This window comes from Pelobates fuscus, chromosome 3 (assembly GCF_036172605.1).
Source record: "Pelobates fuscus isolate aPelFus1 chromosome 3, aPelFus1.pri, whole genome shotgun sequence".
NCBI lineage: Eukaryota > Metazoa > Chordata > Amphibia > Anura > Pelobatidae > Pelobates > Pelobates fuscus.
This window is the reverse complement of record NC_086319.1, coordinates 269995674-270125065: the sequence shown is the minus strand read 5'-3', so window position 1 is coordinate 270125065 and position 129392 is coordinate 269995674. Positions and strand designations below refer to the sequence as shown.

The following is a 129392-nucleotide window of genomic DNA, read 5'->3' as shown; positions in this document are numbered from 1 at the left end:
TTTTAAAAAGGGATTCAAAACTTGTGATTTTGGGGTTAAGATGTCTCCTGTGCGTTTAGTTACTTTGTGCACTAGGGAGTGGCCTACTTTGGTTGCGGCATGGCCGCCACGTGGCAGTTTGGATCTAACTCTGGTACAGCGCTTACACGTGGCTGTATCAGGTAGGCCTGAACTTTACGGCCAGTTTCCTTATATTGACTGTTGGAGACAGGCCGTAAATGACTCGCCAAAATGGCTCCAGACATGCCACGAGGAGCAGTGTCGCCTCATGGTAGCTAGGACTTGTTCGTCCACTAGGACTGGTGTTAGGCCCATTTTGGACACGCCCCCTGAGTCCGAGATCCCTTTGCCGCCCCCTTACTTTCCGTTAAGAAGAAGTGACGCAAACGCAGGAAGTCCTGCACCCCTCCCCTCATTACCCTCATCCACTTCCGCTTCCTCCTCCAGTACAGGATCCACCCCCCCTCGTACTAAATCTCCCCTTCCGGAACCAGAACCCACCCCCATTAAAAACGAATATCCTGATTTGGCGCCACTTCAGACTTCCGGTCAAGCTTCATCTAGCTCGGCTCGAAGTGTTTTATTTACGACCTTTTCCCAAAACCAACCTCCCACATCCCCATACCCTATCTCTCCCCGACCGGAACCCATGACTGACGCCTCTCTACGTAGCCCCATCCAAACCCGACAGTTGACTGGTGCCCAACAATTAAAGCACTATCAGATGCCTCTTCGCCTAAATCCCGGGTCAGCTTATATCGATGCCGCAGGTCAAATGGCACACGCTGACCCAGTCTTCGTATATGTCCCATTTACCACTACCGACCTTTTAAACTGGAAGACCCATAATTCCTCGTATACTGAGAAACCACAAGCCATGACTGATCTGTTCACCTCAATAGTACAGACGCATAATCCGACATGGGCTGATTGCCAGCAGTTATTAATGACTTTATTTAACAATGAGGAAAGGACAAGAATAAATCAAGCAGCCATTAAAGCACTAGAGGATAGAGCCCGTGCTTTGAACCAAGCTAATCCAGCAGCATGGGCCGCAACACATTATCCCAACACTGATCCCGATTGGAACGTAAATGGTGCTGATATGGTTCAACTCAGAGCCTATAGAGACGCTATAATTGCTGGCATGAAAGCAGGAGGAAAGAAAGCCATTAACATGTCGAAGACAGTTGAGGTGATTCAGAAAAGCGATGAAGCGCCCAGTGTCTTTTATGACCGATTATTGGAGGCATACCGCTTGTATACCCCCTTTAATCCGGAAGACGCAGACAATTCCCGAATGGTTAACTCCGCCTTTGTCAGCCAAGCATACGGAGATATTAAGCGCAAGCTACAAAAGTTAGAAGGGTTTGCAGGTATGTCCATCACCCAACTAATGGAGGTAGCAAATAAGGTCTATATGAACAGGGATACAGAAAGTAAGAAAGAGGAAGAGCGCAAGATGCGTAAAAAGGCTGATATGCTAGCGGTAGCGATCGCAGGCGTAGATAAACGGGGCCCAGATAGAGGCAATAATAGATGGAGTAGGGAGCCTTTGAGTAGGGATCAGTGCGCGTATTGCAGGGAAGAAGGGCATTGGAGGAACGAATGTCCGCAAAGAGAGCAGTACGAGAGAGACCAACCCAGGGCAGGCTACGGAAACTTTAGAGGCAGAGCGAGAGGTAGAGGAGGCCCCGGAGGGAGTAATGGTTATAGAGGGAGTAATGGGAACAGAGGAAGTGTTAGGGAAGACAGGTATATTCCAGCAGCGCAAAGGTCCCGCGATAGAGAAGGTAGGGACTTCGTAGGATTGGCTGACACGGTCATGGAGGACTATTGATACCGACCGGGCTCCATCCCCCTTGGTCGAGCGGAGCCTATGGTCGATGTATCAATAGGGGGAAAAAGGAGTGCGTTCATGATCGACACTGGTGCTGAACATTCAGTGGTGACTAATCTAGTTGCTCCTCCATCTGGAAGGACTATTACTGTGATAGGAGCAACTGGAAGAAGTGCTGAAAGACCGGTTCTTAAAAGTCGACTCTGTACATTGGGAGGCCACGTAGTAAAACACCAATTCCTTTATATGCCTGAATGTCCAGTCCAATTGCTGGGACGTGATATGCTATCAAAATTACAAGCGCAGATTACGTTCCTACCAAATGGAACAACATCTTTAAAGTTTAATGGACCTTCAGGTATTATGACTTTATCCGTACCAAAGGAAGAAGAGTGGCGACTTTATACAGTGTTGACTTGCCAAAACCCTAGGAGTGATGAGACATTATTTAACATACCAGGAGTTTGGGCAGAGAACAACCCACCAGGACTGGCCCGCAATATTCCACCTATAAAAATTGAACTGAAACTTGGGGTTTATCCAGTGAGCCTAAGACAATACCACATCCCACAGAAGGCTAAGAAGAACATCCAATCCTATCTGGATAAGTTCATACGGTATGGTATCCTAAAATTCTGTACTTCCCCCTGGAACACCCCATTGCTGCCTGTTCAAAAGCCCGGTACAGATGAGTATCGACCTGTGCAGGACTTGAGAGCAGTCAATGATGCGGTTGTTAGTATACATCCAGTTGTACCCAATCCATATAACCTGCTTGCTTTAATTCCGGGCGGGGCTACTTACTTCACAGTCTTAGATCTCAAAGATGCCTTCTTTTGCCTCCGAATTGCCGCAGAAAGTCAATGTATTTTCGCTTTCCAATGGGAGAACGCTGTAACGGGCTCAAAACGCCAGATGACTTGGACAAGACTGCCCCAAGGGTTTAAAAATTCACCTACCCTATTTGGTTCAGCTCTAAGTCAAGATTTACTGGATTTCGAGTCTATCCCAGGAGAATGTGTATTGTTACAATATGTAGATGACTTGTTGATAGCAGCAGTTACAAAAGAAAAATGTCAGCAAGCGACGCACGATCTACTACATATTCTCTGGAAGGCAGGATACAAGGTGTCTAGAAAGAAGGCTCAGTTGTGTTTGCCAACTGTCAAGTATCTGGGATTCCATATCTCTGAAGGTCAAAGGATTATGGGGCCAGAGAGAAAAGAAGCTGTCTGCCAAATACCAATACCCAAGAATAGAAGACAAGTGCGAGAATTCTTGGGGGCAGCAGGCTTCTGTAGGATATGGATTCCCAGCTATGCGATACTAGCAAAACCTCTGTACGCAGCCATCAAAGGTACAGAGCACGATCCCTTCTTATGGACCCAAGAACAGCAAACGGCATTTGAAGATGTGAAGAAGGCTTTGATGAGTGCCCCAGCATTAGGTCTACCTGATCACACACGACCATTCTACTTATATGTACACGAGCAAAGAAGAATGGCTGTGGGAGTATTGACACAGTACTTGGGATCATGGCAAAGACCTGTTGCCTACATGTCTAAGCAACTGGATGCAGTGGCCAGCGGACTTCCACCTTGTCTAAGAGCCGTAGCTGCAGCCGCCCTGCTAGTAGCTGAAGCCGATAAACTCACTCTGGGTCAAGAACTTTATGTACGAGTCCCACATGCAGTACAGACGTTGTTGGATTACAAAGGAAATCATTGGTTTAGTAACAGCCGTATGACCAAGTATCAAGCAATGTTGTGTGAAAACCCAAGAGTGCATTTAGAGACTGTAAACACCTTAAATCCAGCTACCCTTTTGCCACAACCTACTGAAAGTCAACATGATTGTTTGGAAGTAATGGATGAAGTATTCTCAAGTAGACCAGATCTTCGTGATTTTCCCATCCAGAACCCCGATGTTCAATATTATACCGACGGCAGTAGTTATGTGAAAGAAGGGATTCGCTATGCAGGATATGCAGTAACAACAATAGACAAGGTGATAGAAGCTCGGCCACTGGCGAAAGGAACATCAGCACAAAAGGCAGAATTGATAGCACTAACACGAGCGTTACAATTGGCTGAAGGTTTAAGAGTAAATATCTATACGGACTCTAAGTATGCGTTCTTAACCACTCATGCCCACGGAGCTTTGTATAAAGAAAGAGGACTACTGAATTCAGAAGGCAAAGAAATCAAATACGCAGCTGAAATCCTACAACTATTGGAAGCAGTGTGGGAGCCGAAAGAAGTCGGTATCATACATTGTCGAGCGCATCTGAGAGGAGATGGTGATGTAACCAAGGGAAATCGGATGGCAGATAGTGCAGCTAAGCGTGCTGCTGAATCAGGAAGACAGGAGTATGTGGGGCATATAGCTGCTCTTATACCAACTCCACTGTCTCAATGGACTCCAGTTTATACAGCTCAAGAAGAGGAGTGGTTAAAGACTGAACCGGGAAAGTATCTGGAGAACAAGTGGTATCAGCTAGAAGATGGAAGAATAGTCATACCAGCATCACTAGCAGTAGAAATTGTCCAAAATTATCATAACGGGACACATTCTGGGAGAGACAGTACTGAAGAATCTCTCAGGAAACATTTCTACATACCAAGATTGTCCAACTTGACTCAGGCCATTGTACGCAGATGTGTAACGTGTGCTAAGAATAATGCAAGACAAGGACCAGTAAAGCCACCAGGAGTCCAGTTTATGGGGGGACTCCCCATGTCCGATCTACAAATAGACTTTACAGTGATGCCTAAATCGGGTGGACATCGTTACCTGCTGGTAATTGTGTGCACCTATTCAGGCTGGGTAGAAGCATGTCCTACTCGTACAGAGAAAGCAGGAGAAGTTGTGAGATTCCTGCTACGAGAAATAATACCCCGATATGGACTACCCTGTTCTATAGGATCGGACAATGGTCCAGCTTTTGTTCACCAGTGCCTACAACAACTGACTCATATGCTTGGTATAAAGTGGAGGCTTCATACTGCATATAGACCCCAGAGTTCTGGTAAGGTAGAGAGAATGAATAGAACTATTAAGAACCAGTTGGCTAAAATGTGTCAGGAAACCCAACTTAAGTGGAACGTTCTCTTACCTATAGCTCTATTGCGAATCCGCAGTACCCCTACCAGAAGGATGGGCCTCTCTCCGTTTGAAATTATGTATGGGCGACCACCTCCCGTACTTGGTAACTTAAGGGGGGATTTGAGTCAGTTGGGAGAAGGAATTACCCGGCAGCAGGTTGTAGAGTTGGGTAAGACTATGGAGGAGGTACAGAAATGGGTACAAGATAGATTACCTGTGAATATTTATCCCCCTGTTCATAGTTATCATCCAGGAGACCAAGTGTGGATTAAAGAGTGGAATAATGTACCGTTAGGGCCCAAGTGGAGAGGTCCTTATGTTGTTCTTTTGTCTACCCCTACAGCGATAAAAGTAGCAGAAGTGACTCCGTGGATACATCACTCCAGGGTTAAGCCAGCAGCAGTCGATTCTTGGCAAGTTACAGCAGATCCAGAGAATCCCTGCAAGATCCGGTTGAAACGCACTACTCAGTCGGAGTAACGAGGAATTATTGTGGATTACAAATTTTATTGTTACAGGTGTGAGTGAGAAGGCCATAATAAAGCCTGTCCTCTTACCAACACATAGTGTATAAGCCAGGAAAGTCTCGAAGGGACACCTGTGAAGACGAGCAGAACTCCATTCCCTGCAGCCCTCACATCCTGGAAGCTGAGGTTCCATCGCACGGACGAAGACTGAGGATGACGGCGAAAGATGTGCTTTTGATTGTGTTTATTTATATGTGTTTTTATATTCAGGAAGGTAGAGGTACCGACACTCCTAGCTGTGAGGTATGCATTAAGACTACGAGAACAGGTAACCATATTTCCCAAACCCTAATTTGGCATTCACAATACGAGTGTAAAGGAGAGGTATCAAGATGTAGATACCTAAATATAGACTATAGTGTGTGCCATTTAAGAGTAGGAGAACCTAAGTGCTTCAGTCCAGAGTATCAACCTCGTACAATTTGGTTGACTCTCAGGAATGGAGATCCTCAGGGGACCCTAATTAATAAGACGGTGTTAGAATCCGTACATTCTTCGGGTGTTCTGCTATTTGATGCGTGTAAAGCAATATCGAGTGGTAGAAAACCGTGGAATGTATGTGGGGATCTTAGATGGGAGAGGACGTATGGGTCTAATGATAAATATGTACAGGTAAAAGGAGGAAAAAGGCTGCGCCAAAAAATGACCTAAAAATACAGTGAAATAAGTCCCATAAAAAGAAAAAAAAATAATAAAATAAAAAGTGCTTATTTTAAAACAAATTGTCAATGTTTGTTGCACTGGTTGTACTGGTAGAGTGTTCTACTGGTAGAGTGTTCTCTCTTCTTATGATGCTTGGATCCTCCCGTGATATGTAAAATATAAAAGGGAAAAGGACCAATTGTGCAGGTTGTGGGGTACGTAGTAGATAAAAAATAAAATGTAAAGAACTCACATTTGCATGAGCTATAACCAGCTCAAGGGGAATAGACGTTCTGCAGTATAATCCCTGCTAGTAGGATATCACGGAATTCTGGTCCACTTTGGGTCTGGTGCTGTCCAATTCTCAGGAGAAGGGAGAGAAATATATAGACAAACGATAGTGCTCTCCGAAGATAAAATGTGGTATAGATGCAAAACAAAGTAAATATACTCACAGTATAAAGTGCAGATGACACTGCACTTGAGATATTGCGTGGGTGGTATAATCCCCACCTTAGGATGTATAAAATAGCCAGGAAAGGAAAAAATATAAAATAGAAGTGATAAAAATATATAATAAAAAGTATGAATGGCACAAATATAAAGCCAAACGTAATTTATTATTAAAAGTATATAATAAAATCCATTAACGCGTTTCACCACTTGGGTTTTATCAAAATTCCATTTTGATAAAACCCAAGTGGTGAAACGCGTTAATGGATTTTATTATATACTTTTAATAATAAATTACGTTTGGCTTTATATTTGTGCCATTCATACTTTTTATTATATATTTTTATCACTTCTATTTTATATTTTTTCCTTTCCTGGCTATTTTATACATCCTAAGGTGGGGATTATACCACCCACGCAATATCTCAAGTGCAGTGTCATCTGCACTTTATACTGTGAGTATATTTACTTTGTTTTGCATCTATACCACATTTTATCTTCGGAGAGCACTATCGTTTGTCTATATATTTCTCTCCCTTCTCCTGAGAATTGGACAGCACCAGACCCAAAGTGGACCAGAATTCCGTGATATCCTACTAGCAGGGATTATACTGCAGAACGTCTATTCCCCTTGAGCTGGTTATAGCTCATGCAAATGTGAGTTCTTTACATTTTATTTTTTATCTACTACGTACCCCACAACCTGCACAATTGGTCCTTTTCCCTTTTATATTTTACATATCACGGGAGGATCCAAGCATCATAAGAAGAGAGAACACTCTACCAGTAGAACACTCTACCAGTACAACCAGTGCAACAAACATTGACAATTTGTTTTAAAATAAGCACTTTTTATTTTATTATTTTTTTTTCTTTTTATGGGACTTATTTCACTGTATTTTTAGGTCATTTTTTGGCGCAGCCTTTTTCCTCCTTTTACCTGTACATCCTTATCCCAGAGGGTTAGAGGGTGACCCTTTGTTAGGTTGCTGCCTTTTTTATATATTATTAGCGCTAACCTACTCCCCACTTTTTTCTAATGATAAATATATTTGTCCCAGTAGTAAAAATAAATATGTAAGTCCTAGATGCCCAAATAAAGACTATAACTTTTGCCCATATTGGTCTTGTGTGGGGTGGGCGACTTGGGGACAGACAGTAGATAAAGACATGATAGTGACTAAGTTGCCGACTAGCCCTTATTGTAAGTCTATGGAATGCAACCCAGTCCATATACTTATTAATAACCCCGACAAGTTCCTAGATAAGTATGGAAATTTATTTGGGTTTCAAATATACGGGACGGGTTTAGATCCTGGGACATTATTGTTTATAGGAATAGAGACTGATACGGTATCCTCCCAGACTCATCAAGTATACCATTCCTTTTATGAAGAGATGAGTATAGATAATAAGATCCCCCATAATGCTAAGAACCTGTTCATTGACCTAGCTGAGAGTATTGCCGGTAGTCTTAATGTTACCAACTGCTATGTGTGTGGAGGTACTAACATGGGAGACCAATGGCCTTGGGAAGCAAAGGAGGTAATGTCCGGTTCTGAGGCAGTTGACCAACTAATATCTACACAAGCCGATTATCATATGAGTGTTAGAGGTAAATCTGAGTGGAGATTAAAGACCTCCATCATAGGTTATGTTTGCATAGCAAGGAAAGGAATAATGTATAATACTTCTGTAGGAGAATTAACTTGTCTAGGGCAAAAAGCTTATGATGATGATACTAAAAATACAACTTGGTGGTCGGCTTCAAATGTCTCAGAACCATCAAACCCGTTTGCTAGATACGCCAATTTAAAGGATGTGTGGTTTGATCTATCTATCACATCTACCTGGAGAGCCCCAGCAAATTTGTACTGGATCTGTGGTAAGAAAGCCTATTCGGAGCTGCCACAGGACTGGGAAGGGGCATGTGTGTTGGGTATGCTCAAACCATCCTTCTTCTTGTTACCGATTGAAACAGGTGAGACTTTAGGTGTTAAAGTGTATGATGTGAATCATAGGAAGAAAAGGGGACCCATAGAGATAGGCGCCTGGGAAGATAATGAATGGCCTCCCCAGCGTATCATAGATTATTATGGGCCAGCCACGTGGGCTGAGGATGGTACCTTTGGTTATAGAACCCCTATTTATATGCTCAACCGCATTATAAGATTACAGGCGGTGGTTGAGATTATCACAAATGAAACATCACAAGCGCTCAATCTTCTAGCGAAACATAATACCAGGATGAGGACAGCAGTATACCAGAATAGGTTAGCCTTGGATTACCTTTTGGCAGTAGAGGGAGGTGTATGTGGGAAGTTTAACCTAAGCAATTGCTGTCTTCAAATAGATGACGAAGGGCAAGCAATAGCTGAGCTTACTAGCCATATGGTTAAACTAGCGCATGTGCCTACTCAGGTATGGAAAGGGTACAATCCAAGTAGTTGGTTTGGTAGCTGGTATGAGTGGTTTGGAGGGCTTAAGGCAGTGGTAGGTGGAGTCCTACTGATTTTACTGTTGTGTCTACTCCTACCGTGTCTTATACCCCTAGTAGTTAGGTCTGTGCAAAGCCTGATAGGAAGTATAGCAGAGAGGAGGGCTGCTGCACAGATAATGGCGATATATAAATATAAGGCTCTAGATCAGGGAGAACCAATGCAAGAAGATGAATGTTGAAGATTCACATCATAAGATAAGTCTGGTCTGGTTCAAGGTAACTTGCGGTGTAAGCAAAACTAAGGTTATGTGATGCCTCAAGTAATTGTAAAATATCAAGAGGCATCAAAGGGGGGAATGTGGTGGAATCTCGGTAAAAATAAATTTAGTAGGCCGAGATTACCACGTGGCATGTGTACGTGCATATGCTGACGTATCGATCAGTTGGTTGCACGAGGCAAGATACGATCAGTAGTGTACGGAGCATGTGCAAGAATACAGGATATAGTATTCCCCCTCCTCCATTGTGCTGGACAAGCCATGCGGTCAAACAGGAAGTTAATTCTTATTTGGGTTGATTGGTTGAGAGAATGTGCGGGTGGAGCTTAATATGGGAGGAGTTATATGCCTATATAAGGAGCCTGCACTATTGTCCGGGGCTCAGACTTTGCTGTATCTTGGTGACGTTAGTCCCTCTGAGTCCCGATCGGTGATCCAATAAAGAATCTCTTCCTTCCTGAAGAAACCTGTGCCCATCTCTCTGTGCTTGGCTTCCGTCAGTTTCTCCGGTATCAGGTCCTCATGCAACCCTTCCTGGGAGGTACCCAACATAAAGTCCCCTTTGTGCCTCGTTCCGTTGCTGACACAGGCTGAGATCAAGGTGCTGTATCAGGTCTGAATTGAGCTGCCTGGCTGGAGTACCGCCAGACTTTAACACACCATCTAACATCTATCACAGGTTTACCTTTACTCTTCTCTTGTTATTATTTTACGGTGTTATTTATATGAATTACTTGTATATGCTAAACTACTATAATAGCGATAAAGCAACATAACCTTTGCAGATGTCACCAAATTTACCCCCCTCTTCCCCAACCCCCCTCTCTTTTGGTGCTTAGGGGTTAAAGAACACCAGCCGTAAAAGCTTGTTGTATATGTCACATACTCTTAGCCTTGCTAATGATTTTACATTCCGCATACACTGCTGCCCATTAAGAGCATCAGTAATATTCCCTCCATGGCCAATTACTACTGAATATGGCAAAGCAAACCAACAACCCAGCACACACAGGAGCCTTGACAGGTGGGATCCTACTAGTGAGACAACCCACATATACACAAAGGGTATATAATTCACTGCTCACAACTAACAACGCCATGGCCATTCAGACCCTCTTATCCTACATCAGCTTACATAAATAATTATATATAAACAAAAACCCTTGACCTAACCATTCATTTCTGATGTTATATTGTATAAAACAATGTCTCCGTTACTTATTCTGTCTGTCTCTATTCTTCTATGTACTTATTGGCGAAAGATATAAATAAATAAATAAATTTAAAAAGTAAACAATGTCCCAAAGGGCTGGGCAAACAGCAAGAAACCATAGCTTATCACAAAAACCTGAAGTCACATTGTCCAACAGCTGTGATGAACAGTTCATAGCATGAGGTAGCCTGCCAGGACCATCTGGCCTGTAAAGAGACTTAGAGCCAACTATGGCAGTGAAGAGCAGAGGGCACGGAAGGGAAAGGGGCAGGAGATATGGAAAGGGGGGACACAGAGACCAGCTCAGGCAAGGCACAATCGTTCCCAGAAAGAATACCAAGTGCAGACACGAAAGGAATAAACTCACTAACCTAGATCACTCACTCCCTGGTAGCAGCCGACCTTTCAGAAAGCCAATGTATCCAGTGGAATGATGTATCAATGTAGGGGTTCTCCACGGTCCCAAGAATGAGTTGCTTGTAAGAGCTAATCTCTAGCACTCTGAGGATCTAGTCCTTGAATGGAGGGTGCTTCCATATTCTTCTAATAGGTAGTTCTAAGGTTACAAGAAGCATTAATCAAATGGAGAAAGATCAATTTCTGATAAAACTTCACCAAGTGTGAAGCATGACGTAGTATCCACATTCAAATGGAGTGGGTGAGTCTAACAGAACAGGATCCGCCTGTGGACATTACTTCTAAATGTGAAGAAGGGTACTAGCTCCAGTATTCAGGGTCCACTGTCATGTACATGTGAGATAGCTTCTCTGGTGTATTATACCAATAGGTGAGCAGTTTGTAGCGCGATTCATGATAGCGTGTACTGATAGAAAATGTATGGGTCATCTAAAAACCCATTTTAAATGATCTTCATCGATAGTTTTATGAAGAGCCTCCTTCCATAATTTTGTGTAAAACGGGAGTGAAGATAAAGCAGAGGAAGAGGATGTCAGTAATAGTTGACCTGTGAGATACAGTGTTCCAGGGGTTGACTACATAGACTGAGTACTTCAATGGTACACAGGTCCCAGGACACCCCCCACGAGCTCAGTATAGCGGAGACAAAATGAGATCATTATACTTAACGGAAATAAGTTGAAGGTGATATGGAGTGTGTACCAAAAAAGGAATGCAGGAGGTTATACAGTCTGAGAGGGTGCGGAAGATTCAGAGATGGGAGCAAAGAGGCATATTGTGCTGGAGGGAAATAGCGGATTATACAAAACAGAGATCAAGGGGGAAGGTGAAGTGAACAGAGCATGACCTGAGATGCACTGTCTCCAAATCCATAATGTGGTTAGAATAGAAGGATGCTCCTGCAGAAATCTGTCCCTGTAGGATCAGGGAGCCACAGAAGGGAGAACAGAGATAAGGAGTGAGTGCATTTCTGATAAAAAAATAAACATGACTTAGAAAGACCCAGAGTGGATCGCTCAAGTATAATTTGCAGATAGACCGCCTTGTAATATAAGAAATTATCGGGAAGGCACAAGTCCCCCTTGAGCTTGGATCTAGTGAGTAGTGTATTGGAAAGTCTGGCTCTGCGATACTCTAGAAACAGAGTCTTGACAAAGGTAAAAATGAGCTGGTGACGTGCACCGGGAGGGTTAAAGCAAATTGCACCCTGGCTAGCATGAGAGAGAAGTAAAGAGTGAAAACCTGAGTGAGGTTGTAAGGGATGTGTGTGCTCCACTGGCCCATTTGTTCCACGCTGATTCAAGTAGACACAAACTCATTCATGCAGACTGGGACACACTGACTCAAGCAGACTGACACACACACATCGACCCATGCAGACTGACACACACACACCGACCCATGCAGACTGGCAAACACACACACACAATAAACCATGCAGACTGACCCACATGCACTGACCCAAACAGACACACACAATGTCCCTGGCAGACAACACACAGACAACACACACTAACCCAAGCAGACACACACACACACACTAACACACACTGACTGAAGCAGGCAGACACACATTCTTTAAAACTTTTTTGTTTATTTATTGGGTAAAATAAAGAAAATATATGGAATAGTATAAAATGTGTATGATATGTCACATTTTAATTACAGCACACATAAATACCATGTAAATAAAGATATGCCAAACCCTACATGGACTAAGAATCTAGACAGGACAGTTTTGAAAATATTTCAAAATAGAATATATGTCTGGCAAGTGGTAGCAGTCTCATGTGCAAATCTACCAAGAATTATTGAATAGAGAATAGCAAAATATGATTATAAAACCCATAGGATAGAGGATAAGACTATTTGATAAATAAAACCACTGATGTTTCACTCCCAAGGGAAGAATACCTAGATATACTCTCAAGACAGAGCATCATATCAACTAGACAACATTACTGCTGGAAACATATCTTATTTGCAAGCAACAACAAAAAAAACAACAATCATAAGTGCAGACTTTTTGTAAAAGAACTGCATGGGAGATACATCTATATACACACTATAAAGTCCCCCTCTTACCTTAATTTCACATTGGCTCTCCATGTGTCCCAGGCTTCCTCATTGCGCCTCGCTGCCTCGCTCTCATCTCCGCCCCTGCTATGCCTCCACCCAATTGACCCCGAGCACAGGGCAAGTAGCAGGAGCGATCAAGCAATGCTCCCTTGCGCTGCCGGCTTTTTCAAAGGGTGGGGGGCGGCTCTCGGGGCTCTTTGCGTGTGGAGGTTGATGCCACCGGCAGGGCCAGATTAAGAGCCCAGTGGGCCTGGTGCTGACAATTATGATGGGCCTAATTACAAAATCTTATTGACCAAAAACACTAAAACAGTCCTACCTCCCAAGCGTCATGTATCTGATGGAGATGGTGCTGAAGGGAAACTCACAGGATGCAGCTATGAGAACACACATGCCCTATGCTAATCTCACGCTTTCATCTTTCAAGTAAACCCATATCCCCTAACAGCAGTGTCCAGTAAAGCAGGAAGTCTAAGGATGGGGTAAAAGCCCACTGACACAAATCACATAACCAGAACTGCCAAAAGTGGCGAACATACACAAAAAAGGGGCACCCAGTGTCCCCATTTCTCCATGTCTCCCAGTGTCCCCAAGTCTCCCAGTCCCTTAGTGTCTGGGACCCCATGTCTCCCAGTGCCCCCATGTCACAAGGACACTAGGGGACATTGAGAGACATTGGGACACTTGGAGACATGGGGACACTGGGAGACCTGGGGACACTGGGAGAAATGGGGACACTGGGAGAAATGGGGACGCTGGGTGACTTTGAGACACGGGGAGACACTGGGAGACATGGGGCACTGAGACACTGTGATGCATAGGGGACACTGTGATATAAAGGGGACACTGGAGACTTGATAAAGACCTGGTTACAGGTCAAAACGTTGCGGTGTTCAATAAACCTGGTTAAATCTATCACAGTGATTGCCTGAGATTTTTTTCTTTTATACTAGGGGACACAGACACTTGGGGGCACTGTGAGACATGGGGACACTGAGACACTTGGGGGCACTGTGAGACATGGGGAGACTAGGGGACACTGAGACACTAAGGACACTGAGAGACACTGAGACATGGTGCATTGAGACACTGAGATGCATAGGGGACACTGTGATACATAGGGGACACTTGAGACTTAAAAAAGACCTGGGTACAGGTCGAAACGTTGTGGTGTCTAATAAACCTGCTTAAATCTATCACAGTGGGTGCCTGAGCTTTTTTCTTTTATACTAGGTGACACTGAGACACTAGGAGACATGGGAACACTGGGAGACATTGGGACACTGAGACACTGGGAGACTAGGGGACTTTGGGAGACTAGGAAATACTGAGACACTCGAGATATTGGCACACTACGGACATTGAGAGACATGGAGACACTGAGACACTGGCTCAGAGACATGGGGACACTGAAAGATTAGGGGCCACTGGGAGACATGGGGACACAGACTCTAGGGACACTGGCTGGGAGACATGGGGACACTGGGAGACATGGGACCACTGTGTCCCCAGTGTCTCAGGGGGACACAGACTCTAGGGACACTGGCTTGGAGACATGGGGACACTTAGACACTAGGGACACTGGCTGGGATAGATGGGGACACTGGGAGACATGGGACCACTGTGTCCCTAGTGTCTCAGGGTCCCCATGTTCCCCGGTGTCCCTATGTCTCCCAGTGTCCCAATGTCTCTCACCGTCCCCATGTCTTGCAGGCTCGGAGCTGCTGTCTGGACTCTCTGTGCAGAGCTGCTCCCCCGGGGATCAGTGAGTAGAGAGAGGCAGGAAGGGAGATGCTGTAACTTCTTATCCCTGCCTCTCTCCACACAAACAGCGACCCCTACTGGCCGGCGCTGGTATTGCAGAATAATCTCTGTTTATACTGAAACAGACATTTGTATTACCAGTATTACTGCAATACCAGCACTGGCTAGGCAGCCTCAAATACCTGAGAAATACTTCTGAGAAATAGCTGGCAACCATAAGAAATTCATGAGAAATACCTGGCAACTCTAAGAGTAGTGTGTGTAAAAAAACAAAAAATTTTTTTTTAAATCAATGGGCCTATTACATGGGCCTGGGCCTGGAGCTGGAGCTCCATCAGCCCCTATGTTAATCCGACCCTGTCCACCGGGCGCTAGTCTGCAGCTATGTGCTCCCTAACGCACGGTGACATGACCTGCGGCACACAATACAGAATTTTTTTTTTTCCAAAATGTATTCTTTATTACATTTTTTACATAATAAATAACACAAACTTACAATCAGACAGTAGAAAGGTATTCATATAAGACATTCATTAATCATCTTCCTTTCTATTAATTGACATAACATGTCATATTTATATCCTATAGGGAACACCCTATCTACAATAACACAAAACAAAGGACAAATGACAAAAGACAATGCCTGCGTGACCCAGAGTTGAAGCCCCCCACCACATTCCAAAGACCTAAAAGAAAAAGCAATTTATACATTACTCCTATCTGGATATGTTCTGAGCCAGGGATCCCATATCTTTTTATATGAACCATAACTTTGAAACACCATAAAGTAACCTTTCTCCATCACACACTGAAAGTGCATTTGATTCAAAACTATCAGGGGGATTTCCTGTTTTTCCTTCCACAATCTTGAAATAACCAGTTTCATAGCCATAAATAACTGGATAGTCAAGAATTTCCCTTTTTTTTTAATTTTATTATATTGTCCACGTTTATATGTAACATAGCCCTTTCTGGAGAAGCCTTGATTTCCAAGTTTAGAATCTCTGATATTAATTGAAAAATTTTAATCCATACTTTATTAACCAAACTACAAGACCACCAAATGTGGAGGGATGTTCCTTCACTTATTCCACACTTCCAGCATAAAGCAGAATGATTTGAATCAATTTTATGCAATTTTGTGGGAACATAATGCCATCATCTACGCATTATTTTATAATGAAGTTCTTTAATATTTAGGCAATGTGTGACTTTCCCAACCTGTATCCAACTTTTCCCCCATGTAGTTATATCTATATCTATTCCAAGATCTTTAGACCAGGTAGTATGTGGTTTCACTTTCTCTTCTTTTCCCACAACTTTAAAAAAACAGTGAACTTTTTTAAGGATATTTTTATTAGAGTGTGTAACAAAAATATCTTCTAATATTTCCATAACCTTTGGCTTTAATGTAGTTATAAGGTGTTCTTTTATATATTTTTTAATGCCGATGAAATAAAAATAATCCTGAGGGGGTACCGCATATTCCATTATTAATTGTTCATAAGTTTTAAGCTTCATACCCTCTAGAAAATTCGCCACCTTTAAATTTCCATTATTAAACCATTTCAACGTATTCATTTCTGAAAAGTTTTATCCGATTATTTCTATGGGCACATGTTTTATTATTTTATCCTTTATACCTATGTAATTTTTTAGTTTGGTCCAAAAAGAGATAATGTTTTTAACAACAAAATTGCCTTTGGAATTATCTATGATTTTTTTTACTGTTATATTATTCAACCATAAAATATTGCTATAGTTCTTCATATCCAAGATCTTTTTCTCAATATTATACCACTCTTCTAATCTAGACACATTTGAGTGTATAGCATGTAAATGCAGCATTTGCATAAGTTCAACTAAACAGCCACATGTTGGGAAAACCCATTCCTCCTATAGCTTTATTGCCATTCAGAATCTTTTTTGAGATTCTTGGCTTTTTGTTTGACCAAATAAATCTTCCCACAGCCGTTTGAAATTGTGAGCAGTAAAAAGGAGGCAATTGTAAAAAGATTAATCTTAACTTATAAAGCATTTAGGTAAAATATAGGATTTAATATTTAATTTACCCATCCATGTAATGGGAAGTTTTTTTTATTCACTATTTTTTTATTTTTATAAAGGTCATTTAGGAGTTCTTGATAATTAAGTTCCATTAATTGGGAGGATTTTTTTGCAATTTTTATCCCCAAATAGTCGATACTCTTGTCCTGCCACATAAATGGAAATTTATCTCTAAGTGTGCTCATTCTATGTTCATTAACTCCTAACAGCATTGCTTGTAATTTATTGATGTTAAGTTTATAATTAGAGTAGTCCCCATATATTTGAATCTCTTTTAAGAGAGATTATATGGAGTTTTCATGTTGAGTTAATGTTAACAGAATATCATCTGCATATAAACATGCTTTATACTCAATATTGCCAATTAAAATACCCACAATTTCTTTATTGCTTCTAATTCTTGCTGCCAGAGGTTCTAGAGTCATAATATAAAGGAGGGGAGCCAGAGGGCAGCCTTGTCTGGTACCATTCCTGAGTCCAAACCAATGGGATGAAAAACCCTGCCCCACTATTTTAGCTGTTGGTTCAGAGTATAAGGTCATAATAAATTGTATTATATTATCTCCAAAATTAAAATGTTTAAGAATTTGTTCCAAAAATATCCAGTCTATCCGATCAAATGCCTTTTCCGCATCCATAGAGAGAGTTACCATAGGGGTATCATTATTCTGAGCATAATCAACAATATCTATCATTTTCCCAAATCCAACTTGATTTTTATGGATTATAAGTGGTATTACCTTTTTAATTCTGTTAGCTAAAATTGCAGAAAAGATTTTAATATCACTATTAATTAAGGAGATAGGTCTATAGTTTGGTACCTGTTTCACATCTTTCCCCGGTTTGGGAATTGGAATAATAATTGCTTGAAGAAATTCACTAGGAAAAGGTTTATTTTCCAAGATTTCGTTGAAAGCTTTTGTTAAATTCGGAGAAATAATGTGTGACTTTTTTTATAGAAATAACTAGAAAAGCCATCTGGGCCCGGTGCTTTATTCTTTTTTAGATTATTAATAACATGACTTCTTTCAATTCAATTGAATTTTCCATTGCTTTCCTATGATTTTCGTCTAAGATTGACGTCTTTGACTGTTTTTATATATTCCAAAATTTGATCATTTTTTCCCCCCACCTATGTTATATAAAGATGAATAATACTCTCTGAATGCGGAGGCTATTTGATCAGGGGACCTACAAAAATTCTTCCCTGATATTATTTCAACAATTCTCTCCTTTAAATTAGTTTTTTTTTTTTTTAATTCTTTATTTTTGTCGTGCAATTGAGATAACAACACGCATGAGGTACCCCAAAGGCAATCCTCACGCTTTTTCCGAAACATTTGATAACAGAATGGGGTATGTTAATGCATGCACAATTTTATAATTAATATTTAGTTTGGTATGATTATTCACGCTCAGTTATCTCTTGACTGTTAAGCTGTAGTATAACATATGCAACTCAGGTAAGGTAGGGAACGTTTGGACAGGGATTGTGTCTAGATTGCTAGGTGTGCCTGAGCTAGTAGCCCTTACAATTATAAAGACATAATATAAACAATTGCTGGCATTTGAGGGTACTACACAGTTTGGTAGAGTACATCTTACATGAGATTATTATTTGTCCTGAGCTTGTCTAACTGCTTATAACTAATACATTTTAACAGAAAACTTTTGGCTAGGCTGTGCTTTAATGGGGTATCTTGTTTGCGGACCTGCCCGCTGTGCATTAGGTGCTTCAGCTGCGTGCTCATAGGAGCCGGCATTGAAACTAGGTAGGTTATAACAAGCGATTAGTTGTTGGATGATAGTAAATGATAGAGGTGAATAAACAAAGGCAAAATAAACCTAGACATATGCGGCAGAACAAAATACTCATTAGTGATGCAATCTGCATATGATCGGGCGTCTGCAGCCGCAGGCCGGTAAGTCCATGGTGCACCAGGTGATTCAGCTCTGCCATGCAAACAGTCAGTCAGTCTATGCCCAGGGTCGGAAAGCTCAGAGCAGGTCGGTGTATTGTCCTGTGTGGTTGTAGGCAGGTTCGGTGCCCCAGTGAGCCTTTCTCTCCAGTGGATCGTGGAGGGGCCCTTCTCCCGTTTCTCTCCCCAGTGGGAGTCCGTGTTGCATCTTGGTGAGCGTCGCTGTCAACTGTTCGTGTCGGGAAATGTGAGGTTGCTCTCCGCTGGTCCAGAGTTCCTGGAACCGCCATGTGATGCTCAGGTCGGGCATGCTTATGGGTCTCGCCCAAATGCGTGTTGGTGCGTGTGCTGGTGCCCAGGGAGCCTGGTTTGGTTTCCCGCCATATTGGTTCCCGGCATTGCCCCTGGGGTCCCTCTCTGGAGGTTCGTGGGGAGAGTCTGCCCATTTGTCTTTTGGCTGCCGGTCGGATCCAGGCCACCGCTTCTCTTCTCGCCTGCGGGAAGGACTGTACTCGGTTTTGGAGCTTCGTCCAGAGGTGAGTGCAGAGTGTTTCAAAAAACTCTATGGTGCTGCTGGGAGGCTTAATCAGTCTGAGCCTTGTTGCTGGCCTTTTTTGTGTCGCCATTTTGTTTGGGTCTCGCAAGTCCCGTCTAGCTGTAGGCTTTGATGGGTGATCAGGCAGTGTTGCTGGGGTGGTCGTCCCCAGCGTGGACCGGGATATCCCCCGCCGGTCCAGAGGGGGGGACAGCAGGGTCTTGATTTTCCCACGCTTGTGAGCGGGCTCCGTCCCGGGAGGTCGGCCGCCTCTCCCTGGTTTCAGGCCCCACTTCTGTTCAGGCCGCATGACCGGCACGGGTATCTCCGTGGAGCTCCGGCTCGGGGTTAGTATCATTTTGCTCTGTAAGTAGTGCCCTTTCATTCCCTGGGCCTTGTGTGCTATAGGCTTTGTTTGTTCGAATGCGTGTTTCTTCGTTATTTGGTGCCGGAGCTCTTAGAGTACAGGTCCGGCCATCTTGGCTGTCAGGCACCGCCCACTAAATTAGTTTTTTTAAGTTGGTTTGATAGGAATGTATCCGCTCTATTCCCAAGATAGAACCACTTCTGTTTCCATTTAATTAGAGTTTTATTTGCTCTTTCCATCATCAAATCTCCAATTTTATTCTTAGTTTGTTCTATCTCATTGATATTTCCTTGTTACTTAGGGAAGATTTTCTCTAAATTATCTAATTTCAGATACAGATCTGCCAGAGATTGGTAATTTTGTTTTTTATTATTGGCCTCTATTTTAATTATGCAGCCTCGAATTACACATTTATATGCAGCCCATATATTCTCCATATTAATTTCTTCACTCATATTTTCTTTAAAATATAGATTAGAGTTCAATATTATTTCTTCCAGATTTTTCTTATCATTCAGTATAGAATCTCTAAGTTTCCAATTACCCCTCTGCATTATATACGCCATAGCAATTTCCATCATTACTGGGTAATGGTCTGATATAGTTAACTTATTAATTTTAATCTCTTTAAAAAATGTTATACTATCACTATATGACATAATCATGAGTAATGAGTGAATTCTTTTCCGTCAGGATTCAATGTTCTCCAAATATCATAAAATTTAAATTTCCCAATAGATTCTTGCATAGATCTAGCTAGACCTCTTGTTTTTGGATCTATTCTTTTATAATTTAAAGAAACTTTATCTTTCTGTACATCAACAACACAATTAAAATCACCCAATAGTATGAAGGTACCCTTTATCCTATCTGTATTGATACCGGAGAAACTGACGGAAGCCAAGCACAGAGAGATGGACACAGGTTTCTTCAGGAAGGAAGAGATTCTTTATTGGATCACCGATCGGGACTCAGAGGGACTAATGTCACCAAAATACAGCAAGTTCTGAGCCCCGGACAATAGTGCAGGCTCCTTATATAGGCACATAACTCCTCCCATATTAAGCTCCACCCGCACATTCTCTTGACCAATCAACCCAAATAAGAATTAACTTCCTGCTTGACCGCATGGCTTGTCCAGCACAATGGAGGAGGGGAATACTACATCCTGTATTCTTGCACATGCTCCGTACACTACTGATCGTATCTTGCCTCGTGCAACCAACTGATCGATACGTCAGCATATGCACGTACACATGCCACGTGGTAATCTCGGCCTACTAAATTTATTTTTACCGAGATTCCACCACATTCCCCCCTTTGATGCCTCTTGATATTTCACAATTACTTGAGGCATCACTTAACCATAGTTTGCATACACCGCAAGTTACCTTGAACCAGACCAGACTTATCTTATGATGTGAATCTTCAACACTCATCTTCCTGCATTGGTTCTCCCTGATCTAGAGCCTTATATTTATAAATTGCCATTATCTGTGCAGCAGCCTTCCTCTCTGCTATATTTTCTATCAGGCTTTGCACAGACCTATCTACTAAGGGTATAAGACACGACAGGAGTAGACACAACATTAAAATCAGTAGGACTCCACCTACCACGGCCTTAAGCCCTCCAAACCACTCATACCAGCTACCAAACCGACTGCTTGGATTATACCCTTTCCATACCTGAGTAGGCACATGCGCTAGTTTAACCATATGGCTAGTAAGCTCAGCTATTGCTTGCCCTTCGTCATCTATTTGAAGACAGCAATTGCTCAGGTTAAACTTCCCACATACACCTCCCTCTACTGCCAAAAGGTAATCAAAGGCTAATCTATTTTGGTAGACTGCTGTCCTCATCCTGGTATTATGCTTCGCTAGAAGATTGAGCGCTTGTGATGTCTCGTTAGTAATGATCTCAACCACCGCCTGTAATCGTATAATACGGTTGAGCATATAAATAGGGGTTCTATAACCAAAAGTACCATCTTCTGCCCACGTGGCTGGCCCATAATAATCTATAATACGCTGGGGAGGCCATTCATTATCTTCCCAGGCGCCTATCTCTATGGGTCCCCTTTTCTTCCTATGATTCACATCATACACTTTAACACCTAAAGTCTCACCTGTTTCAATAGGTAACAAGAAGAAGGATGGTTTGAGCATACCCAACACACATGCCCCTTCCCAGTCCTGTGGCAACTCCGAATAGGCTTTCTTACCACAGATCCAGTACAAATTTGCTGGGGCTCTCCAGGTAGATGTGATGGATAGGTCAAACCACACATCCTTTAAATTGGCGTATCTAGCAAACGGGTTAGATGGTTCTGAGACATTTGAAGCCGACCACCAAGTTGTATTCTTTGTATCATCATCATAAGCTTTTTGCCCTAGACAAGTTAATTCTCCTACAGAAGTATTATACATCATTCCTTTCCTTGCTATGCAAACATAACCTATGATGGAGGTCTTTAATCTCCACTCAGATTTACCTCTAACACTCATATGATAATCGGCTTGTGTAGATATTAATTGGTCAACTGCCTCAGAACCGGACATTACCTCCTTTGCTTCCCAAGGCCATTGGTCTCCCATGTTAGTACCTCCACACACATATCAGTTGGTAACATTAAGACTACCGGCAATACTTTCGGCTAAATCAATAAACAGGTTTTTAGCATTATGGGGGATCTTATTATCTATACTCATCTCTTCATAAAAGGAATGGTATACTTGATGAGTTTGGGAGGATACCGTATCAGTCTCTATCCCTATAAACAATATTGTCCCAGGATCTAAACCCGTCCCATATATTTGAAACCCAAATAAATTACCATATGTATCTAAGAACTTGTCGGGGTTATTTATAAGTATATGGACTGGATTGCATTCCATAGACTTACAATATGGGCTGGTAGGCAACTTAGTCACAATCATGTCCTTGTCTACTGTCTGTCCCCAAGTTGCCCACCCCACACAAGACCAATATGGGCAAAAGTTATAATCTCTATTTGGGCATCTAGGACTCACATATTTATTTTTACTACTGGGACAAATATATTTATCGTTAGACCCATACGTCCTCTCCCATCTAAGATCCCCACATACATTCCACGGCTTTCTACCACTTGATATCGCCTTACACGCATCAAATAGCAGAACACCCGAAGAATGTACGGATTCTAATACCGTCTTATTAATTAGGGTCCCCTGAGGATCTCCATTCCTGAGAGTCAACCAAATTGTACGAGGTTGATACTCCGGACTGAAGCACTTAGGTTCTCCTACTCCTAAATGGCACACACTATATTCTATATTTAAGTATCTACATCTTGATACATCTCCTTTACACTCGTATTGTGAATGCCAAATTAGGGTTTGGGAAATATGGTTACCTGTTCTTGTAGTCTTAATGCATACCTCACAGCTAGGAGTGTCGGTACCTCTACCTTCCTGAATATAAAAATACACATAAATAAACATTATCATAAACACATCTTTCGTCGTCATCCTCAGTCTTCGTCCATGCGAAGGCACCTCAGCTTCCAGGATGTAAGGGCTGCAGGGAATGGAGTTCTGCTCGTCTTCACAGGAGTCCCTTCGAGACTTTTCCTGGCTTATATACTATACGTCGGTGAGCGGACAGGCTTTATTATGGCCCTCTCACTCACTTACCAAATCTCTGAAACAATAAAATTTTGTAATCCACAAAGTTCCTCGTCACTCCGACTGAGTCGTGCGCTTTAACCGGATCTTGCAGGGATTCTCTGGATCTGCTGTAACTTGCCAAGAATCGACTGCTGCTGGTTTAACCCTGGAGTGATGTATCCACGGAGTCACTTCGGCTACTTTTATCGCTGTAGGGGTAGACAAAAGAACAACATAAGGACCTCTCCACTTGGGCTCTAACGGTACATTATTCCACTCTTTAATCCACACTTGGTCTCCTGGGTGGTAACTATGAACTGGGGGATAAATATTCACAGGTAATCTATCTTGTACCCATTTCTGTACCTCCTCCATAGTCTTACCCAACTCTACAACCTGCTGCCGAGTAATTCCTTCTCCCAACTGACTCAAATCCCCCCTTAAGTTACCAAGTACGGGAGGTGGTCGCCCATACATGATTTCAAAAGGAGAGAGGCCCATCCTTCTGGTAGGTGTACTGCGGATTCGCAATAGAGCTATGGGTAAGAGAACGTTCCACTTAAGTTGGGTTTCCTGACACATTTTAGCCAACTGATTCTTAATAGTTCTATTCATTCTCTCTACCTTACCAGAACTCTGGGGTCTATATGCCGTATGAAGCCTCCACTTTATACCAAGCATATGAGTCAGTTGTTGTAGGCACTGATGAACAAAAGCTGGACCATTGTCCGATCCTATAGAGCAGGGTAGTCCATATCGGGGTATTATTTCTCGTAGCAGGAATCTCACAACTTCTCCTGCTTTCTCTGTAGGAGTAGGACATGCTACTACCCAGCCTGAATAGGTGCACACAATTACCAGCAGGTAACGATGTCCACCCGATTTAGGCATCACTGTATAGTCAATTTGTAAATCGGACATGGGGAGTCCCCCCATAAACTGGACTCCTGGTGGCTTTACTGGTCCTTGCCTTGCATTATTTTTAGCACACGTTACACATCTTCGTACAATGGCCTGAGTCAAGTTGGACAATCTTGGTATGTAGAAATGTTTTCTGAGAGATTCTTCTGTGCTGTCTCTCCCAGAATGTGTCCCGTTGTGATAGTTTTGGACAATTTCTACCGCTAGTGATGCCGGAATGACTATTCTTCCATCTTCTAACTGATACCATTTGTTCTCCAAATACTTTCCAGGTTCAGTCTTTAACCACTCCTCTTCTTGAGCTGTATAAACTGGAGTCCATTGAGACAGTGGAGTTGGTATAAGAGCAGCTATATGCCCCACATACTCCTGTCTTCCCGATTCAGCGGCACGCTTAGCTGTACTGTCTGCCATCCGATTTCCTTTGGTTACATCACCATCTCCTCTCAGATGCACTCGACAATGTATGATACCGACTTCTTTCGGCTCCCACACTGCTTCCAATAGTTGTAGGATTTCAGCTGCGTACTTGATTTCTTTGCCTTCTGAATTCAATAGTCCTCTTTCTTTATACAAAGCTCCGTGGGCATGAGTGGTTAAAAACGCATACTTGGAGTCCGTGTAGATGTTCACTCTTAAACCTTCAGCCAATTGTAACGCTCGTGTCAGTGCTATCAATTCTGCCTTTTGTGCTGATGTTCCTTTCGCCAGTGGCCGAGCTTCTATCACCTTGTCTATTGCTGTTACTGCATATCCTGCATAGCGGATCCCTTCTTTCACATAACTACTGCCGTCGGTGTAATATTGAACATCGGGGTTCTGGATGGGAAAATCACGAAGATCTGGTCTACTTGAAAATACTTCATCCATTACTTCCAAACAATCATGTTGACTTTCAGTAGGTTGTGGCAAAAGGGTAGCTGGATTTAAGGTGTTTACAGTCTCTAAATGCACTCTTGGGTTTTCACACAACATTGCTTGATACTTGGTCATACGGCTATTACTGAACCAATGATTTCCTTTGTAATCCAACAACGTCTGTACTGCATGTGGGACTCGTACACAAAGTTCTTGACCTAGAGTGAGTTTATCGGCTTCAGCTACTAGCAGGGCGGCTGCAGCTACTGCTCTTAGACAAGGTGGAAGTCCGCTGGCCACTGCATCCAGTTGCTTAGACATATAGGCAACAGGTCTTTGCCATGATCCCAAGTACTGTGTCAATACTCCCACAGCCATTCTTCTTTGCTCATGTACATACAGGTAGAATGGTCGTGTGTGATCAGGTAGACCTAATGCCAGGGCCGGCGCTACCATTAAGGCGGACTAGGCAGCCGCCTAGGGCGCCCCTTAGGAAGGGGCGCCGCCAGGAGCGCCGGCCCCCCTAATGCTGCAGCCGCCCGAGCGCTCTGTAGAGAGCCTCAGGCAGCTGCAGCTTCGCCCGGGCTGGTGCGTCCATGAGGGCGCACCGCCCGGGCGCAGCATGAAGAGAGGAGCTGACAGGAGGGAAGCGCTCAGCGCTCCCTCCTGTCACTCCCTCACTGTAGCGTGGCCAGCCCTGTATGATCCGCCGGTACAGGGAGCATTTGTCTCCTGTACCCGGACGGACTAACAGGAAGTGAACACTGAGTGTTCACTTCCTTTTAGTCCGGCCGGGTACAGGAAACAAAAGCTCCCTGTACCCGCGGACAGTACAGAGCTCGGCCACGCTACAACATAGGTAGGGAGGGTGGGGGGAATAAAGGGAGGGGAGAGAAATAAATGGAGGGGGAGAGAAATAAATGGAGAGGGAGGGAGGGGAGAGAAATAAATGGAGAGGGAGGGAGGGGGGAAATAAATGGAGAGGGAGGGGGGGGGAATAAATGGAGAGGGAGGGGGAGGAGAAATAAATGGAGAGGGAGGGAGGGGGGGGAAATAAATGGAGAGGGAGGGGGGGGGAAATAAATGGAGAGGGAGGGGGAGGAGAAATAAATGGAGCGGGAGGGAGGGGGGGAAATAAATGGAGAGGGAGGGAGGGGGGGGAAATAAATGGAGAGGGAGGGGGAGGAGAAATAAATGGAGAGAGTGGGGGGGAGGAGAAATAAATGGAGAGGGAGGGGGGGAGAAATAAATGGAGAGGGAGGGGGGAGAAATAAATGGACAGGGAGGGGGGGGAATAAATGGACAGGGAGAATAAATGGACAGGGAGGGGGGGAATAAATGGACAGGGAGGGGGGGAATAAATGGACAGGGAGAATAAATGGACAGGGAGGGGGGGGATAAATGGACAGGGGGGAATAAATGGACAGGGAGGGGGGGGAATAAATGGACAGGGAGGGGGGGATAAGTGGACGGGGGGGGATAAGTGGACAGGGAGGGGGGATACATGGACAGGGAGGGTGGGGGAATAAATGGACAGGCAGGGTGGGGGAATAAATTGAAAGGGAGGGGAAATAAATTGACAAGGTGGGGGGAAGTAATTGACAGGGAGTGGAATTGACGGGGTTAGGAGGGGGAATGAGAGTGGGGAGGGGAGAAGAGAGTGACAAGGGAGGGGGGAGAAGAGAGGGACACGCAGGGGAGAAGAGAGTGACAAGGGAGGGGGGAGAAGAGAGGGACAAGAGGGTGGAGAAGAGAGGGACAAGAGGGGGGAGAAGAGAGGGACAAGGGGGGAGAAGAGAGGGACAAGGGGGGGAGAGAAGAGAGGGACAAGGGGGGGAGAGAAGAGAGGGACAAGGGGGGGAGAGAAGAGAGGGACAAGGGGGGAGAGAGAAGAGAGTGACGAGGGAGGGAGAGGGGGAGAAGAGAGTGACAAGGGAGGAGGGAGAGATTGACGTCCATCACACACACACAATGCACCCCTTGCACACAGAAAAACACACAATGCATTACACACACACAAGCAATTCAACCCTTACATACAATGCATCCCTTACACACACAGAAACACACAATGCATTCCTTACACACACTCAATGCACCCCTTACAGACGCACACACTGCATCCCGTACATACACAGAAACACACATTGCAGCCCTTACACATACAAACACAGATTCACACAATGCATTCCTTACACACATATCAGGACATCCCCTACTCCTGTGAACAAACTATTTGGTGGAACATGAAGGTGGACCCTGGGGCCCAGACCATGAGCTGTGTAAAGGGCCTTTAAAAAAATGGAGCTGCTTTCCGTTCTCCCAGAACACAAACAGCCTCCAGAGAGCCTGTTATACACTAGACGAGTGGAGCCAGACTGCAGCTAGAGCCCATCACCATCCTCATCTGATTGTAAGTAGGCAATCTAGTATATTATTCGTGGCACTAATCTCTAATTTACCTCACATTAAAGGGACACTTTAGTCCCCAGAACCACTGCAGCTTAATGTAGTGGTTCTGGTGTCTATAGCCTGTCCCCGCAGGCCTTTTAATGTAAACACGGCGGCACTGCAGCACTTGCGTTAGTTAACATGGGGCATTGTGATGTCATATGGGGGGGGGGGGGCGGCAAACTTTACTTTTGCCTAGGGCGGCAAAAATCCTTGCACCGGCCCTGCCTAATGCTGGGGCACTCATCAAAGCCTTCTTCACATCTTCAAATGCCGTTTGCTGTTCTTGAGTCCATAAGAAGGGGTCGTGCTCTGTACCTTTGATAGCTGCATACAGAGGTTTTGCCAGTATCGCGTAGCTGGGAATCCATATCCTACAGAAGCCTGCTGCCCCCAAGAATTCTCACACTTGTCTTCTATTCTTGGGTATCGGTATTTGGCACACAGCTTCTTTTCTCTCTGGCCCCATAATTCTTTGACCTTCAGAGATATGGAATCCCAGATATTTGACAGTTGGCAAACACAACTGAGCCTTCTTTTTAGACACCTTGTATCCTGCCTTCCAGAGAATGTGTAGTAGATCGTGCGTTGCTTGCTGACATATTTCCTTTGTAACTGCTGCTATCAACAAGTCATCTACATATTGTAACAATACGCACTCTCCTGGGATAGACTCGAAATCCAGTAGATCTTGACTTAGAGCTGAACCAAATAGGGTAGGTGAATTTTTAAACCCTTGGGGCAGTCTTGTCCAGGTCATTTGGCGTTTTGAGCCCGTTACAGCGTTTTCCCATTGGAAAGCGAAGATACATTGACTTTCTGCAGCAATTCGGAGGCAAAAGAAGGCATCTTTGAGGTCTAAGACTGTAAAATAGGTAGCCCCGCCCGGAATTAAAGCAAGCAGGTTATATGGATTGGGTACAACTGGATGTATACTAACAACCGCATCATTGACTGCTCTCAAGTCCTGCACAGGTCGATACTCATCTGTACCAGGCTTTTGAACAGGCAGCAATGGGGTGTTCCAGGGGGAAGTACAGAATTTTAGGATACCATACCGTATGAACTTATCCAGATAAGATTGGATGTTCTTCTTAGCCTTCTGCGGGATGTGATATTGTCTTAGGCTTACTGGATAAACCCCAAGTTTTAGTTCGATTTTAATAGGTGGAATATTGCGGGCCAGTCCTGGTGGGTTGTTCTCTGCCCAAACTCCTGGTATGTTGAATAAGGACTCATCACTCCTAGGGTTTTGGCTAGTCAACGCTGTATAAAGTCGCCACTCTTCTTCCTTTGGTACGGATAATGTCATAATACCTGAAGGTCCATTAAACTTTAAGGATGTTGTTCCATTCGGTAGGAACGTAATCTGCGCTTGTAATTTAGATAGCATATCACGTCCCAGCAATTGGACTGGACATTCAGGCATATAAAGGAATTGATGTTTTACTACGTTGCCTCCCAATGTACAGAGTCGACTTTTAAGAACCGGTTTTTCAGCACTTCTTCCAGTTGCTCCTATTACAGTAATAGTCCTTCCAGATGGAGGAGCAACTAGATTAGTCACCACCGAATGTTCAGCACCAGTGTCGATCATGAACGCACTCCTTTTTCCCCCTATTGATACATCGACCATAGGCTCCGCTCGACCAAGGGGGATGGAGCCCGGTCGGTATCAATAGTCCTCCATGACCGTGTCAGCCAATCCTACAAAGTCCCTACCTTCTCTATCGCGGGACCTTTGCGCGGCTGGAAAATACCTATCTTCCCTAACACTTCCTCTGTTCCCATTGCTCCCTCTATTACCATTACTCCCTCCGGGGCCTCCTCTACCTCTCGCTCTGCCTCTAAAGTTTCCATAACCTGTCCTAGGTCGGTCTCTCTCATACTGTTCTCTTCGCGGACACTCATTTCTCCAATGCCCTTCTTCCCTACAGTATGCGCACTGATTTCTACTCAGAGGTTCCTCATTCCACTTACTATCGCCTCTATCTGGGCCCCGTCTATCTACGCCTGCGATCGCTACCGCTAGCATATCTGCCTTTCTACGCATCTTGCGCTCTTCCTCTTTCTTTGTCTCTGTTTCCCTATTCATGTATACTTTATTTGCTACCTCCATTAGTTGGGTGATAGACATTCCTGCAAACCCTTCTAACTTCTGTAGCTTGCGCTTAATATCTCCGTAAGCTTGGCTGACAAAGGCGGAGTTTACCATTCGGGAATTATCTGCGTCTTCCGGATTAAAGGGGGTATACAAGCGGTATGCCTCCAATAATCGGTCATAAAAGACACTGGGCGCTTCATCACTTTTCTGAATCACCTCAACTGTCTTCGACATATTAATGGCTTTCTTCCCTCCGGCTTTCATGCCAGCAATTATAGCGTCTCTATAGGCTCTGAGTTGAACCATATCTGCGCCATTTCCAGTCGGGATCGGTGTTAGGATAATGTGTTGCGGCCCATGCTGCTGGATTGGCTTGATTCAAAGCACGGGCTCTATCCTCTAGCGCTTTAATGGCCGCTTGATTAATCCTTGTCCTTTCCTCATTATTGAACAAAGTCATTAATAACTGCTGGCAATCAGCCCATGTCGGGTTATGTGTCTGAACTATTGAGGTGAACAGATCGGTCATAGCTTGTGGTTTCTCAGTGTACGAGGAATTGTGGGTCTTCCAATTCAAGAGATCGGTAGTCGTGAACGGGACATATACGAAGACTGGGTCAGCATGTGCCATTTGACCTGCGGCATCGATATAGGCTGACCCGGGATTCAGACGAAGAGGCATCTGATAATGTTTTAATTGTTGGGTACCGGTCAGTTGTCGGGTTAGTATGGGGCTACGTGGAGGGGCGTCAGTTAGAGGTTCTGGTCGGGGGGTAATAAAGCATGAGGATGTGGGAGCTTGGTTTTGGGAAAAGTTAGTAAATAGAACACTTCGAGCCGAGCTAGAAGAAGCTTGACCGGAAGTCTGAAGTGGCGCCAAATCAGGATATTCAGATCTAATGGGGGTTGGTTCTGGTTCCGGAAGGGGAGATTTAGTACGAGAGGGGGTGGATTCTGTACTGGAGGAGGAAGCGGAAGTGGATGGGGGCAATGGGGGAAGGGGTGCAGGACTTCCTGCATTCGCGTCACTTCCTCTTAAAGGAAAGTAAGGGGGCGGCAAAGGGATCTCGGACTCAGGGGGCGTGTCCAAAATGGGCCTAACACCAGTCCTAGTGGACAAACAAGTCCTAGCCACCATGAGGCGACATTGCTCCTCGTGGCATGTCTGAATCCATTTTGGCGAGTCATTTACGGCCTGTCTCCAACAATCAATATAAGGAAACTGCCCGTAAAGTTCAGGCCTACCCGATACAGCCACGTGTACGCGCTGTACCAGAGTTGGATCCAAACTGCCACGTGGCGGCCATGCCGCTACCAAAGTAGGCCACTCCCTAGTACACAAAGTGACCAAACGTACAGGAGACATTTTAACCCCAAAATCACATGTTTTGAATCCCTTTTTAAAATTCTTTACCATACAACCTAAGGGATCCGGAATCGTTGACTCCGACGCGCCCATACTTATCAATGGAACGTCGTTGACAACGAATACTATGCACGCGTACTATTCAACAGTCACACCCGTTTCCTCTGGCAACAGCACCACGTGGTACGGTTACCAAGTGAAACGTACACAATAACACAATAAACACTCAGGGAATTCCCGTACACACACAGCTGTTACACCAGTCACTAGATAATCAATATTATGCCCTTTGGCGAAACTATACAGTCACCCACGCTATAATTCTCTATATATGAATTACCCGTCTATAACACACCCCAGTAACATCGTCTTTTACAAATAGCGGTTACAGTACGGTTAGCATAGGTCAAAGCACAATTTAAGGTCACAATACAATTATTAGTGGTTATGGTGTTAAACATGCAATGGACGACAGTGATTAGTACTTATATACAGTGTCAGTAAATATACAGGGTTATGGTACCGTGCACTATGATACAGCAACACACTATTAACACTCTCGCTAGACGGCTGAGCTCGCGCTATCTAACAAGATATACACTTTACTAAACAATCTTTAACACATTTACAATTCCCAACTAAACTATTGGCCAGTACCTTGAATGGACTACCTAAAACTATCTACATCCGTTTTGGTTAGCCACACTGCCCAAGCACCACATATAGCGAGCTAGAGGACCGAATTTACACAGACGCCTCTTAGTCGATTACTATCAAAAATCTAGTGGGTTCCAAATTTACACGCCTTCCCACTTAGCCAAGATAGGTTGAGAGCTAGCGAACCGAATTTACACAGACGCCGCTTAGTCTCCCGGTCCCTCCGACCTAGCGAACAAAATATACACCCTAGAACGCTAGTCTAGACAAGACACCGGTGTCCGGCTAGGGCTATTTACACCAGAACCCCGCCTGACTAACCAAATCAAACGGTCTGACTAAAGAGCGTTCGATTGAGCGGTGCGCCTTCGCTCCTTCCCTCCGACAGAGGGGGCAGATTCCATACACAATTCAAACCCCTTATGGGCCTACCGCACAATCAGTATACCCCTAGTGGGTCTGCCGTCTAAAACAGCAGTTGTCTTACCTCCTCGTTCCTGAACCTGAGTTCACACTCATCGACGGGGACACCCCAGCACTTCTTACGTAGAGGCCGATGATCTCCTGGACAACAGACCAGTGGCGCCGAGACGAAGGGAAGTCCACGCAGAAGTTCAGGGGTGCAGCCGTAGAGAACGTGGGCAAAGATAGACCGTCTCACGCCTCTGCCTCAGGTTTCTTCAGGAAGGAAGAGATTCTTTATTGGATCACCGATCGGGACTCAGAGGGACTAATGTCACCAAAATACAGCAAGTTCTGAGCCCCGGACAATAGTGCAGGCTCCTTATATAGGCACATAACTCCTCCCATATTAAGCTCCACCCGCACATTCTCTTGACCAATCAATACAAATAAGAATTAACTTCCTGCTTGACCGCATGGCTTGTCCAGCACAATGGAGGAGGGGAATACTACATCCTGTATTCTTGCACATGCTCCGTACACTACTGATCGTATCTTGCCTCGTGCAACCAACTGATCGATACGTCAGCATATGCACGTACACATGCCACGTGGTAATCTCGGCCTACTAAATTTATTTTTACCGAGATTCCACCACAGTATATCTATTCATTATGGCATTAAAAAAATAATCTGTCTCTTATTGGGGCAATACAGAATTAGCCCCTCATAGAGGGGCCCAGATTAGCATTAAAGCTGCTGCCGGCACCCCCTTTAACCCCTTAAGGACCAAACTTCTGGAATAAAGGGGAATCATGACATGTCACACATGTCATGTGTCCTTAAGGGGTTAAGCAGCACCCAAGCGGCTGCCTAGTTGGCCTACAGGGTGCGCCGGCCCTGCACACACGCACATACACACTGACAAATGCAGATACACAGATACACACACACTGACCCATGCAGACACACACATAAATACGCACTGACCCATCCAGACACTCACTGACCCATGCAGACTGACACTCACACTGAAATATGCAGGCTGATACACACACACAGACCCAAGCAGACTGACATACACAAACAAACTGGCCAAGGCTTGAGTTATCTATTTAGTGAATAGTAGAGGATCTTAGGAACATCCATAATTAATAAGCTCCCATTAGCGATAGAATGGTAAAAGGCGAAGGCTTCCCTTGCTCATGATTATTACTATTCACCAGTTTGTCTAATCGGTAAGAGGAAATGGGAGATGGCTATGTGACAAGCCACTTCATAAATTTCTTTCAGAGGTTCAATTAGAAAGTATGTCGTCCAAAAAGGCAGTAGATAAATTACCATGTACAAAGATGTTGTATATAGAGTGACCCAGCAGTTCTGCAAATCTCTAATTTGGAGAATCTATTCCTGCCTAATACAGTCACCCTAAGATAATATTTAGACTCATGTGGACTTCAAGACAATGGCATACTGCAATCACTGAATATGGAACAATCAAATATTTTGCCAATTATTATCAACACCATTTATGAAGGTTACATTTATTAGGTTCCATTAAAAGATTCTAGACTGAAATGTGGGGATCCATGATAGCAATATCTATGAACATTGACCTATACAGACACTCACACACACACACACACACACTGACCCATTAAGACACAGACACTGACCCATGCAGAAACTGACCCATGCAGACACAGACATACACACTGACTCAAGCAGACTGACAGACACACATACTTACCTAAAAAGACTGACACACACAAACACAAAATACTGACTGAAGCAGATTTACACATATTCTCTGAAGCACACATTGCGAGGTTCCATTAACCCCGTTATCTCGATTGCATATCAGTTTGCAGTTCATGTGTCAGTCTCAGCTGCAATTCCTGATATCCTACTGTCCCCTTGTCCCCATGTGCAGGGAAAGGGGTTGGAGCGAGTAAACAAAGCACTCATGCGCTGCTGCCTTATTAGATGTCTGGGAGGGAGGGGCTGGCTTTGCTGGTTAAGGTGGATGCCGGTGTTATACCAGGAGATAGTCAGCAGTCATGTAAGTGCAGCCTAGCGCCCGGTAACATGGCTGGCAGCACTCTGTAAATAAATAGTCCAACATAGAGAGGCAGCCCAAACGAGCAGTAAAGCCACGGCCGGTGCCCCTCCCTATAGGAAGTGCTGACACCCAATACCCCAGAATTAGTGTTCAAAGATTTTGAATTCCAGCATCACGGCTGCCAAGCAGATAGAATGGTTAGACACTGTGAAGATGCAGATCATCAGCGTATGCCGCATACATTTTATTTTTAAAGGGAAACTCCAGTGCCAGGAAAACAATCCGTTTTCCTGGCACTGCAGGTCCCCTCTCCCTCCCACCCCCCAATCCCCGGTAGCAGTTACTTACCAGAGGCAGCGACATGTCCCACGTTGCTGCTTCTTCCTCCGCCGCCGCGCCTCCCAGTGATTACGTCGGCCGGTGGGCGAGACTGATCCCGCCCACCGGCCGGGTAGACCTAATGCGCAGGCGCGGCATTGGAGCTCCCCATAGGAAAGCATTGACAATGCTTTTCAATGCTTTCCTATTGGGAAATGAGCGACATTGGAGGTCCTCACACGACGCTCTAGCACAGGTTTTCTGTGCTATGATACAGGAAGTGCCCTCTAGTGGCTGCCTAGTAGACAGCAACTAACGGTGGAGTTAACCCTGCAAGGTAATTATTGCAGTTTATAAAAAACTGCAATAATTACACTTGCAGGGTTAAGAGTAGTGGGAGATGGCACCCAGACCACTCCAATGGGCAGAAGTGGTCTGGGTGCCTGGAGTGTCCCTTTAAATAGATTTTATAGTTTATTTAAATTGATCTAGTTATTAATTAGAATGGTATAAAGTGTACTTTTTGCCTAATTAAACTAGTGCATAAGTGGTGTGACTGAATATAATAAAAACATGTTAAAAATTAACCTTCACTGCCTTATTGAGATATGAATATATTGGTGAAAGGCCAGCATGAAAACCCAGCATGTCAGAGTCTATTTAATCAGTGTATACCCATTAACTACCAGCTAGCTAAATACATACAGCTAGACACAAAACCTGTTATAGAACAATAATAGACTATTTCCTTATCATATCTCTAACAAAAATGTGTAAATGTTGCATCCACCCAACAATTGAACAAAGAGGCATATGTGTTTTAATCTGGAGAAAAGGGGAGTGGGTGGTGTATTAATGAAACAGGGTTATTGTCTAAAGTGAGATTTTTTTTTTTTTTTTTTTACTTTTTTTTTTCCACACTACTCTTAGGTTTGCCACCTGACTAGTATTTCAAGGCACAGACAATATTTGAGGCTGTCTGGCCATGATGGTATTGCAGTAATACCGGTAATACAAATGCAGATATTTTTCTCAGTATAAATGGAGATTACTCTGCAATACCAGCACCGGCCAGTAGGTGTCACTGTGTATGGAGAGAGGCAGGGATAGGAAGTTACAGCATATCCCTCCCTGCCTCTCTCTACTCACTGATACGCAGGGCAGCAGCTACACAGCACAGAGAGTTCAGACAGCAGCTCCCAGCCTGCAGAGACAGACTACAGCTCAGGGAAATGAGGGATGAGGGGAAAGGCAGCAGGGAGACATGGTGACACTGAGACACTAGGGGACACATGGTGACACTGAGACACTAGGGGACACTGGGAGATATGGGGACACTGAGACACATGGGGACACTGAGACACTAGGGGACACTGTGAGACATGGGGACACTGAGACACATGGGGACGCTGTGAGACATAAGTAGACACCCAGTATCCCTATGTCTCCCAGCCAGTGTCCCTAGTGTCTCAGTGTCCCCATGGCTCCCAGTGTCCCCTAGCCTCCCAGTGTGATAGGATTCCAGCATGGTCAAAATTTAGTAAGCCGAAATCTCCACATGGCATATGCTAATTAGTATCTGATTACAAACAGTTGGATGAGTCATCAGTATACTGAGCATGTGTGGAAGTGGTTAGTAAATTCCTTTGTCTTCAACAAGTCATGTGATCTGCCCATATAAGGTGATCCTGAATATCCTGTGTGCTGATTGGTCTGAGGAATATAGGAGGGGTTATACTGTATGGGAGGGGATATGCTGTTAACAAAAGTCCTGTACACCATGCTTTCTGCCTCTCAGATATTTTTGAAACAGGAGTTCATCTGAGACCCGATCGGTACGTGAATAAAGGCCTGTTACTTCCTGAAGACTTGTGTCCATATCTCTATGTGTGTCTTCTGCAGTTTGTTCCTGTTATTTCCCCTGTAACACCAGTGTCCCCTAGTTTCCCAGTGTCTGTGTCCCCATGTCTCCCAGTGTCTCCATGTCTCCCAGTGTCCCCAAATGTCTGTGTCCCCATTTCTCCCAGTGTCCCCATGTCTCCCAGTGTCCCCAAATGTCTGTGTCCGCATGTCTTCCAGTGTCCACATGTTTCCCAGCCAGTGTCCCTAGTGTCTCAGTGTCCCCATGTCTCCTAGTGTCCCCATGTCTCCCAGTGTCTGTGTTCCCATGTCTCTGTGTCCCTAGTGTCTTAGTTTCCCCAAATTTCTGTATCCCCATGTCTCTGTGTCCATAGTGTCTGTGACCCCATTTCTCCCAGTGTCCCCAAATGTCTCAGTGTCCCCATGTCTCTCTGTGTCTCCATGTCTCTCAGTGTCCCCATGTCTGTATCCACAAGTGCCCCCAGGCAGAGAATTCCACATCCTGATTGTTCTTACAGTAAAAAAAACTTTTCTTTGCCTTAGACGAAATCTGCTTTCTTCCAGTCTAAACGCATGACCTCGTGTCCTATGTAAATTCCGGTTTGTGAATAGATTTCCACACAATGGTTTGTATTGGCCCCGAATATATTTGTATAATGTTATCATATCCCCTCTCAGGCGACGTTTTTCTAAACTAAATAGGTTTAAATTTGTTAATCTTTCTTCATAGCTGATATGTTCCATTCCTTTTATTAATTTTGTAGCCCGCCTCTGCACTTTTTCTAGTGCCATAATATCCTTCTTTAGAATAGGTGCCCAAAATTGCACAGCATATTCAATATGTGGTCTTACCAGTGATTTATAAAGAGGCAAAATTATATTCTCGTCCCGAGAATGAATGCCCTTTTTCATGCATGACAATACCTTACTGGCCTTGGCCACTGCTGATTGACATTGCACATTGTTGCATAGTTTGTTGTCTATAACAATTCCCAAGTCCTTTTCGTGTGTTGTTATCCCTAATTCACTTCCATTAAGGGTATACGTTGCTTGTGTATTCTTTACGCCGAAGTGCATAACTTTGCATTTTTCAACATTAAATTTCATCTGCCATTTGAGTGCCCAGTCCTCCAGTCTATCTAAATCCCTCTGCAGCAAAGTAATATCTTGCTCACATTGTATTACTTTACAGAGTTTTGTGTCATCTGCAAACACTGAAACATGACTTTCAATGCTGTCTTCAAGATCATTTATAAACATGTTAAATAGAAGGGGTCCCAGAACAGACCCCTGAGGGACACCACTTGACACCTCTGTCCAGCTTGAAAATTTACCATTAACGACAACTGTTTGTACTCTGTTTTTAACCCAATGTTCTACCCAAGAACAAGCATTTTCATCTACACTGATTTCCTTGAGTTTGAACACTAATCTATTGTGTGGAACTGTATCAAATGCCTTGGCAAAATCCAAATAGATCACATCCACTGCAACACCCTGATTTATACTTCTACTTACTTCTTCGTAGAACGCAATCAAGTTAGTTTGACATGACCTGTGCTTCATAAAACCATGCTGGTTTTTGCTGATAACCATGTTCTTCTCAAGGAATTCTTGAATATTATCCCTTAATAACCTTTCAAATATTTTACCTGCCACAGAAGTTAAGCTCACAGGTCTATAATTTCCAGGCAAGGATTTTGAACCCTTTTTGAATATAGGAACCACATCTGCCTTCCTCCAATCCTCCGGAACACTTCCTGAAAGAAAAGAATCTTGAAAGATTAAAAACAGAGGTTCACTTATTTCTACACTTAGTTCCTTAAGTACACGTGGATGGATACCGTCAGGCCCTGGAGCTTTGTTTATATTAACTTTCTTTAGTTGCTGCAGCACCTTGTCTTGAGTTAACCAATTACAATTATTCTGCAAGTTTTTAGTAGCAATCATTTGCACATCTATTGCCATGGGTTCTTCCTTAATATACAGGGAGTGCAGAATTATTAGGCAAATTAGTATTTTGACCACATCATCCTCTTTATGCATGTTGTCTTACTCCAAGCTGTATAGGCTCGAAAGCCTACTACCAATTAAGCATATTAGGTGATGTGCATCTCTGTAATGAGAAGGGGTGTGGTCTAATGACATCAACACCCTATATCAGGTGTGCATAATTATTAGGCAACTTCCTTTCCTTTGGCAAAATGGGTCAAAAGAAGGACTTGACAGGCTCAGAAAAGTCAAAAATAGTGAGATATCTTGCAGAGGGATGCAGCACTCTTAAAATTGCAAAGCTTCTGAAGCGTGATCATCGAACAATCAAGCGTTTCATTCAAAATAGTCAACAGGGTCGCAAGAAGCGTGTGGAAAAACCAAGGCGCAAAATAACTGCCCATGAACTGAGAAAAGTCAAGCGTGCAGCTGCCAAGATGCCACTTGCCACCAGTTTGGCCATATTTCAGAGCTGCAACATCACTGGAGTGCCCAAAAGCACAAGGTGTGCAATACTCAGAGACATGGCCAAGGTAAGAAAGGCTGAAAGACGACCACCACTGAACAAGACACACAAGCTGAAACGTCAAGACTGGGCCAAGAAATATCTCAAGACTGATTTTTCTAAGGTTTTATGGACTGATGAAATGAGAGTGAGTCTTGATGGGCCAGATGGATGGGCCCGTGGCTGGATTGGTAAAGGGCAGAGAGCTCCAGTCCGACTCAGACGCCAGCAAGGTGGAGGTGGAGTACTGGTTTGGGCTGGTATCATCAAAGATGAGCTTGTGGGGCCTTTTCGGGTTGAGGATGGAGTCAAGCTCAACTCCCAGTCCTACTGCCAGTTTCTGGAAGACACCTTCTTCAAGCAGTGGTACAGGAAGAAGTCTGCATCCTTCAAGAAAAACATGATTTTCATGCAGGACAATGCTCCATCACACACGTCCAAGTACTCCACAGCGTGGCTTGCAAGAAAGGGTATAAAAGAAGAAAATCTAATGACATGCCTCCTTGTTCACCTGATCTGAACCCCATTGAGAACCTGTGGTCCATCATCAAATGTGAGATTTACAAGGAGGGAAAACAGTACACCTCTCTGAACAGTGTCTGGGAGGCTGTGGTTGCTTCTGCACGCAATGTTGATGGTGAACAGATCAAAACACTGACAGAATCCATGGATGGCAGGCTTGAGTGTCCTTGCAAAGAAAGGTGGCTATATTGGTCACTGATTTGTTTTTGTTTTGTTTTTGAATGTCAGAAATGTATATTTGTGAATGTTGAGATGTTATATTGGTTTCACTGGTAAAAATAAATAATTGAAATGGGTATATATTTGTTTTTTGTTAAGTTGCCTAATAATTATGCACAGTAATAGTCACCTGCACACACAGATATCCCCCTAAAATAGCTAAAACTAAAAACAAACTAAAAACTACTTCCAAAAATATTCAGCTTTGATATTAATGAGTTTTTTGGGTTCATTGAGAAAATGGTTGTTGTACAATAATAAAATCAATCCTCAAAAATACAACTTGCCTAATAATTCTGCACTCCCTGTATACGGAGGAGAAATAGTTATTTAAAATTCCTGCCTTTTCCTGGTCTTCATTAACGAACACCCCCGTTTCAGTTTTTAGTGTACCTACACTTTCATGTTTGGGTTTTTTAGAATTTATGTACTTAAAAAATGCTTTGGGGTTGGTTTTGCTCTCTTTAGCTATCATTTTTTCATTTTGAAGTTTAGCAAGTCTAATTGCCTTTTTATACGCATTATTTGCTTCCTTATATCTTTTATAAGATGCATCTGATTTGTCCGATTTAAATACCCTTTTCTTATTTTTAATCTCGTGTTTTACTTCTCTACTAAGCCACATTGGTTTTAATTAGTTTCTTTTATATTTATTTCCCAATGGTACATACTGAGAAATTTACCTTTCTAATATTTGTTGGAAGATGATCCATTTATCCTCAGTGTTCTTTTCACTGAAGAGTTTATGCCAGTCAATATATTGTAAAGCTTCCCTTAACTTATTGAAATTGGCCTTTTTAAAATGATATGTTTTAGTATACCCCATGTGCTTTTGTTTTTTTGAGTTTATTTCAAAGGACACTATATTGTGATCACTATTTACCAAGTGCTCACCTACTTGAATGTTGGTCAAAAGATCAACGTTGTTTGTTAAAACCAGGTCCAGACAAGCGTCCATTCTAGTTGGTGCTTGTACAAGTTGTGACATAAAGGTGTCATTTAACAAGTTTAAAAACCTAATTCCCTTTGCTGAGCTACTAGTCCTTCTGTCCCAATTTATGTCCGGGTAATTAAAATCTCCAATAATTAAAGTGTTACCCACATTTGCAGCTTTCTCAATTTGCTCAAACAACTGTTGTTCCTCGTCAATATTAACATTAGGTGGTTTATAACATATCCCAACCAATAGTTGGTTTCCCTTCTTTTCCCCCAAGCAGATATTTACCCATAAAGCTTCTAAATTTTCCTCATCGCATTCCATTTGCTTAAGATTTGGCTTTAAATCATGGTTGACATACAAACATACCCCACCACCCTTCTTGTTTTTCCTATCCTTCCTAAATAACATGTACCCATTTAAGTTAACTGCCCAGTCATGTGTCTCATCCCACCATGTTTCAGTTATGCCTATTATATCATATTGTTTAGTGTATGCTAATGCCTCTAGTTCCCCCATTTTGTTATTAAGGCTCCTTGCATTAGTAAGCATACATTTAATATCATGCATCACTTGTATATTTTGTGAATTATCAACATTACATAGCTTCTCTGTTCTGAGCTTGCCCCTCCCCCAGTCTCCACCCCCCTTATACTGTGCTAAAGCCCATCTCCTTTCTGTCCTATCTCCATTTTGTAGATTGCTATGACCCTCCCCTCCTACTACTAGTTTAATCTCCTCCAACCTTCTAGCCATCCTATCCCCCAGCACTGCAGACCCTCTCCCGTTTAGGTGCAATCCATCACTACTATAAAGGTTGTACCCAATTGCAAAGTCGTCCCAGTGCTCTAAAAACCCAAAACCCTCCTTCCTGCACCAAGACTTCAGCCACGCATTAACCTCTCTAATCTCCCGCTGCCTTTCTACTGTAGCGCGTGGCACAGGTAATATCTCAGAGAATACCACCTTGGAGGTCCTTTTCTTAAGTTTGCTACCTAATTCCCTGAAATCATTCTTTAGGACCTTCCATCTTCCTCTTACTTTGTCATTAGTACAAACATGGACCATGACCGCTGGGTCATCCCCAGCCCCTCCCAATAATCCATCCACTCTGTCAGCAACATGCCGGACCCAAGCACCCGGGAGACAGCAAACTGTCTGGTTGAGCCGATTAGAGCGGCAGATTGCCCTATCTGCTCTCCTAAAAGAGAGGGGAGGAGATGTTGCTAAGAAATTAAGTATTCAGGAGACAAAATTGATTTTTGAATTTCGCATTTTAGTTCCTAAGGGACTCAATATTGATTTTAAAATGAATCCTATTTTATAAGATATATCTTTTTTCCTTCCTATTTTCCCCTTCCTCTCCTTTTTGCCTTCTCCTTCTATTTTTATCTAATTAATTTCCTTTTGATATAAATTGGACTTCTCTGCATAATTTTAACCAATTTTATTTTTTAAAGGAACACTATGGTCACCCATACCACTTCAGCTGAAGGGGTCTGGGTGCCAGGTCCCTCAGGTTTTAACCCTTCAGATGCAAACAGCAGTTTCAGAGAAATGCTCCCAGGATATTCGAGGAGTACACCAACGCCTTAGCTGAAGCGCTGGCATCTGGACAGAGCGGTGCTGGCTTCTGCCCCCAACTAGCAGTGATGCCGGAGAGCAAGGAAATCAACCTTCTGGTGAAGGTGGAGTTCGAGAAGTGCGCAACTCCCCCAGCTGAAGCGTTGGCCTCGAGGCAAAGCGCCACTGGTTTCTGCCCAAACCCACTGGTAACACACAGGCCTGAGACATCACATACTACTGGCCCCACGGAAGAGTGAATCTCAGGGCAAAGCACCGCTAACCTCATCCCTTCTCCACAAGCACTGGAGGATCTCTATCCAGTACAGGTGTATGGGACTCTACCTGTGGTTCCCAGGAAGGCAGGATAGTGAGATCCGATCCCCAACCCCATGTCAGTAGGGGTCCAGCCACTCTGTCTTCCCTCCAGTGGCTGAGAGAGATCCAGGGAGATGAGACAGTGGGCACGCATCGCCAGGTATATGCTTCGGTAGATGCAGAGGTCAGCTGGGTGAGTGCTGCTCTTGCATGGGCAATTTGTTTGGTGAGGGCCTTGGTGGGCTGGATGTACTGACTAACTTCGGAGTCAACTCATCTGGGTTCTCCTGTATTGGTCTCCTTCCGAAGCGGGAGTAATATGCTGGAAACTATCCTGGGCGGTAGACACAGGGTTCCAGATTCGCTATTGGGGTGTGTGGGTGTCACGGTGGCCCCCTAAGAGTGGAGTCATATAGGGGTAGGTTTAAGGTGCTGTGCTGTATGTAAAACTTCTGTCGATTGCCTTGACAGCTTGCAGGAAACCCTGCAGTCTTCGAGATATAATAGAGTGATTATCATGATTCTGGGTTAGGAGCATTTACGGCGATTTAGCCTTCTGTTTAGCTCTGTTTAGACTCAGCCATTTTCATACTTTCTTTTCCTCTATTTTTTATCTCGCTATCCTTTCGATTTATTATCCTCTGATTGCATTAGATAGACCAGGGATTTTTTTACTGGTAACGAATAAGCATATACTCCTTAGGATTATCGGAAGGTATAGGGAAACCAAGAACAGCTTGGAGTAGGAGAATCCAACGTTCTCTTTCCTTGCTTCTTGGCACGAAACAGTTATAAATAGGCTGTAGTCTTGTGGGAGGTCCTTGTCAGCAACTATGTTTCCTCACTATTGCAATTTTGTTTCGATGCTCTAGTAACTAACTGCATCTACGTGAAGGTTGTTGCTGTCCTTACCCCATAAGGCTTTCTGCCGTACTGTCTTGCCACTGTACTACTGCAGTCGCATTGTTTCATTTTTTATTTTTTCTTAAACCCTCACATTTTGGGGTAATACACTAGGTGTGTTAGTGTGACATTATGTGTGTTCTATTAAAGTTTTTGTTATTTTTAGTTTTAACTGCTTTGACATTGTAAATTGGGGATAGCGGTCGTGAGATTAGAGCTCCGTTTTTCACGGGGAACTTTCCTCACTTCCTTTCCTTTGTTGATTTTCTATATATAGAGGGTTAAGCCCTATACTACCCCTGTAACCCCTCCTCAGTTTTTTGGTCAGAGTTTACTCTTTGACTGAGAACTTATTTGTTTAGGTTTAAGTTTGGTTTGGGGGCGATGGCAGATTTACTGGGAACTCCCTTTATTAACTTCCAAGCCCCCTCTTATGTCTAAGTCACCTTGTGCTTATTAGGGGCACAGGGTGACCAGGAAGCCCAGTCTGGCTTGCCCAAACCAGACTTCCACGGACTGATCGGTTATGAGGGCTCCATGCGCCCTACCGGGACAAACTTACAAACTATGTGGAACTTTGTCAAGGAGGCTTCCAGGATGAATGGAAATCTTGGGACTTGATACCCGACTAACTCAGACACAGACCATTTGGAGGTCTGGTACCTGGTTAGTCTCCCTTTGGGGCGGGGGGGGGGGGGGGGGAAGATATGTGATGGAAGACAGACAATGTGTGTGGCTCCCCAAATTCCTTTTGTGTTTTGGTCACCCTGTGCCCATTATTGGTGCAGAGTATGTTGAATGTATTGCTTCTCCATACCTCCCCCCCTCCCCCTTTTCCTGTCCTATTGTTTCCCCTGCAGGGCGTTGTCCCAGGGATACTGCCAGACGAGTTTAAACTAGCTGCCCTGTCCTCCATAATCTCCCATTAGCCCTTGCTATTGTCTGACCCCACCCTTCCTTGTATTATAGCACTCTATGCACCTTATTGTATGTAAATGAGGCTGTTGGGGGCTTGAATGCGTGTGCTATGTCTATTAAAGTTAGTTGCTATTTTAACCTTCACCAAATGTCGTCTGGTGTTTGATCCAGGGTGGAAATGGCCCTCAGTGATTCCAGTCAAGCCTCGGCAACTGGGTCTGAAGTGCTCCAGGGTCCCTGATAGCTACAAGGAAGCGGACTTGGCGGAGGTATTCGGTTGAAGTACTGGAGCTCCGTCACAAACCCTTTCCTCTGTTTTTTGCCTGTTTGACTGATTTCCGTGTACTTGACTCTGGGTAGCTCTTGTTTTCGCTTTCTCTCCGCTACCCTGACATCAGCTTGTATCTTGTCTAACATTAAGTCTGGACATTCTAAGGCATGGTAATACGTCCCTTGCTAACCAAAGCTCTACGTGTTGTGTTTTTTTACCATGTGACAACACCTAAAAAACAAATAATTTACCTACCTTTTAGCCTATGCCGTGCATGGCTGCTGCTCCACGTAATGATGATCAGCACACGTGCAGAAATTACCAAGTTGTGCGACATACCATCTCCTCATTGAGATGCATTGCACCAATGCATCTTTATGACAGCACTCAGCATGACATTGCCGAACATCAGTCCTGCAAAGATGGGAACACTGGGACATTAAGTGCCTTTAGACCTCACATCTCAGACTCTGCAAGGGAAGTCACTTTCCACCACAAACTGATTGGGCTTATATCTTAAAGCTTGCAAAAGTTGCAGATCTGCTGTCTTTGAAAGCCCTCCCCTACTTCCACAGCACATGCTTTCTGTGGGTGTCCAGTCACATACTTCCCAATGCATCTCAATGAGAGTGATACCGGAGAAACTGACGGAAGCCAAGCACAAAGAGATGGACACAGGTTTCTTCAGGAAGGAAGAGATTCTTTATTCGGTTCACCGATCAGGACTCAGAGGGACTAATGACACCAAAATATAACAAGTTCTGAGCCCCGGACAATAGTGCAGGCTCCTTATATAGGCACATAACTCCTCCCATATTAAGCTCCACCCGCACATTCTCTTAACCAATTAAAACGAACAAGAACTAACTTCCTGCTTGACCGCATGGCTTGTCCAGCACAATGGAGGAGGGGAATACTATATCCGGTATTTTCGCACATGCTCCGTACACTACTGATCGTATCTTTGCCACGTGCAACCAACCGACCGATACGCCAGTATATGCACGTACACATGCCACGTGGTAATCTCGGCCTACTAAATTTATTTTTACCGAGATTCCACCACATTCCCCCCTTTGATGCCTCTGATATTTCACAATTACGGAGGCATCACTTAACCTTGGTTTGCATATAGCTCAGGTTGCTATGAACCAGACCAGACTTTTCTATGATGTGAATCCCTCAACACTCCTCTTCCTGCATTGGTTCTCCCTGATCTAGAGCCTCATATTTATATATGGCCATTATCTGTGCAGCCGCCTTTCTCTCTGCTATATTTTCTATCAGGCTCTGCACAGACCTAACTACTAAAGGAATAAGACATGGCAGGAGTAGACACAACATTAAAATCAGCATGACTCCGCCTACCAATGCCTTAAGCCCTCCAAACTGCTCATACCAGTTACCAAACCAACTACTTGGATTATACCCTTTCCATACCTGAGTAGGCACATGCGCTAGTTTAACCATATGGCTAGTAAGCTCAGCTATTGCTTGCCCTTCGTCATCTATTTGAAGACAGCAATTGCTCAGGTTAAACTTCCCACATACACCTCCCTCTACTGCCAATAGGTAATTCAAGGCTAATCTATTTTGGTAAACTGCTGTCCTCATCCTGGTATTATGCTTCGCTAGAAGATTGAGCGCTTGTGAGGTCTCATTAGTAATTATCTCAACCACCGCCTGTAACCTTATAATGCGGTTGAGCATGTATATTGGGGTTCTATATCCGAAAGTACCATCCTCTGCCCAAGTGGCTGGCCCATAATAGTCTATAATACGCTGGGGAGGCCATTCATCATCTTCCCAGGCGCCTATCTCTATGGGTCCTCTTTTCTTCCTATGATTCACATCATACACTTTAACTCCCAAAGTCTCACCTGTTTCAATAGGCAACAAGAAGAAGGATGGTTTGAGCATACCTAACACACATGCCCCTTCCCAGTCCTGTGGTAACTCCGAATAGGCCTTCTTATCACAGATCCAGTACAAATTTGCTGGGGCTCTCCAACCAGATGTGATGGATAAGTCAAACCATACGTCCTTTAAATTGGCATATCTTGCAAACGGGTTGGATGGTTGTGAGACATTTGAAGCCGACCACCAAGTTGTATTCTTTGTATCATCATCATAAGCTTTTTGCCCTAGACAAGTTAATTCTCCTACAGAAGTATTAAACATCATTCCTTTCCTTGCTATGCAAACATAACCTATGATGGAGGTTTTTAATCTCCACTCAGATTTACCTCTAACACTCATCTGATAATCGGCTTGTGTAGATATTAATTGTTCAACTGCCTCAGAACCGGACATTACCTCCTTTGCTTCCCAAGGCCATTGGTCTCCCATGTTAGTACCTCCACACACATAGCAGTTGGTTACATTAAGACTACCGGCAATACTCTCAGCTAAATCTATAAACAGGTTTTTAGCATTATGGGGAATCTTATTATCTACACTCATCTCTTTATAAAAAGAATGGAATACCTGATGAGTTTGGGATGTTACAGTATCGGTCTCTATCCCTATAAAGAATATTGTCCCAGGGTCTAAACCCGTCCCATATATCTGGAACCCAAATAAGTTACCATATCTGTCTAAGAATTGGTCAGGATTATTTATAAGAATATGGACTGGGTTGCATTCCATAGACTTACAATATGGGTTGGTAGGCAACTTAGTAACAATCATATCCTTGTCTGCTGTCTGTCCCCAAGTTGCCCACCCCACACAAGACCAATATGGGCAACAAATTATATTCCCTATCTGGGCATCTCGGACTTACATACTTGTTTCTACTACTGGGACAAATATATTTATCGTTAGACCCATACATTCTCTCCCACTTAAGATCCCCACATACATTCCACAGCTTTCTACCACTTGATATCGCTTTACATGCATCAAATAGCAGAACACCCGAAGAATGTACGGTTTCTAACACAGTTTTATTTATTAGGGTCCCCTGTGGACCTCCATTCCTGAGGGTCAACCAAATTGTACGGGGTTGATACTCTGGATTGAAGCACTTAGGTTCTCCTACTCCTAAATGGCATACACTATATTCTATACCTAGATATCTACACCTAGACACATCACCTTTACACTCATATTGTGAATGCCAAATTAGGGTCTGGGAAATATGATTACCTGTCTTAGTAGTCTTAATGCAAACCTCACAGCTAGGAGTGTCGGTACCTCTACCTTCCTGAATATAAAAAGACATATAAATAAACATTATCAATAACACTTTTTTCGTCGGCTGCATCCTCAGTCTTCGTCCGTGCGATGGCACCTCAGCTTCCAGGATGTAAGGGCTGCAGGGAATGGAGTTCTGCTCGTCTTCACAGGGGTCCCTTCGAGACTTCCTGACTTTTAATACGTTGGTGAGTGGTCAGGCTTTATTATGGCCGTCCAAACACTCACTTACCAATCTCTGTAAAAACAATAATTGTAATCCACAATGTTTCCTCGTCACTCCGACTGAGTCGTGCGCTTTCACCGGATCTTGCAGGGATTCTCTGGATCTGGTGTAGCTTGCCAAGAATCTACTGCTGCTGGTTTAACCCTGGAGTGATGAATCCACGGAGTCACTTCGGCCACTTTTATTGCTGTAGGGGTAGACAAAAGAACAACATAAGGACCCCTCCACTTAGGCCCTAACGGTATATTATTCCACTCTTTAATCCACACTTGATCTCCTGGATGGTAACTATGAACAGGGGGATAAATATTCACAGGTAATCTATCTTGTACCCATTTCTGTACCTCCTCCATAGTTTTACCCAACTCTACAACCTGCTGCCGGGTAATTCCTTCTCCCAACTGACTCAAATCCCCCCTTAAGTTACCAAGTACGGGAGGTGGACGCCCATACATGATTTCAAAAGGAGAGAGACCCATCCTTCTGGTAGGTGTACTGCGAATACGCAACAGAGCTATAGGCAAAAGAACATTTCACTTGAGTTGGGTTTCCTGACACATCTTTGCCAACTGATTCTTAATAGTTCTATTCATTCTTTCTACTTTACCAGAACTCTGAGGTCTATATGCCGTATGAAGTCTCCACTTAATACCAAGCATATGAGTCAGTTGTTGTAGGCACTGGTGAACAAAGGCTGGACCATTATCCGATCCTATAGAGCAGGGTATTATTTCTCGTAGCAGGAATCGCACAACTTCTCCTACTTTCTCTGTACGAGTAGGACATGCTTCTACCCAGCCTGAATAGGTGCACACAACCACTAGTAGGTAGCGATGTCCACCGGATTTAGGCATAACTGTATAGTCAATTTGTAGATCGGACATAGGGAGTCCCCCCATATACTGAACTCCTGGTGCCTTTACTGGTCCTTGCCTTGCATTATTTTTAGCACATGTTACACATCTTCGTACAATGGCTTGAGTTAAGTTGGACAATCTTGGTATGTAGAAATGTTTTCTGAGAGATTCTTCTGTACTATCTCTTCCAGAATGTGTCCCGTTGTGATAATTTTGGACAATTTCTACCGCTAGTGATGCTGGAATAACTATTCTCCCATCTTCTAACTGATACCATTTGTTCTCCAGGTACTTTCCAGGTTCAGTCTTTAACCACTCCTCTTCTTGAGCTGTATAAACTGGAGTCCATTGAGACAGTGGAGTTGGTATAAGAGCAGCTATATGTTCCACATATTCCTGTCTTCCTGATTCAGCGGCACGCTTAGCTGCATTATCTGCCATCCGATTTCCTTTGATTACATCACCATCTCCTCTCAGATGCGCTCGACAATGTATAATCCCAACTTCTTTCGGTTCCCATACTGCTTCCAATAGTTGTAGTATTTCAGCTGCGTACTTGATTTCTTTACCCTCTGAATTCAATAGTCCTCTTTCTTTATACAAAGCTCCGTGGGCATGAGTGGTTAAAAACGCATACTTGGAGTCCGTGTAGACGTTCACTCTTAAACCTTCAGCCAATTGTAACGCTCGTGTTAGTGCTATCAATTCTGCCTTCTGTGCTGATGTTCCTTTTGACAGTGGCCGAGCTTCTATCACCTTGTCTATCGTTGTTACTGCATATCCTGCATAGCGAATACCTTCTTTCACATAACTACTGCCGTCTGTATAATATTGGACATCAGGGTTCTGGATGGGAAAATCACGAAGATCTGGTCTACTTGAAAATACTTCATCCATCACCTCCAAACAATCGTGTTGACTTTCAGTAGGTTGCGGCAAAAGGGTAGCTGGATTTAAGGTATTGACAGTCTCTAAATGCACTCTTGGGTTTTCACACAACATTGCTTGATACTTAGTCATGCGGCTGTTACTGAACCAATGATTGCCTTTGTAATCTAGCAACGTTTGTACTGCGTGCGGGACTCGCACATAAAGTTCTTGACCCAGAGTGAGTTCTTTCGGCTTCAGCTACCAGCAGGGCGGCTGCAGCTACGGCTCTTAGACAAGGTGGAAGACCACTGGCCACTGCATCCAATTGTTTAGACATATAGGCAACAGGTCTTTGCCATGAACCCAAGTACTGTGTCAATACTCCCACAGCCATTCTTCTTTGCTCGTGTACATATAAATAGAATGGTCGTGTGTGATCAGGTAGACCTAATGCTGGGGCACTCATCAAAGCCTTCTTCACATCTTCAAATGCCTTTTGCTGTTCTGGGGTCCATAGGAAGGGATCGTGTTCTGTACCCTTGATAGCTGCATACAGAGGTTTCGCCAATATCGCATAACTGGGAATCCATATCCTACAGAAGCCTGCTGCCCCCAAGAACTCTCGCACTTGTCTTCTATTCTTGGGTATTGGTATTTGGCACACAGCTTCCTTTCTCTCTGGCCCCATTATTCTTTGACCTTCAGAGATATGGAATCCCAGATATTTGACAGTTGGCAGACACAACTGAGCCTTCTTCCTAGACACCTTGTATCCTGCCTTCCAGAGAATGTGCAGTAGATCATGTGTTGCTTGCTGACATATTTCTCTTGTAACTGCGGCTATCAACAAATCATCTACATATTGTAATAGTACACACTCTCCTGGGATAGACTTGAAATCCAGTAAGTCTTGACTTAAAGCTGAACCAAATAGGGTAGGTGAATTTTTAAACCCTTGGGGCAGTCTTGTCCAAGTCATCTGGCGTTTCGAGCCCGTTACAGCATTTTCCCATTGGAATGCGAAGATACATTGGCTTTCCGCAGCAATTCGGAGGCAAAAGAAGGCATCTTTGAGGTCTAAGACTGTAAAATAGGTAGCCCCGCCCGGAATTAAAGCAAGCAGGTTATACGGATTGGGCACAACTGGGTGTATACTTACAACCGCATCATTGACTGCTCTCAAGTCCTGCACAGGGCGATACTCATCTGTACTGGGCTTTTGACAGGCAGCAATGGGGTGTTCCAGGGGGAAGTACAGAATTTTAGGATACCATACCGTATGAACTTATCCAGATACGATTGAATATTCTTTTTAGCCTTCTGCGGGATATGATATTGCCGTAGGCTCACTGGATAAACCCCAAGTTTTAGTTCAATTCGAATGGGTGGAATATTGCGGGCCAGTCCTGGTGGGTTGTTCTCTGACCAAACTCCTGGTATATTGAATAAGGATTCATCACTCTTAGGGTTTTGGCTAGTCAACGCTGTATAAAGTCACCACTCTTCTTCCTTTGGTACTGATAATGTCATAATACCTGAAGGTCCATTAAACTTTAAAGATGTTGTTCCATTTGGTAGGAACGTTATCTGCGCTTGTAGTTTTGATAGCAAATCACGTCCCAGCAATTGGACTGGACATTCAGGCATATAAAGGAATTGATGTTTCACTATGTGGCTTCCCAATGTACAGAGTCGACTTTTAAGAACCGGTTTTGCAGCACTCCTTCCAGTTGCTCCTATTACGGTGATAGTTCTTCCAGATGGAGGAGCAACTAGGTCAGTCACCACCGAATGTTCAGCACCAGTATCAATCATGAATGCACTCCTTTTTCCCCCTATTGATACTTCGACCATAGGCTCCGGTCGGCCAAGGGGGATGGAGCCCGGTCGGTATCAATAGTCTTCCGTGACGTGTCAGCCAATCCCACAAAGTCCCTGTCTTCCCTATCGCGGGACCTCTGCGCTGCGGGATAATATCTATCTTCTCTTACACTTCCTCTATTACTATTACTCCCTCCGGGACCTCCTCTACCTCTCGCTCTACCTCTATAGTTTCCATATCCTGCCCTGGTTTGGTCTCTCTCATACTGCTCCCTTTTTGGACACTCGCTTCTCCAATGCCCTTCTTCCCTACAGTATGCGCACTGATTCCTACTCAGGGGTTCCCTAGTCCACTTACTGTCGCCTCTATCTGGTCCCCGTCTGTCTACGCCTGCGATCGCTACTGCTAGCATATCCGCCTTTTTATGCATCTTGCGCTCTTCCTCTTTCTTATTCTCTGATTCCCTGTTCATGTAAACTTTATTAGCTACCTCCATTAGTTGGGTGATGGACATTCCTACAAACCCTTCTAACTTTTGTAGCTTGCGCTTAATATCTCCGTAGGCTTGGCTGACAAAGGCAGAGTTTACCATTCGGGAATTCTCAGGGGCTTCCGGATTAAAGGGGGTATACAAGCGGTATGCCTCCAATAATCGGTCATAAAAGACACTGGGCGATTCATCACTTTTCTGTAACACCTCAGCCGTCTTAGACATAGTTATAGCTTTCTTCCCTCCGGCTTTCATGCCAGCAATTATAGCGTCTCTGTAGGCTTTTAAATGAATCATATCTGCGCCATTAACATTCCACTCAGGATCAGTGTTCGGATAATGGGCTGTGGCCCATGCTGCTGGATTAGCTTGATTTAATGTACGGGCTTCTTCTTCCAGCGCTTTAATGGCCGCTTGGTTTATCCTAGTCCTCTCCTCGTTGTTAAATAATGTCATTAGTAATTGCTGGCAATCAGCCCAAGTAGGATTGTGCGTCTGGACTATTGAGGTGAACAGGTCGGTCATGGCTTGAGGTTTGTCAGTGTACGAGGAATTATGGGTTTTCCAATTCAAGAGATCAGTAGTTGTAAACGGGACATATACGAAAACTGGGTCGGCATATATTAATTGGCCTTCATCATTAAGGTGTGCTGTGCCGGGAGCCAAACGAAGTGGCATTTGATAATGTCTAGGCTTTAGGGTACCGGTCAGTTGTCGTAGTATAGGGCTTCGTTGAGGTGCGTCAGTTAGGGGTTCCAGTCGAGGGGTAGTAAGGCATGGAGATGGGGAAGCTTTATTGTGGGGAAGGTCGTGAATAAAATATTCCGGGCCGGGCTAGAGGAAGCCTGACCGGAAGCTTGATATGGCGCCAAATCAGGATATGTGGGTTTAACGGGGGTTGGTACCGGAAGGGGAGGTTTAGTAATAAGGGGGATGGACTCTGAACTAGAGGAGGAAGTAGATGGGGACAACGGGGAAAGGGGTGTAGAGCTTCCTGTATCACTTCCCCTTCCTCTTCCTGTGGAGGAGGAGTAAGGGGGCGGCATAGGGATTTCGGACTCAGGGGGCGTGTCCAAAATGGGCGTAATCATGGCCCTAGTGGACAAACGAGTGCTGGCCACCATGAGGCGACATTGTTCCTCGTGGCATACTCGGATCCATCTTGGCGAGTCGTTTACGGCCTGCCTCCAACAATCAATGTATGGAAACTGTCCGTAAAGTTCAGGCCTACCTGATACAGCCACGTGTACACGCTGTACCAGATTAGGATTTAAACTACCACGTGGCGGCCATGCAGCAACCAAAGTAGGCCATTCCCTAGTACACAAAGTAATCAGGCGTGCAGAAGACATTTTAACCCCAAAATCACATTTTGTAAATCCCTTTTTAAAATTCTTTAGCATACATCCTAAGGGATCCAAAATCGTCGAGTGCGACGCGCCCATACTTAGCAATGGAGCGTCGTTTCCAACTAATACTATACACGCACTCTATCAACGGTCACACCCGTTCCCTCAGCAACAGCACCACGTGGTACAGTTACTAAGTGAAACGCACACAACAAAAACACTCAGGGAATTCCCGTACACACAGCTGTTACACCAGTCACTAAATAATAGATACTATGCCCTTTGGCGAAACTATACAGTTACCCACGCTATAATTCCCTATATATGAATTACCCGTCTATAACATACCCCAGTAACATCGTCTTTACAAACAGCAGTTACAGTACGGTTAGCATAGGTCAAAGTACAATTTAAGGTCACAGTACAATTAATAGTGGTTATGGTGTTAGACATGCAATGGACGACAATTATTAGTATTTATATACAGTGTCAGTAAATATACAGGGTTATGGTACCGTGCACTATAATACAGCTACACACTTTTAACACTCTCGCTAGACGGCAGAGCTCACGCTATCTAACAAGATATACACGCTACTAAACAATCTTTAACACATATACAATTCCCAACTAATCTATTGGCCAGTACCTTGATGGACTACCTAAAACTATCTACATCCGTTTTGGTTAGCCACACTGCCCAAGCACCACATATAGCGAACTAGAGGGCGGAATTTACAACAGAACCCTCTTAGTCTATCTACTCTATCAAAAGTCTAGTGGGTTCCAAATTTACACGCCTACCCACTTAGCCAAGATAGGTTGAGAGCTAGCGGACCGAATTTACACAGACGCCGCTTAGTCTCCCGGTCCCTCCGACCTAGCGAACAAAATGTACACCCTAGAATGCTAGTCTAGACAAGACACCGGTGTCCGGCTAGGGCTATTTACACAGAACCCCGCCTGACTCCAAACCAAATTAAACGGTCTTACTAAAGAGCGTTCAATTGAGCGGTGCGCCTTCGCTCCTTCCCTCCACTGGAGGGGGCAGATTCCGTACACAATTCAAACCCCTTATGGGCCTACCGCACAATCGGTATACCCCTAGTGGGTCCGCCATCTAAAACAGCGGTCGTCTTACCTCCTCGTTCCTGAACCTGAGTTCACACTCATCGACGGGGACACCCCAGCACTTACTACGTAGAGGCCGATGATCTCCTGGACAACAGACCAGTGGCGCCGAGACGAAGGAAGGTCCACGCAGAAGTTCAGGGGTGCAGCCGTAGAGAACGTGGGCAAAGATAGACTGTCTCACGCCTCTGCTTCTCAGCTACCGTTGAACGATGAGCTTCCCGGCCAATGCACCAAATGATACCGGAGAAACTGACGGAAGCCAAGCACAGAGAGATGGACACAGGTTTCTTCAGGAAGGAAGAGATTCTTTATTCGGTTCACCGATCGGGACTCAGAGGGACTAATGTCACCAAAATACAACAAGTTCTGAGCCCGGACAATAGTGCAGGCTCCTTATATAGGCACATAACTCCTCCCATATTAAGCTCCACCCGCACATTCTCTTAACCAATTAAAACAAACAAGAACTAACTTCCTGCTTGACCGCATGGCTTGTCCAGCACAATGGAGGAGGGGAATACTATATCCGGTATTTTCGCACATGCTCCGTACACTACTGATCGTATACGCCAGTATATGCACGTACACATGCCACGTGGTAATCTCGGCCTACTAAATTTATTTTTACCGAGATTCCACCACAAGAGGTCTTTGCAGGAAGAGCAATCTGAGCAATTGGTGCCTACTCCACTTAGCTAACCAAACTAGGAAGTAACAGGGCAGTTGGCCTGATTTGTCTGATTGACAGCCAAAGTGGTGTAACAAGGTTAATTTATAAAAGTGCCAACTTCTATTGAAATCTGCACTTTTCGTAAAATAAGAAAAGAGGCCACACTCTTCACACATAAAGCACTTCAACCAGTTAAAGTGCTTTAGATGTGTGGAGTGTTCCTTTGAGATAAAGCATGATGATGTAACACTTCCTTTGTAAAATGCTAAATAGAGGATTAGGAATATGTCTTTCTGTGGAAACCTATGTTGTAAAGCTAGATTAGGATAATGAGTTTAAAAAATAAATGATATGGGGAGTGTGATGAGAGTTCCACCGTGTCGGAATATGAAAATGTTAAAAAAAACTCTAAAGGACTTTATTCTGCAACCTGCACTCAAGGTTGACTACAATATAAGTACTTTTGTTATTAAGTAATTAAGAAAAAACGAGAGGAATGACACTGCAAGCTTTCTGGACATTAACATGCCTTCGTCAGGCAGGGTTTACCAAATTTATTTATTATTATTGCTATTTATAAAGTGCACACAGATTCCGCTGTACAATTAGTTGAGAAACGTACAATATACACATACAAATACAAGGGGTAAGAGAGCCCTGCCCGTAAGCTGATATCTAGCCATTGGAGCTCTTTTATACAAAGTGCTTGGCTAGATGGCCCGTGAGCTTACAATCTAAAGGAAACCATGGGGATTTGAGACAAGAGGTAGCAGGGGAAGTTTGGAGGTGATGGCTGAAAGAGTTAACAGAGAGAAGCTATTGGTAAGATGTTAGGGGAATGAAGAGGTAATTGGGTGAGAATCTCAAACAGCTGGAGGAGCATGCTATATCTTTAAGGGGAGCCTGGGTGGGTGGGAAGTGGAGAAGAGAAGAGAAGAGAAGAGAAGAGAAGAGAAGAGAAGAGAAGAGAAGAGAAGAGAAGAGAAGAGAAGAGAAGAGAAGAGAAGAGAAGAGAAGAGAAGAGAAAAAAATGCAGTCTTCACTGAGCTGATTGTGAAGTGAGGCCTGAGGAATAGGGATGGAACAGTCATATGAAGGTATTTACGACTGGGGAGGGGGCAGAGTAGGCATGTGTTATAAACTATTGAAAAGTTTAGCAACCAAATTCTATCACCCAAAATATTAATAACTGTCTACATGAAATATTGGTCAGAATCATTAAATGACAGTGGTACACACTGCATGCACATAACATTACAGTGGCAAACTACAGGTATAAATTGTAACAACTCTATAGTAACACATGAGAATATTGTAGCAATCCAGTAATACGGGGGTGGGGTATCTTCCAAGCTTCAGTCAGTACACACCAAATAAAGCTTTTACACCATGACTGAAGAAAGAACATTCATATCTTAAAAGTTTGCTGTTATTATCCTTCCAGTTAACAAATAAAGCTGTTGTTACACTTGCATCACTTTTTATGATTTTTTTTATTAATCACCAAACATTTTGCAGCTATGCCACTGGTTAACTTATATAGCACGCTGTAGTGGTTATGGTTATTGCCTCCATATGAGTAGTTAAACCATTTGCTAACGGTTTACCGGTCAGCTCCTTCATGAAAGCCGAAAGCTCTCTTTGTTGAGCTGCAGGGCTCACTGGCTGAGAGTGATCAGCCGAGATTCCAGCTCTCAACGAACAGTTGGGTGGACACCAGGTAAAATTAAAAACTGTACATCAGAACACAGGGTATGTAAAACAATGACAGGCAATGCAGCCAACTAATAATAAACATAAAGTGAACCACTATCTTAACTTCCACCCATTACAAGACGGTGTCCCCCCCCCGGTCGCCCTTGCCAATGTCAAAAATGGCCGCCGCAGGGTGTCTGCGCTCAGCGTCACATGCCCCGTGTCTCGTGACCACGAGTACTGAGCGGTGATTGCACGATCAGCTGACCCGGAAGAATGCGAGTCCCTGCTGTATAGTGAGTATCAGACAGGTAAGGATTAAGTGGGCTTGGGGACAGGGTCCATTATATGGGTCAATAGGAGAGCAGTCAGACTGGATGGGAGGGGACCATGTGAGTGTATCACTGGCCAAATAATGGAGTTACTTATAGTAAAAAGAGTTTATCAGAGACAGGGATCGTTCATTCTAAGATAGAGAGGGTGAGGCTGATTAGCATTTGTAGAAATGGAAATGATGATAGACGGTCAGTGTATTGCAGCAATTAAGGACTGCTGGGGAGTCATGGGAAAGTAGCTTACAATAACTTGATTGATAGTGACTAGCCATTACTGGAAATAGACTAGCCATTACTGGAAATAGACTAGCCATTACTGGCGATATCTTCCTTTTTAAACACTCGTAATGAGTTGGAATGCCATGATATTGTTAACACAGTAAAATATACCATTAATAACATATCCACTACTTTGTTTTATGGTCAAGTACAAGGTTGACAAAGTTTAACACAATGTGAAGCCTCTGCTGTCAGGCTTTGCCAGTTCCCACAGCCGTGCATTGAGAGAATTGGGCTGTGGAGGATGGTTGTGTTTTATGGCATCTTCTATTGATTCCAGTGTTGTAATCATGTGGACTTCTTGCATTTACCAAAAGGTGACACAAGTTGTGATTTACTCAAATTGGTTTGATTTTATTAAATTGATTTATTTATTACAGGGGTAAACTATATATTTTTATAACACTTGATGTTTTCCTTCTCAGTTTTACAAATATTATGGGACCCCTCTTTGTTTATAAAACTAAATACCTGTAATCAAGTCCAAGGACATATTCCTGACTGCACCAGATCCACCCACAGTGACATCATCAAGCATGATGATCTCCGTTCAATCAAATGCTTTCATATAGGAATACATTATGAGACTAATGTGCATGCACTGTGCCATTAAAGTGGTCTCTGTGAGACTGTATGATTGAAGTGGCAGAGTGTTACTATATTTTGCTGGAAACACCTCTAGTGGCTGGCTACGTGACAGCCACTCGAGGCATTTAAACCCTGCAATAAAAACATTGCTGCTCTGCAGGACAGCAGTGTTTTCAGTTGCAGGGTGAAAACGATGAGACATGACACCCATACCACTTCATTGAGAGGAAGTAATCTGGGTGCTTAGCTGTAGTGTCACCTCACTGTTCAGATTCATGCCCCTCCCCCCCTCCCCTGAATAAAGTTTAACGTTTTTTTCCATTGCCAAACTTTACTTGGTGAAGCCTCCTGTGCCTCCTATTTAATAAGAAATGGGCCACGTGTACCTCCAAATATGTGTTCTTCAAATCCAGACATGTGAACTAAATGTCCTTTTGAAGTAGGTCTCTTGAAATATGGATACCCTCCATCTTGAAGTGCCTGTACACCTTATAAGAATTGAGATGATGCATATTGACTGACTGGTTAAAAAAACAAAACGGTTTTCTTTGAAACTAGGAAAATGTTGCTGAAAAAAACGTAGTTTTCTAAATGGACAGCTCCCTTGACAAACTATGCCTGCTTCCTCATATCCATCGGGGGTTTTGTGAAAAAAAAACACGAGAGGCCAAAACATAAGCATCCAGCATCATAGTCATCCATTGGTATAGGAAAACAGAAAATCTGCCAGGGTGACAGTGTGAAGAAGCGGGCTCTCCCTCTGCCTCTTGAGCTCCTGCCATGATTCTTTTTTTATTTTGGGGAGGAGAATGTGTCGATGAGCCAGGAAAGAAGGATGTCGCTTGTTCAATTCATGGTCCTGTGATGTCCAGAAGCTTGTTTTGTGCTATATATACACCCTTCTCGATTCCCTTCTAGGGATTGGGACCACTCTGAGACATAATTATGACTTCCCCGGAGTCAAACACTGCTGTCATGGCCATATTATCTGAAAGGACAGGCATTGAACATTCCACTCTGAGGCGATTGCATACCTTTCCTCGAAGGGCTTTTGTAACGAGTAGTGAATGTAACAGGCTAAGTGATACAGAAGTGCCTATTAAGATGAATGAGGGTATTGGATATTCCCTAGATCAGGGGTAGGCAACCTACGGCACTAGTGCCATGCATGGCATTCAAGGTGTCTTTGCATGGCACTCAAGGCTGCTAGAGCCAAACAGGCTCTGGCCTATCAGGAGTCCCAGTAAAACTTCAGATATCTGCTAATATGAAGAGGTTGTGAAGGACAATCCTCAATTTAAGCATTGTAGCACATGGAGATCACTTCCTCCCAGCACTTGTGAATGGGAATCCACATGTAGTAAAGCAGCCCGTAGCTGCTGTTGCAGCTCCTGTCCTTGACCAGTATCTGGCCAGCCTGGACCACACTGGAACCCAGGGAAGCCACCCACACTGCTAGATATACTCAGAAATGCACAATAACCCTCCCCTCATACAAATAATACAAACAGCCCACACACAAACATACACACAATCCGCACAAACGCAACCTGCTAACAATCCACATACATGCACACAACCCCACATGCAGCCTCTCACATGCAATACCTCAAACAGCCCCCACACACTATTAATAAAAAATACGGCAGCATACACACCTTAATAAAAAAAAAAAAATAGGACCGGCACGCTACGGGACATTACAATCCTATATCGGCACAGTGCTGCTAAAAGGTTGCCTACCCCTGCCCTAGATCATATAGGACTCGTCCTCTTGCGTACAAGAAAACCTTGAAGGGAATGGGCTCACCAATGAGGTCTGTTAAAACAGAGTAACCAATGAATCCCCTTTGACAGTATAAATGGAGACTCACCCCAGGGCATCTATTACTGTCAGTACAGTCCAGAGCAAAATGAGTACATTTAACCAGTGATAGGTGGTTTATGCCAATGAGTGAGGCACACAGTGGCACAATCAAAGCAATAATAGACATATCAATGATATGTACTTGTATAAGAGACAAAGGAAAGCTGAGGAAGCAAAAGGGGGGACAGAAGAACTCCCACTTGCCGCTGATCTAAAATCGTGGTTGGTCCTGTAGGCAAGATGGCCGCCTCTCACGTACGGGTCCGAGGGAGATGGCCTCACTACGCCCCTGGAAGTGCCATCAGGCCCCAGATAGCCACGCTGAAGCTAAAAGGGGTGGTGGCGGCAACGGGGAAAAACTGTGCTGCTGATGAGAAAAAGGAATGGAGTCACACTGTGTTGGAGTGAAGGGGCAGCAGGGGAGAGCACACTAAAGTAGGGAAACTAAGTGATAAACACAATTCCAATAAATTAAGGAGTGAAATAAATAACAAGTTGGGCAAATACGTAGTACAGGGTGAGCTACAGGAACTCAAAACTCTGACCTGTGCTGGTGCAGGAGCAGCAGATAAAGTGAAAGTGCTTATATGACCATGTTCTTATATTACCTTCTACTTCTGTTCTGATTGGTTTATAGTTTCTCTTGTTAACTTGTGCTGCTGTTGGAGTTAGTAAATGACGTTTAAAGCAATATACAAAGCCTACTGTCATGTGGTGAAATATTTTTTTCCATTTTAGATGTATTGCAAGTGTTGGCAAAAAAAGGTATTAATCAGTTGCCATAATCTAATTTAGACATATTTGTCCTCTGATCACGTAACATGGATTTATTTCAGTAAATGCCTTATGGTAAATGCATCTTATAAATAGGGAGCATTTGTATAGGCCAGTATTGTTATAATAACAAGTCCATCAGAGAATCATATTGGAGGAAGATGATTTGTTATAGGCATCATGTCTCACACATTCCTTTTGTTTTGTATTGTACAGTGCTCTCCTGCATTGCTTCTGCCAAACGTTGCCATGCCAGAGCACCATGATACCAGTTTACCTCCGGAGGAGAGGATCCGGGCTCTAATTGCATTAGGGACCTCTGTCGAAGTGAACGATGACATCCCTCCAAGGCGCTATTACCGATCTGGTGTGGAATTGATACGCATGGCTAATGTGTATGCCAGCGAGGGAAACACTGAACATGCATTTGTTTTATACAACAAGTATATCACGTAAGCACCTTTTGTCAATATCTGTCTTCTTATTAGCTCTTTCATACTTCCAAAGTGAACCTATCCTAGCATCCTGAACATGTACATCTACTAATTGCTGAGCAAATAAACTTGCTTTTTTTTTTTCTTCTCTTAAATAAACAAGAGACTTCCATGACCAGTTCCTATTAAAATGGAAATGTTTGTGTGATATAGTATATTTTCCCTATAAAAATGTTGCTAAAACCCCAGTAAAGGCATACTAATGGGATGCCACTTCATGATTTTAAATTAAAGGAACACACTAAGGTTAGGGGGCGGAGCCTGGCAGCCAAGCAGCCCAGACGTGTTCAGCACAAGCTCCCACGTCTGGGGATGAAAAAAGGGGTGTTTCACCCAGAAATTGGCACCTACGGGCCGCAGCTTATAAAAATTCAACCTGGGGGAGGCTGCTGCACCAGACGGTACCTCTCCCGAACTTTTACGACACCGGACCGACCAAACGAGGCTTGCGGCCTACCAAGGGCTGAGTCCGGGAGAGGCGGCCGCTCTCCGGGATCTCAAGCAGAAGGTGGGCACCCTGAGCAGCAAACTCCCCCCCCCCGAACCGGCGGGTCATCCCGGTCCACATTCAGCAAAGGCATTCACCTTATGGACAACGGGCAGCCAAGACTGCGAGAGGCTGTCACACGGCATTCCTCCTCAAAAATGGTGGATACACCTTCCACAAGCGACACGAGGCTGGCCACGCCAGACGGCTGCGCCACGATTGATCGCATGCTGCTACACCTCGACGGGATCTTCACTCGATTCTGGGAGCAGTTGGAACTACGCACAGCACGGGTGGCTGGGGGACAGAGGAGCGGACGGAGGCAAGCGGGAGAAGGGGTGTATAGGGCCCCGTCAGGCACCGCTGCACACCCAGCATCCAGCCTGCACACACACGGTTCACCTGGGCAGAAAGCCAACAGGGAAATCATCCCGAAGCAACAACCGACGCACCGAAAGGCACCGCAGCAGCCGACAAAACACTCCCCTCTCAAGCGGATTACAACCCTGCAGCAGCAGCCCATGGCCCCAGCATTGAGGAAGGCCCCAAAATGGCGGCGAGTAAAGCGGCATACTCCGCATCAGCAGCGGGCACCACACGAGCGGGCATTTTCGACCCTTAGACCAGTCGACGCGCCAGAGGTAGGGGTGGAGGCATCGACCCCGGTGAGTGGCTTTCCCCTACAACCCACTCTGAAGCCTGGAAGCACAAGACATCTTTCCCAAAGACTGGACTATGCTCTGCCCCTCGAGGGCATAGGCTAAGGTGAGCTGACAAGTGAAACTCACTGGGACTAATGACCAAATATTGTTTTTCTTTTGAGCTCTGATTGTTTCCTATTATCTTTATTTTTCTTTTCATATGATTATCCCAGCAGTCCTGATAGCCGACATACTATTTTTCGGCTCTCAATTAATAATTTTTTTATTAAAAAAAAAAAAACATTTCTTTCCTCATCTCTTTGAGATAAGGGGGCATACCTATTTTTCAAAGGGATGGTGTCGTTTCTTCCACGGGTAATGTGATTGGCCTTATTTGATCTATTCCCATGGTGTTTCTGGACCTGCCAGTTCCAGGAGTCCATTGCCTCATTTTCTCTGTTATTAGGAGGTCTCTCTTGTATTTCTCCCTGTACCTTTAACATTAGGTTTTAAAAGTGTAGTCATAGATGTCTCTTTTATTCTTCCTTTGTTTAATGCTTATTACCTCATTTACTATTTTATCCAATTTTTCGCTCATTTGTTGTGAGTATTCTACAAATTCTCCATTTGATTTCTGTGTTTCACAGTCTAGTTTAGCCTGAGATATTTGTTCATCCAACTCTCTAAGGGTTAATTGTCTGCGTTTAATGATAAGGGTCATGGTCTGAATGGAAAGATTGTTCATAAAAGCGTACCATTCATCCATGAAATCTTCATAATTTCTATCAAAAGTGGGAAGCTTATTAAAACGTAACCCCCTTGGTAAAAAAAAAAAAAAAAAACAACACACTAAGGTTAATATCAAATATATATTTTTTCTTCAATCCATTTTATTTATTGAGATGATGGCATATAAAATACGACAGAAAGTACCAGCATATGACAAAATATTTAGGCGAGTAATCGACATTATGGGTCAAATGGCTTAGATAGTGCCAGACAAAAGTTGAATGGTAGAAAGGAGATGGAATTGTTGGCGCTTGTATTCTGTATATGTGGCAGCTAGGGTTCCCAAACCAGAGTCTCTTCTTTCTGGTGGTGTAGTGAATGTGCAGTTGCTTCCCTGCACCCCTATCTGCACATTCGCTGCTTCCCTGCACCCCTCTCAGCACAAAAGTTAAATGGTATCTGCATTAAAACCACTTAATTAAGATGAAGTGGTTTTGTTCCTTTGAGTGTTCCTTTAAAGGAAGGCTGAAGTCACCATAACCACAGCAACTGACTGAAGTGGATATAGTGCCTGGAAAACATGGGCACCAGGTCCTGCATCAGTGCTAAATGGTTTACTAAACCTAGGAGCCTGAAGCCCGGGCTCCAATGATGATATGGCAGAGTTGGAGCTGTACCCTGCTTGACACCATAGCAGAGGTGGCGGGCAGATATTGGCTAGATCACTGGCTAAGTGCGCTCAGCCAATCACTGCCACAGTCTCTGGTATGGCACAAGGTAGAATCATAGCTCTGCCTCTGTCATATCATTATTGGAGGCCAGGCTGCAAGCTTCCAGGGACAGAGAATCTCTACTTAATGGAGAGAAAACTGTTATGTAGTGATATGGGATCCAGCACCCATGGACTCCAGGCACAACAACTAATCAGTTGAAGTGATTATGGTGCCTACAGTGTTACTTTAATTCTTTCTCATTTGATGTGCTGATCACTAATGATGACTTTGCGTAAGCCATCTCTTTTTGCTTCCCTCTCCTCCATATCCATCTCAGAATGCTTCAGCTCATCATCTTTTTATTATTAGTTATTAGTTATTTCGTTATTAGTTTCTCTTCTTCCACTTCTACTTTTTGACTCCATGCATTGCTTTGGAAGAGCTGACGCAATGGTTGGAGAATCATTCACTCAAGCTGATGGGATCTCAACTAGCTTTGAGGAAGAGAAGCTGGCTGAGATTTTCAGATGAAGTGAAGGACTATTAGCTGAGAATCTGATAGTCTGAATACAAAGAGGACAGGTAAATTAAATAAACATTTTAAATAAAAAATGCAAGAAATTATTAAACTGCTATTAAAAATGAGGCTTTGGCAACCCATAAAACTGAATTCATTCTCAGTAAAAATGAAGTTACAACTTTTGGCAATTTAAATGATTTTCTGTTTCTTTTTATTTTTTTTTTGACCCTCCTTTGTAAATACTTGAATACTACCTTGATTAGGTAATTGCTATGTAACCCGTTTTCATTTAAAGTGCACACTGATTTAGAAGTTGAATTATTAGTTTGAGTTGTTAATAGAGCAACATCTCATCACAAGTTATCCTTTCAGAGTTGGATACCTGATGCACACCATTTGGATGGGATGTGATTGTGTGTGTGTCTTACTTTGTGCTTACTCTTCATTAAAGAAACAAACCATTACGTATGTTAATACACTTTGTACATAGGTGGGGCTGAAGGTTTCACTTCCCTGAAGCGTTTCTTCATAATACGTTCACTGACTATGTGTTGGAGTTATGTAGCAGCATTGACATATCTCCCAGCAGTCCTACATCTTTCAGGGGAGTCCTTGGTTTGGGACCCATGTTATGGGTCCCAGGTGTTTTCTCTGCGTCCTGCTTATGGGAACATGTTAATAAATGCAGGATCAATCTCTCACTTGTATTGCATCACTGACACACCCTTTCTCTGACCCTGCCACATCCATTCCTAATCACCAGGAAGTTTATCTGTGAGACAGTAGGTGCACATGACTTTGCACAATTTGTTGAAATGTACCATGTTAGCCTGTGGCATCATACTGACAGCAATGACTCAGATGTTCATTGTAATAATATTATAGACACTGTGTGACTACATTTGCTAAATTAAAGGGACACTATAGTCACTAGAACAACAACAGCTTAATGTATTTGTTCTGGTGAGTAGAATCATTACCTTCAGGCTTTTTGCTGTAATTTTCTTTTCAGAGAAAATGCAGTGTTTACATTACAGCCTAGTGATAACTCCACTGGCCGCTCCTCAGATGGCTACTAGAGGTGCTTCCTGGGCCAGTTCCGTGTCTCCACGCTTTGTGATAGCGTTAACCTTTATTATTGAACAAAATTAAGCTGCAAAAAAAGTCACTTTATTTTACTTATTTAAATGTTTAATGGTGCCAGCGAGCATCTAGCTCATTTCAGTTTCCCACTAGATTTAGAGGTAACTAAACCGTTTTCATTGAGCAGTTAGCCTGGCTAACTGTTTGGAATACTGGCAGCTGAATATCACCTATTATAGAGGTGAGAGAAGCACATTTTGAGCTATCCCTTTAAGAGCAAACCAGCCCTGATATCCTTCCTGTACAATGTTAGTCAGCGCTGCTGGGAAGGTGAAGAATGTCACAGAGAACGTTATTGATGGCATATGCCGATATACAGAAAGGTGCTGTATTTCACTGGTAAATCCCTTTATCTTGTCGTACAACTTCCTGCAGGGTCTTAGAAACCCCAGTTTAATTGTAAAAAAAATAAAAATGAATGTGAGCACATATAATATTTAACAGTAAACTTTATATGTTTATATGTAAACTAAAATATGTTAGGCAATATTCCACGCTTTCTCTGTTTCAGTATTTGTTGTCTCTTTGACAAGTAGGTATGCTTTAAAAATAGTCATTCAAAGTCTCTCTCTCTCTCTCTCTCTCTGCAATGCTTTTAGGGTTCCCATACCCCTTTTTTCTTTTTTTGCCACCTTCTCTTCTCAACCAACATACTGGGCATAGGTGGGAATCACTGAGAAGCATTAGTCAGTGATGATTGGCTGAGTGTGTCAGCCTATCGCTGGCTACCTATGCAAGCTCAGTATGCGGGCAGTGGCCAAACAGAGAAGTGACTGGACAGCAAGGATGAGTGCCCAAGGGTCATTGTAGGTGTTGAACACCTTAAGGTATAACAGCAGCCTGTGACTCCAGCACTGAAAATAACAAATGAGAAAAGGGTAATTAGTCACAGATGTGCAAAAAACTGATTGGAATATATAGTCTGATAAATCTTACCTACTATTGATGTGGGTATTGAACCGGTACGTTCCGGCCCCTTTGATTGACCCGTCCACGTGTCTGTGACTGCTTCCCGGGAGGACATCAAAGACAGGTAATATCTTGCCCGGTGTCTCGTTACTCATTTGTTTACCTGCATTTTAGTCTATCTGTTGCCTGGGTGTGTTTGAATTGTGTTTGCATTGTTTGCCTGTTTCCCCATTTTGAGATAAAGGGGGGGTGGACCTGCAGGGGATTTGCCTGGGGTTCTGTCTTGCTTGTTTTCCCCTTTTTGGGATAAAGGGGGGTGGACCTGAGGGGATTTGCCTGGGTCTTCTGTTTTGTCTGTTTATCTGTTTGTATTTTGCCCCTTTTGGGATAAAGGGGGGGTGGACCCGAGGGGATTTGCCTGGGTCTTCTGTTGCCTGTTTTACTCCTTTTAGGAACCACGGTGCCGTGGTTGTAGGGAAAAAGGGGGGTTGACCTGTGGATGCGTTCCTGGGGGTCTTCTTTGCCTGTTTACCTCTTTTAGGAGCCTCGTGGCTGTGGCTGTAAGGAAAAAGGGGATTGTTGGAACTGTGGATTTTGTGTAGACTCATAATTTCCTGTGATCCTTCTCGTGACACTCTGAGAGCTTAGCTAGCCTCATTGTGCACGTGGTAACCCACAGTTTCGAGTACTGGGGCTAGTGGAATTCCAATTTTGGTAACCACTGTCCCGAGTACCGAGGCTGGGGGGATTCCAGTTTTGGTAAACCTCAGCTTCGGCTGGGGGGATTCCAGTTTTCTCTTGGTAACCGCCGCCCTGAGCGCTGGGGGCTGGTGGAATTCCAGTTTTTCTGTTTATTTGTGGTAGTGAGACTTGTAAGTGGGTTTTATAGGGGCACTACGGGGTTGAGGGAGGTGACTTTGGAGTAAGCACATGAGTAAAGGAAAGGAATTACTGTTGATTTCATTTGAACTGTGATGCATACACTGTATTTCAACTGTATTGTTGTCTTGTTTGTTTAATGAGGAGTCTCATGTACTCCTGTGTCTGTCTCTAAGGATTTTTCCTTGCCTTTCATCTTTTCTACACTTTCTATATTATTATACTATCCACTCCCATTCCTCTTAAAAGAGAAGTGATTGGTCACACACTTCTCACCTCGCTCCAATCCGTGTCTACCACCCCGGGTAGGCGGATTAAGTGACTAGTCTACGTTTTGGGAAGACGCACCTGAGAAAGTCCCAAGATTCTCGGGTGGCAGTCGAGCATTGTAGACGTTCTTGTTCAAATTTCCCTCTCTCTCTCTATATCTAGGACGCTGGTATAGGGGTAAAGGGACTATGGGACAGGATTTAGATAAGCCCAGCAAGGGCTGGTTAGCATGTGATTTGGTAGAGAACAGAGAGGGTGAAGAGATGGTTAAAGGTGTTGAAAAGATTGCAAAAGTATGTAAAATTGCTGTACCGACATGTGGGAGATTGCAACCAGAAAGTTGGCGCAAGTTACTAGCAGAAATGAAAGGCAAGCTTACAGATAATGGTTTATTAAAGACTGCTGAAGCATGGTACAGAGTAGCGAAGGCTATTCAGTTAGAAGGTTGGGTTGAGGAAGAAGTAAATCACAAAGGTGTAAAATTGTTTGTGTATCATAAAAATTGTGTTGCTGGGGTTTACCCTCAGCCAGCGCCCCAAAATGGCGCCCAGGGGATGTCCGTCCCCAAGGTTCAGTCAGCCATAGGTGATAGCCAGCTGACTATGTTCCCCACTCCCGATCCTCCCGAATCCCATCCCATCACCTCCCCTGTCTGCCCGGTCCTGAATTCTGATGGATCTTTCTTTACCCCTTCCCTTTCTCTAACGGTCCCATCATCCTCAGCCATCCCCACGCTTCCTTCCATGCCTAATCCTAACATCTCATCTGCCGCCTCCTCCCTGCAATCCCTCTCTATGGTTAATCCCCTTCCATCAGCACCCATCCAGCTAACTACCCCTCCCTCCCATGCTACGACTCCTCTTTCTGCATCCATCCCTACTAATCCTGTCCTGTCTCCTCCGATAACCAGCTCCGCCCCAGTCCAATATCCTACCTCCTTAACCGTACCTACCCACCCTACTCTTTTGCCCTCCCCTGCCTGGCCCTACCCCTTCCCATATCCCATGGCCCTGCCCTACCCCGGTTACCCTCCCCTTCCCCAAGCCGCTCCCCAGGTTCCGGTCATGCCCAGTCCGGCCCAATCTGCCCCGGAAGTGCCCATATCAAATATGGCCGCCGCTTCTTCCCTTAATCCTGAAGCAACTCCTTTCCCCGCCTCCAATACGGCGGCTCCCAGTTCAGCCCTGATGCCAGTAATTCCCGGCGACTACCTGTCCCCAGGTTACGACTCGCTAGCCACCCCTGCATCTGGGGCTCATTCCCAGCCACCGACCCTTTCACCTCACGCGGGACCTGCACCGCGTAGAAGAGTCAATATCATAGAATTCGATGATGACGAGATGGACAGGGTGTCCCATGTCTCATCGGAACTTGCTGCGGGAGCCCCATCTCATCGTTCTATCGATGATCCCTTCGGCCACAAGGGTCGGGGAGAACAGGCCCCTCCTAAATATGTAGCTTTTAACCCCACTCAAGCTAGTGCTCTGATGAAATCACTCCCGGACCCAGAAAAGCAGCCTATGCCCTTCTACCGAGGGATAGTTCAAATTCAAAAGACTTATTCAGCCGCATGGCGTGATTTATTGAGCATTTGTGCTATTAAAGCAGGGGATGCGTATTGGCCAAGTATGGCCCGACACCTCAGTACAGATCAGCTCAACAGTGATGTTGATTACCCCTCTGGAGTAACTTTTTGCACCCAATTAAAAGAATGGGCTAAGGACAAACTTGCAGATCAGGCTGCTGGCCTTACTGATGTTATTCAAGATAAAGGAGAATCAGTGGAAAGGTTTCATGCAAGACTGTATCAAATGTTTACAGATTTGGGGTTTGATCTTACTGACAAGATTCATTCACAAATGCTGTCAGGTGCGTTTGTCCAAGGTGTTAAGGACTCTATACGCAAGGGAATCATTGCTGCACGCCCTGAATATAAGGTTGTTCCCCTGGACACCCTACTTTTAGTTGCTAGAGGTTTGGAATCCGCTCAGACCCCAAGAAGATCCACTTCAGCGCCTCTCATGGTATCCCGCTCCACCCCAGTCCCAAAAGGTACTAGACCGGAGGAGGGGGGACATTGTTTTAATTGTGGAGCCAAGGGGCACTTTAGAAGTGACTGCCCAGAACCTAAAAAGGAGCCAAGGGAGCCCAGAAAGCCCTCCAAACCTGCCCCAGCTCCCAAAGCCACCAAACAGGTTCCGATAATTGAGGAACCAGATGATTAGGAAATTGGCAAGCCTGTGTCTGCAACCCCTGTTATGGCAGTGTCTACAGGGGATAAGGGTGGGCCACTTGCCACAGTGACTTTGCCCATTGAAGGCCACCCTACCACATTTCTAGTTGACACAGGTGCAGCCCGTAGTGTTCTGCGAGAACAAGACCTGCCAGACCCATCCTTTCTGTCAAATATTGACGTCTCTTGTGTTGGAGTGGATGGCCAGCCAAGACATAGCCCTCTAACAACTCCATTACGAGTTGGCTCTAGCCTGCTTGCTCGCTTTGTGGTATCCTCCACATGCCCAATTAACCTATTAGGTGCTGATGTTCTTTCACGCCTGCAAGCATCCATCACCTTTACCCCGGATGGGCAGGTAGAAATGTCCACACCTCTATCTGAATCAGACACCTCAGCCTTGTGCTCCTTGCCTCTAATGCTGCATTTAGAAAAGCCCCGTGAGAAAGCAGCAGAATTAAGGTCCAATTTCCCAGAGGCATTAAAAACACAGGTGCCCGCCAAGTTATGGTCCTCAGGCCCAGAGGACATAGGTCACCTAAATGTTCCCCCTGTGGTGGTAAAGCTTATTCCAGGGGCTAAATTACCAAGAAAACCACAATATCCATTAAAACCAGCACAGGCTGCTGCCATTTCTACCCACATCAAGGCACTCTTGGAGAAGGGTGCCCTAGTGAAATGCAAATCTGAATGCAACACCCCATTATTCCCTGTGAAAAAGAAAACTCCAAAAGGTGAGCCAGAGAAGTACAGGATGGTTCAGGATCTCCGTGCTGTTAATGAAGCTACCGTCCTGGACACCCCTCTTGTACCAAATCCCCATACTCTGCTCTCTGGAGTCCCACCATCTGCAAAATTTTTCACAGTCATTGACCTAGCAAATGCCTTTTTCAGTGTTCCACTGGACCCATCCTGCCAATACCTGTTTGCTTTCACCCATGAGATGCAACAGTATACCTGGACTGTCATGCCCCAAGGGGCACAAAATTCACCAAGTCAGTTTGCAAAGGCCATGGCCACCATCCTTGACCCATGGCAAGCCGAGCACCCAGAAGTTGTTCTGCTTCAGTATGTGGATGATTTGCTGCTCTGTGGAGATGATATACCCACTACTGAAAAGTGCTCAATTAGCCTGCTTTGTTATTTGGCAGAACAAGGATGCAAGGCTTCCCTCATCAAACTACAGTTCTGCCAACCCTCAGTAATTTTCCTTGGACATTGCCTATCTCAAGGTACCAGACATCTTACCCGGGACCGGGTAAGAGCCGTACTGGATATTCCAACTCCAAGAACTTCAAAATCTCTCCATGCCTTCCTAGGCCTTATTTCCTACTGCAGAGCATGGATCCCAGAGGCCTCCCTGCTCATGCAACCTCTCTATGACGCACTTAAGTCTGACCCTTTCTGTTTAACTAATGAAGCAATAGACAATTTCAATGCTCTAAAACGTGCCATTGCTTCTGCTCCTGCCTTGGGCCTGCCTGATTACTCCAAACCTTTCAAATTATTTGTCTCTGAAAGACAAGGCCATGCAACAGGAGTTCTCACCCAAACTAATGACTTAAGAGGCCGCCAAAGGCCTATTGGATATTTCTCATGTCAACTGGACATTGTGGCCAGAGGGACCCCTTCCTGTCTCAGGGCTGTTTTTGCTGCAAGAGAGCTCATAGAAAGAACCTCAGACCTGGTCCTTGGCCACCCTCTGGTTGTTTTGGCCCCTCATGACATCTCTGCCATCATCAACCAAGTCCAGCTCAAGCACGTGTCTCCTGCCAGACACCTACGCCTACAGTGTCATCTTCTTCTACCTGACAACATTTCCATCCAAAGATGTCAAGTTCTTAACCCATCCACTCTTCTTCCACTCCCTGAGGGGGGTATCTATTATGGATTTGTCACAGATGAAACCTACATTTACCTGCTTTGTGGATGTATCAAGAAAGTCATGCATCCACATTTGACATTTTATGAAGATGAGAAGCCTCTCTGTGAAGGCCCAGATTACGCCTTCTGTACCATGTGGTACAAACCAAACATTACTCCCGAACCTTGCTATGAAGATGAGCTTTACTACTGGACTGATGTGAAGCTCACTGCTCAAGATTTCTATTGTGACTCTGAAGGCAATAGCATGGTCTTGGTCCAACTACCTCAACAACTTATCTACCTCTACCGCCATTGGGATACTGCTATCCCACATATTCCTGTTACCAAATTGAAGACAAGGTCATGGAATGACCTTGGGCCCATGGCAAAGCTATGGGCCACCATGGATGAAGAACAGCTACAGGAAAATGGTATTGTCAAATACCCAACAACTGACCTTCTGGAAGCATGGCCGCGCCACTTCCTAGAAAAGGAATTCCAAGATCTGGTCATAGTGAATGATTATGACCCCGAAACACCTCATGACTGTTTTGAACAGATGAAAATGGAGACAGTACACCTACCAACTGTGCATGAGAATCCATTACAAGATCCAGATTTTACCCTGTTTGTGGACGGCTCAAGATATGCTGATGAAGAAGGAAGATACCATACAGGATATGCCGTAACCACAACAGATGAAGTTATCAAATCATCATCTTTACCGCCAGCAATGTCTGCGCAAGAAGCCGAATTACAGGCTCTGACTTCAGCATGCAAAATTTCCGAAGGAAAACGTGCCAACATCTATACAGATTCAAGATATGCTCTGGGTGTGGCACATGACTTCGGCCTAATTTGGAAGACAAGAGGATTTCTTACCACCGCCGGTACACCAGTCAAACATAGTACTGCAATTAAGGAGCTAATGGATGCCCTCCTACTCCCTGAAGAAGTGGCCGTTTTGAAGGTAAAGGCCCATGGGAAATTGGATACAGATGAAGCAAAGGGCAACCATTTGGCTGATCAGGCTGCTAAGCTAGCAGCCAGGGATTTGCAGGAAGTGGATGAAGACGTGTCCGGACAAGAAGAAGAAGAAGAAGTCCCTATTTTTACTCTGCAAACTCTTCCTACTGATTTGCGAATTTTGCGAGAACAGCAAGCTGTAGTCACTCCTGAAGAAATCCAGAAATGGAAAAAGAAAGGAGCCGTCCAAAAGGATGGAGTATATTACAACAACTTCAAATTCTGTCTCCCCAAAAACTTATATCCAGCAGTGGTCCAATGGGCACATGGGCCTGCACACTTGTCAAAGGAATTAATGGCCGCCCTCATACAGAAGTATTATGAAGCACCCGGAATCACAACATTGATCAGCAGCTTCTGTAAGGCCTGTGTCATTTGTGCAAAATGCAATCCAGGAAGACCAATCAAGGTGCCTGCAAAACACCTGGCAAAGCCCATGTACCCCTTCCAGCGAATCCAAATTGACCACATCCAAATGCCCAAGAGTGGGCCCCATGAATATGCACTAGTCATAGTGGACATGTTCTCAGGATGGCCAGAGGCCTACCCAGTGGCCAATATCACTGCAAAAACAACCGCAAGACGCCTACTTACAGAAATAGTATGTAGGTTTGGACTCCCAGAAGTCATTGAAAGTGATCAAGGCCCAGCCTTTACAGCAACAGTGACTAAAGAAATTTGGACTGCTCTAGGGGTGACCCTAGCCTTCCACACCCCTTACCACCCACAAAGTAGTGGTAAAGTAGAGCGCATGAATGGCACTCTAAAAGCCAGAATGTTAAAAATGTCACAAGAAACAAAGATGCCCTGGCCAGAAAGCCTGTCAATAGCTTTATTCAGTGTTAGGCACACACCTAGAGGGAAGCATTCACTGTCCCCATATGAGATTCTATTTGGGACAGCACCCAGACTAGGTTGTTATTATCCGCAGCAGTTACAGCTCCAATCAGATGTTTTAGTAGATTATGTAACTGAACTTGCAAGTGCCTTAAACAAAATACATGCCCAAGTTTTCTCTTCAATTCCAGATCCCGAATTGGATACAGGTGCCCATAACCTGCTCCCCGGAGATTGGGTTCTGGTCAAGAAGTTTGTGCGGAAAAATACCCTGGAACCAAGATTTGACGGTCCATTCCAAGTTCTCCTGATTACCGCAACTTCCGTCAAACTGGCCGGTAGGCCAAATTGGATCCACGCTTCCCACTGCAAGAAATCTCCTGCCCCAGAGGAAGCAGATACCGCACAAGCATGTACCTCTGGCACATCTTCTCCTTAATCAGCCTCATAAAGGCCCAACAAGTAGCCATCACCAAAGATATTAGTGGGTATACCTTCTGGTACAATTCATCATGCACCCATGTGGCTACTTACACCTTTGACTATTGTGATATTGTAGAATGCCCGTTCCCCACATCACAAATCCAGAGTATTTACAGAGATATCCCTCATTCAAAAGACCCATATGTTTGTGTAGTTGACAAACAATGGGGGCACAATTGTAATCATTGGGGGGCAGCGGGATGGAATGCCGGGCCTGCCTGGGGTTACAAACCAAAAAGTGCCTTATCTAAAGTAGATGAACAAGGTAGATCCCTTCTCCAGAGAATGACTTTGAGAAAGCCTGGGGGAGGTACACCAATGAAATTAATCCTTAACATTGAGCATCCAAGCCCAACGGATGCCGACCAGTATGTGATGGGAATGTATTGGAAAAAGGGTTCCTACCGTAAATTAGGGCATTTCTTCCTAAAAGATATGTGCAACTCTTCCGAGTGGCAAGGGGCCACCCATATGGTCCCTAACCCATTAAAACCTCATATCCAGACCTTTCAAGACATGATGGCCATTGCTAACCCCACCTTTGAAGATACCATGGCCGCTGAAACAGGTTTTAATGATGTAAATTTATGGTTAGAATGGATGAAATATAATGCTAATAAGCATAATAAGACTGCATGTTATGTGTGTGGTGGTGCCCGGCCTCACCTGGGTACCGTACCTCTAATCCTGCCAGTAGATATAGAGGAATGTGTTTTAAGCCTTTTTGCCTATCACTATGATTTTAACAGGTCCATATGTAGTGCATGGACAAAGGAGTATCCTCTCCTAACCAAGGATGTCAAACCCCCAGATGGTATTACCGTGTATAAAGGTAATTACACTTGTTATGCTAATTATGATGGAATTGGTAAATTTTTGGGTAACTTCTCTAAGGGGTATTGTGCTACCTACAGGAGTGTCTCTATGGACTTGTTGCAGTTTCACACCAGGTCATTAGGGGATATCTACTGGTTGTGTGGGGATTTACAGCTGAGATCCAGAATGGACAAGGAGTGGTGGGGGGAGTGTACTTTGGCTAAAGCTATTATGCCTATACATATTATCTCTGACACACACCTCGTCACCCATGAGTCCAGGCACACTAAGGTTAAGCGTGACGCCCCAGTAAAAGGAAGTTTTGATCCTCATGTCTATATTGATGCCATTGGGGTGCCTAGGGGGGTGCCCAATGAATTTAAAGCAAGAGATGAAGTTGCTGCAGGATTTGAATCACTTTTTGCCATAGTTACCACAAACAAGAATTTAAATTGGATAAATTACATTTATTATAATCAACAGCGTTTTGTTAATTATACCAGAGACGCCCTCCAGGGATTGGCCGAACAATTGCAGGCCACATCCCAAATGGCTTTCCAGAATAGAATGGCCCTAGATATGATCTTAGCCGAAAAAGGAGGAGTTTGTAAAATTTTGCCCGACACCTTGACATGTTGTACCTATATCCCAGAAAACACAGGCCCTAATGGTAAAGTTACATTAGCCATAGAGAAATTAAATGACCTGTCTATAGAGTTGAAAAGGAATTCTGGGATACAAGATCCCTGGGAAAGATGGTTTGGCTGGATGACGGGATGGCAAAAGGCTTTAATGCATATTGGTATGGCTATACTAATTTTTCTTTTTCTCTTTGCTCTTCTCTTTTGTTGTATTCTCCCATGTCTGAGAAAATCCCTCCTGAAGACTGTTGACCAAGCGGCACCCACTTTCGCCCATCTTGAAGTTGATGACCAAGATTTCCAAGACATCAACTCACCCTGTCTGCCGCTGCAAACAATCCCTTTTGTTGATAAAGTGCAGGAATTCTAGGAAGGGACTAGCTCAGGGACAGCATCTGTCAGTGAATGGTAAAGGCCCCATGTGGAGAAGTGGTGGGTTAGCTGCCATGGGATACCCTTGGGTGTGAAGTGTTCGAGAGCCATACTGACGGATGAGTTAGCCTATTAGGGTCAGATCTAGGGACAGCCTTGCACTTTGCATTAACACCTAGCTAGCGGCCACGGGGTTTCTGTGCCTTTGGGTTAACACGTCTTCCTGGTACTAACTTAATAAAGTTTTATCTCTTAGAATCTAACATTTCATAGGGGGGACTGATGTGGGATTATTTAAAAAACCTTATTGTATTTGTATTCAATTATTGCACTAACTCCATTTTAACTTTATACTGTGACAATCCTCCATTTTGTCCCCCTAACCTGACTTCTTCAATCCTCCATTTTGTCCTCATAACCTAACTTGTTCATTTTAAAATCACCTTACATGACAGAATTTCCCAGCACATCTAATACAATAGAACAAAGACTGTATTTTCTATAAAGATATGATTAACACAGGAATTGCTGACTTTTCCTTAGATTTGCAACAAAGTATAATTTGAAGGCCATGCGAACACAGTAGTAATGAAATGTTCTATTCATAAGAGACCTTGCACCTGGCCACGAGGCCTGAGATCACCGACCGTGTAAAATGACGCTCAAGACCCCTTGTCCCCCACCCGTGTCCAGAACAATCCCACCTCTTGGTGGGTGGACACGGGATTAACCACTTAGTCTTTTGAGCCAATTAATAATATTGATAGGTGGACACTAATCCCGACACTTGACAATTAATCCAATTAATGATGTTTATTTACTGATATTCTAATAAGCAATGATGACGTAAAATGTCTCTTAAAAGGACCTGCGTGTCCGCTTTTTAATCACTTGCCAATAAATTTTCTCGAAGTTATTTTAACCTGAACCTTGTGTGTCAGACTTAATTACTTCAGCGTATATACGCAATTTATTTTATTGATTTGGACAGGAACAGATAGACATTTAAACATTTTGGTTTACTGCAAAAAGTACCATAACAACTATCAAAGATTTTTATTTAGGTTTCAGGTAGGGATTATATGTGTAGCCTTTATTCTATTCAGTTCAGTAGTAAAATTCTTCTTTCTTTTTTGTGTGTGTGTGTGTGTATATATATATATATAATTTTAGTTATTTATTTTCTCTCATCCCTCCTGGATGGTATATATTCCTCATTCTCAGGTCCTGGGAGTCTGAGGGTTCTGCACAGTATCTTGGCTATTCCTAGAACTGCACTCTACTGGGCAGCCATCTCAGATGTCCCATCTGAAATCTGTTAAAGCCACTCCCCCCAACTTGGGAGTCACAGCCCCAAGTGTTCCTATCACAACTGGGACTACTACTGCCTTCACTCTCCAAATCCTTTCTAGCTCTTGTTTCAGTCCTTGGTATTTATCCATCTTCTCATGATCCTTCTTCCTGATGTCACTGGGTATTGCCACATCCACCACGACATCAGTCTTTCGTTCCTTGTCTACCACCACGGTGTCTGGTTGGTTTGCCAGCACTTGCTTGTCTGTCTGGATCTTAAAGTCCCACTATATATATGTGTGTGTGTGTGTGTATGTATATAATAATTATACAATATCACTTTTCAAATTCTGACGTTTAACTCTGTAGACTGGATTTGAAAATGAAATCTCAAATATGAAATCTAAATCGAAGATTTTCGGCTTTGATTTGAAGTTATCTTAAAATAAACTGATAGGAATTGCAGCACTTTTATACTTCATTAGCTTAGGTTAGAGGCTGTGATTAACTTGGCATGTTAAAGGGACACTGTAGGCACCCAGACCACTTCAGCCTATTGAAGTGGTCTAGGTGCCAACTCCCATCAACCTTTACCCTGAGCATGTAATTTATTGCAGTTTTTATAAACTGCAATAATTACCTGCTAGGGCTAACTCCTCCCCTAATGGCTAGGAGGGACTTCTGGGTGATAAACGACAACTTCCGCGTTGTCTAAACGATGCTGGACGTCCTCACGCTATGCATGAGGACTTCCAGCGTTGCTGAAATCGCCATAGGAAAGCACTGAATAGTGGGGAGATAATAATTCGAGCGCGCCCATTGCATGGGCAGAGGTGAGCCGGTGCTGTACCCAGGTAAGTGACAGGAGTTATTAATCCCTTCTCTACCACAGGGTGGGCCTTGACAGCAGGGGAAACTATAGTGCCAGGAAAACTAGTTTGTTTTCCTGGCACTATAATTTCCCTTTAACATAATGTTATGTTTATCATATTTAGTAGTTTAGCAAATCATTTATGATTTGAGGCGAGATTCATTTTTTTTCTTTCTTGGTAATGTTCTGCCTGGCTTATTGTTCTGCCACATTTAGTTCATTTTTGTTTATTCTTTGCATCATTTTAGTCTTTTTATTTATTTATTTGTATAAATATGCAATCCGTACTTTAAAATATAATGCTTTAGAACAAATATTAAGCAAAACAGATTTCTTCATGGTTGTCCTTATCATTCTTAGTCTGATATACTGTCTTGCCCTTACTATTGTAATGTATGATTCATATGAAGTATCACCATTAAATGATTCTCTTTCTCGTCAGATTGTTTGTAGAGAAGCTACCAAAGCACCGGGATTATAATACAGCTAATGTTTTAGAAAGGAAAGATACTCGAAAGGTGAGAAGACAGAGCTGGGTAATAACATATTGTGTCTGCCCGTATTCACTATGGATTGTGTCTGAATTCTCTCTATTTTCTTAGAAACTTAGGGATGTGGCCTTTCCCAAAGCAGAGCTCCTGAAGAAAGAACTTCAAAAGAAGTACGGTAAAGAATATGCAGAACATGCTGAGAAAAAGGTGAGCTGTAGGTTGGCCTGCCAAGAATATTTTCAGAAGACAACTTCTCAATTCTGGTACCTTTTTGACACTTTCTTTTTTTTTCTGCTGGCAGAGGGTTGAAGAGGAGGAATGTGCCCGTCGCCTGGCTCTACAGCAACAACTCGAGGCAGAGAAGCAGCGGGTGGCCCTCATGAGACAGCAGCAGCAACAGCAGGAGCAGTTAAATGCCTTTGAAGAATTGATCCGTAGGAAAGAGCTGGAGGCCGAGCGACTACGAGTCCTTCACCAGTTTTCAAAGGACAGCTCCAACCTCTCAGAGGGACCCCTTATTCCAGGAGTCAATGAGCCTCCCGTGACACCTATGCCCCCCACAAATGACATTGTTCTTCCTAGACCACCTGTTGTTGACAGAAGTCTGAAGCCAGCTTCTATAGGCTACAACGAGGGATGTAAGTAGTTGGTAATCTGTCCGTTTTAACACCAAGAGAATATCAGTAACCTAGATTAACTTCAGTCCACATTCAACATTTATTTATATTTCAATTTCAAAAAGAAAAGTAAATTTGTAGTGAAGCATGCCCAGTGCTCATTTAAAGAGTAAATATTTCAGTATGTCTCTAAAACTGCAACTAATTTTGCATCAGTAGATTCCACAGCACTGTACTGCCTTACAGATAAGCTGACGTTTAAAAGGCATTACAAGAAGTTCAACATAATTTACACATCGCTACATAGCCAGCAGTCTGACTTGAGGATGTGTAGAGTAAAGTGGTATTTAATTAGCAGATACTACATTGTTAGTAAATGGATGGGCATGTTCTTGAACACTACAGCATTAGGAGATTTTAGTGGGCTGCAGGACGTGATGGATCGGCTTTATATCAGTTATATTCTACTAATGCTGCACAGAGTAAAGCTTTTATTTCAGCAACGCTGGTAACTAAAGCAGAAGTACAAAATCTTCTACAGAAAAAAGTTGTTGAAAAAGTTCTTCTTGCAGAATACTTTTCAGGAACCTACTCAATGCTCTTTTTGGTTCAAAAGCTGGACGTGCTTTGCAGACCTATCCCAGACCTTAAAGAAGTAAACCGGTTCATCACAAAGATAAAATTATGCATTTGGAGACTATGCAATCAGCCACTCACATGATTTAAAGGAACACTATAGCGTTAGGAATACAAATATATATTCCGAACGCTATCGAGCCCTAGTCACCGTTTAGGTGACTAGGGCCCCATTCCGCGGTGAATAAATGGTTAACCATTTATTTGCTTACCTTAATCCAGTGCCAGACTCCCTCGGCACTGGTGACCCCTCCTCCTCCATCGACGTTCGCCTCCGAGTGGAGCCGAATGCGCATTCAAACCCGATCTTTTTTGACACTGGACTCCATGAGGACATTCAGCGTCAACAAAAAGTGCGATTTGCTCCTTGTTAATCGCAGAAGCGGCCTCTAGTAGCTGTTAGAGATACAGACACTAGAGGTTTGATTAACAATGCAGTGTAACTGCTATGTTTTCAGCTGCAGGGTTTAAACTAGGGGGACCTGGCACCCAGACCACTTCACTGAGCTGATGTGGTCTGGGTTCCTATAGTGGTCCTTTAAGAAGGAGATTGGTTGAGTTTGTTAGGCCACAAGGATGCCTACCTGCACATTCTCATTGCAGAAAGAAGTAAGCTGTTTCTCAGGTTCTTCATTCCAGGAAAGGTTGACCTCCTGCATCACCAATTTAGGTCTCTCCTTAGGTAGTCATCACAGCTGCATTAAGGAAGGAAAGTCTCAGTATTGTTCCAAGCTTATTGTTAATTATGTATATAATTCTTTTGACTACTTTTTAACCTTATTTTCCTCTGTTGTACAGTGCTTGGTTACATTAATTCTCTAAGGATATTGTTTCAATTCCAGGTGACATTTTTTCTCATAAGTTGTAAGATCAATTGTCTTTTTGTTTCGTACGTTTTGTTCCATGCTTAGAAGATTCACTTCTCAAGGCTTCCTCAAAAGGAACAACTAAATGATATAGAAACAGCCTCTATTTGACTAAAATCAGACAAATACATTTTAAACCAATAAAAATCAGAACTGGTTCCAAACAGAAGTATTCAGTTTTTATGTTTAATCATAGACTCAATTCGTTTGAAACTCTATCTACCATCAGACAAAAAGGCAAATATTGTCAGATTAATTACAGCTCTAGATCACAGAATATCTGCACTGTGAGATAAGTAATTAGGCTATTGAGTCTCCTTACCTCTACTATTCTGACTGCCAACTGGGCAAATATATAGAAATATTCTTGCAGAATGGAACAGAGAAACCCGCTGATGAAAATTGGACCCTGAACGAAAACTGTTTTTTATTGGTGGAAGACTTCCCAGTTGAAAATCATCAAATCACAAGGAAGTTGAGGCACCTTAGTTGGCCCTCCTGAGTTTCAGAAAACTTCTCCATGGACATCACTTCAAGTGACATCGGACAATGCGACCAAAGTTACATTTCTAAACGGGTAAGGAGGAACTTGTTCTCCTTCCCTTACATAGTTTATCAAGGTGATGCATTGGTCAGAAAGTCACCTTATTCATCTATCTGCAGACCATATCAAAGAAGAGACAAATATTCTGGCAGATGCGCAAAGTAGGTACCACTTAAAGCAGGGAGATTGGTCTTTTTACCATCTGACTTTTCAGGAGATAGTTTTGGAAATTTGGAACTACAAAAATAGACCTTATGGCCTCAAGAAAGAATAGAAAAATCTGGAAATTTTCTTCAATCAGCCATTCCAACTATCCAAACTTTTTGGACGCCCTAGCAATTCACTTGGACTTTCATCTGGCTTACATCTTCCTTCCAGTGATTTTAATTCCAAGAGATTTGCAGAAAGTTTATTCTGAATTATGCAAGAATTATAGCGATTCTTCCATTTTGGACTCTAGGGAGCTGGTTCTCACTCCTTTTGAATCTCTCGAAAACAAATTTTATGGCATCTTCCACTTTCGGAAATTTTTTTGGCATGCAATTTGTTCCCGCTAAGTACTCTGAAGAGATTCAATCTCACAGTGTAGTATCTAAACAGCAGATACTGAGCTCCAAAGGCTTAAGCCCCGAAGTTATTGATATCCTGGTCTCTTCCAAGAAAGAATCAAAGCGTATTCCAGAATTTCCTTTCCTTTCTGGTGCTTGAAATTAATGAAAATCCTTTAACAGCTTTTTTCCCGCGTATTCTAAGGTTCCTTCAATTCGGTTTTGCTCAGTGCTTATGTCCAGCCTCTCTGAAAGTCTGAAATTCTTCTATTTGTTTTTATTCCATCAGGGACATGGCTTAGGATCCTCTGAGTTCCAGATTGTTCAGGGCAGTCTCTATACTCTTTCCCACTATCAGAGAAATGGTACCTCAGTAGGATCTTAATTTGGTCCCTTCTGCACTCTGTGAATCTCCTTTTGAAACTGTAAAGGATTGCAGACTTACCATCCTTATATGGAAGATGTTTTCTTGTAGACAGCAGGTACATCAGCTAATTGGTTTAGGGAACTACAAGCATTGGCTGTTACTCCTCCTTATCTTGTTCTTCGTCTGGATATGGTCATTTTGAAACTTGACCCTTTATTTCTGCCTAATATCTCTTCGGGGGAGAATATTAATCAGAATTGTCTTTATTGTTAGAAAGCTCAACTTGAAAGTAAATTCCATGGATGTTAAGCGCACTCCACAATACTATATGGAGAAAAGAAGACATTTTAGGCATTCCGACAAGTTTCTTTTTTCTCTATCAAGGCCAGACGAAAGGTCTCATTGCACACAAAGGATCTTTAGCTAGATGGATTAAAGGAGCTATTACGCTAGCTTACCAGTCCTCTTTGGTTATAACTTCTCGTTCTTTAAAAGCTCATTCCACCAGAGCAATTTCTATAATTTTTTGTGTCAAAGGCATTTGCGACTCCGACTCAGATTTGTAAGGCCGTCCCGCCAGCTGGTCCTCCATACACCATTTCCCGAAGCATTATAAATTCGACATACAGGCCTCTCAGGATACTGTTTTTGGGTGTTAAGTGCTACAAACAATGATAAAATGTCTGCCCATCCTCTGGGATTGCTTGTTAATCCCTGTTGTTGTGCACTGCCTCTAATCTTACTGTACATTTATTTTTCCTTAGGATTAGAGGCAGTGAACATATTTCCCCCTCTATTTAATAAATATATTTTTGCAGTTAGTTGACTTGTGTATCTTCTGGGGTTTGTGTGTAAGTGTGGGAAGGAGTATTAGGAGGGGCTTGACCTTTAAATCTATGTAGTTTTGCCTCCCTGCGTTTCCTGTCAATAGATGGTGGGTATTCCTGTTGTTGTGCACTGCCTCTAATCCTAAGGGAAAATACATTTACGGTAAGTAAAATTTGGTCTTTCCAAATCATGCAATATTGTTACAAAAAACTGATCTACAGAAATTTCCAATAGACTTTAATGGTGACTTCTATATATAAATTACAAATCTGTGCTAAAGAGGACGCATGGGAAGTAAAAATTGTGTTAAAGCCAGATTGTGAATTTATGTGTAATGATAAACTGTAATGTCTTGTTTTTCATAGATGTGTCCACCAGTGGGCTGCGTCATGTGAGAATTCCCAGCCTTGTGTGCATCAAGTTTTTGCAGCTAGCAGAAAGTAACACACAGAGAGGAGTCGAGACTTGCGGAATCTTGTGTGGGAAGCTGGTAGGAATGTGAGAATATTGATCTGAACCTTGTGAGACTGGCTTTTATACCTTAGTCCAGGATTGTAAAAGTCAATTTATCTAGTGCCACTTGCTGCAACGTCTTCTTAAATAAGGGCTGCTAATCTGTACTCTGCAACACCCACACAAGCTCATATGCACACTTCAAGACACACACTTACAGATCTGCACCAACAGATGCACACACTTACGTACATACTCCAAGATGTGCACACACTCACTGATGTGCACACCCCGGCACTGCTGGAATACAACCCTAACGTGACAGAGCTTCATCTGGAAGGGCAGGGTGCTTCTGACCGGTACCTCCATTGAGGATATGTCTCACAGTGTGTAGGAGTATGACATTTTTTCAGATTCCTGCCCCTTCACACACAATCCACAGCACTGTGTGCTGGATCCTTCGTATCCAGTCAGGAGAAAGTGCTCTCCCTCTCAGGATGCCACTCTGACAGTACATTTGTTGGAAAGCAGCCATCAGCTCAATTGCCAGGTGTCTTGTGTCCGATTGGACAGCCTGGTAACTGAGGTGCTAGCAACTTCTCCATAACACTGCAGACTGCCTAAAGGCAGTTAGGGTGCTACAAAGGGCTCATAGGCCTGTGGTTTGAGCCCCATGTGTTAGTCACACCTAACCTAAATAAGCTTTCACATAATTACTTCACCTCAGACGCTCAAAAAAATGTTAATTCCTTGCTACACATTCTTTGGCCAAAAGAGCTCTATAGCCTGTATCCTCCTCACATTATCTCTACATGTTCTTATCTTTGTTCCAACTCATGCTTCACTTGCAATTCTTTCTTACTAAGCTAAGAAGCAAAGCACAATAACAATTAGTTTCTTTATATAGGTTGAGGTGGAAGGAGGTCTCCTGTCATTGTTTACCAACATTTAGTGCCATAGGACTGCAAAAAGTCTATCACTTCACTCAAATATGCTACTGGGAGTAGCTTTGGCTCTCTCTGTCCATACAAGTACTTGTAGTATCCTTAGAGGCTGCACAGCAAGGATATCTGGGAGTTGTAGTTGGCTACTGTGCCCATAAAGCTCTTAAATTGCAGGAATTTTTCAGATAAACTCAGCACCGCCATCCAAAGTTGTGGGAGTGTCATGACTGTCAATGACTGGTCTAAGCAGAGCTCACTGCAGAAAAATGCTTGGAGTTTACAGCAAATATGCAAACTTATTTTATTGCTATTTGTAATATATTGATTTGCACATATCTTTTAATGTATTAATTTTTTGAGTATCAATCAATCATTTTTGATTATTTCAGTTTTTACTTGCATCACAGCTATTGATGAAGTTCCCCAACACTATAGGACCATCTGATCCGTATACCCTGCTGCACAATATATCTGCTTGATCATACTGGCAGAGGGTAGTGGTGTCAGCGTTGCTTCTTGTAGCAGTTCAGGAGTACAAATACTCTGATAATTGCCCCATCTATATATCCACAGATCTGTATCTCAATGTGGAATGCTGCAGTGTGGGAAGGGTAGATCTATAACCCATGTAAATATTCAATGGCCCATATAATCCTCCTGTATTTTTTTTTTTTTTTTGTATTCTGCAATAGGAATAAGAGATTCTGTGTTCTGTATCTCTCGCCTGCCTGTAATCATCCAGATATTGGGAACAATAGTGTTGGCATATTGTAATTACTCTGCTATGAATGCTTATTTTCGTTCTTTAATACTCCATATATATCCCTCTTCCCATCCGTCACTTTGTCTTTCCAGATGAAGAATGAATTTACCATCACACATGTCATTGTGCCTAAGCAGACCGGTGGTCCTGATTACTGCAACACTGAGAATGAGGAAGATATATTCCTGATCCAAGACCAGCATGGGCTCATCACGCTTGGCTGGATACATGTATGAACTTGGTGACACAAACTAGAATATCAATTATATTGTAGAACTTAGTATTAAGCTGTTCGCCTGTTATCTCTATGTGTTCTGTTGTTTTTGTTTAGAAAAGAACTTGCAAAGAGTGTGATGGGACTTCAGCAATGTGTGTCTGTTATTGTGGTTTAGAAGTTGGTATATTTTATTATTTGTAAAGCACAAAGGGACTTGATTTATAGTTACACGTGTTGTTAGCATTGGTTTCATTACAGAATGGACTGAGATGCATATAGAATTACAATACACAGAGTGCAGAGAGGCCAGGATAGATGTCAGTTTACAGTGCAATGTGTGGTTCTTCTAATGCTGCCCTCTCTTCTTCTTACCTGCAGACCCATCCCACTCAGACTGCTTTCCTCTCCAGTGTTGACCTGCACACTCACTGCTCATACCAAATGATGCTTCCAGAGTCTATTGCCATTGTCTGCTCTCCAAAGTTTCAAGAGTGGGTATTTATTTATTTTTATTTTTCTATAATTCTTTATTTTCGTAGTGCTTGTAGTATACAATACATGTAGTTAGTCAGATAAGGCAATACAAGCAGTAATAACAAGATCAGCATTGTATGACAGATTTCTGGCACTCTTTTCTATTTGTCAGGAGGTAGCTGTCCTAAAAAACATTGATGGGGATGATGCAGTGTAGGGTTAGTTTGCTAACTCAGGTTGCCTAGGGTGCTTAAACTGTTATGCGTTGATAGGTATCAGTAGGTGAAAGTAGTTATGTCACGCATTGTGCTGTTTTAAATATGACATGGTGGTTCGTGATTCTCGTGAGCCTCTAGCTAGCCTGCTTTTACTGATGCCGTGGGTCATGTATATAGACAAGTGGGATGCTTTAAGCAGTGCATGTATGGTTGGTCCATAGCTAGATTGGCAAATAGCCCAAAACAGGTCTGATGCAAGGGGGTACCCCAGAGCCTGGGGCTCGTGGGGGTTTCCGTTTTTTTTGTTATTTTTAGGTAAATATGACACCTGAGCGAATATGTGCTCGACCATGCCTGGTCTGAGTGGGGTGTACTAAAACTCATCTGCCACCCTTCGGAGCCGGTAAACTATCATCGCGTGGGGTGCCGAGGCATGGGAAACATATGGTGTCTGGCTGCATACAGTATAAAATAAAAAAAAATCACTATTAAACGTAATGCAAACAATAAAATAAGACAACTGGTTGAATGTGAACCACTTCCTTGTGTTCTCCACCAGGATCCTTGGGTTATTAGCAAATCTATACCGAGTGTTCAATTCCCTGAGGCAGTGAGGGTTGCGGCACTTGGTACAAATGGGGTGACATTAGCAGGGTTTCAAGTCTCTGATGGAGCTCGTGCAGGTGGGTTAGTATCGGGTGTGGTGAGCATGCTACAAGGAATGCTTGTGTTTCAGTAGTGGACCGGAGCACGTGTGTAGCTTCATTGCGGTTCGCCAGTAGGGTGCCCTGGTTCCCCCAACGATAAGTCCCACCAGAAGAACGGAGGTGAGTAGTGACAGGGCCAAATGTTCTTAACCATTATAATGTTGCCCTGGAAGAAGTTAAGTGAGGAGTCCTCAAAAGTCAACAGAGTTTTACCCCTTAATGCTGCCATGATGCGGGCCTTATCCGTTGTTGAGGTGCATTTGATTATGACGTCACTTGACTACGCGAGAGAAGATTTGGCAGTGTTAGCAATCCGGAATATGCTGTCCAGAGCAATTTCCTTGGCCACTGGATGCGAGAGAACGGAGGTAAGTGGCCTCCTGACGTAGTGTGGCAGCTCTTCGGCCACTACTGTGGCGGGGATGCCGCGGATCTTTATATTGTTGTGGAGCTGTTGGTCCTCGAGGGCTGTCAGGCGTTGACATGTTGTAATGGTAAGTGTGGAGTTGCGGGATCTCACTGTTCAGGTTAGTTACTGTGGTTCGGACATCCGTGATATCTTCTTCTACCGCCTTAAAACGTTCAGTGTTGGCCTGTATCTCCGTTCGTAGGGGCATTAGGTCAGCTGCCATCATTTTGCGGAGATATGAGAGGAGAATTTTGAGATCCCTTTTGGTGATTGGGGCTGAGCTGTCTGTATGTTGCAGGCTTAAGGTAGGTTCAGTTTTAGGTGTATTCACTGCCTCTTGGTCCCCGTTTACTGACTCTAGAGTTGGTGCCACAGCTGTGTTTGAGGCCTCCACTGGTGGTGTTTTAGTTGGCATGGGCCTCTGGAGCATGGCCCCTATACCTCTGTTGGATTTTTGTGTTAGGCGTCTCATAGTTGAGGTGCCAGGTAGTGGAGTTGACTTTGGCTGTTCTAGCTTGCTTGGGCTGTGTGCCTCAAGGAAGTTGTCTAGGAGTGTCTCCAGGCCTCGTGGCGTTGGTAGCTGGTAGGCCCCAATTTTACACCTTTGTTTGTATTGTCGTCGGGAGTACTAAAAAGGCATCTATCGATGCGGGAAAGTGTCCATATACCGATTCTTGGGTTGGTAGGGCTGGATGGCATTTCAGGGTGAAGCTATAAGGTGATTTCGACAAGGCCTGCGAGGAGCTTTCGGAAAGGTCCAGGTTCAAGCGTTTGATCATACTGCGTTTATAGGACATTCTAGAAAGTAGCCCGCACTCAATATTGGACCCACAATTAAGGTTGCCGATTCTTGGGGCTCCCTCACCTTTGGCCATGAATTAATAAAAGGAAAAATAAGAAACATCTTAGAACTAGGACCTTTATTTCATCACAAGTGTGTCCAGGAGTGTTTTAACAAATACACTTGTTTCATCAAGCTTTGACCAGGACAAACATGAACAGCATACTAGATTAAAGTGACAATTGCTATGAATTCCAACATAAATATTTGTACACTTTATATTATTGCACAGATTGCTGACACCTGTATGTGGTATTTCTTTAAATTTGACTTGGAATCATTTTATAGCAATTGTAGGACATTCAAAATTACAATCTGAGGTGAAATTACTGAGGAGTATAAGGCATATTCAGTCAAACAGAGTGGTGTGTTCTATGATTTGCAGAGAGTACCGACTTTTCATTGATTGTATGTTATTCTTGACTGTGTGAATTTCCAGTGAGTGAAATCTGGAGAACTTTTATAAACCTAACCAGCCCATTCCAGAGTTTCATATACTGAAAATGTAATTTGGCCCCTAACATAAAACTTTTATTGTTAATGTATTAAAGTTATATTGATGCTGTGTTCTCAGATTAAACCCCCTGCTGCTCATTCTCTTTCCTACATTAAGGTAAATAATGCTTATTTGGGCTTTCTCTTGCAGAACCGGATTCTTCAAGCTGACAGAGTATGGCATGAAAGAGATTGGTGACTGTCGGGAAAAAGGGTTTCATCCACATTGCAAAGATCCTCCTCTTTTTTCAGTACGTGTGGAATACTGTACGGTTGGAAACAAACTTGAAAGAATATATTAAAATAAGCATGCTATTAAATACTGGTACTAGAAAAATCTATGCAGTAGGGAAGACTAGGTGGAAGTACATGGCATATATACATGTTGAGAAAGTATAGAATTCGCAATGGAGTTTAGTCACTATACAGTGAATTGCAAATTGTAGGATAAATAGCTGATTTTGAAAAATGTTCAATATCCACTAGTCAGATGAATACAATATAAACTGATCAGTCACAACATTAAAACCACTGACCGGTGAAGTGAATAACATTGACTATATTGTTACAATGGCACCTGTCAAGATGAGGAATATATTAAGGCAGCAAGTGAACAGTCATTTCTTGAATTTCATGTGTTGTAAATAGGAAAAATAGACAAACGAAAAGAACTGAATGGCTTTGACAAGGGCCAAATAGTGATGGCTAGATGACTTGGTCGGAGCATTTCCAAAACAGCAAGTGTTGTGAGGTGTTCCCGGTATGCAGTGGTGTTTACCTACCAAAAGTGGTGCAAGGAGGGATAACTAGTGAACCGCCATCAAGGTCATGGATGCCCAAGGCTCACTGATGCATGTGGGGAGTGACGGCTAGCCCGTCTGGTCTCATCACACAGAAGAGCTCCTGTAGATAAAATCACTGATATACTTAATGATGGCCATAATAGTAAGGTGTCAGAATACACAGTGCATCACAGTTTTCTGCGTAGCCACATACTGGTTGAAAAAGGTTGACCAGTCTGGTAAATCACCTTTTCTTTTAGACCAGATGGATGGCCAGGTACGTGTGCATCATTTACCTGTGAAAGTGATGGCAGCATGATGCTCTATGTGAAGAAGGCAGGCTGGAGGACGCAGTATTATGTTCTGAGCAATGTACTGCTGGGCAACCGTGGGTCATGGCCATGTGGATGTTACTTTGACATGTAACACCTACCTAGAGATTGTAGCAGATTGCGCACATCCCTTCAAGGCAACGGTGTTCCCTGATAGGAGTGACATCTTTCAGCAGGATAAAGGACTACCATACTACAAAAAATGTTCAGAAATTATTTGAGAAATATGACAAAGAGTTCAAGGTGTTTTCTTGGCCTAAAAAGTCCCCATATCTCAATCAGATTGCCACACATTGCAACTTGTAGGATTTAAAGGATCTGCTGCTAATGTCTTAATGCCAGATACAACATTACACGTACAGAGTCCTTGTGGAGTCCATACATGAGAGCGGTTTTGGCAGCAGGAGGGGGACCTACATATTGGGCAGGTGATTTTTATGTTGTGGCTGATTAGTGTTATTTGCTCACTGTTCATTTTAAGGCTGCAGTAATTTAATGGATGGTCACATAACAAATCCTTACTGGATTTAAAGGGACTCATCACTGCCTAAATATATATTAAAAAAAAAAAAAAATTAATGGAGTTCTTTGCAGTTCTCTTGTCTACTGCCTTTGCAAGACTTATCATTGTAACCCCACCCAGACTTTCTATGGCTTTCCAATCACAGACTTCCCAATGCAGCTCAATGAGAGGTTTTTGCAAGCAGGGCCAGACTGGCCCACCGGGATATTTAATGGTGGGCCATCGGCACCTGGGGCTGGGCAGACATCTGGGTGTGCTGGCGGCCGAGGGGGAGCTTGCTGGCAGCCGCAGGGGTAGCTGTGCCGTCTCTGCTCGGCTTACCCGTCCTTGTGCGCTACTTAATGAGACCAGGGACGGAATATGACGTCATATTCCAGCCCCGGTCTCATTAAGCTGGGGGCAGAGACAGAACAGCTCCCCCTGCGGCCGCCAGCACACCCAGCTGTCTGCCATGCACAACCCTCTGGCCGGTCGTCCACATGTAGCAATAATGTGGGTCAGTGTGAATGTCTGTGTCATGGTGTGTGTGTGTCTGTGTGATGGTATATGTGTGTCATGGGGTTTGTCTGTGTGTGTGTATAAAAAGTGTTTTTACTCGCCTTTTTTTTTTTCCCTCCACACCGTGCTGGTCTCCCCTCGACTGGCACTGCCTCTATGGCTGAGATCATCAAGCTTGATGATCTCAGCCAATACAATGCTTTGCCATATCATTGGCTGCAAAACACTACACCAATCAGCATCTCCTCATAAAGATGCATTGAATCAATGTATCTCTATGGGGAACATTCAGCGCCTCCAGAGCGTTTAGGCCCTGAATGTAGGTGCTGCACACTGCGCAGCACTGACACAGGAAGCACCTCTAGTGACCGTCTGAGTGACTGTCACAAGAGTTGTCACTAGGAAGCAATGTAAACACTGCCTTTTCTCTGAAAAGTCAGTATTTACATTGAAAAGCCTGCAGGGACAAGCTATAGACACCAGAACCACTACATTAAGCTGTGTGTGTGTGCCTGCTAGTGAGTGAGCTTGCTTGCATGTGTGTGTGTGCGCCTGCTAGTGAGTGAGCTTGTGTTTTTGTGTCAATGAGCTTATGCAGGTCAGTGAGATTGTTTGTTTGTTTGTTTGTTTGTTTGTTTGTTTGTTTGTTTGTCTGTTTGTTTGTCTGTCTGTCTATGAGGCTGTGTATCTTGAGCTTGTGTGTGTCATTGAGATTGTCTGTGTCTGCATGTGAGCATGCTTACTGTATAATTAATATTTTATATTAGAAAAAGCAATATATATTTGATACATAGATCTATATATTACTCAATCATCTGGGGTGGCAAGACATAGCCTTATTACATGCAACAATATATGGCGCAATTACTTATGGGGCTGGCATAGACTTTTTTCCAGGGCTGCTTTGTATCCCCAGTCCGGCCCTGTTTGCAAGGCAGATGCTCTGGGCAATTGCTGCGTTTTGAGTTTAGCTCCACTGAGCTAAACAACCAGGAAGTAACAGGGACAGTTCTCTGACAGCCAGGAGGTGTAACCAGGTTAATTTATAAAAAAATGTCAGTTTCTGTTACGATCTGAACTTTATAAAAAATTGAGGACACACTCTTCAGACATAAAGTACTTTAGAAAACTAAAGTGCTTTAGGGTCCAGAGTAAGCAAATATTAATATGAAGGGATTGTAACAAGGGTAACACCATCTCTGCTTTTTTAAAAATGTTATTTATTTATTTTCTCCATAGGCCGGCAGCCATATATCTGTGTGTGAGCAGGATGTCACAATCATGGACCTGCGATAACATCGTGCAAGGACTATCCTGAACCTCTTTGCAAACCTATGACTTGCCAAATTGCCATTAATAACACTGCAAAATAAATCAATAAAAAAGCTGTACATAGAGGGATGTTGCAGTGTACAATTCTGTCACTGCTCACAGTGGAATTGCTACAAGTAGACTTCAAAAACACACTTGTCTGTTAGCAGCAGAATTTGTGAATACACTCCTCCTGATGTTGTAGGAAACTCTGCGGTGCTTGCTCCATATGATTATTCTTATAGGAACACGTTAGCTGAATCTCTCTCCAATATAAATGGAGATTGAGATTTACAAACTGTTTGGATGCTTGGATGGACACAGCGCCAGTGAAAATGACTAATACTATGGATGCCATTCAGCATTTTGAAATAAATAGGCCCTTTTTCCTCCAATTTTTCACAGCTTAATCAATCTTCCCAACAGCATCTCTCTTGTACACCCCTTCTGTCTTTATCTCTGTCCCCTAAAGTAGAGAAAAATTTCATTAATTTGGATGGTGGACAAACATTTCTCAAAGGACAGCTGTCATCACATCCCCACCCACCCCCCCAAATACTTCAGTTTCATTAAATGTAATAAACTTTTAATAAACAAAAGTAAAAATCGATATGCCAGTTGTCCTTCAACACAACATAACGTTTGTCTTCTAAACACAAAACCCCTTCTTAAGATTTAGAGAGAAATTGTACTATGTACCAAACACTAGTGACATTTTAATAAGTAAACTTTGTTGCAAACGTACGTTATCGCTCAGTGTATGATTCAAGATTCAAATATTTTGATAGAAAGGAATTGTACATAAATTAACTTATTTGGTCTTTTTGCTATGATAAAAAATGGACCAGAGAGAGCAAACATCTGTGTCTGATAAAAAAAACAAAAAAAAAAAAACGTACTAATTCTGTAATATTTTTTTCTAGTAACATGAATGAGAATTCTGTATAATTATTTTCTAGCAACATTAAAATGTTAAATGCTTACTGATTCTGTCGTATTTAAAGTTGTACAGTAACAAAACTGCTGTGAATATTTAGCAATGCCTTATTAAAATGCTGCCAGTAATTCTAACCTGTCTCACCTCTGTAACACTCAAAGCAAATGAAGACAGGTTGTTTTTTGTAATGTTTTTTGTGTGTAGACAATGAAACATGTCACAACTAATTGTAGTGGGTGTTAATGAAGGATTGGTAAATAGATGAGGTAGAAGAGGAATGTATAAACATTCAAAGAAGTGATCCAAATGTTCACGTTAAAAAGGAATTAAACATTGTTCTTTTTCATCTGTAATTTATGTGCAGGGAAATAAATATGTACGGTACTTTATTTAGTTCTGAGTGTAACCATCTCCGGTGTATTAGTGCAGTAAAGACCAAACTTTAAAGGAACACTATAGTCACCTAAATTACTTTAGCTAAATAAATATTAATAATTAGTGTATAGATCATTCCCTTGAAATTTCACTGCTCAATTCACTGTCATTTAGGAGTTAAATCACTTTGTTTCTGTTTATGCAGCCCTAGCCACACCTCCCCTGGCTATGATTGACAGAGCCTGCATGAAAAAAAACTGGTTTCACTTTCAAACAAATGTAATTTACCTTAAATAATTGTATCTCAATCTTTAAATTGAACTTTAATCACATACAGGAGGCTCTTGCAGGGTCTAGCAAGCTATTAACATAGCAGGAGATAAGAAAATCTTAAAGGACCACTCTAGGCACCCAGACCACTTCAGCTTAATGAAGTGGTCTGGGTGCCAGGTCCAGCTAGGGTTAACCCATTTTTTTTATAAACATAGCAGTTACAGAGAAACTGCTATGTTTATAAATGGGTTAAGCCTTCCCCCAAATCCTTTAGTGGCTGTCTCATTGACAGCCACAAGAGGCGCTTGCGTGATTCTCACTGTGAAAATCACAGTGAGAGCACGCAAGCGTCCATAGGAAAGCATTGTAAATGCTTTCCTATGCGACTGGCTGAATGCGCGCGTAGCTCTTGCCGCGCGTGCGCATTCAGCCGACGGGGCGGAACGGAGGAGGATCGGAGGCAGAGATCTCCCCGCCCAGTGCTGGAAAAAGGTACGTTTTACCCCTTTTCCCCTTTCCAGAGCCGGGCGGGAGGGGCACCCTGAGGGTGGGGGCACCCTCAGGGCACTCTAGTGCCAGGAAAACGAGTATGTTTTCCTGGCACTAGAGTGGTCCTTTAATTAAACAGAACTTGCAATAAAGAAAGCCTAAATAGGGCTCTCTTTACAGGAAGTGTTTATGGAAGGCTGTGCAAGTCACATGCAGGGAGGTGTGGCTAGGGTTCATAAACAAAGGGATTTAACTCCTAAATGGCAGAGGATTGAGCAGTGAGGCTGCAAGGGCAGGTTCTATACACCAAAACTGCTTCATTAAGCTAAAGTTGTTCAGGTGACTATAGTGTCCCTTTAAAATATCTGATACACTGTGACTGGGGCACTGTGGGACCTAAAAGGCTTTAGCAGTAATGTCCTTAACCCCTTAAGGACCAAACTTCTGGAATAAAAGGGAATGATGACATGTCACACATGTCATGTGTCCTTAAGGGGTTAAACTGTACTCTTACATAAAATAAAGTTGTGTAACTAAACCAACATTAAACAAGAATTAACAATATATAAAGCAGAGTCTTGGGGTAGCAGAGTTTGCAAACTTTAGGTCAAAACTGGTGAGTTGGAAAGGATTTATGTTGGGAAGGATTTAACTTAATCTTTAAGTTAAAGATTTATTTTTTTTCTTTCAATTCAGCTATTCTGACCTAAAATTTGCAGTTACTTCACAGCAATTTCTGGCTTGATGATCAACCTAAGCTGTATCAGGGCAGCATCACATCCAGCCAGTGTGACCAAATGTTAGCTGTCTACAAGTGAATAGATCTTTGTATATGTCAAGTTTTTTAAAGTGTAAAAGAAAAAAAATGCAACTTGTATCTTCATAATCCAGTGTGCAAAATAAGCTACAAACATACTCCTTCTCATTGCACCTGTGTTGCACACTGATGATGGTTGTCTGATTACTGAAATTAACTCATGCGCCATATAGTACACCAATCTGGGGCAGAACTACTGCAGTTACAATGTATCCTGGGTACACCAGCATTTAGGCCCCCAATGAGAGGAGTGAGCACACATCCAGATTTGTATTATTCTATCAGACAAGTTGTCATAAGTGGCAGAAAGCAATGGATTGCCTCAATTGTGGTTTCCATCTAGCCCCGCCCCTTCTCATTCCAGAATGCTGGCTGTCTTGCTCATGGGATGATGTCCACTGTTTCAGCCTTCTCTGGGTGTTGCCTTGTGTCTGCACCACAGGAAGGAGCATCTCTTTCAGGAAACAAAAGAGAAGAGGACTGGGGTTTATACCAGTCTGGGCAGGATGGTAAAATCCTGTTTGCTGCCTTGGTACTTTCATTTAATATGTCTGCATAATTTCAAACATGAGGTGTGGCTGTGAATTGCATGAGGTGTCTGTAAAACGCATGGAGGAGGTCTGTGTAGTGCATGGAGTGTATCTGAACTGCATAGAGTCCCAAATAGAGACTGATCACTGCTCATTTCCAAGTGAGTAGTTTGAAGTACCAAGATATTCAGGATTATTTACTAAAGTAAGAATTTAAGGTGAATTTGAATGCAAGGTAAAATAGCCAAACACACTGTCTGTCAGCTATACTTTCGAATCAGCTACTCTGACTTTTGTTTCATTAAAGGAACACTATAGTCACCTAAACAACTTTGGCTTAACAAAGCAGTGTTGGTATGTAGATCATGCCTCTCAGGTTACACTGCTCAGTCCACTACCATTTCGGAGTTAACCCCTTAAGGACCGCTGACGGTTCAGGACCGTCAGCGGTAAAACGTGCGTTTGGACCGCTGACGGTCCTGAACCGTCATAACGGTTTTGGGCTACTTACCTGATCGCCGTCGGTCCCACGGCGGCGATCAGCTCTCCTCCCGGTCCAGGGGGGTTGCCTGTCTGCCCGGGCAGTCCCCCCTCGGCAGATCAGGACCCCACGGCCATGTGATCACTCGATCACATGACCGCAATAGGGGTCTGTGTATCTGCCTGCAGGGGGACTGTCTGTGCTGACAGGCAGTCTCCCTGCATCTGTAAAATCAAAAATAAAGTGTAAAAAAAAAAATCTGTGTAAAAAAAAAATGTGTGTATATATATATGCTATATATACATGTATTATATCTATATATACCTATATATAATATATGTATATATATCATATATATAATGTCACACTAAGTGTATTTTTATATTTATATATACGTATATAATTATAAAAATACACTTATATTTAAATTACACACGAATATATACAATATATATAATAACTATATATATGGTATATATATATTATTATAAAATACAAATAATATGTTAATAAAAATAAATAACAAAAAATAAAAATAATTTTTAATAATTAAAAAAAAATTATATATATATTCAGTTTTATTCTAACAGTATTTTGATATTGATATATATATATTTATATCAAAATACACTTAGAATGTAATGATATATATATCTATGTATAAATAAATAAATAAAAATAATACGAAATATACATATGTCCACATACATAATTACATAAATAATTTCATAAATATACACGTAGACGTCAAATATATAAATATGTATATATATTAAAATTCTACGTGCATATTTATGTAATATTTTTACCTAATTAAGTAATTTTAATGATTGCAATTTGAGGGACCTGCCTGCCAACCCAGGCCAAAAGTCCAGATAATTTAATTTGCTAGCACTGTGTTTAACCCTGTAACTTTCTATGACACCCTAAATCCTGTACATGGGGGTACTGTTTTACTCGGGAGACTTCGCTGAACACAAATATTAGTGTTTCAAAACAGTAAAACATATCACAGCGATGATATTGTCAGTGAAAGTGAAGTTTTTTGCATTTTTCACACACAAACAGCTCTTTCACTGAGGATATTATTGCTGTGATATATTTTACTGTTCTGATACACTAATATTTGTGTTCAGCGAAGTCTCCTGAGTATAACAGTACCCCACATGTAGAGGTTTTATAGTGTTTGTGAAAGTTACAGGGTCAAATATAAGGCTTGATTTTACTTTTTTTTTTTTTATTGAAATTTGTCAGATTGGTTAGGTTGCCTTTGAGAGCGTATGGTAGCCAAGGAATGAGAATTAGCCCCATGATGGCATACCATTTGCAAAAGAAGACAACCCAAGGTATTGCAAATGGGGTATGTTCAGCTTTTTTTAGTAGCCACTTAGTCACAAACACCGGCCAAAGTTAGCGTTTTTTGCATTTTTAACACACAAACAAATATAAATGCTAACTTTGGCCAGTGTTTGTGACTAGGTGGCTACTAAAAAAGACTGGACATACCCCATTTTGAATACCCTGGGTTGTCTACTTTAAAAAATATGTACATGTTAGGTGTGTTTCGGGGATTTATGACAGATAACGGTGTAACAATGTCACTATTGATACATTTAATATATATATATATTGAAACAGCAATTTCCTACTTGTATTTATAGGCCTATAACTTGCAAAAAAAAGCAATAAAGCATGTAAACACTGGGTGTTTTTAAACTCGGGACAAAATTTTGAATCTATTTAGCAGTTTTTTTCATTAGCTTTTGTAGATAAGTAAAAGATTTTTCAAGTAAAAGTCCAAAAACATGTTTTTTTTTTTTATTTTTCACCATATTTTATTATTTTTTTTAAATACAATATATGACATAATATATATACTGGTATGTAAAGAAAGCCCTTCTTGTCGTGAAAAAAACAGTATATAACTTGTATGGGAACCGTAAATGAGAGAGCGGAAAATTACAGCTAAACACAAACACCACAAAAGTGTTAAAACTGCTCTGGTCCTTAACGTACAAACATCGCAAAAACAGGCCGGTCCTGAAGGGGTTAAATCACTTAGTTTCTGTTTATAAAGCACTTGCCACACCTTCCCTGGCTCTGATTGACACAGCCTGCATGAAAAAGAAAAAAAAACTGGTTTCACTTTCAATCAGATGTAATTTACCTTAAATAATTTTATCTCTTGCTCTGTAAATTGAAAAAAAAAAAATTTTTAATTCTTTATTTTTGACTCAGGTCATGGTTATAGCATTTTAGGTATGCATTTCAAAGGAAAAAATGAACAGATAACATGCATGTAACATAGATACGTCCTTCACGTGGGGTTTGCTGGTCAGGGGCCATGAGCTGAGGGAATTTAATTTTTGGTAGTGTGGGTCGCTGTGGCTGTGTAAATTGAACTTTAATCACATACAGGAGGCTCTTGCAGGGTCTAGCAAGCTATTAACATAGCAGGGCATAAGAAAATCTTAATTAAACAGAACTTGCAATAAAGAAAGCCCAAATTGGGCTCTCTTTACAGGAAGTGTTTATGGAAGGCTGTGCAAGTCACATGCAGGGAGGTGTGACTAGGGTTCATAAACAAAGGGATTTAACTCCTAAATGGCAGAGGATTGAGCACTGAGACTGCATGGGGCATGATCTATACACCAAAACTGTTTCATTAAGCTAAAGTTGATTTCGTGACTATAGTGTCCCTTTAATTAATAATACAAGTGCATTATTTCCCATAGAAATCAGCACTTTTATAAAGTGCCTTTTTAATGGTATACTCACCCATGAAGCACGCTGAAGTTCTTTATGGGTGTGGAGTAGTCCTCTAATTAAACTGCCAGTTAAAGTTATTAGTGCTACAAGGGTGAAGATTTAGGGTTTAGCTTATAGAATATAGGCTGCCTTAAAGTTAGAATAATAAGATTTACAGTATACGTACAAGTTCTTAAAGGTCGGTACATGGTGGGCAGCATTCGGCACTCCAGATGTTTTAGACTACTTCTCCCCTGTTATTTTTGCCAACATTATGGCTATGGAATATGTAGTCCCCAACACCTGGAGTGCCAAAGGTTGTCTGTCCCTGAGCCTAGGGGTTACAATTCTTTATTATTATAAATTCAATGAAAAGTTAAGACCGTAGAAGTTACAGTATAAAGCACTTAAAAATGGGTTCCTCCTAACACTATGTTCACTAGTCCCTAATCATAAATCCTACCGCCTCCAAATCATAAGTATTTTGAAAGGAGTGTTTTTCTGTAGGGCGATACAGGGTATTGTATTATGGCAGTGGGGGATTGGGCATAAACAAAGTTGACTGTACATTACTGTTGTTAATACGGGTGCAATGCTGCTGCATTCTTATGCGTGCAACAATATTACCGCATTGCTACAAGCAAAACATGGTGCTTATATCTAACATTTTAGATATACACTTAGATACTTGCTATGTAACTCTTAAGTAGCTGAAGTTGATCCAATTTTACAAAATGCATAAAAAGCAAGCTGTTTTCATTGTTACTGGTCAAATATGCATCTGCAAAATGATGCACACCACAGAACACACATTTTTATGTTTCATTGAGCAGTTCCCACAATTCCCAGCACAGCATACTGATACATCATACTGTGCTGAGAATTGTGGGAACCGCAAGGGAGCATGGTAGAGAGACATGCTCCTCCCTCCTCCTTCAGTCCTCAGCATTAGTAACAGGAGTGCCGCTGGACCGGCAAGGCTGCCACTCGGCCAAGCGGCTCCAGCATGGAACGCGGCCGCCCCCCCTGACTTCTCTCAGTAAATGGGAGGGGGGAAATAAAACAGAGGGGGAATAGACACAGGGGAAGGAGGGAGAAAGAGACAGAGGGGGAAAAGAGACACAGGGGGAGAAAGAGGGGCAATAGAGAGATGGTGGAGGGAGGAAAGAGAGACACAGGGAAAGGGGGGAGAGTTAACTCTAGCCCTATACACACACTGCCCCCACACACACATCATACACATTCACACACTGCCCCCACACACACCCTACACATTCACACACTACACCCCCCCCCACACACACACTGAACCTTTCACACACACATTACACCACTGCTCCTATACCCTACTACAGCCCCAGATCCCCAGATAATTCTCAATTATTACTTTTATAGCAACCTATTTCATTACCCCTACTTATACCCTTTGTGTCACTATACCCCAGCTCATTGAGCAGGGTCCTCCACCCCTCTGTTCCTGTACGTCCAGTTGTCTGGTTACAATTACATGTCTGTTAGTCCACCCATTGTACAGCGCTACGGAATTTGCTGGCGCTATATAAATAATAATAAAATAATAATAATAAAGTTTCAAATAAAGGTTACAACATTTTTTTTTAAAGAAATTCGATGAAAAGTTACGTTTTAAATGGCCAGACATTGTTTTAAAAAACAAAAACAAAAAAAACATATAGGTCATTGTTGATGGCTAGCCTCTTAATAGTTGTCGCTTTGTACTTTATACAGTGCTTCTCTGGCGTTATCCATTAACATTAGACTTGTGCATTCGTATTCAAATGAACTGCAATTTGTCCAAGTTCTGTAACTCTGTAGCACTATATGCATGTATAACCAAGAAAATGACTTGAGAAACTCCATAGGGATATATATATATATAAAACCAATCGACTAGCGCAGTGGTTCCCAAACTTTTTAGGTTCAAGGCGCCCTTAATCTTTCAATATTTTTTCAAGGCACCCCAAGTCAAAATTTCTAGGTTGTATATCTGTACAGCGCTGTGACATTTATTGGTGCTATAGTGTGATGTACAGTGTTGGTGTTTCAAGGGGTGCTTGTATATAATTTGTGTTTTAATACAGGGGTGTGTTTGTATGTAATGTTTGAGTTTGATTGCAGGGGTGTGTCTGAACGTAATGTTGACTTTTTAATGCGGATGTACATTTGTGTGAAGTATTTGTGTTTGAGTGAAGTGGTGTGTTTGTATATTTTTGGGGAGTTTGAATACAGGGGTGTGTTTGTATGTAATATTTGTGTTAGATTGCAGGAGTGTATTTGTATGTTGTGCTGGTGTTTGATGGCTTGGGTGTATGCACACACACTGCCACATACATACATACTTACACAGATTCACCAACACAAACACCCAGGTGGGTGTTGTGCCAGGAAAAAGAAGTACAACCCTGTAGAAATGTACTAATAATCAAAAAATTATATACAACATATTTTATTTATAAAGCTAAAAATCATAGCCTCTTACTAATAGGTACTCAAGGTTGGCAGGTATTGTAGTCTATAGCCAAATATAAGGTAACTATCAGGGATAGAACAGGAAGGAAAATTGCAATGGAGGTATACAACCTACACTAAATGAGGTTGGTAGAATGTCATGAGAACCCTATAGTATATATCAGGCAGGCATCACTCTCTCCATCCATATATAATACACCAGTAAGGGATCCAACGACCCCTTTGGGGGAGTGGGTAGTGAGGTCTTTGGATCCCTTACTGGTGTATTATATATGGATGGAGAGAGTGATGCCTGCCTGATATATACTATAGGGTTCTCATGACATTCTACCAACCTCATTTAGTGTAGGTTGTATACCTCCATTGCAATTTTGTGGCAGTGTGGCCTATGCGAGGAATGGGGTGACTCCCTGATGATAGAGACTCTGTTCTACAACTATTAACCATAGTAAATTCTGTTTCCAATGCAGGGATCTCCATATACTTCATACATCTAAATTTACTAATGATAAGTACCCGTGGTAAGGGTAGCATGTTATACCGTACTCTACTTAATCCTGTATACTTCCTAACATAACTTATAACCTTCCTGTTAGGAATTCCCTCATCTGAGTGTACATCTTATGTTATAGCTATACTCTGACATGTTTATCAAGCATATGTCTACTCATTATACTTAATAAATGTCAGTTTCCTCTTGACATATTGAGCTTTAACCCTAAGTCTGTGCTCATTCGTTTTTGCAATCCAAAACATAGGTCCGTCATTTTATGTATGTTCCTCTGCACTTCCAAAAAACCAACAATACAAAAATACAAAAAGGAAATACCTGCACCTGCCAGAAGGGACGAGGGGGGGGGGGGGGGGGAATAAAAATATGAAAAAACTTACAGTGACTCTGGACGCATTTTGAACCCGTCCTGATGCTGTAGCAACATAAATATCAGAAAATCTCCTTGACTGGAAGGGCCATAATCAATGATCATAGATACCCCAGGCCAAATGTAGAAAGGGACACAAAACATATTGTTAAAAAAAGCAAGCAAAAACTAATAAACAAAAAACAAAGTCTTTGCATGCACACACTATTTTGGTTTGCACCATAACCTCTACAGCTTGTTGCAATGGTGCCAGGATCGCTTGTTTATCCTCCCAGTGTAACTTTTAGAATAAATTGACAATTTCCATGGATCTGCCAGGCACCCGGTCTTTTGTACAAGACACTGCATATCTTCATATAGCTAAATCATGGCCAGCAAGGAGAAACCAGAAGCAGGGGCTGTAGATGCAGGCACCTAGTGGAACATACTAAGGTTTTTATACTATTCTAAAACATTTTGACAAATTATACCGGGAGTACACCAGGGCAGTCCTGCCACAATAACCAGTGGGCTGCAGTATCTATAGTACTTGGAATGTTCATTATAAATAAATAAAATATTATATATATATATATATATATATAAGAAATCCAAAGAGGTAGCAGCACTCACGGTCCAGATAAAAAATCCAAATTTTATTAAAGCATATTTAAAATGATCGACGTTTCAGTCCACTACACGGGACTTTCCTCAAGATCAACAGTTCTATATATATATACACACTGAACAAAATTCTAAACACAACACTTTTGTTTTTGCCCCCATTTTTCATGAGCTGAACTCAAAGATCTAAGACTTTTTCTATGTACACAAAAGGCCCATTTCTCTCAAATATAGTTCACAAATCTGTCTAAATCTGTGTTAGTGAGCACTTCTCCTTTGCTGAGATAATCTATCCACCTCACAGGTGTGGCATATCAAGATGCTGATTAGACAGCATGATTATTGCACAGGTGTGCCTTAGGCTGGCCACAATAAAAGGCCACTCTTAACCCCTTAAGGACCAAACTTCTGGAATAAAAGGGAATCATGACATGTCACACATGTCATGTGTCCTTAATGGGTTAAAAAAAAAAAAAAAAAGTTTAAAAAAAAGTTGCTGCTCACACATATGGAAGTGACATATATCCTGATCTTGGAAGCCCTAGGCTTCGTGATTCTAATGTCATTGGGACACAAAGAGCCCGGACCTAGGTCATGGATGCTGGCATCATAGTGGGGGCAGATGAAGGCACTGTGGGACACATCATTTGTCCACACTAGAAAGCATGGTGAAATTCCTGCGCAAGCCCAGTTTAATTTGGACATTCGCTATTGTCCGAAATTCAGATGGGAATGAACGAATAAAAATTACAAAGAACGTGGAGCCCGGCAGTGAGACAGACCATCTGGAGCCATCAGGCAGGCTTCCGATGCTCTTCCTGTGCTGAGTGCCTAGAGTAAAAGCACACAGAGTAAAATTACACACGTGTAAAATAAATATTTTTTTATAATTACAATTTAATTTTTTTTAAATTATATATATATGTCATTTTATTCTAACTATATTTTGATATTTATATATATATATAGAAGGATATAGAGATGATAGCACTCTCAGGACTCCAATTTAAGATTTAACTTTTAATAGCTTACAGGATAAAAAAATCGACGTTTCAGTCTGCTATACACAGACTTTCATCAGGACTAATACATACAGGACACATACACACTTATATACAAATAAGAGAACAAGCAATTAACTTACCCACCACCGGAATCAACTCCCACTCCCTGTCCGGTCCGAAAAACGCGCGGGTTCCGCTGTCGGTCACGTGTGCGTACGTGACGTCATCACGTAGCGTCGGCGTCATTACCGCGTCACGTGATCGGCCGGGATGCAGTCTCATTGGGAGGGTGTTGCTATGCGACCAATGTGTCCATAGCAACTAAAAACAAACATAAACACTGCTGGAAGGACTTTAACATAATGTGTATAATGGGTATACCCCAAACAATCTGCCCAATCTACTGCACTAGCGAAAGTGCAGTACACCTACAGTCATTGATAGAATATATACATTGAAAGCCAAATATGAAGGCAGAGCGTGTCAGTCAATCTGATAAAAAACAAAACACAAAACAGGCATATAAATCAAAACAGAGAGGAACTGGAAGCCAACAGAATAATAATAAAGTAAGAATAATTACCATGCATAGGCATAGAAAGAACATGTCATGAGCACTGATTTTGAATATTACGGCGGAATTGATAGCGACAGCTATCACCAAACAAAACACCTTGGTATCTAAATAAACCTATTGCAGTACAATACTAAGAGAGATAACTCCCAAGTGTTAAGTACAGCGAGTCAGGTATAATGGGTGAGTGCCTATCCCCCTGGGTGGGCACAATCTCCCATACTGCTAACTCACCGTATAAGCAGAATTAACTTAATCTAAACAAAATAGCTACTGGAATTAAACACCTCCAAAACATGGACGGAACTATTCCGAGTACACACATTAAAAAATTCATTGCCGTATTCACAATTCCTCCGGGTGCTGCGTAACAATTCTAACTTTAATAATGCTCAAGAACAACTTAAGAGTATGTGGAATAAGTTTCGGGAGCGGGGATACAGCAGCTATGTGCTACATAAAGCTCTCAACAGGTGCCTTACAACTGTAGATACTTCATCGTCCACAGCACAGCCCAAGAGATTGGTCTTCCCCACTACATATACCACATCATCATTAAAATTCAGGGACATCATCCGCGACAACTGGAGAATACTAAAAAACGATATTACTCTACCGGACATTTTCCAACAACCACCAATGATCTGTTATAAAAGAAATAAAAACCTGAAGGATCTACTAGTAAAGACAGACCCTACACACTGTTATTTGAAAGAAAAAATGTTGCAGAACCTAGGGTGCTATCGTTGCCTGGGGTGTGTAACCTGTGGGCATATGATCCCAGGTAAAACATTCACCCATCCACACACAGGCACTAGCTATCGAATACAGCACCGTCTAACGTGCACCAGTGACTTTGTGGTCTATAGATTAATGTGTCCGTGTGGGTTAACTTACATCGGAAAGACCGATCTACCCTTGAGAGAAAGAATACGCAATCACAGATCAAGCATCAGGACGGCATATAGGGATAATAAATCTGAACTACCGGTTGCCAAACACTTCCTTGAATTAGGCCATACTCTCCCTTCCATGAAATTGATGGCTATCGATCATGTTCCCATGCCTAGAAGGGGAGGTGACCGTAAAAAGATGCTCCTGCAGAGGGAACTATATTGGATCAGGACGCTTCAAACTGTCCACCCTAATGGGTTGAATGAGAAGTCTTCACTGTCTGCTTTTCTATGACATGCTTTTCCTTAATATGATTACCCTGACACTGTCTGTTGTGGGAGGTTGGTACCCATCCAATGGGTTGTGGCACCATCTTTATAGCTCAGCGGGTGGTGATATAGAGGTTACTTTTAGGGCCCGCTACATCGTACAGTATTATATGAGATCATTATGATACCTTAGGCTTTATGTTCATGAGACCTTTGCCATGGAAGTTGGGGAGCCTTGGGTGACCCGGGCACTCCACTTTGGCGCCTTGGACAATAGCTGGTTTCATTATTGTTATCTATTTTTCTTTGTCCTTTTGTGCACCTGCTTACCCTGCGGAGGTAGAGTGGGGATGGCGATGCCCACCCTGGGGGATAGGCATACACCCTAACTCCCCTGCATACAAGGGTATTGTTCGCTTCCCTGGCATTTCTGTATACAGTACTGTGTTGTATATAGCATTTACCTGTAACCAGGATATTTTTATCTTCCCTGTTCCGTAAGAGGGCTCTGATTGCAAGCATACATATTTTGTGTGTACTCAGAATAGTTCCGTCCATGTTTTGGAGGTGTTTAATTCCAGTAGCTATTTTGTTTAGATTAAGTTCATTCTGCTTATACGGTGAGTTAGCAGTATGGGAGATTGTGCCCACCCAGGGGGATAGGCACTCACCCATTATACCTGACTCGCTGTACTTAACACTTGGGAGTTATCCCTGGCTTCGTTAGTGGCTCTCTCTCTTAGTATTGTACTGCAATAGGTTTATTTAGATACCAAGGTGTTTTGTTTGGTGATAGCTGTCGCTATCAATTCCGCTGTAATATTTAAAATCAGTGCTCATGACATATTCTTTCTATGCCTATGCATGGTAATTATTCTTACTTTATTATTATTCTGTTGGCTTCCAGTTCCTCTCTGTTTTGATTTATATGCCTGTTTTGTGTTTTGTTTTTTATCAGATTGACTGACACGCTCTGCCTTCATATTTGGCTTTCAATGTATATATTCTATCAATGACTGTAGGTGTACTGCACTTTCGCTAGTGCAGTAGATTGGGCAGATTGTTTGGGGTATACCCATTATACACATTATGTTAAAGTCCTTCCAGCAGTGTTTATGTTTGTTTTTAGTTGCTATGGACACATTGGTCGCATAGCAACACCCTCCCAATGAGACTGCATCCCGGCCAATCACGTGACGCGGTAATGACGCCGACGCCACGTGATGACGTCACGTACGCACACGTGACCGATGGCGGAACCCGCGCGTTTTTCGGACCGGACAGACAGGGAGTGGGAGTTGATTCCGGTGGTGGGTAAGTTAATTGCTTGTTCTCTTATTTGTATATAAGTGTGTATGTGTCCTGTATGTATTAGTCCTGATGAAAGCCTGTGTATAGCAGACTGAAACGTCGATTTTTTATCCTGTAAGCTATTAAAAGTTAAATCTTAAATTGGAGTCCTGAGAGTGCTATCATCTCTATATCCTTCTACATTTTGCTTGACAAGCACCGGGCAAGTATTTTTTACTATATGGAGTGCAAGATTATTTTCCATTTATATATATATATATATGTATATCAAAATACACTTAGAATTAAATTATATATATATATATATATATGTATATATATATATAAATAAAAATAATACAAAATATACATATGTCCATATATATATATATATATATATATATATATATAAATATACACGTAGACTTCAAATGTATAAATATGTATATATATTTAAATTCTACGTGCATATTTACGTAATATTTGTACATAATTAAGTAATTTTATTGATTGCAATTTGAGGGACCTGGCTGACAACCCAGGCCGAAAGTCCAGAGAATTGAATTTGCTAGCACTGTATTTAAGTTTCAATGACACCCTAATGACACCCTAATACCTGTACATGAGGGGGTACTCTTTTACTCAAGAAACTTCGCTGAACACAAATATTAGTGTGATATCGTCAGTGAAAGTTATTTTTTTTTTGCATTCTTCACACACAAACAGCACTTTCACTAAGGATATCATTGTTGTGCTACGTTTTACTTTTTTGAAACACTAATATCTGTGTTCAGTGAAGTCTCCCGAGTATATCAGTACTCCCCATGTACAGGTTTTATAGTGTTTTTGAAAGTTACAGGGTCAAATGTAAGGCCGTTTTTCACATTGAAATTTGCCAGATTTGTTATGTTGCCTTTGAGAGCGTATGGTAGAACAGGAATGAGAATTACCCTCATGATGGCATACCATTTGCAAAAGAAGACAACCCAAGGTATTGCAAATGGGGTATGTTCAGTCTTTTTTAGTAGCCACTTAGTCACAAACACTGGCCAAAGTTAGCATTCATAATTGTTTTTGCATTTTTAACACACAAACAAATATAAATGCTAACTTTGGTCAGTGTTTATGACTATATGGATAATAAAAAAGACTGGACACATGCCATATTGAATACCCTGGGTTGTCTACTTTTCAAAAATATTTGGTTTGATGGGGGTAAATTACATTGGCCGGCTTCAAAAATGTCCCAAATAGGACATGGGTGTATGATGACCAGCTATGAAAATTCCAAGTTGGAAAACTGGAATGCGCACCCTCCAAATAAGGTCCTTTATCCCAGAGAGAACCCGACACACCTATACATGGGTGGTATCACTGTACTCAGGAGATGTTGCTGAACACATATTGGGGTGTTTTTTGGCAGTAACCCTTAAAATTCTCTGTACATGTATTCTTAAATTGCTAAATTGCTGTGTCAAAAAAATCACCAATTATTTTTATTTTTTTTAATTTGGCATAGATTGGTGGTAAAATGTTGGCATGAAAAGACACAAAATACCCCAAGTTTAGGTTGTCTTCTTTTAAAAATATATACATGTGAAGGGTTATTCAGGGATTATCAGTGTTACAATGTAACTTTCGTTAATTTTGAAAAAAAATTGTTTGGAAATAGCAAAGAGATCCACCCATATACAATAGTGTGTACACACTGGTGACTGTATATACATTTTTTATTTTCTTTTTTTATTTTTTCGTTTTTATTTTTTGAATTTTTTCATTTTTTCTATTTTTTCATTTTCCTATTTTTTCCACAATTTTTTCCACTATTGTATATATTGTATATGTTTTCTTGTCAATATTGGTCAATATTCCAGATTGGGAATTCTTCATGACACTATAACGTTTACTATACATTTATGAGTCAACTCTTGTAAGGATTCTGTTTTTTACATGATATTACATTGGTTGCTATAGGATACATGCGGTTTACATTATTTTATTATTTTTTCACGCTTTTTGTATATATTTAAATATCTATGAAATTGATTAATTATCAATAATTAAATACAACACTATTTTTCTACTTTATTTTTTTTAGTGCAGTATCATTTATTGTATTCGATTATTAGGAGGTTAATGGGCTACCTTGATACTTTGCACCAATACGGATAAAAGAGTGCCTGTATATTTATTTTTTTGTCAACAAGCAATACATACCAGAGATAGGTCATATAGCTCTGGAAATTGTGAGTGTTAAATTGGCAATTCAAGCACTTTAAACTGTTTTAAAAGATATCACACATTTGCACTTTATGTCTTTGTTTAAAGGGATATACGCTTAATTGAAGTTGCTCAAAAGAGACCATTGAGCTAAGTGGTTTATATATATATATATATATATATATATATATATATATATATATATATATATATATATATATATAGGCATGGAATGTTTCTGACACAATATATATAGTGCTCCACTATTTTTTTTTTTTTTATAGATTCTGTAATTAGGCCCATCATAATTGTCAGCACCAGGCCCACTGGGCTCTTAATCTGGCCCTGCCCAGCTTCCAAGATGTGGTATTTTTATGGTGTACGTGCATATACCTAATTGCTCTTCTCTGTTCATTCTGTTAGGTAGTGTTTCCTGTGGTCTGTGCCCTTGTTAGATACTTAAACTAATATTGACACACAGAGTTCATTCAGTGGGAGATTTAAGATAGCCCTATCTCTCTGTCTCTGCCATTTGATCATCTCCCAGGCTGTGCTTACAGAGTTCCTATTTTGAGCAAAGAAATTAGGGTACTGGTTCTGAGAGCAGCTCTTGGTATTTGGGAAAGATGAATAGCCAGGACCTTGCTAATTTTAAGGTAGAAGATTACAACATTTCCGAGGAATATGGATTCATACACAAGAATCCTCTGGTAAGAGAATGGACACTCAGTTTATTGTTTAAAACCTTTTTTTATTTTATTATATGTTGCACTTTCAGTATTACTCACTAATCCTAATAATTGTTGGAAATTCAAAATGAAGCCATAATAGTTGTATGTGTTCTCATTTGGCCTAAATTTTAAATTCACTTTGAATTGATCAACACTTCAACAAAACACCCTATTTGTGTGTTATACAGAAGTCTGTCAGGTTGCCATGTTTTTGTGTGATTCTTATCAATACATCTGGCAAAATGTAGAATTAATATACTGCATTTGACAAATCAATTTAATTGTACAATTAAAAATGGGAACTCACGGACACGTGAAATATTTTAAATGTGCATTTAGGTGACCAAACTTTTTTTTCTTTTTTTTTTTTTGCTATGGATGTAGTTGGAAAAATAATATACTACAGGACTGAATTTAGGAACACTGATGCCATGAACCATGAAAACATTATAATGAGTCTACCTCTATCTTTTAGGTTGCATACATTATTATGGTGCTGCTGGGGCCAATTCCTACAACATACAAGATTCCAGTGCACTCACTCATTCACTAAACAGCAATTTCAAGACTTATAAAATGTAATAATTTTATTTAAAAACACCTCACAAACATACCACAACGTCAATGTACCCCATTCTTGGCAGGTCCCACTCTGGCAGCCTAATGCCTGCTCTTATGAGATTAATCCACTTACTTGCAAAAATCTTCTTTTTGGGACTCTACAGGGAAAGGTTAAATTAGGCTCTGAAATGAGGCATCTGTGACCGAGAGGGGTGCAAAACCAAGGAGTTGGCCTGGATTTCCAAATATATATATATATATATATATATATATATCATGTGTTTTATCTTGTTTGCTTGTTTTAAATGTAAACATGTTAGTAAGATTTCCCTTTTAATATATAAAAACACTATAATAGATAGCCTTGGTTTTAATGCAGCCCTGTATTGTGTATGTTCTTCTTCTTCTTTTTAATAGATTACATGTATTATAGATTCTTTGTGTAATATTTGGTCATGCATGCAGGTAAATACCCATTTCAATACATCTAAAACCTACACTTGCTTTATGTGGGTGGCCATCTTTAAGTAAACTTTGGTCAGAAACACTGCTTATGTGTTTTAAAGAAGTGCAGGTAATGATGTACATGTATGGCCTTAGCAGGTAAGCAGTGCTTCTGATCAAAAAGGGCTAAAGATGATTATTCCCTCTGAACAAGGAAAGTGAGTAAATATTTGCCTTTATAATTATTCCTTTCAAACAAATACACAATGTGGCTAAATTGCGTGAAATATGCTATTTTCAGAAGTAACAAAATATGCTGATAGTTGACTTCAAACTTCAAAGCAAGGTAGAGGATCTTTTTTTCCCCTTTATGAACTAGTTTATTTTATGAAAACCAATTGCATGTTCTACTAACTGTAAGTACAGGGAAAATGGTGACGGTGTTGTTACTAAAGGGACTCTCTAAACCCCATAACTATTGTATCCAATGGCACCATAACCGTGTAAGCTGTTAACAAATGGATCTGTTGGGTATTTCCAGTCCATGTGGTCTGCACAGTGAGGCTAAAGCAAAAGGCCATAGTTCCACATTACCATACCAACTTTTGGACATTATTCCTTGGCTGAGAGCTGCATATATGCAACCCTGACTGGTCCCTCTGAAAGGTAGCTTGCCATCTTGGTGCACCCACACGGATATTGCAGTGATGTTAAATGCAATTAACTTGGCGCTTGCAGCTATACAGGCCAGATAACTCCCTGCCATGTAGGACAATGTTAAATGAAATAACATCTCTCAAACATTTCCTCTGGAATATGTTTTAGCACAAGGTCTGACCATTTTTACATGTCGGAACGGGACAGGGGCGCATGGAAAGTAGGCGGGTCATCCCACGGAAGGAGCATGGGAGCCTGGTGTCAAGTACGCAAGGCTCACAGACCGCCTCTTGGCCAGCCCCCAACGTAGCAGAGATTGCTTCAGAAATGCTCACTGCATGGTCCTAGTACCTTCTGCATCTAATAATGCACTCGCACTATGTTACACGTGGGCATTCACTGGTGTCTCGCATCCATGGAAAATTGGGACAGCGGAACACGACCCAGAAATCAGTACTATCCAACCAAAAACGGAACAGTTGGGAGGCGGGATTTTATAGGCCTCTTTAAACTTTGTGTGCACATACAATCTTTATGCAATACAACACATAGACACGATACATGTTCAGATTAAATTCTCTAAGTCACTTGTGGTTTCAGTTCAGCCATTTGGGCCTAAAACTTTCAGGATGATTCATTAAAGTGAGAATTCAACGTGAATTCAAAACAGCCAGACTGGAAACAGAATTGACTTGGAAAATGTTTGTAATACAAATATTATTCCCTAAACTTTAAAATTCACTTTGAATTCCCAGCAATCTCTACTTTTCAGTGCATAACCCTGTTTTAATTCCCTTGGAATTCCTAACAATTCCCACTAGTAGAGAGAGCCCTGAAAGAACAATATATTCTACAACCCTTAGATGGCGCTGCACAATGACAATGTATTGAGACTTTGTGTTTCCTGTTGTCTATCTGTAAAACTAGAGACTTTGCTCAAGTTGTACAAACACACTTACAGGTCAGTGGGATGGTACAGGACTTTACTCTTTATGACACTGCACAAAGCAAGGCCAAACTTCATAAAGAAAATAGAATAATCATTAACCTCTTAAGAACCAGGGCAAATCTCTTTATATAATGGCATGTCTGGCACACCACACATCCTTTACGCATCATCACAATTTTCCATAATTGCAAAGGTGATGGTACAGAGTGGCTTGGAACTGCAGTGATTTGTAAAAATTGTTGAAATGCTAAGCCTGTCGATCAGAACTGTAAATCAGGCAGCCCACACGAGTGCTATTTTCGTCCAAGTTTCCATTTGGCACCCAAACACCAGACATAATGAGCTCTCTCACCAGAAAAGAGCAGAGCGTGGCGGTGTCAAAAGCTGCACATAGTCCAGTTCACTAAATCAATGTATCAGACTATGGGGAAATTGATTTAAAAATTATTGGATGTCTTCCATATTAACCTGCCAAACATACATAACTTCTGACCGGGTCCACTCCGCGATCTCTCAGCGGGTTCTTCTACTGCAAACATCAACTCCTCTTGACAAATCCTGCATCCCAACAGGGAAAACATGAAGTAGAGAGGGGGGTGGGGAGGGACTGATGTAAGCCACAAAATGACTGCAATTGGTTTATAATTGCTAGTGATGAGTGGAACTTTCATTGAGTCAGAGGGCAGGAAAAAGAACTGCGTGAAAGAGTAAAAGGACAACTTAAAGGGACACTCCACTGCCCAAACACAAAATAAATAAAAATCATTGTTTAGTAGATATACCCCAAATGAAAACGTGCATGCATTTAATTGTGTATTTTTTCATTTGGAGCTATATATAAAAACGGTTTGCAAAAACTGCATTTTTTTTTTTGGAGACCGTTGCAAGCTCTCCCCTTCTAGCCCCGCCCAGACTTTCTGTGGCCGTCCCATCAGACGTCTCGGTACAGCTCAATGAGAAGTCTTTGTAAGTCAGGTGCTCTGGGCAATTGCTGCCTCTTGAGGTCAGCTGTATTGAGCTAACCAAACCAGGAAGTAACATTACCTGTTGTCTGTTTGAAAGCCAAGGGTGTGTAACTAGGTTAATTTATAAAAGTGTCGATTTCTATTGAAATCTGCACTTTTTGCAAAATGGGGAAAAAAAGAACACATTCTTCACACACAAAGCTTTTTAGCAAGCTAAACTTATTTAACCCCTTAAGGACACAACTTCTGGAATAAAAGGGAATCGTGACGGAATATTTCCATCATGTGTCCTTAAGGGGTTAAGGATCTAGTGTGACACTTTAAACTCTATGTGTGGCAGTTGGGTTATATCATGTAGCTCCAGGCTGAGTTTCTGTGGATACAACCATATTTTGATCAAATAGTGACTAAAAAGATAAAGGAAAATGCATTGAAAACTTAATAAACATTGAACAATAATGTATAGCTTGTAGCTACATTTTCCAAGATGCCAAGTCAGCATTTAGTGTTTACTATCCTAGAAAATATGGTTTGCAACCATCTGCAGTGCCAGTCCACCTACCTACACACCCTAATTGTTTTAAAACACAACTCAATGAAATCTCAAGTATTTGCGAATTCCACCAGCGAATAATAAACTGCTCGAATGCCAGCAGTAACACTGTTCCCTTCTGATACAATATCTGTGTGGTATGCACTTCCTTGTGGGATTGTCTTATTTCAGATGATAATCCTCCTGGATGTTCAGATCAATAAATAATTCTCACAGACTTTTTCTATATAGGACAAGCTTCCCCAATACTACAAACCTTGGATGGACATTGCAGAGAATTTAACTCTCCTGATTGAAACAAAAAAGCTACGGAAAGAAGTGATGCAGGTGAGTAGGCTATTTTAAAGACTGTTACAGGATGCATTAAAGAGGCAAATTAATTAAAGTAACCCCCTAAACTTTCCTCACAGTATGCAAATAAAAGTCTGATAATTTTATGATGTAGTTTCCCAGATGAGGTCACCTTCAGATTATAGTAGACTGAAGGTAGTTGCTATCTCTAATTTTGCAGCCATAAGCCGAATATCTAGAAGACTGCAGTTCTATCTTTGAACACTAGAGTGCAGTAGAGAACCACTAGCAAATTACTTCTATATAGCTTTATGATTGTTCTTCACTTGCTATTCTTTACAAAGAAAAAGGTTTAGTCCTAATTTTCTTCACTTTGTAGCTTTAACCATTTACTAGTTCAAGGCTTAATAACTATGCAGGAAATCACTAGGAAGTTGTGTAAATAAATCCAGAATTAAAACAGATTAGCTATACCAGGCAAAAACCAACTTTGATACCCAAATATCTTTAAAACCGTCTTTCATATTATGCACTATACAATGCTGGGATTCTAACAACTATCCTTGGATGGGAGATAAATCCAGACTCCATTTTAAACCAATTCAATACCTCCTAAGATTTCATAAATAGTGATGTCCCGAACGGTTCGCTGGCGAATAGTTCCTGGCGAACATATGCGATGTTCGGGCCCTCCCCTATTCGTCATCATTGAGTAAACTTTGACCCTGTACTTCACAGTCAGCAGACACATTCCAGCCAATCAGCAGCAGACCCTCCCTCCCAGACCCTCCCACCTACTGGACAACAACCATTTTAGATTCATTCTGAAGCTGCATTCTTTTTGTTTTTTTGTGTGTTATATTTGAGCATGCTAGGCTGAACATGCGTATATCATGGCTAGTTGCACTGAGGGTATGAGTATATAGCAGTACATTGTTGTGAAAGATGGCTGTCATGTTTAGGGTGTAGCTTGCACGTTATCAACTGTGTATTTATATCAGCAGCTCCACCACTAGTTATAAATCAAGTGTGAGTCGCCCCATTAGATGAGACTAGTGAATAACATAATACATGAACGGTTAAGGTAAAGGCATGTAAGGAACTACGACAATAAACTCTTTAGGAGGTGAAATAATGACATGTTTAAACGCTTGCTACTTTATGATTAGTTAATGTACAGAGAGCAGTTCATGTGATCAAAGGCATGGTGTGGAGGATCGGCTATAGTGGGACATGCTTGGCAGGCTGCTGTTTACTGCTTGTGCTCATCCGATCCCTTCTGGGCGCCAGGTGCAGACCCTGGGAGTCCCTGATACCTGGAACAACAGAGGCAAGTCTCTGGCTGAGTGCCGGGTTCGCGGCTTGAGGTGGTGGAAGCTTGTTTTGTCGGGTGGTCGGATCTGTCCCGGTGGTGCTTCATGTCCGGTGCGGGATTGTGGTGGCTTAAGGTGGAGGCGAGTGCTTGACGTTGGGCAGGCTCTGCATTTCTGTTTGTGCCTCCGGTCCCGTCTTCGACGCCTTTTGCGTTGGTGGATTTTAATGGGGACTGCTTCGCTTAGCTGTGGTGGAGCTTGTTGGAGCTGGGGTGGAGCTTGTTGGGGCTTCCTGCTTGTTATTTGCTTCCAAAATTGATTAAAGAGTCTGTCCAGCTTAGACTCAATATCCTGCCATGCTTTGCTGGTACCAGGAGGACACGCGGCTGCCGCCATATTGGGAGATTCGCAGATGAGTATGTCAGCCTGGGCGGCTGTGCTCTGTGCGTCCATTAGCTCCAGACAGCCTCTCAGGGGTGGACCGGGATAACCCCCACCGGTCTGGGGGGGGGGGGCGGGGGTTAACAGAGCTCCTGCCGGGAAGAAGCTGCTCCTGGGCATCCGGGGATCGGGAGATCGGCCACCTCACCCGCCCGGTGAGCACCAGGCCACACTTGCCACGCGGAGGTAAGTAAGACTCTGTCGAGTTGCTGACCGCTATTAAGCATGTCGGGTCGGTCAGGTAGGAGCAACATTGCTGGGTCATCCCCTTCTGGGGTGAAATTCGCTTGTTGATCGCTGCTTAAAGTGAGATATTGAGGGAGCTCACACGAAGTGCGTCCTTCCTCCATGACAGCTAGGCCCCACCCCAGGAAGCTGCATTCTTAGTGAGAGGAGGGACAGTGTAGCTGCTGCTGATTTAATAGGGAAATCGATAGCTAGGCTAGTGTATTCAGTGTCCACTACATTCCTGAAGGACTCATCTGATCTCTGCTGTAAGGACAGCACCGCAAAAAGCCCTTTTTAGGGCTAGAACATCAGTCTGCTTTTTTTTTCCCTGTGTAATCTAATTGCAGTTGCCTGCCTGCCAGCATGTGTCAGGCTCACAGCGTATATTGTGCCCACTTGCCCAGTGCCACCACTCATATCTGGTGTCACAATAGCTTGCATTTAAAAAAAAAACAAAAAAACTTTTTTTACTGCAATATAATAGCAGTACGTTTCCTTCACACGTGTGCGTTTCAGGGCCTGCCAGGGCACAGTGTCACACCAGTGCAACTCATATCTGGTGTAACAGTAATGTACATTAAAAAAAAAAAACTAGAAATTTGACTGTGAAATAATAGCAGTCAGTTTCCTTCACACGTGTGCGTTTCAGGGCCTGCCAGGGCACAGTGTCACACCAATGCAACTCATATCTGGTGTAACAGTAGTGTACATTTTAAAAAAAATACAGGGGACTTGTCACCTTTCGGGGACCCTTGGTGTTGTACGTGGCTGGGTGAAGGAAGAGACCTTCAATGACATCAGTGAGGACAAGGAACGGGACATGGCTAGCTTGGTATCCAACCTTGTGCAAATGGGGAGTTTGCGGTTGTGCTGAAAAAAGAAACGAACTAGTAGAGCCGCATTAGATACACACGAAAGTGGGGGGTAACCCCAGGGTAGAAAATAAGAACAACAAGAAATGATGTATCTAATGTATAATGCAGAGTGTATGCATAAATGGGATATCAAAATAGCCAATGGACTTATTCTAGGCCAGAAAGACCAATCCTTATTCAGATGAACAGACAAAATAATAAAGTTTTATTAAACAAAATATACGTGTGTGCTGTGAAATAAGCACCCAAAATTGTGAGTTAAAATTACATACTAGACGAATCTGTGATACAGATACAGGACGTCTAGCCCACCAGTATAAAAAATAAGTAACTGTCAGTAATATTGCAGACTAGAGAGCAGAGCACCAATCTGCGAGCTGGACAGTTGATTACACAGTCTGTCTTGTCAGGTAGCAATACTAAGCTGATGGATTACAAAGTTAATCAGAAAGTCTGCAACCCTAATAAATTAGTAAATCTGTAACACTAGTTACTTAGTGGGTGATATGACCGCAGAGGATGAAAGAGGAATAGTCTGATCGCTAGGTTGGGATAACGAAAGATTAAAAGATCGCTGATTTGATATGGCCGGCCTCTGCCTGTACTTAGCTGAATTAGCAGTTACAGACAGAGAACACGTCACTGTCAGTGATAGATACTGGATAATTCGTTCAGAATGGACAATATTCTGGCAATTTGGTAATAAATGCCGCAATCAGTCCATATAGGTAGCAATAATATGCTTAATAGTCGTCAGAGACCTCAATGTAACTATCGTAATTAGTCTTTCCAAGTAGCAGTGATGTGTCTGAAAACTATATTAATCCTCGGTATATCCGTTTGGTATGTCACTGTGAAGCGGGCGTAACCCTTACACTACCTGATCAATACAATATCATACCTGATGTTTTAAAGCACGTTATTCCAAACAATTTAGGAATGTTAGGTGATTTATGCCCTTTATGGATTAAAACCAGACTCTGCATCAACTATATAATTTTCCATGGGAGTTTTGCCATGGATCCCCCTTCCGGCATGCCACAGTCCAGGTGTTAATCCCCTTGAAACAACTTTTCCATCACTATTGTGGCCAGAAAAAGTCCCTGTGGGTTTTAAAATTCGCCTGCCTATTGAAGTCTATGGCGGTTCGCCCGTTCGTGAACATTTGCGGAAGTTCGTGTTCGCTGTTCGCGAACGGAAAATTTTATGTTCGCGACATCTCTATTCATAAATATTGGAAGCATGACTGTTCTGAGTTTAATTTAGCGAATTTAAGAGGCCCAGGCACATAAGTATCCGCCATCACTGCTTTTATTAGTCTGCACTTTCAGATACTTTGTGTGTTTTGGACCCTCTTTACATTCTCTGGATAATTGGTGGTGGTTCACCACCTCTAGGTTTGGAAGCATTTTGTACCTTAATCTAATGCCGTGTCATTAGTGTAGTACCCCTTCTGATTTACAGAGATTTTGTTTAGGTGACTTCCTAGTAACAATTTTTGCAATAAAAATCTAATTTAGAAAAAGAATAATCTCTCATTTACAAAGACTGATTTCTAAACACACTCAGACCAACAAATATGAAGCTCCTAGAAGAGAGGGACATTAGAACTGAAAAAAGACAGAGGGATTTGAGTGAAGGCCTTGTCACTGTCTCCTGCATAGTTTAGAATCTTGTACGAAATCCCACTGCTTTTAGTTCACATTTATATTTGTTGTTGATCTGAGGTTTTTACATTTTGTTATAATTATACTAACCAGTGCCTCTTTCATTTTTTCAATGCATATAGATGCCGCAGCTGGGTTTAGAGCACCTTACAGATAAACGGGAGATGGTCCTTGCCCGTGTGTTGCTCAGCCACATTGTTATGGGATATGTATGGCAGGACGGTGAGCAAGGGGCAATTAAGGTAAACATACGTGCCACTTCAAGAGGGCTAGTCACAGAAAGATACCCTCCCTTTAACTCCCCAAAGAGGGTTGATGGCTGATGATGGGTCCCTATAGCATTACTAATAAGGGTTTGGTGGCTTCTCGACCTATCGATGACTATTTGTGATTACCAGTAGTAGCAGTGAACAAGCTGATTTATAGATTTATTGCAGACACATAACGCACTTTTGGAACGTATGACTGAAAACATCACTTTATAACCCCAATCCCATTATAGACCACTTTCCCAGAATCGCCCCTCCACCCATGCAAGGAGAATACTTCCTGTAACTAGAAATATAGTACCTGCTCTAGGAATAATTTGCTCTCTATGTGACTGGCATTCGCTCAAAGTCCAGCAAGTTGGAGCTTTGCCGCAGCTAAGGAGTTTTAGTATTAAAATGACTGTATTTCCACTATAATCTTGACTAGATATAAAACTTATTGAATTAATATCCCCCTTTTTTATATATAGCTCTGCTAGTGTCTTTGTTCTCCTCTGTGCCTCAACCAGCAGGGCTATTGACTAAAGTGAGAATTTACTGTAAATTTAAATTTAAGGTCAAACTGGTTGAACCGGAAAAAATGACTTGTTCAGCTACTTTGTGCTTAAAATTATAATTTGATTTGAATTTTCCCGTTAGTGGGTAACACTGCTTGTGTCCCCTGATGACCATGTCTCTGCTCCGTCAGGTGTTACCACAAGCTCTGGCTGTGCCGTATTACCAGATATCAAAAGTCCTTGGTCTGCCGTTAATTATGGTTCATTCTGACTTTGTGTTGGCCAACTGGAAACAGAAAGACCCCCTTGGGTAAGATTATCGTATGCACGGTTATTATGGGTTATCACATTCCCACGTACACGGCATAAATCTATCTGGCTAAATCATACTTTTTCCTTTTTGTTTGTCACATTTTCTATAAGTCCAGTTATATTCTGTGTTACAGACTTGGCTTTTTTAGTATGCCTTATAACTTCAACATACCATCTCTATATTAATAGCCACTGAGCTTGTTATTTTTGTTTTCTAGTGGAATGCAGGACTTATACACTAATTGTTTATTCCTCCTTTTTTTGCATATGGGAATCTTCACAGAACTATGACTATAGAGTAAGTGAAACACGTATTGCATTTTAATGCTAATATTGTTCTGAAGTGGTCATTGACAATATGTGACTAATGATGGTTTCACGTGATGCACAGTTCCTGTATGATTGACAGTTCTCTTCGGTACGCTTCTGGCAGTGATGGATAAATGGGGAAATATGCTATGTTGATCTCAAAGCACTGTTTGACACTGACTGTCTCACCCTGCAGGAACCTGTCAACCATTGTATCACTCCCAGGAGGTGAGAGCCTGCAAGGATTTGTTCTGGTTACTCTGCTAGTAGAGGTGGCTGCAATCCCCGGGGTTAAGGTGTGTAGATGCCATTAAACCTGCAAAACATTCTATTATAACAATATTCCAATTTTACTACAGATCCATAGTGACCAGACAGTCTTGTTACCTGGAATCCTTTGGCAGATCATTTAACTAATTAATTCTCTATTGGAACACTTTAAAAAAAATTATATATATATATATATATATATATATATGTATATATATAATTTTTTTTAAATTATTATTGTCAACACACCTGCTTACCTGTGATGTTACCTAAAAGTTTGACTATATCATAGGCCAATGACAAAATGGATGCACCAAAGCCGTACTGGGCCTGTAACTGGTTGAATTTGGAGAATGCTACTGACTATTTCCACCAACTGGTCTGAACAATGCTTGCAAACTATCTAGTGGTAGACTAGCATCAGATGGAAGAAACGCAGGATCTAGCAGGATGGTTTAGTTCTAAACAGCAATAACTCTCTCCTCCTCAAGCTGTCCTTTTATTAAAAAATAGTAATGACCAGGGAAAGCTGAACAAGCAAAGCCAGTAAGTTTAATGGTTCTGTATACCACAGAGATGTACCTAGGCTTTTCTTTATTTAGTTTTAACTTTGGCATATTTATGTGTTGGCAACTTATTATGAATCTGAGTGCGTGTTGCTCCAGTCACGAAATACAGAGGAATACTGAAATTTCTGACCCTGCCCTGCTACTACATGCTCTGCGTAGCTTTTCGGTTGGAAGGGAGGGCTTACTAGTGTAAGTGCAGATTATCAAGTCCGTGTGAATATTACCTAATTTATTCATCCATTGCAATCTGTAAATTGTGTAGATCTGACAGTGATGTTAAATTTGCAATTATGGGCAACCTGATTTTAATGACCAGATATCCCCCGCTTTCTATTACTGCTTCTACTTGTTCACCTTGGGAGCTTTCACGATGGGCCTCTGAAGGCCCATTATTCCCATTCATATCATGGCCAACGGTGACCAGCTTGTGCAAAGGGAGGACGTGATGGACTGTTCATTTTGTCCCTGTGTTCTGCTTAGAAGTGAGTGTTGGGGTGATCTTTATCTAGCGTACATGGTGTTTGTTATGTTGCAGGCTGTGATTCAGGCAGTAAAGGCACTGCTGTGTGAGGACAGACAGACACTTCTGCAGGCCATGAGGGACATGGCTCAATCCATTGACAAGATGGGTGAAGCTCTGCAGCTTATGTATGGTCAGTATTGTGGTGAACGTCTACAAACTGTCTCTCAATCTCTCTCCACTCAGTCTCTGATCTGTTGCTTAATTTGTTTTGCAATATAGATTTGTTTTTCCAATCCCTTTCTCTCTGATTAACCGCCTATCAACCCCTGTATCAATCCACACATACTCACATTATGCTTTTCCATAGATTATGTGGATTCCGATGTATATTACAACAAAATCCGTATCTTCCTCTCAGGGTGAGTGTGAACTGAACCTTCTAGTCAAGATTTAGATTACATTAGATTGCAATGTTCCCAGGAATATAGATCACTTGGCTTTGGGCATTGAGGACCTCTCTCGGTCATGTATTCTTGGGCATCCTTAATTTTAATAACTGTGGATCAACCTGCATTATTGAAACTGATGTTATCTCTCCTGATCCCATGCCGCTAATATAAGGCCAACCCTAATGTAAGTTATATCACTGGCTACATATGTACTTACTGAGGTGTTTGCATTTGAAGCATTCCATGTAACCCAAGTATCCGCATCCACAACTCTGTATAATGCAAGTCATTAAGAGCAAGAGGGAAACAATAGAGTGTGTAGAATATCTTGCAGCCCCATTGTAGATACCCACCTATATATACTATTCTAAGAATAAATATTTATGATCACTGTTTGGTACTCAGGAAGAAATAATGTTAATTACCATCAGTAAAGTGAACAAGCTGTAAAGTGTTCCTACATGATCTCCTTGTCTATATGAACCCCGGTAAATTGTGCAATCTTTTTTCTTTGTCCCCTCTCTCTGGTGCCCCTATTCCGGTCTTCACCACCATTTCTCTTACTGCATTTCCCTTTCTCACACACTCTTGTTCTGTGGCCATCTATATTCATTCCTTAATAACTATCTCACACTTTGTTTTCAAGGATAATTTTAGCTCTCTCTCTTCCCCCAGGAAATAGGATTTATTTTTATAAAATGTACTGAAATGAAGCATTTCCTTTGGGAGTCCACAGCTGTGTAACCCCTCTAACAACCAACGATTATCAAGCATTGTCTGAAAATAAGTAATACCACCAAGACCGTAGCACTTTTTGTTACCCCAACACAATAATTCTTACTAGCTGGAATAAACATGTCCCAGACCACAAACTACATTCATGTACATTTATTTTAAATGTCTGTGTTAACAAAATGTGAATAAGACATGCATAAAATGACACAAACAAAAATTGCAATCCAAAGCCAAACCCTGGCAGGCAGTGCTCATTAGAACAGGTAACTGAGGCAGCATCTGAAAATTGGCAATATGGTGTATCTGGATATACTGGCATCCATGCTTCCCAGACATTTTTGAAAAATTATGGTACGGCATTATTATGTTGTAGAACTGTCTTTCATGTAGATATACCATACTTTCTCCTATATATTGGTAAATGGAGGGACAAGCCCCTGCACATAGATTAGGAATCAACTTTAATGAGGCTTTAGGACTTTTGTAAATATTGTTGGGAATTCAAAGTGTTTGGCTTTGGCTCATTTTTGCCTTTTAAATTCACTTTTAAATTTAGTTTGAATTCTTGAAAATTCTCACTTCAGTGATTAACCTGTTAGTGCCAGAAGGCAAATGATCAGTGGGCCCTGAGCTTATTGACCGGATTATTCACTAAAGTGAGACTTCAAAGGGAATTTCATATTGAAGGTTAAATTAGCCAAACTGGAAAAATTATTTAAGACCGCTATGTTTTCAGTTTGGCAACTCTGGCCTTATATTTGAAATTCACTTTGAATTCACATTGAATTCTCACTTTATTAAAAATAAAAAAACACTGTAAGATAAGGGCTACATGTCGAGCAGATTAGAGTTACTATAAGTACATCACAGAGTGAAAATACTGTTCTATTTGGTAACATAACCTAAATGTGAAATTCTTCTTCCATCTTATTCTTTGGACACTAAGAATAATTTTATAACTGTAATGTGTGTTATCTTGGTTGGGAGCATGAAGGGCAGTTTGACTCAGTTAGTTAAAATGACCCAATTTGTGTTACTGTGTGTACAGGTAATAATTGCTCTTGTGTTTTGTTATAGTGTAGGATTGTTGACTTTTCATTGCTTAGTTTACATTGAGCAGCAGTATGGATATGTCAGTACAACACCTAGGGGGCTTTCATAAACTTAACGGGACAGATCTAAGACTCCCATTAATTCTTATTCAGGTGGAAGGACAACCCATCCATGCCAGATGGTCTGATCTATGAGGGAGCATCTGATGATCCACTGTTCTTCTCAGGTGGTAGTGCGGCACAGAGCTCCGTGTTCCATGTTTATGATGAACTGTTTGGAATCCATCACCAACCTGAGAGCTGTAAGTTGGAAGGGAAAGCTGGTAAAGTGGAAATGAGAGTGTGTTCTTTACTGTAATCCAGTGACCAACAAGTCTTGTATTATATTATTAATGTAGTAGTGACCTTTTATTTTATCAGCACAAAGTAGAGTCTTTAGTTGGCACACAGCAAATTAATTAGCCCTAATGATAGATTTGTCATCTCAGCCATGTTTTCCTAGACAGTCTTAGGTCCAGCATGCTGATGGGGGAGGGGGGATGCTAACAGGATGTCTGGCAGTATGTCAAATTCATACGCTTCTCTGTGGAATCAATTAATCAATGGGGAACTAAGATCCCATATCTGAACAGTTAATTGGTTTCCTTTGGCGGCATATGAATTCTCAGTCTTGGATGACCAGGAAAATATGGCCAAGATACAACTGGGCATAATGTATACAAGTATGTTTATAGTTATTTATGATAATCCGACTTCAAATTGTTTGTCACCAGATGTTTACTATTTATACACCCAGTAAAGGCAAATGGAGAAGAACCTTTTGGAGTAACATTATGCACACACAAAAATAAAACAATTGGTAAAGATTCCAGTAAAAAAAAAAAATATATATATATATGAATTGTACACCCTTAATTGTATTTTGACTATACCTAGTGTGCTGATACCTGTAGAAATAATGATTTAATCATCCCCTTCCTTTTTATTATAAATCAATATAAAAAGCTTATTTCATGATATAGCATGAAGTAAGCAAAAACTCTACCGACAATAATAGGCAAAAATGACAACCTATAATTTTTTTTTCCTGGTTAGAACCTCAAGAATTCTCCTGGATTCAAGGAAGCCCATTGCCAGGAGCTTAATATATTGTCAAGCCACTGAGCAGTTCAGCTGTTAGCAGCCAAACTGCCTCTGGGTAAAAGCCAAATTATCCCAATTCCATTACTTTTTGAAAGACCTAAAGCAGGATCCAGTCTTGTTTCGTAAATAGTCTGATGTGATCCTACCAGGTCCCGATATATGTAGCAGAATATAGATGCATGCATCTTTCAAACAAAAACAGCTAGGTCCAGTCTTGTTTCCTAAAACACAATAGGATCTTAACATCTGCATACATATTCTTGAGGAATATAGCTGGATTCTACCAGATCTAACACATTTTAAAGAAAATCATGCTGAATCTTGATGGATCCAGATCAAGATAAGAAGATAAGAAGATCCATTATTATTTCTTAAAAACACAAGGGGATCCTAATGGATGTATTCATATGTCCTAAAATATAGCTTGCTCCTTACAGACCCATGCATTTTTCAAGGATATACAGCCTGAACTGTACATACGTCTTTTCATAAAAAATGCAATGGGAACCTACTGGATCTGTCCCGATAAATGCATTGTTTGGACAATACGGATAGAGCACCATATGCAGATGCATTTTAGTCTTCTTAATTCCAAATAATTTTCTTTCAAATACAGAGATTTCTACAGAAGAATGTCAAGTTGACTGACTGTCTGTGAACTGAAGCTGTAGTTCAGCCAGGTCATAAAGCAAGAATTTGATCCAAAGCAAAATAAGCACGTCTGCCTAAGAACTTGTGAAAAACAAATATACTAAAGTTATAGAATGGGCTGGTCAAATATCTAAACCCACCAAAATGTGGAAATATGTGAAATGAACATTAATTCTTGAAAACACCACACATATCAAAAAATAGGGTAATTCGGAACTGAGGAGTGAGTCACAATTTTTCCATAGTAATTTAAAAAAACGTTTAAATGATTTCAAGATGCTTTTGCTTGCAGTTCACAATAGCATACAAGAAGTTCAATTATTCCCCCCCCCTTTTTAAATACCCTATTGGGTTTTAGTAGAATATGTAAGTACACTGTAAAAAGTATTCAACGTTGCAGAATTGTGGTAAAGTGGTACTCTAAGCACTGCTTTGAAGCATTGTAGAGGTTATAGTGTCATCATGTGCCTGGTGTCGTTTTGTGTTTATTTGTCAACGTTTTGACACAAAAAGATGATCCCCTTGGCACTTGCAGTGCAGACACACCATATCCATGTTGTCAAAGTGGAGGTTAAAATTTCAATTATTTTCTAGTTTGGATGGTATTCATTGGCCAAGTATCAGCTGACATACTCAGCCTATGAAAACTGTCCAAATACAGATGGAATTTGTATTGCTAATGCAAACATGTATTGAGTCTATCTGTGTTGATGTGGCTACATGACATACTGTGGAATGATAAAAGTTCAAGAAAGGGGCCAATGGTTGTGGGTCTCAATGCAGGTAATGGACACCCTGTTTTTATATGAGAAATTAGTCGTAGAAGTGGGTTTCTTTCTAATATGGTGTCCAAACTAGCACCAGGAGAAGAACTCCATCATGACACTGCAGCCATGGCAGTAAATGGAAGTCAAGCATTATGTGTCACTCAGCAAGAATAGAGATGCATCTTTTTCCAGGAGACAGAGCGACTGGAACTATGGAGATACTACATTCTAGGACAGGGATAGGCCACTGTCAACACTCCAGATGTTGTGAACTACATCTGACTCTGCTCTGTCAGAATTATAGCTGTAAAAACTTCATGGGAGATGTAGACCACAACATCTGGAGTGTTGAATGTTCCCTATGCTTTTTCTAAGATATTGTTCTTCTGGGGAGGGAGAAAACGGGATCCTTATGTTTGCGACTGAAGCAGAGGCGTCGCTAGGGTTAAAAAAACAAAAAACAGCACCTTGGGCTTAAGCCAAAAAATAATTTGAACCTTCTTAAAGCCTCACACCTGACCCCCTCCTCAAACCCCAACCATCCACCAACTACATACCCATAACACACCTCATGGCACACTCACAGTTACTTACACATACCGACAGACACTGACATGCAAAAGCTCCCACAGGTACAGACACGCAAACCCAGACAGGCATAGACCGTCACAGATAGGCATGTACAAGCATACATAATCTGTATTACATATGCATCATAAAAAAGGATATCCATGTAGATCTGGTTGGTTGCCTAATTGTATGGGAATGGGGGAAGACAGATGGTCAGCCATGGTTTCAAGAGTATAATGTTAAGCAATATGGTCTTTTTATGGGGTGTGTGACTTTATATTTCCACCCCATTCAATTTGAAGATACCCTTCATTGTGTGTTCTTCCAACTCCCCCATTTATTTTGTCTCCCAAACTTATTTCCTTCCCCCAACCTTAATTTTGTCTCCTTTGGTCTGGCAGCTAATGCTAGTTTAAAGTATCAACAACGGTTAGTTGAATCTGATACAGCTATTTAACAGGCATTATGTCCCCGATAAAATGGAATTAATCATCCAATATTTCCAGTATAAAGGATAGGTATTGATTTTGGTTCCTTATAATCCTTTAACAGTAATTTAATCAATCCAAATCAATGAAAGGCTTATCAGGAATCGATAAACTGCCAGTAAAATATATTGGAAAATTGAGGTTATCTTTGGAAATAAAAGGAGATTTAGAAGTGCTATTCTTTGTGAATGTATGTGTAAGGAAATTTCTGAAAAGTGAAACTTCAGCTACTCACTCTTTCGCTCTTCCTTCTGCAGCAAATTTTCTCTTGAAAATGCGTCAGTACATGCCTCCTGCGCACAATAGTTTCATTGAATGGGTTAAAGGTGTTCCTAAACTTCCGGAGTACGTACAGCGATCTGGTGACCTGGACCTTACCTCGGCCTTTAATCTTTGCGTTACTACTCTTACAGAAGTTCGCTCCCTCCACATCCGCATTGTCTCAAAATATGTGACCTCTGCAGGAGCCCGAGCTCGGAAGAAAGAACTAACAGCAGGAAGTGGAGGGCAGCACATGCAAGAGAGGGGAACGGGTGGGTCTCTTGCCATGGCCTTCTTAAAAAGTGTCAGGGATACCTGTAAAGAGGGCCTTTTACAAAACAATACAGCAGCGGACTGCTGACCAGAACCTGCAAGCCTTAAACAGCTCTTATTATGCTAATTATTTTTAAGAGATTTCATTTTAATGTTAATTATTTTTGGCCCATATCTAATATATACAAGTGCTGAAGATAAGTATACCCCTGTGAGTTTAGTTATCTTGCCACTAAAGGTAAAGTCCACACACAGTGTTTGTCTGGTTTGATGGCTGACCATATTTACCATGAAGCTAACAAACCACAACTACAAAACTGCTTCATAATCCGGCTTAACTATCCAACCCAATGACAATGTTTAAACATTTCAATGTGATGTAATATAAATTCTTAGTTTAATTAAGATGACTCCATTTTGTTTTGTTACACTAATCTGCACATAGCGTGTTATTAAAGTTATAAGGTATAAAGTTAGTTTATTTGCCCACCTTTTTAATCATAGTAGTTGTTTGTTTCACTATGCTGTAATGTTAAAAATATGTTTTATAATTGATTAAAAGTGTTGCTTCAACCACCATGACCACTTCAGTGTGTACACAGTATACTGAGTCATGTTTCATTGTTGGCACACGTGACGTTGGCACAGTGTCAATTCTGTGCACATTTTGCATCGGTCTTCAGCGCGCACAGCTCATTGCCACAGCCGTGCTTATCTTCTCCCTTGCAGGCACTTATAGACTGATGTCCCCCCTGGCATATTTACACTTGCTTCTCACATCACTCTTACCGATATACATTTTTCTGTTGTGCTTCCTGACTAACACTTAGCCCGAGCTGCCATCAGGACATTAAAGCCAACACTCTGGTCGGAGGTCTACTTGAGCTTTGCACCGTTAAAAACTATGTCCTGTTGAGTACATAGATATAGCTAAACTGAACGAACCAGCCAGTAATTCGGGGGGGACTTACCCCTATACCAATTTACGGGACTCTGATGTTGAAACCTATGCTTCAAAATTAGGCCCACCCGGAATCTTATATCAAGGCAGATGAAGCTAACCACTCTGCAGTACCTTTTATTCCAGTATGAATAGTTTGTATGGGTTGGATACTCCTAAAACTGGTAAACAATGGTCTGTAAAACCCAAAATATCCAGGGGGAGAGCTTTATCTTGTATACCTGGACTGAGTTACCTCAATGCAATGAATATATACCAGGCTGCTTAATCACCTGGACACTCGATCGTCTGAGGCACACAGAACTCAACAATACAGGCTACAGCTAGCTTACTCCACCCACCAATGTTAAGAAGTAGTCATGGGCACCCCTTTACTCTGCCCCAATGATGACACCAACCTAAACCAGTTGGGAACCTATCGAATTCAGACACTAGTATTCTAGCACCTAGTGGAAGACACGCCAATTTTTAATGGACAGAAAATTATCAGACCTCTTACGTTCCTGTTACAGGAGATTGTCCCAATAATGCTCTGTACCAGCGTTTATGCAATTTATCTCATAAATTGTAAAGCAGGGGTAAGCAACTTTTGGCACTTCAGGTGTTGTGGACTACATTTCCCATAATGGTCTTACATAATGCTTGTGTAGCATTACGCTGAGGGTAATATATTTGTTAAAAGACAAAGTATAATCCTTTTGCATGTAGCCTGACAGACCACTGGGTGGCAGTGTTGCTATGTCACAGCACTCAGGGGCACTGTTCTAACTAGTCACTAGCAGACGGTTATGCCTTATTGCAATGACTTGTAATTAGATAACTAAACCCAGGGAGGTAGCATTAGTCAGGGCCGGATTAAGAGCACACTGGGCCTGGTGCTGACAATTATGATGGGCCTAATTACGGAATCTTATCGACCAAAAACACTAAAACAGTCATACCTCCCAAGCATCAAGTAACTAATGGAGATGGTGCTTGAGGGAAACTCATAGGATGCAGCTATGAGAAAACACATACTCTATGCTAATCTCTCTCTAATTTATGCTTTCATTTTTCAAGTAAATCCATAACCCCTAACAGCCGTGTCCAGTGAAGCAGGAAGTCAATGGGTGGGGTAAAAGGGT

The 129392-nt window shown here is 42.2% G+C and overlaps 2 protein-coding genes across 5 annotated transcripts; both read left to right on the top strand.

The window, feature by feature from the left end:
* The first annotated feature begins 57006 nt into the window (after positions 1-57006).
* On the top strand, positions 57007-92228 carry STAMBP (STAM binding protein). Of its 3 annotated transcripts, none has more exons than XR_010090450.1 (10): positions 57007-57063; positions 60812-61047; positions 78261-78336; positions 78421-78516; positions 78611-78947; positions 83081-83205; positions 84968-85105; positions 85471-85587; positions 88388-88487; positions 91611-92228. XR_010090450.1 is itself a non-coding variant. In XM_063448514.1 (10 exons), exons 2-10 carry the CDS (start codon positions 60845-60847, stop codon positions 91665-91667), a joined length of 1245 nt encoding a protein of 414 aa, XP_063304584.1. In that variant the 5' UTR covers positions 57007-57063; positions 60812-60844; the 3' UTR covers positions 91668-92228. The 3 variants fall into 3 exon arrangements, 2 of the variants coding, with proteins under 2 accessions (XP_063304584.1, XP_063304585.1); XM_063448514.1 differs by having other exon boundaries at positions 85471-85583; XM_063448515.1 differs by having other exon boundaries at positions 57028-57048; positions 85471-85583.
* A 16821-nt stretch (positions 92229-109049) lies between these two features.
* IDO2 (indoleamine 2,3-dioxygenase 2) lies at positions 109050-127882 on the top strand. Of its 2 annotated transcripts, none has more exons than XM_063448512.1 (10): positions 109050-109264; positions 113646-113741; positions 118352-118471; positions 119187-119305; positions 119591-119605; positions 119813-119912; positions 120991-121108; positions 121286-121337; positions 123308-123456; positions 127031-127882. In XM_063448512.1, the coding sequence occupies exons 1-10, from the start codon at positions 109181-109183 to the stop codon at positions 127393-127395; spliced, it is 1218 nt and encodes a 405-aa protein (XP_063304582.1). In that variant the 5' UTR covers positions 109050-109180; the 3' UTR covers positions 127396-127882. The 2 variants fall into 2 exon arrangements, with proteins under 2 accessions (XP_063304582.1, XP_063304583.1); XM_063448513.1 differs by having other exon boundaries at positions 109179-109264; positions 113631-113741.
* The last annotated feature ends 1510 nt before the right edge of the window (positions 127883-129392 follow it).

Excerpts from the sequence above, each read along its gene's own strand:
- STAMBP (XM_063448514.1), top strand. The coding sequence starts at position 60,845 with ATGCCAGAGCACCATGATACCAGTTTACCTCCGGAGGAGAGGATCCGG. Across the intron at positions 78,517-78,610 it reads CAGAACATGCTGAGAAAAAG|AGGGTTGAAGAGGAGGAATG; the intron begins GTGAGCTGTAGG and ends TTCTGCTGGCAG. Across the intron at positions 85,584-88,387 it reads TGCTCTCCAAAGTTTCAAGA|AACCGGATTCTTCAAGCTGA; the intron begins GTGGGTATTTAT and ends TTTCTCTTGCAG.
- IDO2 (XM_063448512.1), top strand. The coding sequence starts at position 109,181 with ATGAATAGCCAGGACCTTGCTAATTTTAAGGTAGAAGATTACAACATT. Across the intron at positions 109,265-113,645 it reads TCATACACAAGAATCCTCTG|GACAAGCTTCCCCAATACTA; the intron begins GTAAGAGAATGG and ends TTTTCTATATAG. Across the intron at positions 118,472-119,186 it reads GTGAGCAAGGGGCAATTAAG|GTGTTACCACAAGCTCTGGC; the intron begins GTAAACATACGT and ends CTGCTCCGTCAG.